The sequence below is a fragment of the Paramisgurnus dabryanus genome, chromosome 2 (genome assembly GCF_030506205.2).
Source record: "Paramisgurnus dabryanus chromosome 2, PD_genome_1.1, whole genome shotgun sequence".
NCBI lineage: Eukaryota > Metazoa > Chordata > Actinopteri > Cypriniformes > Cobitidae > Paramisgurnus > Paramisgurnus dabryanus.
This window is the reverse complement of record NC_133338.1, coordinates 9,838,041-9,982,219: the sequence shown is the minus strand read 5'-3', so window position 1 is coordinate 9,982,219 and position 144,179 is coordinate 9,838,041. Positions and strand designations below refer to the sequence as shown.

The following is a 144,179-nucleotide window of genomic DNA, read 5'->3' as shown; positions in this document are numbered from 1 at the left end:
CGTCTTTGTGAACACAAACATGTCCTGTATATCTTCTGGGATCGTTGCCGGAAAGAGGACCTAGTCAGAAACAATGCCGTACAACAAAAGTTATGGTTCAGCTCCTTAAAACGAGAGATAACATGCATATAAACATTCACCAAGAGAAATGTTGCAAATTAGATTGAAGCAGTTATGAGGAAATTATAAATTAGATGCAAAACAATGACACACGTGCAGTAGAGAGGATGCGCGTGTCATGGCAACATGAAGATAGTTCAACTCTTTAAAATGAGGGATTTACAACATTCACGACAAGAAATGTCAGCAAACTGGACTGAAGAAGATATCAGGTAAGTTAGCTCGTTACTTACTGCGTTGAAACGGAGATCATTAAGCAGCATAAAAGAATATCGCGTAGCGTGCTCATTTGAGCTTATAATAAACGCCATCCCAACAAGATATATCGTTCAGCTCCTCAAAATGCGGGTTTTAAATGCATATAAACAATCACGATGAGAAATGTCTGAAAACTGTATTAAAGCAGAGATCAGGGAGCTCGTCAAATATCCACTCAGAAGCCGAGATCATTCACCAACATAGAACTGTGCAATCACACGCTCCTTTACAGTCTTATCATAAACAGAAATGCACGCGAGTTGTTTCTGGAGAGAGAAATAATAAATAATATGCAAACTTCAGACGCTGCGTAGAAGAGAGGGCAGGACTTTCAATAGGTCACGTGTCTTTCTGGGACCTTGCAGATGCCGGCTAATCTTGGCAGTAGTGTTGTCACGATACCAAAAATATTGTTTCGGTGCCGATACCATGTCAAGAATCGCGGTTCCGATACTTTTTTATACTTTTCTTGAAAAGGGAGAAACACTCTCAAATCTCATTGCTGTGCTTTATTTTAAAACCAGGACAACATTCTAATAATATAACACACTAATAAATTAACATATGAACAGCAGATATATTAAACATTTGAACAAAATATGAAAAACATCTCTATATGCAGTGGTTATAGTGATAACTGCTAACATTCACTTAACCATAACATTACCATAATTAATAGGAAATAATGAGTCTTAATAGGAAATAATGAGTCTTAATAATAACCATATGTTATTTAAGATGTGATATATGGATTAATATAGGCCAGGGAACTACACTAACCTTTTCCACTGGTGGCACTTGCGCTACCAACTTTTTCAGTTACTGGCGCAAAATATGATTTGGTCGCACATATTTTTTCAAGTTATATTAAGGCGCTCTGGATAATAATGAACAATAATGAAACTGTATTGCATACAGATATGCTTTTTATTTTACTTGCCATCTTTTAAACCACATGCCGCCGTGTTTTCTTAAACGTTGCAGTGTTTCCCACAGATCTGAAATGTACTTGGTGGTGGGAGCCGGTGAAAAGGGCAATTATTACCCACTGACAAATAATGGTCTACTATACATGTGACGTAGAACTAATAATGTGTGACAAAACACAATACTTTGATTCATTGAAAATTAATATTAATTTCACATTATATTTCATCAATCTAACCACCCCAAATTTTCTTTGCAATTAACAAAGCTGACACTGTTTGTCAAAGCACCACGAAAACACTAACTGTTTTTGCACTGATATATGAAGCAATTAGACCCCTTTTATCAAACTCAATATAATACAATACTATGTATAGTATATTAATAGACAGTGCAGGTATATAGATTATAAATGTGATATGGTTTAGAAAAGATATGGTTTATTAATAATAAGATCATTAAAAAATGTGAGAAAGCAAATGCAGCGCGTGGTCGTAACAAGAACCATCGCCATAGAAACCGAAGGCACGCTGAAACTGCACTCGAGCTTTAGCGCGGTAGCGCTCATGGCCATTTGCCGATCGACTCGGGTTATAAACACAACATTAATCAGACTTGGGACCCAAAGTAATTAAACTAGGACCTAACCGGACCCGACAGACCATTTAAAATATAAACCCGGAACCATACGGGTCCCGCATCCTCAGTGAAGAAAGACCTCTGCTCAAGTTTAGAAACATGGAAGACACTGCGCTTGCGTGGCGTCGCACCTAATTCATTGAGAAACAGCTGAGCATGCAAATGACACTGACCCCCCAGTCACATTAGCTACAAGCGACAGAGACAGAGCGACAGGCTACGATTCATTTTCAATGGAAGTGGCCGTTTGCCAGCGACAAGCAACGAGCTCGCCGCTGCGCGAGCAGGGCGGGGCCAAAATAGACAAGCAGGCTGTTTTATGCAAATGCTGAGCGATGCGACAAAGCGACTGCCAATCGGTGTGAAAGAGCAGCGTGATGTAGGTCTGTGGTCGAGTCTGAGAAAATAATTCAAGATGGCGGAAAATGCGTATTTATGTATATATCTGATAAGTTTGGCATTTTATCTCAAATATTTTGTTACTTTTATCGAGAAATAAATACTTTTAAATCCAAAAACACCGTTCTTGTAACTTAACAATACCTCTAAAGTGACTTTTGATACCGCTTTTGGAAACTAGCCAAGGAACGCCCATCAAGCGAGTGCGTGTCGCTCGGTGTCGTTCACTTTTGTAGCTAATGTGACTGTAGGGTGATAGGGAGAGACACGATGTGCTTTCACGCAAAATGAAGCCAACGTGTTGATGGCTCAGAGCATGTTATAAAACGTATTCTTAAAATCCACATTTCTGTTTTAATAAATGCTCATAGTAAATCATAGCATATTGTCTAAAACATTAGGTAGCACATTTGCGACCCATTAAAAATTAGGGTCGCAACGGCAGTTCAAAAGGTCGCATATGCGACCATTTTGGTCGCAGTGTAGCTCCCTGATATAGGCTAATGTTTCCTGTACTTCAATGTCTGATTTATCTGTGGTTAACTTTATATTTGAGTCCATAATTTCTTACAATGCTTTTCACAAATGAAATACACCTCCTTTGTGTAGGTCTGTGCTCTTTAAATGCTTTAATATAATAACCTAATTTAAATAAATCAGTGACAAACATGCACATGCTCTGATTATAATCATATACCCTATAGATCAATTAGCTGATGTTTTGTATGCTTTATTTTAGCAGCTTGCAAATTATTAACGTTATTTATGAAAGTTGCGTTTTTAGAAATGTTGAATTAGCCGTTTACTAATTACTACATTCTTGAGTTTAAAAAAAAATCATTGAGTGCATGTCGAGTATTCATTAAAATAGCGGAGATATGGTTTAGTGAAACAAACTGAAAGAAAATGACAACTGTATATCAGAAGCATGTAAATACGAGCTTCCGCTGCCTATTGCTCGCGCACCGTGTACGTGGATCATCTCTTTATGACACACGCGTAATCAGCGGAAGCTCGCGTTGCGGAAAAAAGCGCTAGAATAAACAAAGGGAAGAGAACACATCCTGTTGATTTTCAGAAGTTAGACTGAGCTGCAGTGGGCAGTATCACTTAGTGCTCGCTAGGGCTGTCACTTTTGAGAAAAATCAAATTCGAACGGATTTCGAATATTATCGGATATATTCGAATATCTGGGCCCCCCCCCCTTGCGCGCAACAAAAACCCACCGTACTGGAGATTCAATCACAAAATTATTAACAGTGACAGTCATAAACTGGGCTGTCTGGATTACCTTTTTACTTAATGTTTGAAACAGCAGGTTATCAACTTATGAATACAAAACTTATAAATGAAAAAATGATTCAGAACAGTTACAGGCAATAATGTGACAACTTAAACAGCAGCAGGAGTATAGGAGCCCCGGAATTCGCGCCCGCAGATTTCGGCAGAAAACTCCGCGGAATTCTGCAGATTTAATGCCCGTCATTGACAATAGGGATGTTAACCGATGACCGTTTGACCGATGGTTGACCGTATCAACGTTAACCGGTCAACGTTGTCGGTTGTCGGTAAAAAAAAGGGATCTGTAAATTAGGCTATTATAGACAGTGGACTAAACCCTACTACAGTTAGTCATCTCTTTCTTTCCAAGATCATTTTGTGTGAAGTGAACAAATCCCTCACACTCAGTTTTTCATAACTGGTCTGTTGTACTTTATAAACCAATAAAAAAACATTTGGCGCGAGGTCACTGCGTTTGGTTTCGCATGCTCACAAGGTTTGCGAAAAGTAAATGCTACAGGCTATTTTTTGATAAATTCCTTTATTCGAATAGTAAATAAAATACAGCAATAAAATAATTAAAATTAAAGTCTCTCCTGGTTGTGTTCCAAATTATTAACATTTATGTCTTTTAGGCTAACAGTAAAGTGCAGAGTAAGTTTTGTTTCTGTAAATCCTCAGCCATGATTTTTACCACTTTATTAAGTTTTGCTTTGTAGAAAGCATTTCTTTAAAGTGAATTTCGTTTTGTATAAATTGTATCTTAATTTTAATAAATGTTTCATCAACCAAATGCATGTATTTAATAAATAAAAAGCAAATATAGCAGAGTATATAATTACCGGTCCGTGCATGAAGGCGCCAGCACGGCGCGTTTACTTGCATTGCATTGTTAATTAGAACGCACCTCATCATAAATAAATAAAACTCAGCGTAGGCCTATATGCCTCATACAAGCATTAAATATCTTTGCTGCATTTGTTCTAGAACAAACACAGTGCGAGACCTGCTTTGGCCGGTGCTTCTTTTACACATTCTGAAGGTGCCCGTTTAATCCATTGGTTTTATCGTGTTGCAGTCTATTAGGCAACATTCCGCATAAGATGGGTTTAGATTTGGAAATACATTACATCTATATTTCAGTGGTAACAGAAAAGGTGATGATGATCATCCTATGTCTTTATTATTACTACCCCAAACTCTTCTGAGCTGTCATTTTCTTAAATGAGCCGCGGCAATTTTCAAATGAGCTTCACAAACGCCTTTATTTTCAAGTTCAACGCGATCACCTAGTACCTAAACTATTTCGAAACTAAGCACGGCGCCGCGTTTGCGGGACTTATGTTTCGCGCTGTAGGGGATTTAAAAAGTGTTGTGAGGTCTGTGTGTGTGTGTGAGCCGGAGGCAGAGCGCAGAGAGATGCAAGTTGCGAAATTGCAGGCGCGGCTCGAAATGGTAGGTATGTGACAAAAAAATATAAATACTAGAAAATTCATATATAATTATAACCATATGATAGATAATAAAAAAGAACTTTAACATGGTTTTTAAATTATTAAAATCGGATAATTATTAAGAAAGTTATGGAATTTTTTATCTCGAAAATTAGGGGGCATTTTGTACCCAATTAAAACAATAAAACTATGAAAAACTGTGACCTCTTCCGCTTGACCAAACACTTTAAAATATCATAACTCATTTCTTGGTCTATTTGCATAATTCAAACACCACATTGTAGGTAATTAAAAGCCCAACAAGATTAAGATGACATCTTTTTAAAAGATATATAAAAATGTTATCATTTTTGATTAACCACTAATTAATTAAACCCAGAGCATCAATCCACGCATATCTTTCCATATGAAATCAAAGCCCTCTCAAATAAAATTGCTGTATTTTTATATATTAAAGAAACATTTAATTGTTTCTTTAATATTTCTTAATTGACTAATAATGCTGGCGAGCAATTTAAATTGTCAGATATTATTAATACATTAATTGATGATTATGTAATTTATCATTCATAAATCAATAAATGCATGCATGTTGCATGCATGTATTTATTTATATGTTTGACAAAATTATGCCAATAATGTAATCTAGAGAGTCTAATCCTTCGTTCTGTATGATTACTTTGAAAAATACTGCACGGATTGATAAAAACGGAGAAGTTTTGGAAGCCAATATGATTGAATGGGCGATTCTGCTTTTGACAACAACGTCACTTGCGGATCTTAAAAAAGCACATGCGAATGTTACAATCAATCCCAAACTTCACCTAATTCAAGTTAAATGTATATTCTATAAAAAGTATTTGGTTTGAAACAAAAAAATACTCGCCTTCATAGAGGATTTCAATGTCAAACACGAGAGAAATTTTGCTTCGCTTATAACTTTCTTCTTACGACAGCTGTCTTGGAAATTCGAACGTGAGAATCAACGTGAGGAAGTAATTTATGTCACTAGTATATGGGCTTTAGAGGTATTCACAAAGCAAAGATATGACAGATTTCCTAAGTCACCAACGTGTCTGGCGCTGAATACCTGCTGGGAACACAGCCGTGGGAACAAAGCGCTCGTGCGTATTACGTCATTTTGTCACATACCTAGAAATGGCTGTTATTTTAAATAGCATAGCATATTTTAAACTAATAGGCCTATCGGTTAACCGGTTTCAACCGGCTAATGAGGCTCGGTGGCCGGTCAAGAAAATTTTTCGTTTTCGCCATCCCTAATTGACAAGCTCACATATCCCGCGCTTGAGCGTGTTTTTGAGAAGTAATCATTGACAACAAGGACACATACATAGCCGTTTGTGAGCCGCGTTTGTGAGCCGTCAGTGGAGAGTACATTAACCCTGCGCGTGCTGTTTGCTCGCCCGTTTTCAATGATAGAGAGCACAAACCCTTTGATACTTGAGATGAAATCAAACTTACCGCTGAGTTAAGCAGATCTCACTTGACTCTGTCGTCTATGTGACGCGTGACAGTCAGCACATGATCATTTAAAATCCGTTTACAAGAAAAATGCTGTTGTTGTTTACATTGCGTTGTAAAAATAATAAAATTATCTTCATTCATGCTAATTTCATAATGCGAACGTATTAACACAAGCTTTTATTCTGCTATAATATTTAACACTATAAACATTAATATGTCATTTTATATACAAACTATAATTCTATCTTCACATGCACATTAGGTTCATGTTGGTCTAATTTGATTCCCTCTCTTGGGCACAGTTGTCATTGTTGGTCTCACTCTCAGCCTCCTTCCTATTACGAGGTGTTACTGTAAAAAATGCGTTACATATGGCATTTAAAAAACCGGATGGTTTATTTAAAGTTCGAATACGGATATTTCACGTCATGTTCGAATGCATATTCGAATATCGAATAAAAAGTGACAGCCCTAGTGCTCGCACATGACAGCTGCAGTTTTGGCTGCGTTTGTGAGGAGAAAAAACACAGCCGTCCACAGGGATGCAATGGAAACGTGAATTGCACGCACCAACATGAAATGTGTCACTTACAAATCTGGGACGCGTTCATTCTTAAAAGTATCGATACTAGGGTTGTTGCGGTGACAGAATTTTCCCACCGGTTAATCAGCGTGTGACAAACCCGGTTTTACCGGTTTCACCGGGTGGGAGGGGCTTATAAATGCACAGAAGTTCGCATTTTACTTTCACTTTTGAATTAGATGCAACTGTTGTTTAAATCCAGCGCTTGCGTACGTAAGGGATAATGTAGAGGCAGCCGGTAGTTATTGGGAAATAAGCCCCGACAGTGTGATCTTGTATCACACTGAAGGGGCTTATTTCCCAATAACTACCGTCTGCCTCTACATTATCCCGCTTATTACACGGCTGCCACATAAGAAAAAAACTGGACATGAATATGAATTTGAAACATTTTATTGGCATATTTGTTTTAAATTTACATTTTTATCCTTCCGCGAAACTTTGCACAGATGCATAAAATGATCGTAATACCTTATTAAGATCCTCTGCTTCATACTTGTCTGTCTCCATTTTTTCTCTTTAACCAGTCTTTGAGAAGTTTTAATGCCCATTCTGTATTTTTTTGTGTGGCTTCGTAGCTGTCAAGTCTCAGTAAGCTGTCTGTGTCTTGTCGTGGTTGTCGAGTATTTGTCACAAGATGGCGCCAAACAGACAGTAATCTTTATTGATCTTTATTGGCGCGGAGCGATTTTACTCGTGCAAGTAGTCCGGCTATGCGTTATTATTTTGGAGCGGTTATTATTTGAAAAGAACGAACCTGCAAATGTCTCAACTGACCAATCAGAATCAAGCATTCCAGAGAGCCGTGTAATAAGCTGCGTTAAATCGCGTATGAATTTGCGTGCAAATGCGAGTGCAACAGCTGGTTTAAGTGCTTGAGTCAATGTGCGCAGGTACTTCTGACAGAAACCCGCCAGTCCCAAGCAGAGCAACCGGCTATTCCTCCATAAAGCGCTGCTGGAATGATGGGTTTATTATTATTCTTAATGAAAAACACAACAACAAAACGATCTTGCCTATATTAAACATCATATATGTATCTTATAACAAAAATGAGGAAGCACGCGGCTTCTGCCATCGTCTGCTCGGCGCAGTCTGACAGGAATAAATGAAATCTGACACCCGCAGCCGCTGCTCTGTGATGACGCGAGCCTCGCAAACTCTGACTGAAATAAATGAAATCTAACACCTGCTGCTCTGTGACGTGATGCGCGTTCAGCTTCGCTGAATTCAGGGAGCAGACACATTCAGTTGTAAGTGTTTGCTCTCTCTAACGAAACTAAATTATTTAATTACAAGAAAATATCAAAACGACGTTGAAAGACGGTGTCGCGGTGGGCAAGTGATCTAACCGGTGAGAGGCTGAAGCACCGGTAATCACCGTTTCACCGACTATCGCAGCAAGCCTAATCGATACTAATACATTTAGGAACCATTTTGGTTTTTTATTTCCGAGAATCGCGGTCCTTTAAAATATCGATGCATCGTGCAACACTACTTGGCAGTGTGAATGAACAAAAAAATCAAACGAAAAAATCCAGGATGCCTTTTCTGTGTATTTTCCGGAATGTCTGTGTGAAAAGGGCTTAAGAAGAGTTGATACATACCTCTATCTTCTTAGTGCGTGCACTTAAGCACTGTGGCGCACGGCGACACTTTGGTAGCACTTAGCTTAGCCCAGTTCATTCAATGGTACCAAACAGAGATGAAGTTAGAAATGACCAAACACATCAACGTTTTCTCTATTTAAAATGAGTAGTTATACGACCAAATATGGTGGCACAAAATAAAACGTGGCACTTTTCAAAGCGGGTTAAAAAGGGTAACTGTAATGTATGGCAGAATAGCACTTTTGGAAGTACTTCGACTCAGTAAAACTTTCCCTCTCATTATGTACTGTATGTGGAAATATGTTTTTTTAACCATAAACCACACAAAAACATTGGATTACACCAAATACACAAAATAACGTTCTTTTTAGCAATGTACTTGGGGCTCCATAACATTTACTTAAACATTTTCAACTTCAAACAATAGTAAACTAACTTGAAAAGACCATTAACAATTATAATAACTGAAGTAAAACGAAGAAAGATCAACAAATGCTTTAAAACATATTGTACATTTTTAATTCATGCTAGTAAATGTATGCATTAAATAAGGTTACAAATTTTTACTTTTGTGCTCATAAGGTTAGGTACCTCTACTTCATTGATGTTCCTAATTTATCATGTTATATTTTGCAGCTGGTAAGGTGGACAGTCTCAAGCCTGTTAAACACAATTATCTCATGAGAAAGAAGGCTGAGATGCTCCAGTCTCAGTTGAATGAGCTGGAGGAGAAAATTACTTGCTCAAGAAGAAGCTTGAAGAGAAGTTTGCACAACAACAAGGTTTGTACAGATGGAGCAGATGGCTTTATAGACCCTGTGTAGGCTTCAATACTTCTGTCACAACATACCTGTACCATAAAATTATTTAATCTGTGGTTTAATATTGTTGGTTTTTACCTTTTATTTTACCTCAAATATCTACTACTTGTCTTAAAATGACAAACAGCAGCACAAATTGTTTTAAATTCAGTTGTTTTACACGTCTTCCTTTTTGATTCCACTTTATTGATTAACTGGATTAAGCTGGGCGTACACGGTGCGAACACGAGTGAGTTTATGCGAAAATAATTTGGACGCAGTCACACACAACAAGATTTTACTGTACGACTTGACAAATTCTGACGTAAGCATTTTCGCACCTGTGAGGATGAAGTTTTCAGTGTACAAAAAATAAAAATAAAATATTCAAAGATATTGGCTTAAGTGCAGAGAACAGCCTGGAACAGTCTGTTCTTTTGTATCTCTGTTTAAGCATTCCGAAATTACAATATAGGTCTATCGCATTTGCGTTTTACCGCCTTAATATATCATGATTGTGGTGCCAAGTACACATCGTTATTGCTATTATTAATGTTACATAATTGTTGCTTTTTTAATAAATATGACCGTTTAAAAACAAATTCAGTGGGCCTATTTATTTATTTGAAAATGCAGAATGAGCAAAGAGTTAAAACGCAAGGTAAGCTAAGGTTACACGTCTTTCCCTTTGTGATTAAAGTATTAAGACATCTACAGCCAAATATAAATTTGTAAAACGAAAATAATTTAATTTTATATAAAACACATTGTGGCTTGTCAATGCAGTGTCTTGAAGTAAAAGTGAGCTGTATTTGTGCACCTGTAACTGCATAAAATAAATGCCATACAGAAGGCATTGCATATTAAAGGCGTTCTAAGCGAATCTGCGAGACGTTAGTTATTGTTGACGTTTGAATTGTTTTCAAACAGACAGAGCGTAGCTAACTCCTCCCCCTCCCCTCATGAACGCGCCCAACTGCCACCCCCAAATCCTTCTTGTCGTTTATTGGCTGATACACTTTGTTATGGTTTCTGTTTGTAGGTTTGGCCACTGTTTTGTTATTGCCGTTTGTGAAGCCTGGGCTGTCTACAGAGATCGCGTTTTTTTACAGTTTGATCAGCGGACAGGCAGCAAGCAGATAGTGAGGAGATGTTTGCTGTATGTAACAAAAATGTTTTATGGTCTAAAACGGGTCAATTCGCTTAGAGCACCTTTAATAGGCATTTTCACAGTATGTCAATTAATACAGAGCAATACAAATATAGTATGAAAACAAATGAATCATTATTTAAATAAAGTTTCAGAGAAAGCCTACGTTTTTAGTCATTTAAATTGTGTCATAATTGTGTCAAAAGAACAGGCTAAGGTTAGGGTTAGGGTCCATTGGTCGAAAATATGTAAAAAAAAAAAATGTGGGTAAAAAATGCCAAACAAAAACGTTTAAGCTCACTTGTTAAAGCAAAAGCTCCTTAATAATGTGGAAAACGTCGTCTCCGCATATGATTATCATGTTTAATGTACTCTCTTAACTTCGGGCATCGGCCCAAAAAAACGCATATTGGTCGGGCTCTAGTGTATAACATGTAAAACAATAAAGGCATATCTTATATAAAATATAGACATCCCGTTGCTCTATATTATCTGTCGCGACAGCCCTTTTAACCCTCAAGAGTTCCTTTAAAAAACTTCCTTAAGTGTTCCTAAGGCCACAAAATGACACCTTCACAAAAACTGCTCTAAAAATATCATACGTCGATATTTTTTTTCATTTTAAACGATGCAGTCTTTTAGAACTACTTCTGCCTGAAACATAGATATCAAATATTGATTAAATTTGTGGAAATTTTAACCATTTATATGCCTGTTTGTTTACATTAGCCCATGTTTTTTTTAACAGAAAAAACAAAAAAACTAAATATTTTCCAAAAAACACATTTGAACCACCATGTGATTATTATTATTATTATACCCTGAGATGGGTCAAAGATTGGTAGCAACATTGATTTTCATGCATTGTTATTTTTTGAACAAGGTCAGATTTTATAAAAAACTTCCTTAAGTGTTCCTAAGGCCACAAAATGACACCTTCCCAAAAATTGCTCTAAAAATATCATACGTCAATATTTTTTTTCATTTTAAACGATGCAGTCTTATAGAACTACTTCTGCTTGAAACATAGATATCAAATATTAATTAAATTTGTGGAATTTTTAACCCTTTATATGCCTGTTTGCTTACATTAGCCCATGTTTTTTTACAGAAAAAAACAAAAAAACTAAATATTTTCCAAAAAATACATTTGAACCACCATGTGATTATTATTATTATTATACCCTGAGATGGGTCAAAGATTGGTAGCAACATTGATTTTCATGCATTGTTATTTTTTGAACAAGGTCAGATTTTATAAAAAACTTCCTTAAGTGTTCCTAAGGCCACAAAATGACACCTTCCCAAAAATTGCTCTAAAAATATCATACGTCAATATTTTTTTTCATTTTAAACGATGCAGTCTTTTAGAACTACTTCTGCCTGAAACATAGATATCAAATATTAATTAAATTTGTGGAAATTTTAACCCTTTATATGCCTGTTTGCTTACATTAGCCCATGTTTTTTTACAGAAAAAAACAAAAAAACAAAATATTTTCCAAAAAATACATTTGAACCACCATGTGATTATTATTATTATTATACCCTGAGATGGGTCAAAGATTGGTAGCAACATTGATTTTCATGCATTGTTATTTTTTGAACAAGGTCAGATTTTATACAAAACTTCCTTAAGTGTTCCTAAGGCCACAAAATGACACCTTCCCAAAAATTGCTCTAAAATATCATATGTCAATATTTTTTTCCACTTTAAACGATTCAGTCTTTTAGAACTACTTCTGCCTGAAACATACATATGAAATATTAATATAATTTGTGGAAATTTTTACCCTTTACATGCCAGTTTGTTTACATTAACCCATGTTTTTTAACAGAAAAAACAAAAAAACTAAATATTTTCCCCCAAAAAAACATTTGAACTACCATTTGATTATAATTATTATTAGACCCTAGGATGGGTCAAAGATTGGTAGCAACATTGATTTTGATGCATTGTTATTTTTTGAACAGGGTCAGATTTTATACAAAACTCACACTTCCTAAGGCCAAAATGATCCTAAGGCCAAAATGACACCTTCCCAAAAACTGCTCTAAAAATATCATACATCAATAATTTTTTCCACTTTAAACTATTAAATGTTTTAACACTACTTCTTCCTGAAACATGTATGTGAAATATTAATAAATTTTTGGAAATTTTAACTCTTTAAATGCCAATATGTTAACATTAATCGAACCACAGTGTTTGGCTGAAGTCGTGAAACCTTTTGTGGGACATCGTAGCCCAGATAGTGACCTGTCCTGATTTCTCACTCCAGAGACTGAGGGCTGATTCATTTTTTATCTGTAAACACCGGCCAGAATGAGAAGCCCCACATAAGCCTGCAGTTTCTCTGTCTCTAGATCTCTCCAGTCTATGACTGTCTGCCATGTAGGTTTGTCATGGCCCCAATATGCTACAGGATTTCCTGCATCAGCATCAATGAAAAGCTTGAAGTCAGGGCACTGATTCGGGCAGTGGCATAGTGTGTGAGCCCTGGGATCAAATCTCTGGCTGCTGGGAAGTAGCGGAGCATCTCCATGTTTGTGGGAGACCAGAAGATTTTTCCATATTTGACGTCCATCCTGCCGCCACTTCATCCATCTCCTCTCCGCTCTCACCTTCTGACAAGTCTTCTGAAGATCCCTCTAATGAATTAGACTCCAGCTGGTCTACTTCCACCTCTGAGGCCTCCGTGTAGACCTCAGAATCCTCGGAGGAAGATGAGGAGCCATCCTCGCTCTTGAAGTGCATGATTATTTCAGGAGCCTTATGTGTGCTGTAATGCCTTGCCATTTTCACTACTTCTGCTATACTGTTCATACTTATAGCAGTGTACTTGCATAAACAACATGAGCGAGAAACAAAATGAACATTGATTTTGTTTTGGTTCTGGCCTCTCATCGTTTTTATTACTGAATTAGTTTATAACGCAGAATGTGCCCTTCAAAAGGGAGAAGAATTTGGATATGTTGAATATGCCCCCCTGCCTCACTCAATACCGACTCCACCCCAACATCACCACCACCCCTTTACCACTCAGACACACTTATTTTACACACACACCAATTTTCAACATTAAAGGTTTATCTTTTCAGCAGCTATGCGGTCCGCAGAAAACAGCAAAAATTGTGACATTTTGATGAATGCATGAAATGGTAAAAAGTAGCGCCACCTGGTGGACAAGTATAAAAATTAAAACTTCAAGGCCAGTAGTTTAAAATGATATATTGACATAAAGGTTTGTATTAGTTTAAGTTAAGATAAATGGGGGGTCAAAAATGGTAGTTATAATGGTTGTCAATGGGGCAGTTTTTGTCCTTAGGAACACATTAGTCGGTTTTTGCGTAGCTTAGCCATTTTAAGCTAATTTAAAAAACTGAAACCAAAATTCTAAAATGTATCAAAAATTATTAACCTTTGGCAAGTTTGGGCAATATTCAACCATCACAGTCAAGATGGTTTAAAAATCAAAATCAAAATGGCACAAAATGTCCCTAGGAACTCTTAAGGGTTAATATCTATTCATTTATGAAACTGTACTACTGTACAGCCACTTTGGCACAGCTTGGATAATACAAAAATTGCGACATTCTTTGTACATCCTGTAGTGTATAAACCAGTGATCTCTGCACAGAGTCTAAGAATTTATATATTTATTTATTACATATTTTAGTTGGCTTATTTTATGTATGTTTACATTGTAAATAATGATAAAACATATTAACAGGTAAAAAAAACAACAAGTAAAATAAAAAAGTTTTGATATCAAAAAGTAGCCCTCGTTTTAATGATTGTGGTAGCCATTTTATAGGCTAATCAGAACAGCAGTATAAAACAACTACACTCTCTCATCCACAGCTGTGAGCGGAGTCAGCGGACATCACAAAAACACATATGACAGGTTTGTCTGGCAAAGTAGCAAATCAAGAGGTCCTCATTGAAAGGATCTGTCATATTTGTCGGAATGTCCGGTCACCGGAGTGTGTGCGTGGGCGAAACAAAGCCAGCTATAGAGTTGTTCAGATTCGAGGTAGCAGTGGCACATTTGTCTTTCTTCTTCTGTGTTTTGTCACTTTCTGATTGGTCAACTTGAAATGCATTGCCAGATCGTCTCGTTCACCTGCACCAACACTACGAATTTATACCGACAGGTCCCAAACTTTTTTGACATGTTTAAAAATTATCGGAAGGTCGTGAGGTGCTCGTAACCTGCTCAGCTCTGCTCGTAATTCCTCTCACAGAGTGGGAGCCATGACCATACGAGCATGAACTATTTGCTCTTGAGAAAAAACAAACGCATGCAAGCTTCTACGACAGCAAAAATCACACCGTGTACGCCCGCCTTTAGTGATCCTATACATTGTCCACCTACTGTATTATTTGAATGCACTGAAAGTAAAAATAATCATTTTACAGAAGGGAACTTTGAGATTATGGCCACTGAAGATGAGGAGCCATGAAGTTGGACTCCAGCTATAGCTCTACGTATGACTCTTCAGATGAGGAAAAGAAGAGTAAAAAGAAAAATCACAAGAATTGAAGGAAAACAGAAAGGTCAAGAGGTCAAACATAAAAGGACAGTGAGGTATTGTAGACTTTTATTTTGTAGGGGTGTAACAGTACACAGAAGTCACAGTTCGGTATGTACTTCGGTTCAGGGGTCATGATTTGGTATGGGTTCAGCACAAAAGGATAAAGGAACAAATACTAAAAGCTGGGGTTCTTTTCATTAATTTTGAACAAACAGTATTGCAAATTAGTTTGTTCCAATTAGTGGTACCCCTCTGAAATACAACATACCACCTCTTTTAGCGTATTAAGCACTAATAAAATGCACTTTTGCATAGGCCATGATAAAAAAAACACAAGTTATACATTTGTACACAAGTTATACAATTGTTTGTAGCATCTCTGTGCTCCATCCATGCAAAACAATGCATACACTCTTTATTTAATACTTAACCTCTTATGGAATGGCTGAAATTCCACAAGAGGGCGTATTTGTTCCTCAGACTTTGCACAATAAACGTGACATCCGAATATATAATTATAAATTGCGAATGAAATGTGAAACTTACCTTTTAAGTCATAATAAACTTGATAAGCTATTTTCTTTATCAGTAACATCTGTTGAAAACAGATCTTTTACAGATTAAATAAATATATGCAGATGAGAAATAAAACACGTGTGTAACAATATATTGGATCGCATTTTTTTAATTGCGTGTTGCAATCGCGTGTTTAACTAGCGTTTGCTCTCGTACATTCTCCTGATAGTTTCGTTTGTTTGTTGTGAATAGTGGTGGGCGTGTCCATCACCAGGAAGAGAATTTTAACAGCAATTGCATTTCAGTTCTCCAGGTGAACATCTTGTAAAGTTTTAGCATGGTGTCATTGCTAAGAATTGTTGTCTTGTTTACCTTTGTCTCACATGTTAAAATCGCGCTTGCTGTTGTGCATTCTCATGATCGTTTCGGTTGTTTATTGTGAATAGCGGCATTGTGAATTTAAATGGTCAGTGCACCGCGTGCAGCCCTCGTCGTGTGAAGATCAAAGAGTGTAAAGACCAGTGACTTTACCTGCCTGACTCCACCGAGCAGGGATACCTACAGGGCACTTATGTATTGCACTTTTTGTACTAACTTTTTATATTTATCTATCTATTTCTCTTTCTTTTACATTTCCTATTCTTCTATTTTACAAGTGTTTTCAAATCTCTACTGTCACTACAACTCATAAATCAGTTGTATCACGTTGCCGCCGCGCAATGCTAATAATCTCTCCACACTCTCTGACCATCCACCACCGCCTCACTGACTTTTCCCATTGGCTTATGGAACTGCCAATCTGTTGTAAACAAAGCAGATTTCATTACAACGATTGTTTCACATTCTGGTCTTCCTGTTCTAGCACTTACTGAGACCTGGATCAAACCAGAGGACACTGCCACTCCTGCTGCCCTGGCATACTCAATCTCCTCTTTCTCACTCCTGTCTGTAGCTGACGTTTCTAAGGAATTTGCTTCTAACCACCTGATTACCTGCCCGTTAGATCCCACCCCCACCCATCTCCTTCAGGCCATGTCTCCATTGGTTATCCCTGCTCTCACCCACATTATCAACTCATCTCTTTCCATTGGCAAATTTCACGCAGCTTTTAAAGAGGCCCAGATAAACCCACTACTGAAGAAACCCACAATTTATCCTGCTATGCTAGAGAACTACAGACCTCTCTTCTATCTCTCCTTCCCTTCATTGCCAAGACTCTCCAGCATGTGGTTTTTGACCAGGTCTCCTACTTCTTCACACAAAATAACCTCCTGGACAACAACCAGTCCGGTTTCATGCAAGTGTCATACAGTATTGTGGTTTAAAATCCGCTCAGTTCCAGACAGGCTACCTATTGCGGCATAAGTATAGTACCCAGATGAGTTATGTGAATGCTTTGTTCTGGACAAACTAGCTATTGCGGGATAGGTACATTTACTTGACATTTTATGTGAATGTTTTGTTAAAGAAGAATGTCTTAAGCTTAGACTTAAAGTGATCGACTGTGTCTGATTCTCGAACATTATTTGGTAAATCATTCCAGAGCTTAGGGGCTAGATATGAAAAGGTTCTACCACCTTTAGACACTTTTGATATTCTAGGGATAATTAATTGGCCAGAATTTTGTGATCGCAGTGTACATGATGGATTGTATTCTGATAGTAATTATTTAATATACGAGGGTGCTAGGCCATTTAAGGCTTTGTAGGGGATTAGTTATATTTTAAATTGTATGCAATTTTTAACTGGTAGCCAGTGTAAAGATGCCAAAATTTGACTTATGTGGTCATATTTTTTAGATCGAGTAAGCACTCTTGCAGCGGCATTTTGAACTAGCTGAAGCTTGTTTACCTGATTTGCGTGACATCCCCCGGGTAACGAGTTACAATAGTCTATTCTAGAGGTCATAAAAGCGTGGATAAGCTTCTCTGCGTCAGATGTAGACAGCATATGGCGTATTTTTGAGATATTTCTGAGATGGAAAAATGCTGTGCGGCAGATATTGGAGATATGACTATCGAAGGATAAATTGCTGTCGAGCACCACACCTTAGTTCTTAACTGTGGAAGATGGCACCACAGTGCAGCCATCTATGGGCAACTTGTAATCTGACATATTATGTTTGGAGCGATTCGGTTCGATAATAAGTATTGCGGCATAGATTTAATCAAAAACCAAACCATACCAGGCTGAACACATGAGGATAGACATTGAAGACGCGTCACGCTAAGCCATTGCACATGATGGGATGTCTTTATTTCTCTCTTTCACGAGTTTAGAAAACACAAACACTTACTTTGATTGATCTACTTCATAAAATGTGCAAAGATACTTTAGACAGACAGTGCAACCACGATGAAGAAAATGACAGTCAACAAAAAGTTTCTCCCCATGCTCACCCCGCGGCCATGATCCAAAAACACAGGTGAGCACACACACACACACACACACTAATACAAACACCACACCCCCGAGTGCCACCCACACTAAGCAATGACATTACAAATGCAAGTGCACATACACGACAGAATAAGGAGAAAGGAATAATAATTATAGAAACATCAAACCCAACGTATGACTCCTACATTCCGGCCCCATATTATTTCATAGAAATAATTGACCACCACTAACACCTTGTGGGAGACAGACACCAGTAAGACATGCAAAGTGAACTATCAGTCATTTTAAAGTCCAATGATGTCAAAATGTATGGCTGCTTCATCCAAAGATCTTCACTGCCCCTCTGCTTCCTGCAGAAGGCAGACTTTGGTTATTGGCCTGTTCAAAAGGCTGGTTTTAGTTTTGATCTGTGCACTTCGCACCAGTCCATTTCTGTCCGTAACAGTATCCAAAATCCTTCCTATAATCCAAGTATTACGAGGTGCCATATCATCCACCAACACCACAAGATCTCCTGGAACGAAGTTTCTTTTGGCAGTATTCCACTTCTGGCGCTCCTGAAGTCCAGGAAGGTACTCCTTTACCCAGCGCTTCCAGAACAAATCCGACATATACTGCACTTGTTTCCAGCGACGACGAGCATAAACATCCTCCTTCTCAAACAACCTTGGGGGCAACAATGGCTTTGTCATAAGCAGAAGTAGATGGTTGGGGGTCAATGCCTCCAAATCTTGAGGATCTGTTGATGCCTTTGTTAATGGACAGCTATTAACAATCGCTTCAGCCTCAGATAAACACTGACACCAAACTATCTTCATCCAGAGTCTGAGTCTTCAAAACAGAGTTTAGGACTTTATGGACTGCCCGAATTAACCTTTCCCAAGCACCTCCATGGTGTGATGCTGCTGGGGGATTAAAAACCCATTTCACACTCTTTTGTAACAATGTGTCATTTATGAGGTTGTGATTCAGATTCTCAATGGCCTTCCTCAATTCTCGTTCAGCGCCTACGAAGTTAGTACAATTATCTGAATGGATTTCCAAGACTTGACCACGTCTCGCCACAAACCTTCTGAAACCATTGATGAAAGAGTCGGTGTCCAACGATGAAAGAACTTCAAGGTGTATGGCTCGCATCGCTAAGCATGTAAAGATTAACCCATACCTCTTGACCACAGCTCTTCCACGTTTAACATCAAAGGGTCCAAAGCAGTCCAAACCAACTCCACTGAAAGGAGGCTCATCAGGAGTTATTCTGCTGCAAGGAAGGTCAGCCATTTTCTGATGCACAGGTGAAGCAGACAATCTACGACAGACGACACATTTAGTCAAAACCTTTCTGATGGCAGCACAAGCACCAGGAATCCAATACTTCTGACATAGATGAGAGAGCATATGGTTGCGTCCACTATGGCCTGTTTCTTGGTGCACATGACGAAGAATAAGTTTGTAGATGTGTTGATCTTTAGCCAGGATAACTGGATGTTTGCTTCAACTGGCATTGCTGCTCTACTAAGTTGTCCTCCAACCCTAATGAGATCACCATCCAGGATGGGGTTAAGCTTGTAGAGGTGACTTGTTCTTTTCACACACTCTCCTTTCTTCAAGTTAGCCAGTTCTTCCGCAAACCTTGTTTTCTGAAAAAAAAAGGAATAATATCGGACTCTGCTACAAATATATCCTCCACGGACAGAATACTCTTTGGTACTTGAGCCTTAACCCCTTTCATCCGGACCTGTAGCTCTTTCTCCAACTGCTCAGCACTTTGGTCCAATTTAGAAAGGGTTTTTCTCAGCAGCTTTCGATGTCTCAAGAGAATCAGAAGCAAGGTCTTGAACTTAAGAAACCAACCGACAGCTCTGTTAAGATGGAGCCAGGAGGAAAAGTGATCAATGAGCTTTTTCACTGGACTGACCTGCTCAACTTGAACAGCATTCACCGTCACAACCTTGACTTCTGGGTCTTCAACAAGAGGGTTATACAAAGGTCTCATAGGGATATGTTAGACATTTTCAATATCTCAGACACTCTGTTTTCTACGAAGATCTTAAATCTGGATGTCTCATTTTTTATATTTCAAAACAGAAGTGCTGTCCGTCCAAAAGACTGACTGTTGAAGGTCCATTTGCAGCTCCTTTCTCCACACACTTGTCCATTCTGCTAGCAACCACCGCGGCAGTCAGCTCCATACGTGGAATAGAGACAAGTTTTAGTGGAGCTACTCGTGCCTTTCCCATTACAAAGGCAGTATGAGTTCGCCCTCTATCGTCATGAAGCAACAGGTAAGTCACAGTCCCAAACCCTTCCTCACTTGCATCTGCAAAGTGGTGGAGCTGAGCAGAGACAAGACGACCACAATCCACATGCTTTAAACACCTACTGACCTCCCAATTTTCAAGGTCATGAAGGTCTTTCAACCAAGTCATCCATTCTCCAGCAACAGAAGATGGCAAAGGATCATCCCATCCCAAACGTTTCCTACAAAGATCTTGTAGGATTTTCTTAGCAGACAAAACAACAGGTGCCAAGAAAGCAAGAGGGTCATAGATCGAACTAGTCACAGACAAGATTCCTCTTCTTGTGAGTGGATGGTTTTTAAGTGTGATTTTAAACTTGAATGAATCAGATTGGACACACCACTGTACACCCAAGGCATGCTCTACTGGCAAAGCATCACTATTCAGATTCAGATCTTTCACCTCCTTGGCTCGGTCCTCCTGAGGAATGGTAGCAAGAACATTGCGTCGGTTACTAATCCATTTTGTGAGCTTAAAACCGCCTTTAGCACACAAAGCACTAAGCTCTTGACATAAAGATATTGCTTCCTCTTCAGAGTCGACAGACACCAAACAGTCATCAACATAGAAATGGTGCAGGACAGTGTTAACTGCCATAGGACTGAAGCACTTTTGATTGTCTTCAGCACACTTTCTCAGTGCGAAACAGGCACAACTAGGTGAGGAAGTAGCGCCGACCAAAGAGCCAGCATTCTGTATTCCATTAGCTCCCGACTGCAATCTCCATCAGGCCACCAGAGGAATCTCAACAAATCAGAGTCTACAGCCGGCACCCTGACCTGATGATACATGGCCTCAATGTCTGCCATGAGAACCACGGGCTCTTTGCGGAATCTTGTGAGGACTGCTACTAACAAATTTGTGAGATCTGGTTCTTGAAGAAGCTGTAAGTTTAAAGATGTCCCTTGAAACGTTGCCCCACAATCAAAAACTACTCATAGTTTTTTCTTTTTATGATGATACACTCTATGATGGGGTATATACCACACCCTTCCATCGCAACAGGTCAGCTGATCAGATGGAACTCTCTCTGCATAGCCATTAGCCAGCATATTGGACATAAATGTGATGTAATCAGATTGAAAAGATAGATCTTTACTCAAACGTTTTTGAGACTCAATGCACGCTGTTCTAAAGGTCTTAATATTTGGCATTTTGAGGTATCTTTGTCTTACCGGTAAACCAATACTGTAATGACCATTGATGAGTTTGGTAGACTCACAGACTAACTCATTGAAGCGTTTTTCCTCCCTTGACAAGTTGTTCATCCTGCAGAGTTTCAGGAAAATCCACCTTCAGCTGCTTCTCCCAAAGCTCATCAAGCCTCGCCACTGATATCCGATTGACTGTGATGTCAGGCTGCAAACACTTTTGATCACTGATATGACAATCTCCACAGAGCGGGCCATTCACTGTCCAACCCAGGATGGTCTTAATCGCATATGAGCCCCCATTCACTGAACGAACCACCTGCCATGGCTCCAGAGCTTGAGGGACATTAGTACCAATCAGAAGGTCAACATCAGCATCGATCTCTGGTATATTTATGTGTCTCAGGTGCGGCCATCTTTGGATGTCCTTTGATTGCGGAATGTTACCTCAATGAACAGGCATGCTCTGTTGAGTAAAAATCTCAGGCAGACCACAAAAGTTGTTGGAATCCAGCCCAACGACTTCCAAGTCTGACAACTTGTAACTGTCCACTACTTTCTCTTGTCCCATAGTTTTAAGGAGGATTCCCAACTTCGTCCCTGTAAGATTGAGTCGGGTCATGAGTCGCTCCGTACAAAATGAGGCGGTACTCCCCGGATCCAAAAACGCATACGTGACCAAGGTCTGTTGCCCCCTTCTGGATTTCACCTGAACAGGCAGAATAGACAGCGTACAGTTCTGCTTACCGGCCCCAGTCAACCCACTGGACTGAACAGACACCACGACACTATCTCTGACCATTTCCAAGTCACCATTAGCCTGAGTCAAAATCTTTTCTTCTGCTTTGGGGTAGATATGCAACAACGTGGGATGCCTATAGCTGCTTACACTACATATCAGACGTTTTTTGCAGTCTTTACTCATGTGCCCAGTGCACAGACATCCAAAGCACAGACGATTTTCCTTCAAAAAAAAACTTTTTTCATTTTGTGTTCTTTTCTGCAAAAGGCGGCAAACATCTAATGAATGCCCAGCACAACAAAGCAAACAAACTTTCACCAGTAAGTCCTTCTGCCTTTTATACCCAGACTCCACTTTCTTCTCAGCAGGTGTTACAGTAGTGGCAAAACTACTGCCTCTAACCTTTGAACTAGTTTGAGACTTGACCATGTTTAATTCTTTTCTTCCTGATGCAGATGTATCCTGTATATTTCCGAAAAGAGGGTCACTTGCAATCTTAACTTGCCTCTCAACAAACTCCACAATGTCCAAAAAACGTAACTCTACGACCAAACTTCTGCTGAATATCACAGGCCACACTTCTCCAATGTTCCCGCAACTTATAAGGCAGTTTCTTCACAATAATTTGCATATTTGTAGGCACATTCAGATCGGTCATAGCAACTCCCATAGAGTTACAACATTCCTGCAAAAGCAAACTGTAGGCTTGTAAAGCCTTGATATGTATGCTACTTGGAATGGATCACCAAAATGCTCCTGAAGCAGAGACTTTGCCTTAGTGTATCCATGGGACGGAGGCAGATGTGGACAGCTTTGAACCAAATCCCTGGGCTGACCTCTCGTATATTGCTCGAGGTAATACAAACAATCCTTCTGACTTTGTGTTCTCCCTTCAATGTTGTGTTCGAATCCTTTTATAAAGGTTTTATATTGCAGTGGATTGCCATCAAAAACTTGTAGGTCTCGCTTAGGTAAGAGAAAAAGTGACTGCTGTTCAACCAATAAAGATGTAATTTGATTTTGCCTTTCCAAAACTGTGAGAAAACGCTGATCAGAATTATTTACTGATACAGGTGCAGCATCATACTGAAGGTGAGTAACTGGTGGATTAGAGACACCTTTTAACAATGTGGATGGATCGTCCCAGGTCACAACAGCAGGCAGCTCAAGTTTATCGTATGTCTTGGACCTCACATCAGAACAACCTGAGAGCGAAGCTTCCCCTACAGCCTCAGCAGCCAACGGTTGAGGATTAAACTCAGGCACGAATGTTGCAGCATCATGGTTTAACGGTGTTCTTTTCCTTCTTTCCAAATAAGAATTCATTCCATCTGATTTCGCAGAAGCATGCGACATACGAGATCCTTCAGAAGCCTTAAATACACTCACTTTAGCCATAGACGCTGCCAGCTCCATGTCCAGGTCCAGCTCCTCCTGCTTTCTCCTCAACAGTTCTTGCTGTTCCTCCAGGGCATGCTTCTGACTCAGCAGCCTTTGACGAGCCATTAGAGCGGCTCAGCCTCAGCCCTTATTCTGGCTGATGATGTAGTGGACATAGATTTACTCATTACTGTAATGCATCTCTTCGACCTCACTGACACATTAGAGACACTATCACTTGGCCTAATGTCATTGTCCACCACATTTTCCAAAATTTTAATAATGCATGCCTCATTATCATTAGGAACAGTAGATCCTAAATGTGGAGAAACAACGCCCTCCACTGATGCGTCTGGCGCCTCCAGCAGCCATTTATTTGTCTCCTCCACAAAAGCAGTTTTATGTTTTTCAACACTATCAAACCAAGCATTTTGTTTTTCTTGTTCTTTATATGGAAGCATAGGTATGACGACACTATGAAGATGACTTGCTTCATTAAACAAGCTTGATACATTTTCAAGATATGACCACATTTTTTCAGCATTATCAGCATTACCATTATGCATTAGTTCTTTCATTTATTTTATTACACCTTTAATCTTTCTTATTTTTGCTTGGCGTTCTTCTTGGAGTCGCTCCAATTTATATTCAAAAGCTTTGGGTGCAAGTTTTGACATCTTTTCTCATCTGACTTGTTACCATTCAACTTCATTTTATTCACAAATAATCAAATAAATCACAAAAATATTGTAACACTATACACAGCACCCCTTTAACACTTATGTTTCCACTTAAAAAAGGTACAATGCATCGCCTTTGATTCCCCCTAACTTATCCATCAAAGCTAAGCTAAACTCAACCCTAGTCTTCTGTGCATACTAGCGGTGGGTATTTATGTACCTCAACACTGATAGTCTTGAACCAGACAAACCGTCTTAGAACCAGAACTACGGCGGCACTCCCATGCACAATGCTTCACCCGCTTGACACACAAACCAAAACACTACCAAAAATCCCAAAATAAACATAACAGAACGATCACCTTATGTGAAAGTACCGCGAAGCCTAACGGGGAATACAATATTTTCTTTGACAGACAATGCACAATGTTTATGGACATAAACGTTTCAATAGAGGCGACTGTGATGACTGAATAAACATCGTAACAGCCAATTTTTGAATGAATGGGCTTTACGCGAGTCAAATGCGTGTTCACGTCTATCGTTTACAAAGTTGAAAGCGATCTCAAAAATTCAGCATTGTCCCGATAATACGTTCAAAACAATCCACTCAACAACGCAAACTTTTTGTTGACATAATATTGCGGCATAGATTTAATCAAAAACCATACCAAACCGCAGCAGGCTGAACACATGAGGATAGACATTGAAGACGCATCACGCTAAGCCATTGCACATGATGGGATGTCTTTATTTCTCTCTTTCACGAGTTTAGAAAACACAAGCACGCACTTTGATCTACTTCATAAAATGTGCAAAGATACTTTAGACAGACAGTGCAACCACGATGAAGACGATGACGGTCAACAAAAAGTTTCTCCCCATGCTCACCCCGCGGCCATGATTCAAAAACACAGGTGAGCACACACACTAATACAAACACCACACCCCTGAGTGCCACCCACACTAAGCAATGACATCACGAATGCAGGTGCACATACACGACAGAATAAGGAGAAAGGAATAATAATTATAGAAACATCAAACCCAACGTATGGCTCCTACAATAAGTATATCTGTCTTTTTGGAGTTTAGAATAAGGAAGATATGAAAACTGGTGGGTTTCGCTAGAATGTGACGCGATGTAAAGCTGGGTATCGTCTGCATAGCAGTGAAAACTTATGTTATGTTTCCTGATAATGCCTCCTAGAGGTAACATATATAACGAGAATAGGATAGGACCTAAAACTGAACCCTATGGTACGCTGTATTTAACCAGGGAGTGATATGACTCTTCCTCATTTACATTAACAAAGTGGCAGCGATTTGTTAGACGCTGACCACTGATACAAAATAGTTTTCTAGTCTATTGAGTAAAATTGTGTGATCTATTGTGTCAAAGGCTGCACTAAGGTCTAGTAATATAAGGACTGAGATTTCACCACGATCGGATGAAAAGGAGGTCATTTGTAACTCTAAGCAGTGCTGTCTCTGTGCTATGGTGGGGCCTGAATCCTAATTGGAAATTTTTCATATGTACTATTATTCACTAAGAATGTGCATATCTGGCTTGTCACTACCTTTTCTAATATCTCAGAAAGAAAAGGGAGATTTGAGATTGGTCTAAAGTTATTAAGATCTCCCTGGTCAAGGTGTGGTTTTTTAATGAGCGGTCTAATAACTGCTAGTTTGAAAGCTGTTGGAACGTAGCGTAATTATAGTGATGAGTTAAAGATATTTAGTACTGGGTCTGACACTACAGGGAATACCTCTTTAAGTAGTTTTGTGGGAACGGGGTCTAATATACAGGACGATGATTTGGATGATGTTACTAATTTAGAGAGCTCTTCTATTGTAGTAGGTTTAAATGACTCAAGATGTTTAAATGGTAATCTAGTGTTAAATGTACTATTGGGTAGAGCGGTGGCTGCTTGCATAGCTTCGATTTTTTCCCTAATAACCGTAATTTTGTTAGTAAAGACGTTCATGAAGTTATTACTATTGTGTTGGAGTTTGCTATTTGTTTCTTTTTGTTCTTTGTTTCTAGTCAGTTTTGCAACTGTGCTAAAGAGTAAACGAGGGTTATTGTGATTTTCTTTAATAAGCTTGCTGAGATAGGTAGATCTGGCGGTTTTTATTGTCTGTCTGTAGTGTTGAACACTCTCTTTCCATGCTGCACGCCATACCTCTAACTTTGTGCTTCTTTAGTTTCGTTCCATTTTTCTAGCTACCTTTTAAAGGGCTGCGGTATGATGGTCATACCATGGAGCTGGCGTTTTCTCTTTGATTCTCTTTTTTTCGTATCGGAGCAATGGCTAGGGCTTTAACGATTAATCGTGCAAATGCGCGTTTTCTCAATCAGTGAATTTTAATTAATTACGGTGAAATCCTGGCACATCCCAAAGCCAGGGGGCACTCTCGTGCTTTCGGACCTCCCTTTGTGCCACAGAAGTACCATTACAAATTCTATTCCAGGAAATGTCTGCAGGAATATTTATATCGCTGTTCTTCAAATTGTATTAGGTATTTTCATGATAATAAAGAGTATTTTGAATGATTTTGTTTAACGAGTGTTGCTTTTTTAAATGCACGTTATAAACGACTCCGACTCATCATGATTTTAGATTGATAAGGACTTCCTACTGACCAAATGCCATAGTACACGCACAAGCTGTGCATGAAACAAAGAATTGCAGCCTTGTGATTCAGAATCGATTTCAGGCAGGCATTTTTAACGGGACACACGATTAATCGTTACAGCCCCAGCAATGGCATCCAGCGTGCTAGAACAAAAGTTGTTCAGGTTTTCTATTACAATATCCAGATCTTCACTGTTATCTGCTACATGTTTCATTTGGGACAGGTTTGGAAGATTGCTAATAAAGCTATCTTTAGTGGTGGAAATTATTGTTCTGGCTAGTCTGTAGCATGTTGTGGACCAAGTGATCCTATCTAGAAGTACTGTGTATGAGACAAGGCAATGGTCTGAAACTGAATGGCTTTGAGGTGATATTTCATTAATATTGAGCCCGAGTGACAGAATTAAGTCTAATGTGTGTTTACGGGTATGCGTGGGCCCTGACACATTTTGTTTAATACAGAGAGAATTAAGAACATCGATAAATGGTAGTCCTAATGCATCTTTTGGGTTATCAACGTGGATATTAAAGTCACCAACGATAAGAGCTTTATCTACAGTGACTACAAGCTCAGACAGGAAATCTGTAATTTCTTTAACTCTTTCCCCGCCAATGACGAGATTTTCCGTCTTTCTGCAATACCGCTATTATCCCTTCCCGCTATTAACCCTTCCGTAACTTTTTAAACCCGGAAGTATTTCCCTATGGCATGCTGCTGCATGTCCGTGTATGTTTTAAAGATCGCTCTGAATGGGATCTCTATGAAAAGTCCATCACAAAAATGGAATTATCTCAGCTTTTTGCTCAAAATGTGGTGTTTTTGCAGAAACCTACCCATATTCAAAAGCTGATTACAAAAGAACCACTGAAGGTAGGATGAAACGTTTTTTTTTTTTTTTTTGAAAGCAGAGGGTCTGTTCTTTCATTTGGTATATTGTATGTTTATATATTTAAAGAAGAACATTTTCTGGAAGGCATTAAACTTTGGTGAAAATCATGAAAAACGCTGGCGCTGGCTGGCAACTTTTTTTTAAAAACGCTGGCGGTGAAAGAGTTAAGAAAATCTTTGTGGTGGCCTGGTGGTCTGTAGATTGTAGCTAAGACGAAAGAGAGCTGTTTATTGTTACGATCAGTTATTTCCATATTTAACAATATTATTTCAAATGAATTAAATTTTAGTACAGATTTATGGTTTACTTTAAATATTTTTTTGTATATTGTAGCTACACCACCCCCTCTCCCCTTTCGAGGTTCATGTTTATAATAATAGTCTTGTGGGGTGGATTCGTTTAAACTAATGTAATCGTCTGCTTTAAGCCAGGTTTCTGTTAAACAGAGTGGATCTAAGTGTTGGTCTGTAATCATTTCATTAATAATAGGTTCTTTATTGTTAAGCAATCTAATGTTAAGAAGGCCAAATTTTAACATTTGAGTTACATCTGGTGATGTATTGTTTTCTAGTTTTATGTTAACAAATGGTGCTCTGTATTTGTTTGTTCGAGAAACAGACACAGTTGAAATGTGTTGATACTCTGGTAAAACAGACTCTATGTGCTGGGATATATGTAATCTTGACATGTTAAGGCAGCTAACAGACGGACGGGTAAGCCGATTTGTATGTTTCCTGACCTGGGCCCTGGAAAGTCAGACAATGTCACAAGTAAGACTATTGGTCAGATTTCTAGAAAGTATAGCACTTTCTTCTGGGGACCCTACATTATGCTGAGGGCACCACTTTGACATCCAACTGTGAAGAGACACTAATCTACTGTAAGTTTCATCCCCCCGGTATGCGAGGAGGGGACCAGAGCATATTACATTGTCTGACATTGTTTTGCAATTTCACACACCTCTTTAATAGTATCTTTGGTGATCTCCGATTGGCGGAGTCTGGTGTCATTTGTGCCGGCGTGAATAACAATCTTAGAAAACTTACGTTTAGCATTACCCAGCACTTTAAGTTTGGATCTAATGTCAGACGCCCTGGCTCCCGGTATACATTCGACTATGGTGGCTGGTGCCTCAATGTTAACGTTCCTGAGAATAGAATCTCCAATAACCAGGGCACTTTTAACAGACGTTTCAGCCGGTGTATTGCTAAGTGGGGAAAATCTGTTAGAAATTACTACAGGAGCGTTAGTTGGGTGCTGGAAATGACTATGCCGCCTGACAGTCACCTAGTTAGTCAGCCGCCTTGACTCTGAAGTTGGAACCGAGCCATGTGTACTACGCTTAACACTAAACTACGCTTACCAAAACATGTAACATTAACATCAGCGGTCTTACTGTCCTCAACTAGCGCTCGGATGAGCGCTTCTAGTTCTGCAACCTTCTCCGTCAGCCTTACTACTTCAATACAGTTAACACATGTAAACCCCTCTTTGCAGACGGAAAAAGCTAAACTGTACATGTTGCAAGTAGTGCAGGTTACAATGACAAGCGGAGTCTTACCGCATTCATGCTGGGCATGAAGTGGGCGCTGTACCTCCTGTTGGATCTGTAAAGGCCGGGGATCAAATTGCTGTCTGGTACAGTAGGTGGTGCGCTGTGAACTTGTAAGCCAGTCGGTCAACCACAGAGGCGTGCGTCACCAGCACAGCAGTGTCTCCGGTGGAATATCTCAGAGCAGACTCATATCCAGAGTGCTCCTGAGAGGGACGGGCTCGCATGAAGCCTGTGTCCGTATCCCCAACCAAGCACATAAAGGTAAGGCTGGCTTGCAGACCGTGCTTATATGCTCACCGCACGCATGCAGAAATCACTCTAATCAAAGGAGTGTGTCTGTGGCTGGTTGGTACATTCCCAAACGGGCAAAAAGATAGCAGGATGCACATTTTGCTCAGCTAAGAGGGAACAGCGTTACACCCTGTGAATGTGTGCGGGTCTACACAAACCCTGCTATAAGTATCACCGGCGCGCCTAGTCTCCTATCACAACAGGAGTCGTCGTCTAGGATGAGAGGATAGCAGCTGCACAAGCTGTTCTACCCCTCTCATCAGGCACAAACAATATTACCCGTTCGTAAACTCCAGATTCAGCACCGGCGCGCTGCACCTATTATGCGACAGGGCTGCACAGCTGGGGTCGTCTGTGTCGAATTAAATTGGCAGCCGCTCTGGGTAATAGTATATACAAATACCCTATAAAGCGGGTGTTCATAACTCTCTCCCTTCAGTATCACGGCGGCGTTAGCCAAGGGAGGAATTGAGTGCTGCACACAGGGTAAGATAATGGGCTAACATTGCCGAGCGTTCGGGATATTGTATCTCCATATTGACATGTTTGCAATGGTTCCGATCACACATGTGGGTGCCTATTACAGTATATGTTGTCAGCTGTGGAACAAGCCTGCTGTCAAACATAGGTGTGTGCGCCACCGATCATATGGAGATGTTACAAACCCATGACAAACCATAATAGTGCCAAGCAAACCAAATGTGCTTGAGACGCTGCGGTAGGGCCACAGGGGTTGTGTTCAGACATGCACTGATGGCCGACCAGTCAAACCTGTCACAGCTCACCGCGTTGGATGGCTGGATGCAGGATACAAGTGCAGATTCAACTCCACGCACCTGGGACATTTCTGTAACGGATGGCAGTGCACAGGATTCCAGTTACATATTGTGCGGCATAAAGCAATGGTGTGTTACACAGAGCCATGCAAGAACAGAGCTTGGTTCTGCAATAGTACCGAGCGAGGAGATACACTCCTTATATGCTGGAACAGGTAGTAACCGCTCGTCTATGCGTGTCGGGTGCCAGTTACATATTGTGTGCTTTGAAGCAAGGTTGCCATTTAATAGAGGTTGTCAACGGCTGTACAGTGATGTTGCAAACTCCTGAACTGTTCCACACAGTGCACAACACAGACGTGCGTGAATCATCTAGCAGAGTGATCCGCTGTAGGGCACCGGCTCACTAGCCGCTGGCACACAGAGCCATATAAAAACCAAGTCTGGGTCTGCAGCGGCTCGCTGCTTTGTGCAGGGTCGGATGCAGAACCCGAGAGAGAAGGAGAGACATTCCTTAAGAATGAACAGCTTAGTAACAGCTCGCCATGCGCACGCAGGGAGTCAGATACCTGTGTTTTTAGTGAGATATTGCCCGAACACTGCATGGATGTGCAAGGCACGATAGTAATCCTCTGTTGGTACAGCTGGGAACATAACACCTAATAGTTTACATCCACATCAGCTCACCGCCTTCAGCCGGGGAGCTAAGAGCAGGATTGAGTGAGGAGAGAGATAGCCACTCTCTATTCAATGGCAATTTACATATAGCAGCCTGCATGCCTGGCTATTTGAGTAATGTATAAATATATAAATATACGCATGTGTGTATATATATATATAGTGCAATGCATAGAGCAACGTTGCCACCAATCGGGGGCGTACGAGATGCATTGTGCACTGCTTAGTGTGTGTGTGTCGAGACGGATCGCTGTGCGAAGCGAGCGGCCACAATCAACACACTTCGCTATACTCAGTCTGTCCCCATTGCTCTGCAGCTCGTGTGTAACGGATGCATTTAGTGAGCGGGGTTGAGCGTTGTGCATTGCGTTTCGAGACAGATGGCTACGCGGTGCGCAGGATCACACTCGACATTATCCTGCCCCCTTTTTCTTTGCAGCGAGTGTTTAACGGGCACATTCAGAGTATAGCTGAGCGCTGCGCGCTGAGTTTCCTCCGTAAGAGCTGTATATTGCTATATATATATGGTCTCTATTGGCACATAGTTGAAAGAGAACAAGTGCAGAGGGTAAATATACAGGGCACAGAAATATGTTGGGCTGATTGGCAGCTCGCTGCCCGTCAGCAGCCATTGGACACAACATGTGAAAGCATAAGCATAGCCAACACCGATTCCCAGCGTCACCCGAAACAGATGGGGGGCGTGAATGTGTGTGTGATGCGGTACCACCTGAATCACAGGCACTCTAACTCTAACGTTTCTTTTTGTAATTTTTTGCGGCAGCTTAGATACTTTAATGGTGTATTGCTGCCCCCCTCAGTACGTCTGAAGAATAGCAGGTCCATGTGTACTTATGACGCTACGCAAGACAGCTGGCGTAGTAACGTGGCCGAAATGCGCGCGTAGTCGCACCCACGGCTGGAAATGTCACGCGGTAGAGCATGAGTCGAGCACTTATGTTATGCTAGGCCAGCCGCTGTGCTAGTGGCCGAAACGTGAAAATCAGCTAGAGCGCACTGTATCACACAAAGTAGACGCCAAGGAAATAACCTTAACGTTACATCCATACAAATGTGACAGACGGCCATGTCGCAGTAGTATAGGTGAAGATCTTATGAAAGGAGCCGTCTTGGCACTGTGCTCACACGCGACCAGTCCCGAAGGGGGTCTGTTCATGCTAGCAGTGGCCGAAGTACGTTAAATTACAAGGCAGATGCCAGGGTGGGGGTCTGTTTATGTAAGGGGAGCGGCCGAAGCGCGCTATAAGTACAGGACAAACACATATGAGAGGGTATTTGCAACGGTGAATGTATTGTGCACACTGTGGCATATTTCGCACTGCGTAGGTGGGGAAAGTAAGCCTTGTGGCTTTCCAGCGTCCGTAACCTCGGAATACCCCGGGGGTATGAGGCTAATAGGGCGGGCGTAACGTTACCGTGGAAGGCACGCAACGTTCTCCTCAGTTTGGCAGCATTGCCACCAACGGCGGTGGTTTGCTGCCGAGAACGCAGTTATTCGATATATCTGGAGTCCATAAGATACACGGTTCTTCACTCGAGGAGCGAAGCTCTAAATCCTTGTACAATTCTGCCGGAACGTGTGTAAGGGACGCGATCCTTGCGTCCCTCACAAGTGCGACGATCTACGGCGAGACGCTTCAGTCACGGTGAAGAGAAAGAATCTGAGTATTTTGCCGCCTAAACAGGCTATATAGTAGCGGAAGTCCCGCCCCTATAAGGCTGTCATGGGCGGCATTGGCCAGTACACTGGCGTTGTTCAATAAAAGCTTCAGAGAAACCGGAAGAGGGAGGAGTTTCCCATAGCATCAGCGGACGCGATGTCGAGTGACCGCTCTCGAAAGGGAACCAGTCTGTGCTTAAAGATTAACCTATTTAAGTCTGTGTCATTCATGTTAATCAAACAACCCATGACAAAGAGACAAATAGCTCTAAAAAATTATGCTCTGTCGTTCACGGCACATAACATTAAGTAACATGCCATTTTAACTTTCACAAAATACAATTTAAGACACTTTAAATTTCATTCTTGTAACCTGTGATTGCTACAGGCACTTATTCTGTGTTGATTGTCTTTAATGACGAACTGCATGCTGACACAGAAACAATTATGCAGCTAGAGTCTGTGAAGTTCACACGGGTAATAGTCATCTCCTTGTGATGGCCATGGGTTGTTTGTTGAACTAAATTAGAGATTGACGGATACTGATTTTTTTTAAACCGGAGCTGGAGAGAGAATAGCATAGCGGAGTTGGCTGCATGTTGTGAATAGTTTATAGAGTAAACAGGTGGATTAAGTAACCTTTTTTAGATATTGTTGTCTTGACCAGCAACCTGTAGCCTTTAGCAATCCAAGCAGTAGTTAGCAAAGAGATTTTACAAATAATATCACTGACTGGAAAACTGCATTGTCAGGAAAGTAACAAACAAACGGCTTAAATATCATTTAATTTCTTTACTGGTATTTGATGTCAGAATAATTCATATTTTGTTGTTATATAGCTTATGAAGTGGCTTTTGACGGCGCTGTTTATCTATGCATTTACTCACGCATTAACTGTATCAAACTGTGACAGCTTGTGGAGGTAATAAATAATTCATTAATATCCACAGACATTTATTTAGATATTTTAGCAATCTGGTAAATGTTAATTAGTAATTTATTAATCAGTCAACTTATTTAACATAACATACATTAATGCACAGATGAGATGTGTTATAAATGCCTTATATTAGGGCTGGGCGATATGGGCAAAATATTTTCACGAAAATGTTTTCCATATCAGTCGATATCGATAATTATCATGATAAATGACAAATCTTTATTCCTGTCAAATTTAAAGGCAGATTTTTGCTGATGAATGAAAGTTGTAAAAACCAGACAGTTAATTGTTGTTTTAAACCACTTTTAATTCAGAACATGACACATACAAATACTAAAACCTTGTTTTACTTTTCAGGCATCTGTATTAATAAATGTAAATATATTTGTTATGAAATGAACTAGTGATGGTCAACCCGGATTTTTTTAAGGATTCGGGTTATTCTAAGTCACTCACTAATATGATGCCAAGTCATACTAATGCCAACCAAGCAACTCAGATCATGCATGCTGCTACGAGTCTACGACTCTTGCTCGCAAAAAAGGGCTCATGTGACCTGAGGAACTCGTAAAAAACATGCATGTCCCTGGTAACATTATCAATAACATAATTGTAAAAGTTTGGTGTGTTTAGTTTAATTTCATAACGACAAATATATCAACACCACGTTTAGAAGATGCCAGGCTTTGTTAACTTAGAAGTGAGAGGAACGTGTCCTGTTTCAGATTGACAGATTGGCTGCAGCAGTGCTCGTATTTTAAACATTTGCAGCTTCTACTCAAAACATTGTGCCAGTCAAATATTGCAATCGATCAGCCTACATGATAGTCAGTGGGTTAATAAAACGAGCAAGGCTTGTTTCTCCTAGTTCAGGATTCAAGCTCTATGAGTTGAGTCCCTCTTTGTGTGAAGCCCCGAGTCGCATCCCTGTTTAACTCGGAGCTTCAGGAAATCACGATCCGGAATAGCAGCTTGTGGCTCACTCAGTCGACATTTGGTGATGTTAATTAACTCGTTGTTGCAAGTTATAGAACCTATGGCAGCCTATATAGAGTTGTAATTCTGTTGTAAACATTTGAAGAGCTTTGTTTGATACAATTTCTAATTTTTAATGCAAAGTCTAGGAGGACTCAACTGACTCGGGTTAATGGTCACTAAGGACTAGGGTTGTGACAATTAATCGGGCAAATGCGCGTTTTCTCAATGAATGAATTTGAATGAATTACGGTGAAATGCAGCCACATCCAAAAGCCAGGGGGCGCTCTCGCTTAGAATCACCATTTGTGCCACAGAAGATGTAGTATACCAAACACTATTCCAGGAAATGTCTAAAGCAATATTTATATCGCTGTTCCTCAGATTGTTTCAGGTATTTTCATGATAATAAAGAATATTTTAAATGATTGTGTTTGACGAGTGTTGCTTTTTTAAATGCAGGTTATAAACGAGTCAAACTTGAAGTGATTTTAGATTGATAAGGACTTCCTACTGATCACGGAGCCGTAGTACATGCACAAGCTGTGCATGAAACACTGAATCGGAGCCTTATGATTCAGAATCAATTTTAGACAGGTCTTTTTAATGGGAGCGCGATGCATCGATGCACATCCCTACTAAGGACTCATGGTTCCCGAGTCATTTTAGGGATCGGGTTAAATGATCGAGTTTCAAGTGACTCGCTCATCACTAAAATTAACATTTCTGACACAGAAAGCAGCAGGTTACTGTCACTTTAAGACCCAAGACAGACTGCTTTAAGTTTCAATATACTGATAAACATCCAGCTGTCTATGTTCACTTAAACAAGAAAGAAAACTTAGTTTAGTGATCACACGTGTGTTATACGAGCTATACATGCTGATAAATAGATGTCAAGAGTGACAGGTTGCTGTGGGAATGCACCCTCGCACACTTAACAGTATATTTATCGCAATGGAGGATCAGCTGTTTTTCCTCAGCTTTCCTGAATTTGTGAATGTCCTGTAAATATACTTTTGACGCTGTGCGGACCTGTGCGAGCGCAAGGCGGACACTGAAAGAAATACAGTATACTGTACCTATTTTGTCTGCCGTGTTCAGGGCTTTGACAAAACCTGTTTGGGCGTCCAACATTACACAAAAGGAAAATGTTTTTGTGCATTTGGATTCCGTGACTCTGTTCGCGTTATTCGCATTACAGAAATCATTAATAACTTGCCTCAATTAATAACTTGCCTCATCTTACTCCACTCCTTCAAGTCTAGCTGACACCGTGATTGCAAACAAAGACCACGTGCATCATCCGGAAGTGCTTGTGCGTAAACATTATCGATCACTTACCAAGCGACCAGTATTGCTTTATCGGCAGTTATTTTAAATACCGTTATAATTATCATTATTGAATTATCGCCCAGCACTACCTCATATGCAAAGTAAGTGTACTTAAAGTCTATTTAACTCTTTCGCCGCTAGCGCTTTTAAAAAAAGTTGCCAGCCAGCGTAAGCGTTTTTCATGATTTTCACAAAAGTTTAATGCCTTCCAGAAAATGTTCTTTTTTAAATATTCAATATACCAAATGAAAGACAAGACCCTCTGCTTTCAAAAAAAAAAATTTTTCATCCTATCTTCAGTAGTTCTTTTGTAATCAGCTTTTGAATATGGGTAGGTTTCTGCAAAACACCACGTTTTGATAATTCCGAGATAATTCAATTTTTGTGACGGACTTTTCATAGAGATGCCATTCAGAGCGATCTTTAAAACAAACACGGAAACGCAGCCGCTTGCCATAGGGCAATACTTCCGGGTTTAAAAAAACGCGGAAGGGTAATAGCGGTATTGCGGAAAGCCGGAAATACTCGTCATTGGCAGGGAATCGTTTTCTCTTGATTGACGAGATCGAGATATCTCGTCAATGGCGGCAAAAGAGTTAATGAAGTCGCGTCACTCCGCCGCCATATTTGCTGTGCACGCTGCTGCTGCTGTTAGCTCCTCTCCTCAGATGCGTCCAGTGCGAAATTCTCAATTTTCTCGTTAATTGGTCAATCCGATATTACAAAACCGATATCCGATAATGGGGGGAAATGCTTAAATATCGGGGGAAATATTGGAAAACAGATATATCGGTCGATCTCTAAACTTAACACTTGATACTGTGGATGCATAGATAGTACACCAGTAGGAAAAACAACAACAGAATTGCTATTTCCTTGATCCACAGCCAGGGTTTACCTAACAGGTTTCCAAACCATGAAGAATTGTCTTCAGTCACCTTGTGTAATTTTGCTTGATTGTCACGTTACCCAGGTGAGGAAGACGAGGAGTCGAGGATACAAATAACATTAATACTTTACTGAGGTTTAAACATACAACAAGGCATACACAGGAACGTACAATAAACAATAACCGACAAGAGTAGGAACTAAACAGGGAGTATATATACACAGGGTGATGAGGGAGCTAAACAGGCGGAGGTGGGAGCAAACTAATCAAGACAAATGAAGACAGGCGCAGTAAATACGAGACGAAATGTGACATTGATCACAGTCCTGTATTTGATTCTCTGCTTTGTGTATTTTTTTTTCTTCATGACTGTTGGCTTGGCAGTGGGTCTCGTTGTCTTTAGAGGTTGTGGCTTCATACTCAGTTAAGGAGGTTGCTGTGTATGGGTCTTGGGACATCGATCAAGGGGTATCTGCACAAAGAAAGAAAGAAAACAAAAGACAAAAGAGCAGTATTTGTTGTAAAAAAAAAGTAACATTTGTATACAAGAGTTGTATCCTGCTATTGTTGTTCCTTCTTTCCCTATTTCTTACAATGTAGAACAATGTCAGGGAAAAACTGAAAACACTTTATTTTAAACACTAACAAAACAAATACCCACGAGGGGGTACACGACATGAAACGTGAAACACTTAACTTCTACTAGATTGCCAGACTTGACTAGAACATGTAACAAGATACAGAACACAATGAACCTGCACAGAACTAAAGATACACTGACATTAAATAGAAGAAAGCAAACAAGATAACGAGCGGGAACAGGTGATGGGAGAAAACCAATGATTACTAATAAGCAGGAGAACGAGGGGGCGGGGTCACGGGACAAGACACCGGAGGCACATGCCAAACACAAAAACAAGGCATGAACCTCCACACAAGGCCAGGGACTGCCAGAACTCTGCCACCATGACAAAATACAAATATAACAAGACTTCAAGGCAGAGTCCTGACAACAAGGCTGTCTGACCAGATGCGGACTAGGGGTCCCTTGTCATCTAGCACACTTTCAGGATCATCAACTATTTCACTGTAAGTTGAAGCTTTCTGACAAAACCTTTCAGTGTATTCACTCACAGTTTCTTCTTTACTTTGTACACAGTAAGTGATTTTGGACCAGTCGATTTTGGGTCCCATAATATTCTTTAGAATTTTCAAAACACATTATTTCAAATCGCCTTTACTGGCATGTTGTAGTTCAGAAGTAACAGCAGACTCATAACTGTTGAATTCAGATTCAGTTAGAATTTGAGACATTAGCTGTGTGACTTCCGCTAACGACATGTCATAGAGACACATTTTGCTGATCAATGCTCTTCTAAATTCACAAAAATTTGTGCGCGCTAAGGGTTTGTTCTGAGATAATCTCTCTATATCTTTTAGTCCTAGTGCTTTGGTAACAGTTTGTACTTGAACAACAGAAGGGTTGGGAGGAACACTTTTAACTCCCTCAATTTCCTGAGATCTTCTTCTAGTACCACATGCCTTCACTGAATTTACAGGCACATCATTTACTGATTGGATGGCTACATCTGTTTAAAAAAAGCTTGTATGTCAGGATAATTCATATCAGGCTAACTACCTTCTTCCACATCAGTTTTTGCTGTAGCTTTGTTAAGGTTCAATTTCTTAGTCAAAGAGGATACTCTAGCACGGAGCTCTTTGTTTTGTTTCTCTAGCTCTGAGTTACGCTGAAGCTGTTGTGTAGCTAGGGTTAAACCAAATTCTCTGTGGCAGCAGATAATGCCTTTCACATTGTTCTTGCGAATACATGCTTCTAGTACCCTTTCACACCCATCTACAGACCCAAGTCTTGTCTGGATGGATTTCATACTTCTGAGTTTGCACTTGTCTATCTTTCTCAGTGACTGCAAGGTCCATTTGCACTCTTAACAGTGATTTGAATTGGCTATCTGACCACAAAGGAGTCGCGAGACCACCTTCTTCAGTTGTGGGAGTCAGTCTAGGATGCCATTTCTCCTTATGCTGATTCAGATAATCACTGTTGTTAACCTTCCTTACAAAGTAGAGATAATCCCAATTCTTCTCTGACAATGCCTAAACAGAGTAGAGTGACACTTACCAAATCAAAGTTGAGCTGAAAAAATCAGTCTGGATCGATGTTTGTAGATTTGGATTAAGGCGGGTTCTCTTTTTAGAAAGCACCTCTCCAGCCTTAGAAAACACCCTTTCACTGGGCACTGATGATGCTGGACAACATAAGAAGGTCAGTGCCAGCTTATATAAATTGGGATATTGGAGCTTCTGTTTGTTCCAATATCCCAATGGATCCTCAGTCCTTCTTGGCTATCCCTATATATATATATATTACGTATTATAGGTATTAGAACTAGATATATGCTAATTTACTCTAATGATCTACTGACCTAGGCTATGTATATTACTCTAATAATCTACTAAACTAAGTGTAATATAATATATAAAACAGGCTATGATATATAATGATAACTATACTACAAACTCACTACAAACTCGCCACTACTCGCTACTACGTACAACCAACACCTCAACACCAATGCAAACATATTGCAAAACCCACAAGAGGCGCGAGTTTTGAACCATTTTTTTCCAGAAGCGATACTCGGAATGAAGCAATGATGTATTCAACAGAAAACGAGGCCTCGTTTGTCATCGTCACGTGATTTTCACGGAAATTATACAAGCCTCGAATCGGGGATTCATCTGGAATGCCCCTTTTTGCTCTCTTCAGATGTCACATCACTACCGGATGGCCTGGGGAAAGAAACTCTTTCTGAGTCTCTCAGTCCTTGCCGCCAGTGTACGTATCTATGCTTGAACGTAGCAGAGTGAATAAACCATAGTCTGGGTGTCTGGGATCTTTCAAAATTTTTATGGTCTTGTCCTTACACCGCTTAAAGGACAAGTTCAGTATTTTACACTTAAAGCCCTGTGTTCAGATTGTTTATGGTGAAATAGAATGGTTTTGACTGAAATGTCGACATATGCGGCTGCCCTGAGAATTTTCGCGTGTTTGTGTTTCACCTCACACCTCTACAATGGATTTAATGGTGCACTGGAACAATCCTTCCTAAAATGCATTAAACTTTCGTTTACAAAGACGTGAAACTCACCGAGTGGTCAGGGGTGTTCACTGATATGCTCACACAAAAATCGCTGCAAAATACGCATTCCAACAGGTTTTATCGTAGTTTTTGCCAACTCCATTGACTAGTATTAGATGTCCTGTGAGGTACCGTATTACTCCGCGCCGGGAACTTTGTTTCTATTCTTGCAATTGGCAAAGGCGGATTAGCCCCACCACCTGGGCTGGAGTGTCTATTATTCAAGCTCTAAGCGGAAGAATGTACGGGTGTGAGGCGTTTGGAAAAATAGGTCCACAAGTTAACAACGAATGCTAAAACAGCTGTTGGAAAGCATCTTTTGCAGCAATTTTTGTGTGAGCATATCAGTGAACACCCCTAACCACTCGGTGAGTTTCACGTCTTTGTAAACAAAAGTTTAATGCATTTTAGGAAGGATTGTTCCAGTGCACCATTAAACCCATTGTAGAGGTGTGAGGTGAAACACAAACGCGCAAAAATTCTCAGGGCAGCCGCATATGTCGACATTTCAGTCAAAACCATTCTATTTCACCATAAACAATCTGAAAACAGGGCTTTAAGTGTAAAATACCGAACTTGTCCTTTAAAAAAGATGTCCCCTAGGTTAGGGAGTTGCCTTCCTATGGTACGTTCAGCTGAGCGCACCCTCTCTGCAGAGCCTTACGGTCCTGCATTGTGGTGTTTCCATACCAAGCGGTGATGCACCCAGTCAGGATGCTTTTAATTGTGCTGGAGTAAAAGCTCTGCAGGACTGTTTTGGATGCCTTGAATTTCTTCAGCCTCCTTAGATGGTACAGTCTCTGCCTGGCTTTCCTTACAACAGTGTCCAGGTGGGTAGACCATGCCAGATCTTCTGTGATCTGGACATCGTGGTATTTGAATGTATCCACCCTCTCCACAGGGGTCCCACTGATGAATAAAGGACTGTAGTCCCGCACCTGCTTTCTCCAAAAATCCACCATCATCTCTTTAGTCTTGCTGACGTTGAGGTGGAGATTGTTTTCATGACAACACTTGGTCAGGCACCTCACTTCCTCCAGGTAGGCTGTCTCATCATTGTTGTGGATTAGACCTACCACTACGGTGTCATCAGCAAACTTAATGATGGTATTAGAGTTTGCGGTGGCTGCACAATTCTGCGTGTACAGGGAGTACAGCAGCGGAGACAGAACACACCCCTGGGGGGCCCCTGTGGTGAGGGAGGATGAGGTGTACCTGCCTGCTTTCACCACCTGAGGTCTCTCTGTCAAAAAGGTCAAGATCCACCTGCAGAGGGCGTCATTCAGCCCCAGGCTCCTGAGCTTTACGATGAGGCTATGAATTGTATGAAGAGAAGTGATAATTTAAACAGAAATGTCTTGAGATGGGTTTTGAAGAAAGGAAGAGAAGAACTGTCACAAAGAGGTTGTGGGAGGGAGTTCCAGAGTTTTGGGGCCTGGGCACTGAAAGACCTACCACCCAGGGTGGAAAGTCTAGTGCAGGGAATGAGGAGAAGGTTTTGGTTGGAAGATCTGAGTGAATGGGAGGGGGTGTAAGTAGTTAAGAGGTTGCAGATGTATGGAGGAGCAAGGTTATGGAGAGCTTTGAAGGTGAGTAGTAGTACTTTGTATTTAATCTGGGACGGAACTGGTAGCCAGTGAAGCTGATGGAGAATGGGGGTGATATGGGCAGCTCGTTTGTATGTGTAAGGAGCCTGGCTGCAGAGTTTTGGATGTATTGCATTCTTTGAAGGGATTTGGTGGGGAGACCAAGGAAGAGTGAGTTACAGTAATCTAGGTGGGACATGACAAAGGAGTGAACAAGAGTCTATGCATCGCTAATAGAAAGGAACGGTCGAAGGCGGGCAATGTTACGGAGGTGAAAGAAGGCAGTTTAAGTGAGTGATTTGATATGATGATCAAAACTGAGAGTGGAGTCAAATATAATACCAAGATTTTTGACAACCGCGGTGGGGTGAACAGGTGAATCATCAATATTAAGAGTGAAAGTGTATGGTTTGGAGAGCATGCTTTTAGGGCCAATCAGCAGAATTTCAGTTTTATCCGTGTCGAGTTTAAGAAAATTGTCTTGAGCTCAGGGGTAAAGCAGGGACACCTACTGTAGTGTTTATTACGTCACGGGTGTTTAACAAATATAATGCAGGTAAACAAGTGGGAGGTTCACTTACCTGATTAAAGCACGGGCCAGTCAAGAGTTTAAAGGTGAACCAGTAAAAATCCTATAACGGTGTGGTTTAATCCAGTACTGAATAAGCACAAGCTACTTTCTGGTTGCGGTTTTAAACCAAGCATATTATTATATCTATAATACTAAGTACTGATTTTCTATATTGACATTTATATTTTATTCATATTAGTATATTTAGAGAGTATTGTATATTATGTATGTCAATCTGGTTAATCTTGTTATTTATTCTATAGCCCTTCTATTTCTACAGGTTTATAACCTGCTATTTGTGGACAAATTAGCTGTTTGTAATAATCAATCAGTTCAAATAAAAAACCACAACGAGTCATAACAACGTGTCCTCTCCTAATGCCCTGTTTGGTGGGGAGATTCTTAAAGAACCGAACACCTACGGTTTGTTGGTACAAACCTAGACCTGACAGGGGCTAAGCCATCAAGCGGCTGTTCAGGGAGTCATTGTACATATCAACCAGGTTATCCGGGGATGAGTTCTCATCCAGATCAGATAACGGTGAAGCCTGTATGGAGGCAGCAAGCATGCTTTGGTCAATTGACCTGATATTACGACCAGTGATAGTTGTTTTCTCAGAGGAGGTTGGAGTTTTGACAGTATAAAAACAGCATTCAATTAACTTATGGTCAGATACACCAGAGATGGAACGAGAAACAGAGATGTCATTAATGCCATAGGAGCAAAGCAGATCCAGAGTGTGGCCATGGTTGTGAGTAGGAAAATCAACATGATGTGTTATATTAAAACAGTCCAACACTGTGAGTTAGACTCAGAGGTGTAAGAACAATTAATATCCACATGTATGTTAAAATCCCCTAACATAATTATGGCAGAACAGAGAGATGAAATAACAATGAGAAGTTCATTCAATTCAGACAGAAAATTTGCGGATGGTTTGGGTTCTACATAGTTCAACACTTTCCCCTTGCTCTTATCCAGGTGTGATAGCACAGTATGTAATATTTGAGCAATGACATCCTCAGTTGCCGATGTGAATTTGCGTGGAAGATAGTGGGGCCGGCATTTTATTGCCAGGAATTCCATCTCAGGAGAGCAGAAGTGCCGCAGCACATTAATGTTTCCGCTTTTACACCAGACCTCATTTGCCATGATGACTACGCCACCCCCGATCCCCTTCTTGGACTCCTCAAAAGTTCTGTCAGACTGGTAAATGAAGAGGTTATCCATCAGTTTTATGGAATGATTGTCTTTAGACGGATTAAGCCAGGTTTCCGTGAATAGGAAGATATTACAGTTTCTTATATCTGGTTCATATGCACAGCGCAAACAGAGATCGTCCACTTTCTCATCATTCAAACCATACTTGATGCCCGTGATCTTCGGGCTCTTAGACGGCACTGCATCACATACAGGAATGCTACTGTAATGGAAATCATAACATGGGCTCTGGAATACTTCCAGAAAACATTGTCGCTAACACAATCCACCGTCCCATTCGCCGTTGCCAGCTAAAACTCTATAGGTCAAACAAGAAGCCATATCTAAACATGACCCAGAAGCGCAGGCATTTTCTCCGGGCCAAGGCTTATTTAAAATGGACTTTGGCAAAGTGGAAAACTGTTCTGTGGTCAGACGAATCAAAATTTGAAGTTCTTTTTTCAAAACTGGGATGTCATTTCATCCGGACTAAAGAGGACAAGGACATCCCAAGTTGTTATTAGCGCTCATTTCAGAAACCTGCATCTCTGATGGTTTGGGGTTGCATGAGTGCGTGTGGCATGGGCAGCTTACACATCTGGAGATTCACCATCAATGTGAAAGGTTTATCCAAGTTCTAGAACAACATATGCTCCCATTCAGATGTCGTCTCTTTCAGGGAAAACCTTGCATTTTCCAACATGACAATGCCAGACCACATACTGCATCAATTACAACATCAAGACTTCGTAGAAGAGGATCTAAGTACTGAAATGGCCAGCCTGCAGTCCAGATCTGTCACCCACTGAAAATATTTGGGGGATACAAAAAAAGTTCGCAGTGCATCAGCACCCCTGTCACTGAAGCCTACGCAGCCACAAAGACCACTAATGGAGAGAAAGATCAAAGGGCACACACCTGTTGTGATGTGTCCAAAAGCTGTCAACAAGAGGCAGTAGGAAACTATTAACAATGATTTGACCCAAGATATAATCTAAAACTATGAAGAAGAGCAATTTGGAATGAGTAAAGGGAGAAGTGGAAGGAAACTACCAGTGCTAGTCAAGTCCAGGAGGCATCAGGAGATTGAGACACTAATCAGAGAGAGGAGACGAGGTAAAAAGATGCTGAGAGAGAAGGTCTCAGGCTATTTTAAGGGGACATAAAAAATTGGCATCTTTGCAAAGAGCTGAGAACTTGAAGTATCTTTGTTAGAAGAAGGAACACACAAGAACATGATTCTATAAAGACCCTTGCAAGTTTACTAAAGACATCTTCACCAAGGAAAAAAGTGGAACTTTGAAAATCTTTAAACAGGAACTGGAGGAGCACCTGGGAAAGATCTACCATGACACAAAAACGCATGAGCAGATAGTAATTCTATCTGACACCCCACCAATTCAACTACCTGACTTCCAACTGGATACTATCCTGCCAAAATGGAAATAAATGGAAAACATCATCTGAAAAGCAAGAGCAGCATCAGCTCTGGGGCTTTTAGATTTTACCTCTGCCCCCCCCCCCAAAAAAAAAATGTTAAGCCAACCATAAAAAATGGAAGTATCTCTTTACACATAGCATTCCATGTTGGCAAACGCTATTAATATTAGCTCCCGCCCATTTGTCTTACACAAATCTCAGAGGTCTCTTCAACAGTATTTAAGATCAGCTGGAGGGAACTATGGGAAATGGAAGCACTATTACATAAACGTTATAACACCACACATATTAATGTGAAACTATTATATTTATAGTAAAACATCCCTAACTCTTTCTTAAACTTAAACCTCATTATTTATTCATATACATCAGCCAATGGCATGTCTTCAGCAGCTTTCAAATGTTTGTTTTAGACATAGTTCTGTTTATTCGAATTAAAATATGCAGTACTGTAACAGCTGCGCATCATGTGCAGTTTAAAAAAAACATTCTTTGAAGTCGTCATCTCATTCAGCTTCCGTTTGAGAATAACTGCTGATTTTTAAGGTCAGGAGAAGCTTTCACTTCGCAAGGTCATCGTAGGTAAAATGTGCTGTTTTATAATGTTACGGTGTTATAAAATATCTAATTTGCTGTGTTATAAACAAAGCAGGGTGGTTTATCTTTGGACTCGTCGCAACATACACTTACAATATTTTAGGGCATGTGCTTTTGTCTGATGCTGTTTCTTTCGGTTAACAGGAATACCTTTTGACAAATTTGTCATGCATGTCAATTTGTCAAATTGCTTTCATGATGTTCTCATCAATAGATTATTTAAAACGTTGTGCTTTAGGTGAATTGACGCCACATATCGAACGTTGTTACAATATTATCATGTCTATACAATGTTGACATCAAAAACTTTTATAATTTGGTCAGGTGCAGCTGGGACTCAAAATATCTTCAGAAAAAGTATTCTATAGCCTTTTATTCTCTCTGCGTTTGCCGAGATTGTTACGACACAGAATATTAATTATGTATTTTCTGTTTGAGGGAGACAAGTTAAACCTTCAGATCTGTTTTATATATTTTTTACATTGAGTGTTATGGTTGCAGACCACAAATTCTTGACTGCTCCCCCAGTGCAATCATGCCGGGCATGAAAGGAAATGAAATGTTACATAATTAATTACTTTTATTTGTTTTTTTTTTTAAGAGAATTTGTTTTTTCAGTACAAACAATGAGCACTTTGAAATGTTAAATTGAATTAAAAATCTAAAAGTAATTAAAATTGTTTAACTTACAGACCTTCTATTGATACTATCAAAAAAATTGACATTTTACAATTAGAAAACATCAGAATTTAAAAATCCATTTCTTGTTTTACTACTCTAGTTGCATACATATTGTTCGTAACTGGGCTGTTACAAGAAAGGCTCCCTTGCCATAAAAAATATATCATTAATAAGGATTTGGTGCCTGAGGTGGGAATATGTTTTCTTGTAGGATCAGCATATCAGTTAAGTTGTAAGTTATTTAAAAAAAGTTAGTGTTTAATGTAATGATTACTCCATATAGACCCTTTTACTATTTGTACACAATGATGACATGGCAGCGTATGCGCGTGCATTTTGGCAAAGAAAGTATGGCAAGAATTAGCAGGTAACCATCACAGACAGAGAAAGTCTATACACTATAGTGGAGTGGATAGAAGACGTTAGCAGATGGCCAAATATAAAGTGACCAAATACATATATACGTATATTAATATATTATATTAGTGCGCAACAACCAGACATTTTGATGCTGGGAAACTGTTTTGATAAATTTTTAAAGTTGCTAACACGTTAGAACCACTGAGGAATAACACCACTTCCTTTGCCAAAATGCGCACGCAGGCTATTTGATCATGTGCACTGTGAAAGGGTCTATAGTGATCATATCCCAACTAACAGCTAGCTTCAGAATATAGATAGAATCATTAGTAATATATTGATAGTGGCTAACTGCGGTGGTAAGATCTGTTTATCAATAAATACTTATATAAATAATAAATAACTTGTTATTATGCATACATACTTATGTACTATTTGCACAGGATTAGTATTAACTGGGGACCTTGTTTGATTTAGAAATTACCTCCCTACGTCTGAGTTTCGTGTGGCCTGTTTGCACGGGATAAGCAAAGCCTGTGATTTTACTTAAATTTACTGACTTATCTCCCAGATATAATGTTGAAACTTTGCATGACACTATACTCGCAACACCTCGACACGCTGTAAAAGGTGCCTTTTCCATGATATTTTGTTAAATCATACAGTGAATGTGTGAAAAAAGTGAAACCGAATGACAGAATTTGCGTTGTCTGCCTCTAGATGGAGTTTTAAATATTAAAAGTACTTTAATCTAACTGATCAACACAAATACAAGGCGCCATAATATAACTGCTTGCTTACCAGCATTAAAGCAACACCAAAGAGTTTTTTTTTTACCTTAAAATAACGTTTCCAAAAAAGTTCATCCACTCGAAACGGGGTGAACGGCACTTTCACATTCGCTTTGCAGCCCTCTATCTGCCAAAACCGCACCAAAGAAGTTTCCAACCGTCGGGTCGCGGTCCTGTAGTTGGAGTGAAAACTACAATAACTTGCTTTATGGCAGACCTACAATCCGAGCCAGCTTTGCTGCAGTAGGCTAAATTATTCACAACAGTGGTAAAGGACAATTCCGCTTCCAGCCTGTAGGGGGAGCCAAAGCTAAAACTCTTTAGTGTTGCTTTAAAACCGCTTTGAATAAAAACCTTTAAAGGGTTTTCTATATGTGTATTAACAGCGTCCGCTCTGTGGATGAGAAAGCTGCAGCGAAGTAACACCCATGACTTTATTATTAACTGACTGAACACTTGACTCTCGCCTGGGCATTTAGATATGCAAGTTTTTCATCAACAATATCTGCGTGAAACATAAACATGGTGATCATCTGCCAACTCGACTGTCTCAGCACGTCCTCTACGGAATTGTCCATTATTAACGGCTTATTGTTCTCTCCGCGTGAGCTAAACGTTTTTGTTCTGTACTGTACTGTTCCTAATCTGGAAGGACCTTCTGTTGTTTTATTTGCAAGCCCGGCTAGCTCAGTCGGTAGAGCATGAGACTCTTAATCTCAGGGTCGTGGGTTCGAGCCCCACGTTGGGCGGACAATTTTACTAGGCTAGCTGTTGGTAGTTTTTAACTTGAGTTCTTGTCTATTTTTTTTCTAACATATACAATTAAATTCATAGAGCCTTCTTCTACTGAGCAGATTTTTTAAAATATGTGTGTTTAATAACAAACTGTAGACCTGCCAGACAGACAAACATAGACAAAATCCCATTACTTCAGCAGCTGTGCCATCTTGTCTCTGTGGCGCAATCGGTTAGCGCGTTCGGCTGTTAACCGAAAGGTTGGTGGTTCGAGCCCACCCAGGGACGGCTCGTTTTTAATTTCAATTTCTTAATAAGATAATACAGCATAATGCTTAAAAAAACATACGGTTATTAACATTTGTCTCACATGTGCACTGTGATGTATCATCTTACATATCAATAGTTTTTGCTTTAACACAAATTGTATGGACAGGTTTTGTATTTAAAGGAATTTCATATTTGTTATTTTTGCTATTTTAAACATTTAAATATTTTATTATTTTTTATTTTATTTATATATTTATTTTCATGTTGTTATAATAATTGAATGCAGAAAAAAATAAATGTTCGTCCCTGGGTGGGCTCGAACCACCAACCTTTCGGTTAACAGCCGAACGCGCTAACCGATTGCGCCACAGAGACGGGGGTGTGGGGTTGCCCCCTATCTGTGGCCATGAGCATGTGAATTACATTGCTTCTCAACTTGTAGACAAGCGAGTTTAAGATCTGTATTAAAAAGAACAGTGGCTATTACATTATATAACTGCTTTATTTATTTAAGGTAGGTGAAATGTATTTATAGTTGTAGGGAAATGTGCAGTGTACATATATTTTTATATGTGAGGGAAATGTAAACCATGAGGTTGTGCGCTGTAGTACTCTATGATGCCACTAGATGGTAGTGCAGACTAATATATAAGAAATCTGGCCTGAATGACAGAGAAAGTAACAGATAAGTGATTTGCAGGAAGGTTAGTAGCAACACACTTTGGAATAATAAACTAAATCTTTGTGCATACCTCTACACTTTCAGGGTAGTATCAACCACCATTGTGAAAAAGAACTTAATAAGTTGGATTAATTTAACTAAAAAAAGATGGAATCAAATAAAAGAAACTTTTAGCACAATTATTTGTGTAACAATACACATTAATGTAATAAAATATTTTTTTTATATTTCATCAGGGAAATTTGTCGACTTTGAATTAATTTGTCGACATTGAATCAAAATGATAATGCAAAAATTTAAAGCACTTTAACAAACTTTGTCGTTTAGTAAACGTTAAAACAAGACTTTATATATCTTTACCTGCAGTGTCTGCAGAGACAAAACATTTTAATTAAATTTTTATGTGCGTTCTTTATGTTATTATGTGCAGTGCAGTTTCCAACAGAATTTAGAGACTATGGTGCTGGATGAAGCAATATGCCTATGAAGAAGTTAATGTTACAAATAAATGTTACAAATAATTTAAGTTTAAGCAATTTGAAATTAAGTCCACTACACTTTAAATGTTGGAAGAACTCGAATTGTATGGTTAAATTTACTCAGCTTTTATTACAGATTAATTTTATAAAACAACTGGGGGCGTATTACATAAAAATCCTAACTTTAAAATCTTATCTTAACTGTTTGGTAAGCATGGTAATTTCAGTTAGGACCTCATTTAAGACAAAAGCTATTACAGAATGACGTTTCTAAATGCATTATCTTATCTTAACTGCAGATAGGAAAGTGGTATTACAGAAGCATCCTAACTTGACAAAACATTCTAAAAACGGTCTTAAATGTAGGGTTACCTCACAGGTGTCCTAACCTAAAACTTTAATGATAGCCAGCTGAAACAATCACATTATGATAGAACTGCGGGAGAATGGTATTATATTTTTTAACAAAGTTGAGGATGAAAAACAGCAATTTTTGTTTTTGGATTACTCTTTGAATGTTTTTTACCTTCATACATTCACATAATCACAATGTTTTTTACTAATGGAGCGATCTTTACATTTCTGTAATCCCTCATTATTTAAAAACAGTTAAGTTATCTTATCCGTGAACACTTGATGGGATCATAATGGATACAGTACACACTTGGCTCAGCATCTATTTCTTCTCATGTCTCTATCAAATGTTGAAATGTACAGTATCCTAGCACTTAGAAAGAATAGTTTTTTTATATATGTAAGTCCCATTTGCTAAATGTTTAAATTTAATGGTTACTCACAGATGATGTGCTAAAACACTAATAAAAAACACAGACTATGATTACAATGAATTTAATAAAATTTATTTTTCTGCCCCATTAAAATTAATAGGACAATTCTTTTGTTTACGGTAGCAGCAGCTCACGCATTGCTGGTTGCTTGGTAACAGACCTGTTTATAGCCGAACATGATTAAGCGATTTGAGATTTCCTAACTAGAGATGAGATAAGATTTGGTGAGATAAGATGAGAATCCTAAATCAACTTAAGATTTGCTTTTGTAATATGAATTTGTGAAAAATCTTAATTTAACACATCATATCTTAAGTTAAGACCTAAGATAGAAAGTTTCTATAATATGCCCCCTGGTTTCCAAATGTAAAAAAGTAAATTCAACTTCAAAAATTCCAGGTTTACATTTTTTTCAAACAAACCATAATATGAAGAATTATAAAAAAAAAAAAACTAACCAACCCTTGGCTATGTATACTGTGTTGGACTTGATGAGACTATTTCCAGTGCTTCTGGAATTATAATTTCTATAATTGCTTTTATTGTTTACCTCATTTGTAAGTCGATTTGGACAAAAGCGTCTGCTAAATGACTAAATTTAATTTAATAACATGTTTGTGTTGCAAACAGGAACCTATAGCCTTGGCTAAACATATCGTCTTTTCTTCATCTTCATGACCATTTTTGATTGATGCAACTTATACTCCGGAGCGACTTATAGTCGGGAAAATACGGTTTTTGGGGGAAAAATGTTAGGGGAATATGTGAAACATGCACTCTTAAAATGAATGTGTTAAAATAACACATCTTGTGTCTAGTTAAGGACATCTTAACACATCTCTGTGTTATTTTTGGAACAACGCACTTTGTGTTGTTTTAACACATCTTACATTTACATTTAGTCATTTAGCAGACGCTTTTGTCCAACGCGACTAACAAAGGAGGTAAACAATAGAAACAATTATAGCAACACAAGAACAGCAATACGAGTCTCATCAAGTCCAAAACAGTATACATCGGCGAGGGTTGGTAAGTAAATTATTATTTTTATTATTTTAAGAAATGTACAGATAAAGAGAAAGGAAAAAAGAGAAAGATAGTAAGTCCTACATTAGGAAGTGAGGTAATGGCGGAAGCAATGGGTTTTTAGCTGAGTCTTAAAGGCAGCTACAGAGTCAACAGATCGTGTCACGACCGGCAGATCATTCCACAGTTGTGGAACAGCTCCTAAGAATGTACGCGTTAATGTTTTTTTCCTTTTGAGATTGCACCACAAGCCGTCGCTTGGTGGCAGAGCACAAGGATCGAGAGGGTAAATAAGGCTGTATAAGTAAGTGAAGGTAAGAGGGTGCTGACCCAGTGGTGTTTTAAAGGCCAGGAGAAGTGCTTTAAATTTGATGTGAGCTGCTATAGGAAGCCAGTGTAACTTGACAAAGAGAGGAGTGACGTGCACCCTCTTTGGCTAATTGAAGACCACTCTTGCTGCTGCGTTCTGAATCATCTGTAGGGGTTTGGTCATGCAGGCTGGAAGCCCAGCCAGTAGTCCAACCAAGACAGGACAGGAGCTTGGACTAGGACCTGCGTACTAGGATCTGGTGTTATCCCTCTTATTTATTTGAACTCATAATCAACACGAAATGACACATAATGTGTTAAATAGGATAACACAAAACAATGTGTTAAAATTAACACATCCTTTCTTAGAGTGTACTGATAGCTTGATAGCAAAGATAAGAAACAGAGACATAGAGGAGGACGATATACTGAGAAATAGAATCCTAAGCATTCAAAACAAGATTTTGCATTGCAAAACAATACATGTGTCATTTCACCAAGAAGCTTCTTGAAGTTTCAACTTATGATGAATTTTAAAGATTATAGAAGGAGTTCAAATGTAAACCGGGCTCTTAATTTCAAGCATTTAACAATAAAACATTAATTTTAAATTATTTTTAAGATCATTGTTAACATTTCTTTCAAGTGTTCAAAACTTTTGACCGGTAGTGTATGTGAAATCTTTTTATATATTGAAACATTTTAGTATCACTATACTTCAACATTTATAACCTTTCTTTTATTTGCTTATCTAAAATTTGACATTTGAAGAATTTACATAATTGTGTTTGAAGTTCATTTAAGTGTCAAAGTGCAATGTTCATTAGTTGTTCTGAAAATGTGGGGCTTAATGAACCGGCTATACAAGTATTTACTATACAATTACTCAAAAAAGATCTCTATAGTGATGAATATGCCAGGAGATTAGAGAGGAAAGGCGATAACCTGCAGCACACCTGTTGCACACCTGAGGCTACACTTGACGTCAGTGAAGCAATAGTACACAATGTCATGAATACAGCATCACATCTCTCAACCGCATCAGCCACTCGCAAAGGACTATTTATGCCCTCTCTTATTGATGGCACAAAGGCTTTTTACAGAGGAGTGTCACCGTTGACATGGTAAGTTTCATATGGGAAAAATTTATGGTTTAATAATAATAATAATAATAATAATCTTTATTTTATTTAGCGCCTTTAAATGTTAATTCTCAAAGCGCTTTACAGTAAAAACAAAATGAAAAAAAAAACCCAGCAAGTACAGAGAGGGAAAAGAAAAGCAATAACTAGTGCCTGGCTTTAGTGTTGGGGTACTTCTCTTTACGTTTTGCTGAAAGTATGGGATAATATTTATGTATCGTCACTGCCTAGGCTGTGCTGTAGGAATAATCTTTGTCAGAGTTTGTCATCTCTGTTCCTTAAGAGCCAGTTTCCTACAGGGTTTAGTTTTTAACCCTAATCAAACACATTTGCTTGTCATTTTCACTTCATTAGGTGTGTTTTTTAGGGTTTTAAGCTCTTCAGGACAGCGGCCCGCCAAAAGACTCAAAATACATTTCTAAAAGCCACTGGGAAAACTGTAAAAAGTTTTTGCTTTTTTTGCTTCAGAGTATTATTTGGAATAATTTTGAGCACATTTTCAATTTTGTGTGAACAGTTGCTTTAAAGTGGTTAAATGGATAAATGCTACTACAATTAAAAAAAATTGTCATATTGAAGTATTTGTTAATCTGCGTATGCTTCCTTAAGTGGGTTTCATATAGGAAGCGGTGTGCGCTGCGCTCGCCGCTTGTGCTCTGCTGGCCAGACCCGAGTATAAACTCTTCGTCCATTTTGTTTGGACGCCCCGTTTTGCGGGTAATTGTCACACAGCGCAGCGCAAAAGTTAAACTATTTTGAACTTTGACAAGCTGCGCTCACTGCGCCCGCGCTTTGATCGACGCAACAACAAACCGCCGTCGCGCGGAACAAGCCATTGAAATAAATGGGTTTCATAGTGCAGCGCGCACCGCTTCCTATGTGAAAGCCCCTTTAGATTTGTGCCAGCATTTATGTATTGATTAACTTTCATTCTTTGACAAAGTAATGGACATTTAATGAGTTTGACTTCAAAGTTTTGATTTTATTTTATTTAAAAGAAATCTTAGAAAGGGGGTGGGGCATTAAGAGTCATTAAGTGAGAGAACTATTGACAGGTTTGACACATGTCTTGTGTGGATAAAGAAACTGGAACATACCTCTATAATAGCTCATGATCAAGATCAGCTGGCTCTGCCTGAAACTAATAAGCACAGATTTTAAGGAATGCAGTCACTCTACTCTTGCATCCTCCTCAAAATGCCTCCAGACAACTAAAACCAGTCATTCCAGCATGCCTCTAATGAAAAAAAAAAAAACGTATAAATACTGTTTTTAAGGTTTGTTCTAGAGCAGAAAAGGCCAGGGGTCTCATTTATAAAACTGTGTGTAGGATAATTACTAAACGTCTACGTATGCAAAATATAAAAAAATATTAAGACTTGTAAAACAAAGCAATGTTCCCCTTTATAAATCACAGATTGCATGCAAGTGTACGTACATGAATCATCCTCAGATTCCACCATGCAAGCCCATTCTCCCATTAAGGTTTTTTTATAGATCACAACCTTTAAAGGTGCTCTAAGCGAATTGAAGCGTTTTAGACCATAAAACATTTTTTGTTACATACCGGAAACATCTCCTCACTATCTGCTTGCTGCCTGTCCGCTGATCAAACTGTAAAAAAACGCGATCTCTGTAGACATCCCAGGCTTCACAAACGGCAATATCAACAAATGGCCAAACCTAGCAGCACAACACAAAACAAAGTATTCCAGCCAATAAACGACAAGAAGGATTTGGGGGTGGGGGTTGGGCGCGTTCATGAAAGCACGGAAGGGAGGGGGAGGGGGAGGAGTTAGCTACGCTCTTGTCTGTTTGAAAACAGTTCAAACATCAACAGGAAGTGACGTCGCACATTATTCGCTTAGAGCGCCTTTAAGTAGGAACTGGCATACACATGTTTTAAGCCTTGTTTTGTGCGTACGCACGCTTTATAAATGAGACCCCAGGTGATGATTTACTAATTGACCCTTCACAAAACCACAAGCTACGGTATCAGCCATGGTGCTCCAAGTGTCAATTTGTGTGCTCACTGGGGGAAATAGTGACTAGTTTCTGGAAAAATTACATGGTTATTTCAGACAGAAGCAGACAGAAAAGGCTGCAATTTACTTTTGCTGGATATATTCAGGATGTGAGCGCAACTTGAAAAAAAATGTGTGTACGGATGTTTTCACTAACAAATTGTGATTCAACAAAAACTTTCGTATCAAAATTACTTCTAAATGTACGCAAAAACCTAAAACTCGTAAGCAATAATCACGTACACTATAATCAAATACTAGGCTATAATTATAACGTTTATAATAATGTTGATATATAAAATTTTAATTACTATATTTTATATTATAATATTTTCTGTATTATATATTATTTTATATGATCTATATTATTATTATTATTATATACATTATATTATACATTATTATAGCCTTCTTTTTTCTATACATATAAAGAAGATGACGTAATGACAAATCGTCACACTTTCCTTCCTCACTTTTAAAATCTCTGTATGAAAGCGTATGCTTAACCCTATAATGTAAACGTTTTATTTTTGATAGAAATGCACGTCTCTGTCATATTAATTAAATTCCATATTTGTTAAAGCATCCAATACTTCTTTAATGTTACTGCGGTCAGTGGACAGAACTGACTTACTCCAGCGACAGCAAATAAAAAATGCAAAACAGAACTTTATCAATAAGAAATGTGATCTTGGATGTCTTTTTGAGCTCTTTTGCTTTTTATGACAAACTGCTCTAAAATTTTCTGTGGACCAGCGCAGCACTTGGAAAACCCTTATATGGAGCTGTTTTGGGCGTGTTTTATGCAAATTACCAACCTCGTGCACGCGGCCACTCATGTAGAACAATTTGAATTCACTAACGTAAGAACAAGTATAAGAACAAACTCATGTGCATACGCACATGTTGTGAATTAGGCGGAAAGTTTTTGTGAGAAGTTCAAGTGTGTGTTTAAATACGAAAAATGTATGCAATTATTAGTGAATGAGATCCACTGTTTTTGTGAGACCCACTGTGATTGTAAATCTGGGTATATAGCTCCCTGTTCACTATTACAATCATTTAAAAGCAAAATCATCATGTATTTATAACGTCACATTCAGTATGTCATCCTAGCTAGCGTTAAGTGAACTACAGTGTGCTTGTGTAATGATATAACACGTGGTAAGCACCAGTGGTTTCTTTCGGAATTGAAGAACGAGAGAACGTGTGATCAGATTTTACCTCTGATAAAATTCTGTCAGTGTCAAAAGCTTTTATACCAGTTAGACTAAAATATCGGGACTCTGAATCTTTCCCCGGAAGGAAACAGGTTATTAAATTTGCGTATAAAATGTGTGACTCATTAGCAACAATTTTCCTAGGATGCTAAAGGACAGATGCCTCATAATTGTCCTGTATAGGTCGTTTTTATTCCAACCTACAAATTTTAGAGCTATATATTTCAGTCCTAGTTTTGATTTTAATTGAACACTCACATTTTCATACCATGCAGTGATTCTATCTCTTATTAAACTCTTAAAGACAGACTGATAAAAAAGAAACATGACCCTTTGGTTCACTCCAAACACTTTTAGCTTACACAGAAAATATAACCTCTGCTGTAGTCTTAAACATAGGCCACTAATATTGGCGGCACAGTGGCTCTGTAGCACTGTTGCATTACAGCAAGAAGTTCCTCGGGTCAAGCCCCGGCTAGGTCAGGTGGCCTTTCTGTGTGCAGTTTACATGTTCTCCATGTGTCAGTGTGGGTTTACAGGTACTCTGGTTTCCTCCCACAGGCCACATGCAAGTTAGGTGAATTGGGGATGCCAAATTGCCTCTCCCCAACATGTGTATGGATTAAGCAGTTTTTGCTATGAATATAGCCATAGATGGTAGAATGGCATGAAGAATAAAGGAAGAAAGATCTATATGAACTCCTAAATATTTGTATATTTACCATCAATTATTACTGGGCTATGGTCCCCCACAGACCTTAATATTTTTTAGTCCAAATTGATCAATATCAAAGTGTAATAATTAAAAGAATAAAACCACTGAATACAGAATGAATACACTTTTAACTCTTGAACTTCCTAAAAAGTGAGTAATGCTTGGGGAGTAAACTTTCAAACGGCTATTTACGAGATGAGTGATACAGTTAATAGCATCCTTCGTACCTTGTCCAGCTTTGTATGCTAACTGAAGATGATCAAGGAATGGTTTAACCTGATTCTTTAAGTTACAACAAGTCTTTCAAAGCCACAGGTCTAAAATCACAGTACTCCTCTGGAAAATGTTTCTTGGGAACTGGTGTAATTATAGATTTTTCCGACAAGGATAGAATAATCAAAAGATTTGTGAAAAATAGAACAAAATGCTGGAGAAAGTTCATAGTCACAAGTTTCTAACAAAAACAACTGAAATTCCAACGGGACCTGTGGATTATTATATATTTCTATTGTTTATAAGTAATTGACCTATTTTATGTGGGTCAAACAGCCTCCGACCAGAATTACATGTGCTATTCTTCAATTCGATTACTGCCTTCTGCGAGGTGATGCCATGTTAGTCACTGCTTTTGTAGTTTCCCAGTTTTTTAGAGTCGCCTAATTTAAAAAAAAATGTATAATGTCTGTGTGCTTTTTTTGCCTTGTTCAATAAGGAGTTCAATTCCTTTTTAGATTAATTTTTGTTTGATTTTAATAAAAATGATTAATAAAAGCAAGCTTCTTCCTATTTAGACAGTCCTTGACTTCTTGTGTTATATAACTTTTGTTATGGAATACAGTAACAGTTTTTTTTCTCCACAACTGTATCCACACAAAAGTTAATATAATCAGTTATAGTTTCTGTGGCATCCCATGAAAAAGTTCCCACTATGTGGAAGCAAAAAGCCTCTTAAGTTTTCAATATTGTCGTTGAACCAGACAGAAACTATGTTTGTTTTACGGCTTAGACCTTTTTTATAGTGTTCTGTAAATTGAAATCAAGTAAATCGTGTTGTGATCACAGTTCGATTAGGGGGCCTTGGCCACGTATGCATCCTTCAACATTACCATAATATTTAACTAAAATCTTGTTCCCTCTGGTGTCTTGTTCATATCCTGGAAGTGAAAGTTCAAGTTTTCCCCACCAAGGATAAAGATCCTGGAGTATGCTTTAGTTGCTTGTTAACACAGTCAATAATATAGCTGGACACTTTAACAACATTCCCGCTTTGAGGAACATAAACTACACAGATAGCGATGCTCCAGTATTTTCGCGTAAGAAAAAATGGCCTCATTGATAAAAACAATTTCACATCAGGAGTACACAAAGTCTCTCTCATAGTGTATTGACGCGACTGTGCTTCCCTGATGTAGACACAGACACCACCTCCTCTTGTCTTTCCAGAGTGTTCATCCCTATCTGCACTAACAAGGGAAAACACTTCAAGCTTAACCACGGAACTAGGGATGTCAGGGTGGAGTCATTTCTCTGTAAATGCCATCAAGCCTAAGTCAGGATACTTTTTGGTCTGGAGTTTTATTCCGTTATAAGTTATTTTATAAGTCTTTGTTGTACAGTCACAGTTGAAATCAAACAGTATGACATGGGTTTTAGCTGAGATCAAGTCACGCTCCAGTTTATTTCTAAAGTGGTCGGAATACAAACAACTTGGGCATAAAGCAGTGTTGTAATGTAACGAAGTAAAAATACTTCGTTACTGTACTTAAGTAGAAATTTCACGTATCTGTACTTTACTTCGCTATTTAAATTTATGTCAACTTTCACTTTTACTCCACTACATTTTCTAGATAAAATGTATACTTTTACTCCGATATATTTCCACTAAGCATATTCGTTACTCGTTACTACAAAATAAAATCAGAAGAAATGTGTGCGACCTCAATAAGGGAGGTTTTGGCGAATCAGTGCTTCTAGATTGCATTACGCACGCTCCGCACACTCTCGCTGCGTCCCAAACCACCTACTTCCATCCTATATAGTAGACAAAGAATACGAGAAGTAGTGCTTTTTGCCTACTATATAGTATGGAAGTATGCGGTTTGGGACGCAGCGCACACTCTATTTTAGCGTAGTGTTGCCAAAGGATGAGGAAGCACAGCTGTAACTGCAATGAAAGCACCTATCGGAGGACCTCGCGTTATCGTAATCGACCACCTCGACGATGAACAGGGTGAGAAAGCTAACGTTATACACCCGTGGACGTATTTGTAAGAAATGTTTTTGTACATTGGAATGAAAGATTCCCGATGACCGAATAAAGTGCCTCTGATGCCTACCGAAAATCACTTACATTTTGTCATTTAAAAACTCCCCGTCCAACCTGAAGAATCACTTCAAGGTAATGTGTCTAATGTGATGGCCAGGCGCCCATGTTTAATAAACGTTAACGTTACACCGCTGATTTTCCCATGGATTTATTTAATTCACAGAGAACTCTCAACTGGAACACGCTTAACTGTTTATGGTAACATTATAGCATAACTGCCGGCCGAATATTCCCTCCGGTAGGCTAATGTTAGATTGAGAAATATTTTTTAAAACTGCTATCAGTGGCAGGTTAGAAAGAAAGTGTTAAGGACTGTATTCACGTCTTCAAAAGCATCATACGTTTTGTCAAACTTGAGATTTCCTTTTATGTTAAAGGAGCGGTGAATCAAATACTCAATTTTAACTTGATAATTTGTTATATAAGAGGTCATCATACTTAAATGAACATCCTGCAAGTTTCAGAACTGAAAACGTCCGTGCTACTGAATTATAACACTTTTTGGCACCAAGCCAGTAAAACAAGCCAGTGTGGAATTCGGAAATCTATGACGTCAAAGTAGAATTGAAGCACCGCCCCATAGCCAAATACAAGGACCACTTTTGTAGCCCCGCCCACAGCTTCGCGTGACACACGTGTGTCTCAACAAGTAAATATGTCTTTAAAGATTGACAAATGTAACCAAAATGACTTTTAAATACATTTTTTCTGAGAGACTTTTATTTTGACGCGGTGATCGACTGGAAACGCATTTTCGGTTGTGGAAGAACCGCATGGGAACAACACAGAAGCTAAATACTTTAATTCGGAGGCTTGGAAAAAGTTTGCTTTTTTAAGAAGTTCCAGCTCGTGTGGGGAGTGTTTGTTAACTTTGTGTACACGGATTCATTTGGAAAGAAGTCGATGCTGGATTTGCAGAGAGACTGTGATTAAAAGCACCACTTATATTGGATCTGACAACAATGACACAGCATTATACACAGTAAGACATTTTACTTTATTTAAGTTACTGCGTTTCACTATTGCTTTGTTAGAAGAGATCGCTTGATATGTCCTGTTGTAACATCTGTGTCTGAACACGTATGTTTGACTGTTTTAATGTACTAAAAACATTAAACGATTAATAAAGATACACCACACGACTGTAATTTAACGGTAGAAATATACTTTGTTATTTATAAAGAAGGATTTATCAGCCGCAGTTTAGATTCTGATGCCCGTTTACTGTGTTGTATACGGTAATTTAGGCGAGTTACGTTTGAAAGGTCAAACACTCAACAAAGCTTATTTTTTTATCATATAACTGTGGTATGTAAAATTACGTGAATGTAAAAGCAACCTCACAAGCACAATCGAATTATACAAAGTTATTGATAACGATTTATTAGCCGCAGTTTAGATTCTGATGCGCGCTTACTGTGTTGTATACGGTATTTTGGCACGTCGAGTTTTGTTTCTACTTTAATATACGTATTGTCATTTATGTGTATCATATTTAGCACCCAGAATCTTTTGTGGCTCAAACATATTTGTGTTCGGCTGCTATTTTTATCACATTAATGTTTTTAAAACATTTCACCACATGTAATGACGGGGAATGAAGCCGTCCAATCATAGCAGTGGGTGTTTACGTCCAGGTCTTCAATGCGGCCCGCCCCTTCAAACGAACCATTTTTCCAGACAGCCACTAATCCATGTTACAAAATAGCCTATTACTTATTGTTTTTGATGTTTTTGAATGTAAAAACCACGCGGACATCAGAAGTAGACATCCGGCAACAGTATAAAACAATAAAATCAACAAATTCACCGCCCCTTTAACTAAATCAAAACTCAGTGGTTATAGGATAATGTTGTGCTAATGTTAGACATTGTGAATGTACGCTTGCATTTTTGATCAAAGTCACAGTGCTTTCATTGCCACACAACGAGTTGGCATTTTTTTCTTAGTAGAGCAGCTAACTTAAAGGAGTACACCACTTTTTTTCAAAAATATGCTCATGTTTTACCTGAAGTTCATACAAAAGTGAAATTTCAGCTTTTTATTTGATGTCAGCTCTAAAAATATGCTGTTTGCCCTTTGAACTTAAGAGAATTGTGCCTGAAAAGTCCTGGAAAAGACAGATTTTTATTTGATGATTAAGAATAAGAGGATAATGGGAACCCTGAATATGCTTTACTATAAGAAAGCCACAATAAAGTTCACAATCTAAGTTCTAACCGCTTGCTTTAAAAAAAAAAATTTTACTTTTACTTCTAATACTTAAGTACATTAGATATCAGAAAATTACTTTTGATACTTAAGTACAGTAAATATCAGATACTTTAAGACTTTTACTTGAGTAATATTTTAAAAGACAACTTTCACTTCTACCAAAGTCTTTTTCTAGTACAATACTTGTACTTTTACTCAAGTATTGCTTTCTAGTACTTTATACAACACTGGCATAAAGTGATGGGGACATTTCCCACCAGCAAATAATGCAAGTGGGGCTTTTGTGGGTGCAGGCAGCCTAGGGACAGCAACCTTCAACCTAGTGGCCTGACAACATCTTCCCTCACGGCCAAAAAAAACAGACCAATTGGTACTAATAATTACTTTTTCCAAATTAAAATGTTCACCTAAACTGAAATTGTAAATTGAAAAAAAAAATTGGTGTTACCAATTGAACTTAAGTAAACTAAAGTGGGCCGGTCTAAGGCATGAAAATTTAGGAATGAAATGAGTGCCACTCTGGCTCTGATTGCTACAACTTATAAAATATAGTTGAATTATGTCAACATTTTATAAGTTATAACACCTCATCTCTAGTCAAGATAAATAATAGTAAGTTGAAATGACTTGCAAATCGGAGTTGATTAAACAAAAAATATTAGGGCAGCAAAGAATTTATCGCAAGACAAAAGCAGAAGAAGCAGCTTGTTGTGTATGTTGTTGGAGAAGCAAAGGCAGTGATGGCAGCAAATAGACAGTGACTTTTTTGCAGCTTGAGTTGTTAAATGTCTTTATTCAACTTCGTATCAATATTGTTTTTATCATTGCAAGCGGAAATGTGTATAAGGAAATGCGACACAGACATTTTTTGACATGAGGTAGGGGTTCTAGTAGACCACAGCGCTTGCATTCCGCATATAATGGATGCATTGTTACATTCTTGAAGAGGTGCGCATCAAGCTATGCAGGGCTACGCACAGCCTACGGCATATTTGTAGGTCCGACGCAGAAGTATAAATCACGCTTTGGAATTACACAGAAGTTTGGAATTACACAGCTTTTTTGCATTCTTTGCCTTTCAGGTTTACAAAACATTCAAAGCCACTTACAAATGAGAGTAATGCATATTATCAGTACAAGTAGTGCTGGTTTATTACTTTATAATTGAGTACCTGATATTGTAATGTTATTTAGTATTTATTGTAAATTATTGTAAAAGTTTTGTTACATTTAGGTTTCTTTTTGTATTGTATTAGATGTACAATTATGATTGTTTTATAATTGTATTATTATTATTAAAGCTAAATTGAGGTACTTTTTTCCAACTCAGGGATCATTAATAAGGACATATAGAACCTAAGGTGCTACACACAGGCAGAAATAGGATTTACATACTTTCCATGATTTGACTTTTATGATTAGTTTTTATGAAGTTTATAAATAATAGTTAAAATCTTGCTTCATCTGTATTATTTTAGTGTGACTTCCTGGTTGAGAAAAAAAAATCTTTATTGTTGATTGAGGAAAATTGCGTCATGAGGTGAATCATGTGATCAATGTAAGTGTAGTGCTGAAAATAAACTGAAAGAGCTGTGATTTTGATTTTAATAGGTGCAGCTGGGGTTAAGATAAACAGAGCTATTAACAGGGATAATGCTATTATAAAAACCTACCTGCTAAAATAAGGGTCACGCAAACGAGAGAATAAGAAAAACTCGTAATACAGGTTATATCTTATTGAGAGGAACTGGAACTGCTTTAAAAACATTTGTAGTCAAGGTTAATGGTAGTTTAAACACACAGTGGTACTAAAGTGATATCAAAGCAAACAACCTGTTTGAAATGGGATTGGTTGCTGATGGCAACAAAAAAATTATGTGTGAGGAACTATGTTATGGTGTGTAATAGAGAATCCAAGCGCAGACAGAGGTTTGGATAAACACAAACACTTTATTTAAATAAACAGAAAACAAAGGCCCACGAGGGATCAAAACCACATAAACAGGATAACTAATATGACAGAATAAACACTCAACTGGAAACAGGACTAGACACTAAACTGGAATACACTTAACAATAAACTGACAGAAAACTAAATCTTCAAGTCACTGAATATGACAAGACTTAACTATGACAGAGCATTCACAGGCATGAAACAATGCACAAGCACAGAACAACAAATACAAGGACCTTAACTAGGGGAGAACTAATGAGGACAACAGGTGACATCGGTAAAACAATAAAGAGGAGGATGACAAGGGAGCGGGGTAAAAGTGACAAGACACAGGGAACACGTGGTCTAGTAAAACCAATACTGAGACCACGTGATCCCACACAAAACATGGGTCTGTCAAGATCCTGCCACAAGACTAGGTTAAACAAAGGACAAGATGGCAGAATCATGACACTATCTTCTCTTTAGTGATTTCTTGTATCACCTGAAGACATTGAAGTTCAATAATACATTTTATGGAGCATATTTAAGACACACGTCATATGTGTAGGCCTAACTGCAAGCATCTCGATCACACGGCATGAGTCAAATGTAAACAAAGTACAAACTAGATCTGAAATGGTATGAAAATTTTACATCACTATGACACTACCACAGATTTTCAGTAATTTTCACAGATCCCAGTAACTTAAGTCATTAGCTAACAATTTAAAGTTTTGATTTGAAAATGATTTTACATGTAAGTGCACTTTTGTTTGCATAAATATCAAATAAACAACATTAACATTTATCTCACGACCTCAAATGTGCCATGATTAATGTTAATCCAGTTCAGATAAAACACAAGTGAATAAATAAGATTTTCATATAAACACAGGAGAAATCAGCAAGTCATCTGTCTGTGTATATGGTCTGTATGTTGTGAGAAATGGGGTATACTTTACTACCCAGGAGTGGACGATACGCTCGCCCCGCGCCAGTTGCTGAAGAAACAAACAGGGTAAAACGGAGCTTTAAACTCACCAGATCACATAATTTAATGGAAAATGAATAGAAAAGATTGATCTGTCTAATTAAATATTAAGTAAACGTTAGGGATGCACCGAATATTCAGCCACCGAAAATTTTCGGCCGAAAATGGCCCAAAAGAGCAAACATTTTCAATAGAATGTAAATACACACACACACAATATATACACACACATGTCTAACTGTGGTATTTCGAGATCATTTTGTTTGTATGTGTCTTGTCAAGAACAGAAAGATTTTAAGCTTGCTTTTTGAAACGCGTCTCTCCGTGTATGCACCTTTGAGGGCACTTAAACACGCGCACACACACACAGACGGAGGACGAATTCCAAACGGCGCTTCAGGAAGAAGATGCAGTATAAACAGTCACTCCACATAAAGTGAAAATTACGTTGTTTTTCAGTGATTTATTCGCCAAATGTATTTTAATGGACTACAGTATGAGACACAGTAACGCAACTCTCTCAAGTTTATACATCAAGAGTTCTGATCTTTGAAGGGCATAGGGATGATCACATCTGATTGGAGTTGGACCAGACACATTCAACCGCATGTGCGTCTGTGCGTACAGAAAATTGCTCACTTTAGCGCCTTTTTGCGGTTAAATTGTTTAAAATCACTTAAGTGTTAACATTTGATGTCAAGATGTCTGAACGTACCAAAAAGGTTCAGTGTATGAACGTCAGACTATGACTCCTTATGGATGTCTGTGGACGTGCAAACAGGGTCAGTGTCTGGACGTCACTCTTGCACCCCTCTTGAATGTCTGTGGATGTGCCAAAAAGGTTCAGTGTATGAACGTCAGACTACGACCCTTTATGGATGTCTGTGGACGTGCAAAACAGGGTCATTGTCTGGACGTCACTCTTGCACCCCTTTTTGATGTCTGTGAACATACCAAAAAGGTTCGGTGTATGAAGGTCAGACTACCACCCCTTATGGATGTCTGTGGACGTGCAAAACAGGGTCAGTATCTGGACGTCACTCTTGCACCCCTTTTGGATGTCTGTGAACGTACCAAAAAGGTTCAGTGTATGAACGTCAGACTACCACCACTTATGGATGTCTGTGGACATGCAAAACAGGGTCAGTATCTGGACGTCACTCTTGCACCCTTCTTGGATGTCTGTGGACATGCCAAAAAGGTTCAGTGTATGAACGTCAGACTATGACTCCTTATGGATGTCTGTGGACGTACAAAACAGGGTCATTGTCTGGACGTCACTCTTGCACCCTTCTTGGATGTCTGTGGACGTGCCAAAAAGGTTCCGTGTATGAACATCAGACTATGACCCCTTATGGATGTCTGTGGACGTGCAAAACAGGGTCAGTGTCTGGACGTCACTCTTGCACCCCTTTTGGATGTCTGTGAACATACCAAAAAGGTTTAGTGTATAAACGTCAGACTATGACTCCTTATGGATGTCTGTGGACGTGCAAACCCACATGGAAAGAACCTATATGAGGATATATGCACATATATGAAACCTGCAGCTTATATGCACATACAGTATATGCTGCATATACATGTAGGCAAAATTGAGGTGCATATATGTGCATATACGGGCCATATTGGTCTCATGTATTGCTTATAAATATCCACATATAAGCCCTATACATACAAGATATGTCTCCTATATTGCTCATGGCAGGATCTGTTCATTTTGTAGCTAATACCTCACATTGGCATCTGTCATACATGATGCCTAGTTCATATTTTCTATTATCAAGGCAATAACGAGGAACTAACAAAAAATTATGTAAGAACTTATGTATGAGCAAACACGTGAAATTGGTATCACATAATTGGCATGTTATGGAATTTAAGCTATGATGTCTACACGTTTTCCTGAAACATTTACAAGGCCAATTCTTTCCTGTATGAAGATAGTAGATGTCTATGTCTGTGCCAAAAATATTAAATATCTGAACATTTGACCAGAGACCGATATGAACTCATATGGAATTTTTTTTGTAAATCAAGAATTTATTGTCAAATAGTCTGGAGAACTACCTGCTATTTAAAAGCAAGAAATCATATGAAATTGGCACATGTTTATATATATATATATATATATATATATATGAAGAGTTTGGTTCCAAAACGCAATAAATCCATTTTGACAAATTTCGGTAAAAACGTGTTTTCTATACCAAGAAAGTGACAAGATGAAAACCACTATTTTCTGTTACAAACTTTCACATAGCATCTTTAGGTTATAAAAACATAAGAAATTCAAATCCATAACTTGATTTTCAAAGATTTATTATAAAAACTAATTATTTTTTCCACAAAATGCAATAAATCCATGACAGTTTTTTATTTCAAAATGCTATAAATCTATTAAATCAATGTATAAATGTGCATTCATCTTTACCATTTTATATTTATTTAGTTGACTAGTGGTATACAATGATTAAAAAATAAACATTAATGGCATTAACCAAAACACTTACTTTGTTATATTAAGAACACATTGCTGCGGTTATATTTGACGTCGTCTCTTTACATTTTCACAGAGATCAGATGTAAAATGTTTTGGTCCCGCTCGATTTTCGTTGACTTTGAGTAAAATAATGTAAAGTTTTCATAAGATCCTCTGGGGTCAATGTTTTAGCATGAGAAGCTTGATGCTGTCTGGAGAACAAGCAGCCGAGTGCCTCTCGCGGCAATTATTAGATGTTGATGGCTTACGTTTCTTTCCCGTCACAGAAAACCATCACAGGTTTAGCAATGCTATTAAAGTATTTTATTTTTTTTTGTTGATCACGAAGTACAAAGTAGATGAGGAAAATTAGGATTCCGTGTACTCAGCGCGCGCCATGTTTGTTTACATTGCGTGAATGGTCCGCTGTAATATCAGGAATGGATTTATTGCGTTCTGTAAAAAAGGAGGAGTGGCGTTTGTCGCATTTTGGGAACAAAGGGAGAAAAGATGACAGAATATCACGGCGGGTATTGGATTTTGCGTAAAATTAATTATTTACTTTTAACTACTGACCTGATATAATACTGATTTTGGCAGTAACTCATTTTTTTCAAAAATGGCGTTTATTGCGTTTTGGAACCAAACTCTTCATATATATATATATATATTGCATTTTTTGCATTTATTCATCATTTCTACATTTGTGTCCATATTAGTCCATTGTCTGTTGGCAAGCAAACCTCAGGACTGACATAAACTAACAGCAATGAAAGTATGAGAGCATGACACATGAAACGTGATAAAAATAAGGTTATTCCATCAAGTACAATTGTTCCTAAAATACATGTAAAAACATTATGTTGTTTATAAATGAATATGACACCAAACACCAAGGTTTTTTTTTGCTCATCCACTGTATTTTTTCTGCCTGCTTAGCATAGAGCCTATCTTTAGATTCATATCCTTTCCCTTAAAAATTGCCACTTGTAAAACTGATTTTGGAACCAGTTGTACTTCCCAGGGGAGTGTCTAGAGGGGGGGCATGGGGTGGCACCGCCCCCCCTTGGAATATGATTGGCCCCCCCTGGTGCCCCCCCTCCAATCTCATTGGGCCAGCTAGATTTACTGTCAACCTGAAAATGCCCACCGCACCATTGGACCAGAGAGCTGTCAATCACTTTTTGATTTGAAACTCCCGCGAACGCGAAGACGAAGCGAGCACAGTAGTTGCGCGTTATTAAACAGGAGGAAAGAGACACCAAGACACCCACCTCACCTTTGGACCAGTTGTCAATCACTGTTTGATTTGAGACTCGTGCGAACGCGAAGAAGGAGCGGGCAACCCGCCACAGAATCAACACAGGCACAAATCAACACAAATCAAATAGATTTCTCATGATAACCATTTACATTTTATTTTACTATTTAAAACGGCTTCGTTCGCTTTTGCAAGCGCTCAGCAGCGCCTCTCTCTCTCTCGCTCGCGTGCACGCTTTCTCATTGCTGCGTGCGGAACCTCGACAGTGCCTCTCTTACATGACACTGAGTGAAGGAGTTAAAAGTTGGCGGTGTTTTCCACCTGGGTTCCTCCGTGTACTTGTCTTTTCACGTAAAAGTTAACAGTCAACAGATGTTACTGAAGACTGTTGATCGAGTATCACGACTTAAAGGTTAGTAGTGTTTTCCCACACAGACACACACCAGTTCTCTGTGCACGAGCTCTCTCTCTCCTTTTGGTGCGGTTTGCGCGCGCACGCGTAACAGTATTCTCTGATATTTTTGAATTTGCGCTGAATTGTCTGCGCTATACGCGATCTACAATTAAACTAAAAAGCAATTTTAATTTAAAATTAAAAGCGCTCATAAACACAATCAGATGAGAAGAGCAACCCTGCATGAGACGCACAGGTAATCCGAAATCACCTCGTATCAGCTCTTCAATGTAAATTGTATCAGACAATGTCGCATTTAAATCAGGAGTTTAGCAGTATAAAGTAACAGCTGGTTGGATTAAACACGATGTGTTATTGGGTCGTGTTTAGTCGCTATTTTAAACTCTTTCTTTATGTCTGACAACAGAACAGATAATATATAAAAATAGCATTCAGTTGTGTTAAAATAAAAATAATAAACAATGAAAGTCAGATCAGACAGAGTAGAAAAACACATTTTTAAGTAGGGCTAATATTTTCCCAAAATCCTGATATGTCAGAACGTTAACTACAGATGTGGCCTTTAAAAATGCGCGTTTCTGAGAGCAGAATGCCGCGGAGACTTCCGAAATTCTGCGAGATCCCGCAGAAGGGGAGTTCGGTGGGGGACGCAGGAAATATAAAAACCTGTAGAGGGCAGGCGTGTTTCATGTAGGCCATACTGACGACAATGTGTGTGCTCGACTTCATGCTTAGCGTATACTGTATGATATTGAAGTAACATGACACGGATTATCAATGTTTAGGCGATAGACTTTGATGTCATACAAATGCATGCTTTTTGGCAAACATTTTGTTGGCGAAGTTTTCTTTTGCCAGTTACATAAACAGTCACATATTCTTCATAAAAATCCGACTCAAACGCGCATCATTTGTCTTATTTTTTCCGTGTACTTACAGTAGAAGCGACGTGATGTATGATAATCGAGTCTTATAACAAAATAATTCGCGAAGACCTTTGAAGAGACCGAGCGCATTTACGCAATATCATTAACTAGTTTATCTAATTTTACATTTAGTTCATTTTTGCATCTGAACGTTTTAATAGCTTTAACATGGTTCTGTTGCGCTTTTCTGCATTACTGAACAGTAGGCTACTTTTTATATTATCATGTTTCCCTTTACATGGTATGAAACACGATAAAAAGTAGCAATGGTGTTTAATACATTTCACTGAGAATTTGTATAATATGTTATACTTTTGTACTAAGGAAATAAAATCATATTGTGAGTGTAAATATTCATAAATTGGAGGAGTTTCTGAGGTGTTTGTCATCGGCAAAATGTGCAGTTTCTTTGTTGCTGATTAAAAACCGTTGGCTATGTGATTGTTTAAAATTGACATTTTTTCTACTTATTATTAATTTATTTTTTGCCTACATTTACTCAAATAATATCAATGTAAAAATATAAGTAAATCATACTTCAAGTTAGGCGTAAAACTTACACATTTTTGATGTCAAATAGAAATAATAATAATTTGAAATATGCAATTATTACAGTTTAAAAAACTTAAATATATTACTCTGACCTTTTTAAATATATTGACTAAAATAATCTGTAAATGTAATACTTATATTATTAAGGCGTATACATCAAATAATATATGTACATTTTAAACAAAATATCTGTTCTATTTTAAGTAATTTATTTTCCAACTAAAAAAATCGCATAACTGCATTAAGAGATTTTATTAAGTTACTTTAATCATTTATTTTAGATATATTTACAAAGCCACTGAATCATTTTTAACAGTGTGTACATTATGACCTTACGGTAGACTATTAGTAAATGCATATAAATAAAAATATGTAAAACTAAATAAAAAATATATCATACACGGACTGTATGTAAGCATACGTTTTCTTGTTCGGTGCACGTGGGTTTAAATGCCGTTTTTCTAAAGAAGAATTTTAAAACTTTATTGGTGGTAGTTGAGAAGAATTCCTTTTTCCATTTCTAAATAATTTTGAGCGCAATATAAATATATCATATTGTTATTCTTATTATATAAGAATACGCAATTTTTACAACATTTTTAACATATGGAAAATATACGTTAAGCATGTTGTGTGTATTTCCTAATTACAAGCTTTTGAGGAAATTGCACCAAAACTAAACGTGCATAAAAACATAAAAAAGTAATTTAAATAAGCGAAAAATCTTTTTTATGAGCTCAAATTGTTGAATATAATGTGCTATTGCTGAAAATTGCCCATCTCTAAAGGAGAATATTCATCTTTAAAGTTGAAGAAACAAAAAAGTACTGATAAGCATTCTCAAATATATTCTGCAAGCACTCAGTTGAGAAGAATTCCTTTTTCCATTTCTAAATCATTTTGAGCGCAATATAAATGTATCATATTGTTATTCTTATTATATAAGAATACGCAATTTTTACAACATTTTTAACATATAGAAAATATACGTTAAGCGTGTTGTGTGTATTTCCTAATTATAAGCTTTTGATGAAATTGCACCAAAACTAAACGTGCATAAAAACATAAAATCATAAAATAAGCGAAAAATCTTTTTTATGAGCTCAAAATGTTGAATATAATGTGCTATTGCTGAAAATTGCCCATCTCTAAAGGAGAATATTCATCTTTAAAGTTAAAGAAACAAAAAAGTACTGATAAGCATTCTCAAATACATATATTCTGCAAGCACTCATTTATCCATAATGATGTAATTTATTTTTTAATAACATATTGTCGCTGTCGGGCAAAGATACTCTCTGGACACCAAGACCATGTCTATGGGTTCAAGAATAACAAAATATTGGCCATTTGAAACTCGAAAATCATCACTTTATATTGTCCCATTGTTTTCCATTTTGCGGGTGATAAAACTCCTGTGCGCGTCGTTCAAATTAATTTAAATTTCGTTCACTTGTAGTTTAGCAAGTATGTCTAATACAATTTCAATAATGTTTTTACACTGCACATCGTCTGAGGAAATCCGAAGTTGCGTCGAGGGGAACCAAGCTGACAGCCGCGACAGCAGAGATTGTCACGTACCTACAAAAGGGTACCTGCAGCGATATCATTCTGGCTTGGTGGGATGTCAGCCAGCGAGAGTCCTTTGATTCTGACCTTGGTCTTTTACTCCTCAGAGTCTAAAACCAGGAGGGCATATTAAGTATTCATTGTATTTTCATTTTAACAGAGCAGCTATGGTTGCGCGTTTCACACACCTCTCCAAACCAAGTTGTTAACACTATGCTTGTTCGACTTCATGCGGCGCCGCAAGAACCGACAGCCGGATGACGTCAGAGTACCGCGAGAATGATTCAAGAAATCATATTTCGCCTCGCTCTCGCGATACTGTGACGTCTTCCGGCTGTCGATTTTCGGGGCGCCGCATGAAGTCGAACAAGCCTATTGACAGCAGCAAAAGCTACGCATGCGCTTTTAACTTGTAAAACTCAAAGGTGTATGGGTAATGTAGTCTCTGCTCTCGGTGGGAGGAATTACGCGGACGTCCCTAGTATACTTTCGGCTTTAGGTAGCTTGCATTGTGAAGGGCGCTTTGAAAAGCGGCAGCGCAGCCAAAGGATTAAATTAAGCCTCTGATTTAAACAGATGTGCAAATGAGCGTTCTGGTACGCTAGAAGTACGTTCTGGGCGCAGGGAGAGGTGGTGGTACGCAAGAGCTATATTTGGAAGTGGCGGTACTGAGTACTGGCGCCTACCGGCCCACATTAAAGCACTGGCTGTAGCAAAGGTAGACGGCCCTTTGAAAAGCAAAAGAAAGCTGATAAAAATGAGAAACCTACACTCAAATAAATTGGAGTATTAGGCTACTTAACAAAATCTAAACATTTTTCACTCAGAATAGGCTAGTAAATATAAACAAAATTATCAGCAGCTTTAACTTTATTACTTTTTTAATTTTAATTCACTCTTTGTTTCAGCGATGTTTATAAATATACTATATTTTTGCATTTTGATTACAAACTGTTCTACACTGAAAAGAAACTAATGTAATCTTCATGATTTAATCACGTAAAACACAAGTCTAAACACAAGCACCACTTTTCTGAATGATGATAATCACAAACATCCCAGAGTTTGTAAACCAATTGTTTGTAAACATATTTAATGCTAACTACTTAAAAATTCAGAAAATATTTTTTACAGTGTATAAATAAAAAGACATGAAGGAAGTTAATTCCAAAATGTAATTAATTGTACATGGTTTAGCTGCTTGTTTTAGCAGCTACCAGTGACAAAGAGTCAAGAAATTAAAAACCACCCACCCCTAGGTCTGCCAATTCTTTGCCAACCCCCAATGCTAATCAATCACCTCATCATCAGGGAATCAAAAGAAAACCGGTTTATCCAGTTTTCACCAGCGTGTTGGGTTTTAATTTCAACCCTTTTTTTGAAATTAAAACCCAACACAGTTTCCAGTTTTCACCAGCGTGTTGGGTTTTAATCTCAACCCTTTTTTTGAAATTAAAACCCAATTAAAACCTTTTTTTGAACCCCTCTTTTTCAACCCTTAATTTGAACCCCTGGTTCAGTTTACCCCATCTGGTTCACTTTGCCCCACAGCCACCGTTTTGGGAAACTGCCTAGCTTAGTAATTCAGGCTAATCTTTAGCTAAATCATTCACATGGTTTTATACATTAGCCTATCACCAATATTTATGGTATGAATATTTAGACCTGGATAAATCTACTTTAACATAACAGCCTTTATACCTGGTATGTATAAATTTTACTTTGATAGGATAAAAATATTTTTGTTAAAAAAATCATACTTTAATCATAACTCTTTAATTTGTCCTTCTCTTTAACATAGCCAAATATAAATTATGGTTGCTACCTGTATTTGTGGTCACACGGCTACAAATCTGTATGGTTGCCTAGATAAAGGGGGTGGGTCAACTTACCCACTGGCTCACTTTGCCCCACTCTCCCCTACTTGGTATTGAGAAACGGGCATTGTTTATCGAAGCCGGAGCGCGAGCTACAAACTACAGAGCGAGTGCGCGGGTGCACAATGGTGAAAGAGCAACACACGATGTAAATAACTATACCAGTGCTCGCAGTACAGACACTTTATATTTTAGCGTACTGCGTACCTTCACTTTCTTTTGCGTGCCACCACTTCTCATGTTGCTGGTACTTTGCCTTAAAGAGTCAAAGGGCGTTTCTATGTGGCGCTGCGCAGACAGTTCGGCAACGAAGACATCAAAGTACCGCGAGAGCAAGTCGAAATGTTACAAATGGTCCGACTTTACCTTTGCTCTCGCGGTACTCTGATGTCATACGCCGACCAGTCAGCGCCGCACCATTTAAAGTCGAACACACAAAGCGTCAAGGCAGGGCCGCTGGAAGTCATTTTGAACAGGGGGTGCTGTGAATTTTTTTTACCAAAAAACCTATGAGCCTATAGGCCTATTTAAAATACATTTTAAAAATAAATACATTGAGATTTACTACTTTATTGTCATATACACTTCAGGGCACACAGCCAGGGTCTGAAACACACAGACATCATCAGTTCTCAGATGAATATGCGCTATTAACCAGAAGCAAAAATACTTATCCCAGGGGGAATTACTTTCGTTACAATTTACATACAACATATAATATTATAACAACATATAATATTAATTAAACTTCACAGTTTTCAATGTCCATGCGGACGAACATATTTTACTTTCGTTTTTAAGTTAAGATCACACGTCGATTAACAGATGTAAAATATTCTCACATTAACATACCTAGTATATTTTTATATAGATCTTTTTTTACTAAATAGTACTATTACTGTCTTTTTTAAACATATAAATAATTCATAATTTGAACAAAAATAATAATGGGTTTAGTTCTGATATTGTATACTTTTATAAAGAAAAACATGGTGTATAATTACATTTTTAGAATAGGCTTTATAAGGTTTGTACTGTAAAAATACTTTATTTGTTACAAACAAAAGATAAAGAATTTACAAACGTGTGGAGAGCCATTTCAGCACTTGGACAGCGAAATGTTTTTTTTAAAAGCATTACTTAAAATGTTTTCTCATCTCACCATATCTACAGGTGCAGAGTCATTATATACAATAAATCCGTTGGGTAGCATTTAAAAAAAAAACATTTAAAAGTAGATGCATTTGTTTAAAGCAAAGCATTTATTTACTTAGCTACAGATGAAGCAGCTCTTTGCGCCTTCTAACGTCTCATAATTGGTCATCATTTATGTCCAAGAGACTCAATAATAATCTGTTACATTTTAATCCTTTAATTTTTCATATTAAAAAGCGTTTTTGTGCTGCTGCGCATCCATGTAATAAACAAACCCGCGATGTCATTCCGTTAATACGCATATTATCAACGCGCTCTTTACTCGAGCAGAAAAGAACTTGCCTCGCGAATTGCGCCGGTTGTATAATAGAGATTCCAAAGACTCTCATGAGCTAGAGGACGAATGTCCAGGGAGTTCAGTATTTCTGTGTGGGCATGCATCAGGGAAAGGTGTGTGAGTCTTTTCTGGGTCATGGTGCTGCATACCAATGTCTTCAAAAGATGCAAGGCGGAGAAAGTGCGCTCGGATGAGGCCACGGATAGGCACAGTAATGAAATTAAAATCCAAAATACACGTAATAACCTACGTGTGTCAAAAATAATTTCCTAAAATATTCATAAGTAATATATCAATTGTGCAAAATATTTTAACTTAAAAAAAATATATTTCTCGCCTTCCCGCGACCATGCGTCAAGGTCTGGAGGAAAATGATACCTGCCCGGATCCCACGCACGCATCTGCAGTTATATACATTTTACAAAACCAGTATTCATTAGATTTTAAGAACTTTTTTGCCACTTTTAAAACTGTAAAACTAAATAAAAAAGATATCATATGCCGAATAAGCATGTAAGCATATGTTTTCTTGTTCGCTCCACGCAACACGGGTTTAAACGCCGTTTTTTTTCTAAAGAATAATGTTTAAACTTTATTGGTGGTGGTTGAGAATAATTTATATTGCAGAATAATGTATATTGCATTTTAGCGCAATATAAATGTATCATATTGTTATTCTTAAATAAAAGAATACTAATATATTTTTTACAACATTTTTAACTTTAAAACATACATATAAAGATGCTTTGTACAATAGCTTTGCTTCTGACAACAATTTTCTGTAATAAATCAGTAAATGAATCACAAAATGTGTTGAAAGTGGCGAATAAAATGCTTGTCAATTCAAACAAAGGTGAATAAAACCGCTTTAATTAACAATAACTGTGCTCTTTTGCATACCTCTACTTTTCTCATGTCTTTCTTTATACCACCTTTATCTTTTTAAAATCTTGCCACTTTTAGAAATAATTTGTTTGCATTTTTTGTATACTGCACACTTTATTTGCATCAACTATACCCATAATAACATTTTCTACGTTTTTCTTTCAATAAAAATAAACATATTTATTATTGTCTTAACTTAAAACTTTGTTTTTTAATTTATAAATTAGATTTTATATAAAAAAGTTTTAAAAGTGTTGACTGCGAACGTCTGAGATAAGATATCTGGAAGGACCTATAATATACGCCTATAATATATGTACATTTTTAATTAAAATGTCTGTTCTATTTCTAGCCATTTATTTTGTTTTGACCAACTAAAAAATACATAAGTGACATTAAGAGATTTTATAAAGTTACTTTAATCCATTATTTTAGTAATATATTTACAAAGCCACTGAAAAATATTTTTTTTGTTATGAATAACGGCTGAAAGGATTAAAAAAAATCATAACACTGACTGCCTATATGCGCAAGAAAGGTATTATTAAAGTTTTAAATATGTAAAACTAAATAAAGATATCATATGCCCACTGTACAGTATGTAAGCATAGGCCCATGTTTTCTTGTTCGCTCTGCATGGGTTTAAACGCCGTTTTTAAAGAATATTTTTTAAACTTTATTGGTGGTGGTTGAGAATAATTCCTCTTTCCATATGTATAGCATTTTAGCGCAATATACATGTGTCATATTATTGTTCTTAATATATTAAGAACAATAATACTAATATATTTTTACAACATTTTTAACTTTAAAACATGTATTTTTATACCACATGAATCTCTTTAAAATATTAATACTTTTAGAAAAACGGACATAATTATTAATATTATGAACAAACAATGAAACGGTGTCAAAATTCGACAACACAAATAATTAAGATATTCATTGTAAACAGAGTTAAGTGTATTAGGCTCACACTAAATTCTTTGTTGCACTTAGTATAAATGCCCATTGCACGTACAGTCATCTTAATATATGTATGCGCTGTTATGCTGGCAAGAAGGGGTTGACGTCACTTTGCTGTTTTAATAGAAATATTAAATATTCAGCAATGCCCTTATTAACTTCTGGAAACAACCGCAATGACAACGCATATAAAAATGTAGTTTTTTATGCGCCACCTGGTGGATTTTCTGTGAAGCGAAACACATTAAGGGAAAAGGGAAAGTAGCCCCCCCGAAAAGACTTGCAGAATTCTGCGTGACTCCGCGAGACGATTTGGCGAATGCCGCGGGAGAAAACGCGCGTTTTTAAAGGCCACATCTGTAATATACCAGCTACACGCAACTCTGTGTAATTTAGATAACCTACTTAAAGGAACAGTTCACTTAATTTAAATGGTCATATACCTAAACTTGTTTCAAACCTGTATGAGTTTCTTTCTTCTGCTGAACACAAAAAAGAAAAGAGTTAAGAATGTCGGTAACCAAAATCAGTTGATGGATCCCATTGACTTCATATGTAGGAACAAAATAACATGGCAGTCAATGGGGTTCATCAACTTTCTGGCTACTAAGATTCTTCAAAATATTTTATTTTGTGTTCAGCAGAAGAAAAACTCATACATGTTTGAAATAACTTAAGGACGAGTAAATTATGACAATTTATTTAAAGTGAACTATTCTGGAACAGAACTGTGTTGTCTAATCCATGCAAAATACAAAAAATTAATACCATCTATATAAGAGCACGTGGCATTGCACAAGATTTTGGGAACCTTGCTTAATATTCTCTAAACCAGTATTTATTTTCATTTGAATTTTCTGATTGGCCCCCCCTGACTGGTTCTTGGTCCCCCCTGTGCCCCCCATTTATAAAATCCTGGAATCGCCCCTGGTACTTCCCACTACCTGTTGTTGTAGGTGTGGCTTTTATTACACTCAAGTCCAAATATTGCCTCCCAGCTCCCCTTGGAACATCACGGAACATCTTTTAAACGTTAGACAAAGACATTATGATTACTTCTTTTAGACGTGTTTTTGCTCAGTGGGTTCTCTGGACAAATGCAGATGACATTTCTGACTGCTACAGTCTGTCTGGAAGCTAAAGGGAAACAAAGTATTTTGCCTTCTTTTTTCGTTTCAGTTTTCTGCAAAGACATGTATAGAAAAACATATACTTTTTCTATGTACACAAAAGGCCTATTTCTCATAAATATTGTTCAGAAATCTGTGTAAATCTGTGTACGTGAGCACTTCTCCTTTGACAAGATAATCCAACTCACAGGTGTGGCACATCAACATGCTGATTAGACAGCATGATAATTGCACAGGTGTGACTTAAGCTGGCCACAATAAAAGCCTTGGCTCTCCAGCACCTTGTTTCCAGCCGGGCTCTGTGTCTGTCTGGTAACATCTCAGGCTCTTCCGCCACCGTCTGCAGCTCTGTGTCCATCAGTCGGCACCCTGGTCTCCTCCGTGATGGCTCCTTCCACTCCTCCATGGCTTCTCATGATCATGTGTCGCCTTGCTCAAGGCCCCATGCTGGACTGCATCTTTCTTCCTCCTCCTGGCAATCCATCTGCCTCCAGAACCTCCTCCTACTCTTCATTGCTCTCCACGGCGCAAGTTTGCAGGGATTGTCTGCTCTCGCTCACTGGACTACATTATCCATAATCATTTGCACCCCCTCAACCACCATCTTTAATTGTTTTATACACACACATGCTTACCATTGTCTTTATTCATTGTCGGTTCTTGTCTATGTTATGGGTATTTACCCATAGTCTGTCAAATAAAGTTCTGTTTAGTGTTACCTGTCATCGTCCTTATCCTTCTTACATACTGTGACCCATATTACAAAATGTCTCTGCCCACCTAAAGTTCTTGGATAGGTACATGTCAGCCAAGGGGATGGGTATTTAATATTTTAAAGCAGTAGGTGTGCACACTGTCAACATCCAGTACCTGAAAAAGTGTTGATGTCCAAACCCTTTGTAGCATATTTGGTGACAAGACCATTTTGAACGGTTGCCTTAAGAAGTAAAATTGTACACCTGGTTTAAATGGAGGTCAACAGGGATGTCTGAAATTAAACATAATTTAAAATTGTATGAATGTCTTTTAGAGGTCTGCAAAGACATCGAAAAACCCTGTAAGGATGTCACTTGGATTTCAATAATGAACATTTAAAAAACATCCTTTAAACGATGTCTTTTAAACGTTTAGCAAGCATGTCAGTAGGACGTCTAATTTCAACACAAAAAAGACGTCTAGAAAAGACGTTGCAAAAACTTTCATTCTGGATACTCCATGGACTTCTTTTGAACGTTCAACAAACATGTCAGTAGGACGTCTAATTTCAACACAAAAAAGACGTCTAAAAAAGACATTAAATGAACGTTGTCTCTGGCTCCCATCTGGACGTCTTTTAAACATTCAACAAGCATGTCAGTAGGACGTCTAATTTCAACACATAAAAGACGTTTAAAAAAGACGTTGAATGAACGTTGTCTCTGGCTCCCCACTGGACGTCTTTTAAATGTTCAACAAGCATGTCAGTAGGACGTCTAATTTCAACACAAAAAAGACATCTAAAAAAGACATTAAATGAACGTTGTCTCTGGCTCCCCACTGGACGTCTTTTAACACTCTGGGGTCGGCTGCGGCGCGGGCGCCGCAAACTCTTTATTTTTCGATCACTCCCCAAAGAGACTTAGATAACTCTGCTGATTTTTGACATACAGATATGATTTATACATCATTTAAAACGTAAAATTGTCTAGTTTTTTTCTGTCCACTCCCAATAAAAACAGCATGTTGTGCTTTTCGCAAAATTAAGAAAATAAACATGATGCGCGTTTTGTTCTCTCTCCCTCAGTGAAGTCCTTTCAGAAACACGTCAGAAAAATGAACTGTAACTTAACGAATATTTGTCATATAAACAAAAGATAAATGTCTACATAATGCTTGGAATGTCTGCTTTTGGAAGATGTAAGTGAAATCGAAAACAAATATTGTAATTCGTTGTTAACTGTATTAGAAGAGAGAGATGTACCGTCTTTCTTCTGTTGCTTCATTATCTATAATGAGCCACGCCCCGCTCCATTGAAGAAAAGAGCAGAGATCATCCATATTCATTAGGCAACCCCACAGTCAATGGACATTCTATTCCGTCTCTGCAGCCAGCCATTCACTGCTGTGTTGAGTTTTAATCCGAGTGCTGGAAACATGACATCTACTTGTTTACTCGTGACTGTAACTAAAGTTATCTCCAGACGCGAGTGTGACTCGATCGACGTCCAAACGCACACACAAACACACAATGCCTCATATTTGAAGCGCTTTGTGGTATCATTATAAAAGATGCGATTGCACACATCACATACTTGTTTACTCGCGCCTAAATCTCCAGACAGACGCGAGTGTGTGTGCTTCGTCAGTGTGACGGGATCGATGTCCGACGTATAAATCCTTATTTACTTGCGGATGTGTGTCAGTTTCTCCAGACGCGAGTGTTTTCTTTGTCTTCCGTCAAACAGCTGAGGCGACGGGAACGCACAAACACGCGAGTCAGGAAACTCGACGCTCTTTTTGGTATTCTTATAAAATACGCGATTGCAAACAGTACAATCCTTATTTATTTGCGTCATATCTCCGCACAGCAAGTTTATTAAACACAGGATCACTCGCATGTGCACACATTCACTGCTTTCATGATCAACACGTGAGGTAATGGCGGCGGCTGTAAACAAACATTGATAAGTTTATCACGCGTGTCCCTGGTTGTGTTTCTACTATAATGATTACAAAAACACAAATAGGAGTCCAGACAACGATAGGCAGTTGTTCTTTTGAGCTTTTTACTGCACAAAAGTAAACCTCTCGCTGGCCAACCAAACACTAACCCTGTGTTGAAGTGTGTTCATTTTACGATGGCCAAACAGTATCTTTACCAGGATTAGGCTACCATGGATTTTAAAAGGTAACTTATACTTGTGAAATGAATAGAAAATATTTCAATAGAAATATATATATATATATATATATATATATATATATATATATATATATAATGTGTGTGTGTATTTACATTATATTGAAAAGTAAACCTTATCATGGTTTTACTACAGAGGTAGTTACATTCCTGTTGAACATCCCCACAAGGCTCATTATTCAATTCTTTTGTCTCTCAGCTGTCAATCACTGAGTATTCAGGAGCTTTCCCGCCTCCACGCATACAGCCTCTCTCAAGCAAAAGTGTCTTAGAAATTGTAAATCAATATCTTGCTTTATGTGATTGAGTAGGCCATATGATTTTCACATCATTTTGAAGAAAAAACTCTAGACTACTAGATCCAGTTTGGAAAGTCTTGGGAAACATGTTAAGAATGAGTTTTGTGGAGTTATATCAGTGACTTAAAAATTTTGCTTTTTCAAAAACCACGCATAAACATTTTTCTCTCAAAAATACAAACATGTACATACATGTTGATTATATGATATTGTAGCCCAGTTTGTGATGAACACAGTGTTATGAGACTTTTGCCATTAATATGTTTTTAAGCAACTGAAAAAAGCACAAATGTCAGTGCATGTCAAAATTTCCCCAGGGCCCTAAAAACCCCTTAGACCCCAGAGGGTTAAACATTCAACAAGCATGTCAGTAGGATGTCTAATTTCAACACAAAAAAGACATCTAAAAAAGACGTTGCAAAAACTTTCATTCTGGCTACTCAGTGGACGTCTTTTAAACGGTAGACAAGTGGGATATGCTTAAGCCATCAAACGAGGATACCACCTTAACATCGGACATAAAGCACAAAATGTGTAGTGTTCTACAGGGGAAGTATGAACCAGCTGCCTTACAAAATCTTTTGGCAAAGGCGTGTTGCTTAGATCCTCGATATAGGGGCGATCATATCAATGACATGGAGATAAAATCCGCACTTATCGAAGAGATGGTGGGAGTGGAGGACGAAGAGAACGCTGACAGTGTGTCTAAAGTTGGATACGAAGGCCAAGCGGTGGTGCCACCTGCAGCAAAGAAAAAGACTCTTGGAGACCTGCTGAAGTCACGGACAACCTCCGCGTATGCGCCTATACCCAAGAGAGCGCGAGCAGATAACGAGCTCTCACGCTATCTGCATGAGGAGTGCATCGACTCCAACGCAAATCCACTGTCCTGGTGGCGCGATAATCAGTCCAGATTTCCGCTGCTGTCCAAAGTCGCACGCAAATACATGTGTATTTGTGCAACGAGTGCCCCGTCGGAAAGGGTTTTTAGTGCCGCGGGGAATATTGTTACCCCCGCGCGATCCTCCCTAAAACCACATAAGGTTAATATGTTGGTTTTCCTAGCACGAAACAAGGACATGATAAACCAGGTCTAAATCACATTCGTTAAAGCCATTTTCTTATTGCTTGTTTTCATGTGATAATTTAGAACTCTTTGATTTCTTTTTTATTTTAAATTGGTAAATGCATGTTCTTGTTGCTGTACAAAACAATGACATGATAACCCATGTCTAAATCACATTCGTTGCTGATAAAGTAATATTTAGTTTATTCTCTGTATGCTCACGTTGTTTTTATGTGATAGCCTACTTAAGAATTCTTTCGTTTTTTTAAATGAGAAAAAGCCATTTTCTTATTGCTTGTTTTCATGTGATAATTTAGAACTTTTTTATTTTAAATTGGTAAAGTCATGTTCTTTCTTGTTGCTGTTTGGCATTTAACAATAAACAAAAATGTTTTAAAACGTGTCTCTCTGTCAGTTAAAATATAAGCTACATAACGCACTCAAAAATAGAGCTTTGTATGCAGTAAATTCAGGATAAATTAGGGTTGTTAAAAATAAGCGGTAAAACCGCACATTGCGCTATAAAGCAACCCAAAATAACCGCAAGGGAAATTTCTTAACCGCGACAGCCCTATTCTCAACCTGTCTTAACCTTCTATAAAGTGCACATTTTTCACTTCTCTGTTTAATGTCCATCATCTTTTCTATTTGTTACATTAGGCATTAGTGGCAGATTTTTTTGATAAACAAAAGCATCTCTGCCTTCTCACATCCAATTCGGTTTCTTTTTTCATCCATAACATTTGCAGCAGCAGAAAATAAGTGTTCACTGTCAATGCTGGTGCAAGGGGCTGACAGGTATTTCCTTGCAAGTGAAGCAAGGTCTGGGAACTGGGATTTGTTGCGTTTCCAGTATTCCAAGGGGCTCTCTGATCTAGGAATTCGGCTCCGAGAGGTACACGTTTATCTAAAGTAGACAATGAACAAAGAAAAAATTAGGCTGTTACATTTTGGTCTATTCTTAGAGACAAATAAACCTTACTTAGATAAACAATTTAATTACCTGCCCCTCTGTTCGGCTTTGGGTCATCTCTTTCGTGACATCATAGTTTTCTTGAAGGATTCCTTCATACATTGCCAGCAAGGAAACATTGCCACCATCTGTCTTGGTCTTCTTAACTTTTGGTTCATCCGCATTCTCTGATGCACAGCTCATCATGGTCTGCAATTTTTCTGTTACTTCTCTTTTCATTGATGGTCAAAATAGCAGTCCTTATACCTGGGGTCCAAGATTGTAGCAAGATAAAACAGGGGCTCTCCATAGATATGACTGAATCGCTGTTCTATGGCTTGCAGTAGAGTGGTCTTTGAAGTTTTAACTCCATGATCTGTTGCAACAGTCTTGTTTAACAGACGTTTTAATGCTACAATGGAGGGGATCACATCAGCTACTGTGGCTGTAGATGAGCTGATGTCTCTTGTCAGCTGTTCACATGGGTCAAGAATGGTCATCATGTTTTCAATTAATGTCCATTGTTGTATGCTCAAAAAAGCAGGTAATTGAAAATCTACCGCATATGCTGCAAGGGCTCACCTCTGATCCAACAAACTTCTCAGCATATAGAACGTGCTGTTCCATCTCGTGGGCACGTCTTGTTGAAGCCTCGTCTCTTTCATGCCCAGTTGTTTTTGCAAGTCTTGCAGACGGGAGGTGGCAACTTGTGAATGTTTGAAGTGGCCTACCATCTTTCTGCAGATCGAAATACAGTCTGTTATGCTTCTCTGGCTCAGCACAGCCTCGTTTACCGCGAGCTGTAAGGTGTGTGCCATACAGCCCAAGCTTGCAAGCTCACAGTCCTGCATGGCCTTGATGACATTGCGTGCATTATCCCGAAGGACAACATGCACTCTGGCTTTTGTTATACTCCACTGTTCTAACATTGCTTCAAAAGCTTCGCATATCATTGCCCCGGTATGCGATCCGGAGCACTCCTGTGCATGCAGCAGAACTTTCTGCATGTTAAAATGTTCATCCAACCACTGAGCCGTTAAACTAAGCATGCTCACCGGACTAACATCAGATGTCCAGATGTCCGTGGTGAAACTTGTGTAGTCCATTTTTGTCGGTCAAATTATGAATGTGTGTGGCAACTGACTCATACAAAGCAGGGAGGGAAACATCAGAGAAGAAGCGGCGGCTTGGAAGGGTGTAACGTGGCTCCAAATGCTGTACTAATCCGCGAAAACCCAGATCCTCTACTACGGAGAAAGGTTGGTCGTCGAGGACTATAAACTCGATCACTTTGTCATTTATAGCTTTTGCCTTTTCGCTGTCTCTGGAAAACTTTTTAGCATTTTCAAATGCTCGCTGAATGGGTACAGTGACGCTCGGTGTTTTAGCCTTCGCGCTATTAACTTTAGCTGCAGCTGCCGCGGCTTCGTATTCTTTCAGTACATCTTCGCCGCGATGACGACCTCTCAAGTGCGATATAAGATTGGATGTGTTGAAACATGACGAATTTTTTCCTCCTCTCGGAACCCTTGCTGAACATATTTTGCAAATAGCAAAAGCATTGTCCTCCACTGCCACCGAGAAAAACTTCCAGACCGGCGAAGACATGTTTGTTTACAGATGATGACGTGGTAAGCGCGACAGTTGAGCGCATAATGAGAGCGACTGTTTAAGGTGTAGTCAGTTCCGGAAAGAGGATAAAGCAGACAGATTTATTGATTTACCAGCAATCGTACTGTATCGGATGTAGTTATCGGATTTCAGTTGTTTATCGGATCGATAAAAATGACGTCATTCCCGCCCATATCGGCCGATAATTTATCTGTCCGATAAATATCGTGCATCCCTATGCTTTTTATTTATAGGCCACAAATGTAATGTGTTTGTTAATGTTGTTTAATGTAACTTGGTTTTAATACTTTATTTGAACCAATTATTATTGCATCTTCGTTAGTAATTTTAAATGCTACTGCTCACTTGGGTCTATTTTTATTACCCCAAAATAACGAATTACTTCATTATCAGTTAGCAAAATAATTGTTAGGGCCAGTCCTTGATTAGTTAAAACATTTAAAAATAATGTGATTTCTAGGGATGTCCCGATCAGGTTTCCTTGCCCTGGAGTCCGAGTCATTTGATTTTGAGTATCTGCTGATACCGAGTCCCGATTTGATACTTCTATAATACATAAAAAAGCATAAAGAAGAGCGAAAAAACAGATCCAGGATGTTCCTTATGTCATGCCGCACGCATTGTTGTTTTCTGTGTGGAGTCAAAAGGGTCTAACTCTGTACCAGCGCATAACTATAGATGTGTTAAAAAATAATGTGAATATATATAGTATATATGTACAGGGGGTTAAACTGGGATTGGTTTTGTGGGGATGCTCTGTTAGGAGGGAGGGTTCGAGGGGTAACATGTTTAATCCTGATGACAGCAAAGCCACTGGTGTGTTTCAATGACATTTTGGACCTCTGATAAGATTTTTTAAGCTTCAGCTTTAAAGCTGTGCCACAGGTTGACCCAAACTTTAAAACCTGAACTTTAAATTATGCACATCTATGAGTCTGACACTCTATATCAGTGGTCTCAAACTCCCGGCCCGCGGGCCATTTGCGGCACCTTTCAACATTATAACATAATCTGGCCCGCAGAAAGATTTTTATTCACTTTGTTATATATTCGTCTGATTTTTAATTTAAACGTTTAATGGTTCGTTCACATGTCGCGTCTAACAATGTGTGTTAAGGCGTTTCTTACTTTCTAAAGTGCTCTGACGTTGCGCTCCGTACGGGGTGGCGTCACCCGTTGCTACGCAGCCATGAGCCGCGCGCGCCCTCCGTGATTGCGAGGAGAACGGAATGCGTGATCGGATTTTAATTCCTCATCTGAACCTTGCGTCAATCATATCATTGTCACAATTCGATCAGTTAATCTGGTCGGGACTTTGTAGTGTTTGTCCAGAGAAGATTTGTTATTTCCGGGTGGATTCTCAGCTCAGAGAAGAGCTGCGGTGGAGTTCACATCAACAAGTCACTTTTTATGGAGACACCGCATGGCAGAGCCATAGATGTAATGCAGTATTAAAGTACAGATAAGAAAAAGAACCATCAAAGTGCCCAGGTTAAGAAAAGAGGAAAGATGAGGAGAAACGTAGCCTACAGAAGATAAAAGTATGTATACTGCTATATATAATGAAGTATAATATATTATAGCTTGCTATGCAATTACACATAGAGCAGTATTATATTTGTTTTCTGTTTAACTAGCTTATGTAACATTGACTACTCATTCAAAAGTTTTAGGATCACTTTCACTTTTTAATATTTTTCCACATATAATAACAAATTCATTAAAACTGTGGAATAACAAAGATGGAACTACTGAAGTCAATACTATGACTGAAAACAATCCAAAATAAATCAAAACACTGATGGTAATATTTTTATAATAGTTTATAAATGTATACAGAAATTTAATTTGTTAGATAAGTGCAAGGTTTTAATAGGCCTTAGTTATTAAAGATAAGGTTAAGAAATGATTTACTTTTATAAAATAATGTATATTTAAAAGATAAAAACCCCTGCTTATATATTTTCAAGTATTATTATTATACATTAAATAATAGAATTTAAACAGTACATTTACCAAAAAATTTTACTTTTTTGAACATTTAAATAAGTCTGCGGCCCTCCGATGAAATGTCAATCTCAGAAATGGCCCCAAGCCAGTTTGAGTTTGAGACCCCTGCTCTATATGCATTTGTTGCACATGTCATTATGCACTATTGATAACATTTTGAAGGAAGTGATAAGACTCAACCTCCTTGACTAATTCTAGGCATAAGATAGGCTACCCAAAAAGACTCAATTAACAAGAAAAATAACATACTGATTCAGCAATAGGCTATGTCTTATAAATTAGCCATAGAGATTCCTTAAGCTGGTCAGCAGTTAGTTAAACAATCACTAGTTAGGTCGTAATTGATTTGTATAATCAAATACATAATTTTATTAAACTATACAATAAGTTGTAATCCAGTTATCTAGTTAACATATTGTAATAAAATGATTAACATGGCTATACATACTTTAATACTTTGTTTATAGACTTCTATTAAGTTTTTTCGACATGTGCACTATTCTTACCTCTCTCTCTATCTCTCATCTCTACAATGTGTAATGTGATCCTCCTGCGCGAATGCGCATTCTTGAGGTTCTGAGTGAGACACGGAGCTGCGTACTGATGTAGATTAACTGAGCACTTAGTGACAAAAACGATCGACGCCTCGTTTAAATGAGCGGTAGGAGTGTGTAAAGCCTATGAATGAAAACACGTCATTATTCACGTCAGTTCACACGCAGCAGCGCAGCGCGTACACTGGCGCGGAGCAGAGCGAGACCTTCAGTCTGTGTGCCGGGGCTTAACCCCGGACGGTCCTGGCCCAATTTAAACCCTGCATATGTATCAGAGTTCTGATCGGAAGATAACGTCCGATTCCGATCTAGTCTGAAACCACGTGATCGGGCCGATTACCGATCACGTGATCGGATCGGGACATCCCTAGTGATTTCAGTTTCTTATTCATTTATTTTATCATTGAGGGTTTTTTAAAAAGTGTAAAAATATCGTCTTGTTCTCGTAAACCCAATCTTGTGTTTCTTCTCGTCTCGTGGATTAAGTGTCTCGTCACACCCCTACAAGTTAGGTTTTTATTTTAGATTAAAGAAGTGCTTTCCTTATTCAGCAAGGAAGAGGTTGGTGCAGAGCACATTCTCATCAGTTCTGGATTATGGTGACCTAATTTAAATGCACTCTACTTCAATTTTATAAAAAAAACTAGATGTGCTATACCACTCAGCCTTACGTTTCATTACAGGTGCAGCAGCTAAGACTCACCACTGCACTCTGTACGAAACTGTACAATGGTCCTTCCTCTCCCTCAGAAGAAAATTTAATTTATTGAATTTTATTGCTAGAGCATTAATGGGTAAATTACCCATCTATATTTCAAATCTGCTCATTTACCAAAATACTGCTTACAGTACAAGGTTGCAAAGAATATACTATTAATTATTCCACAAACAAGAACAGGCCTTGGTAAAATATGCACCAAAAGTCTGGAATGAACTCCAAAACATCTTAAATCTAGTATCACTTCCATTCATTAATTTAAAAAAACACTTTTTAAATTAACTCTGACTGAACAGTGCAATTGCTTTTAATTAGGTGTTTAATACAATTGTATGTATGCATTTGCTGATGTTAAGCATAGTTACTTTTTATTTGTTTTCTAGTATGTAAAGAGATTTGTGGTGTTTTATGTAATTTATGTCCTGTCTTTTATGTATTAAAAAATTTTGGCCGCCAGTCTTGGCCAGGACTCCCTGGGAGAAGAGTTACTGTAACTCAATGGGATCTTTCCTGGTTAAATAAAGATTAAATAAAAGTCTTTGAAACATGTGCAAATGACCTACTTTCACCCTATTTAAATTTGCGTATTAATCCGGGAATCGTATGCAAGCCGAACTGTGGGTCATGATCTGTAAGGATCTGGGATTCACTGTGATCCGTTACACCACTTATTGGTATTAAAAAAATAAACATCTTGAGATTCTTGGTAGCCTATAATATTTACCTCTTATGATTGAGCATTAGAGACTTGGGCTTGAGTAGGCTACTTGCTGGTGGCAAGCTTCTCATTTCTCCGATGAGTCAACGACGTCATGCACATGATTTATGTGCAACGAGTCATATTGCACATAAATCATGTCAAAGAACAGAAAAAAATAAGTTTTTTGAAAGCTTCTAGTTTCGTTTTTGTTCCTTGCAAAACAACAAAAGTTTCTGGTTTTCATTCTGTGAACAGTTTCAAAGCATTGCTCTTGACCTAACTCCCCCAGTCACTGCACATGATCCCCCATTGGTCACGTTCCAACGCAACCTATGCATGCTCTCTCCCTCCCGCTTATCCTCTGTGGTCTCCTCCACGCTCCCCTTCCCAACCAAATTTCTCTATTAGATACAATCAACACCACTGACACACTATGCTCCACTCTTTCATCCTGCTTAGTTTTTGCCCTTAGACATCTGGACTGGCTCGTCATCACCATCTGCCCCTTGGCTATCTGAGGTTCTCCGTGAGCATCGCCCCAGACTTAGGGCTGCAGAAAGGAAGTGGCACGGATCAAAAGATCCTGCTGACCTCTGTCTCTATCAGTCTCTTCTCTTTCTCCACGGATATCTACTTGGTTATGACCCAATACATCACACTATCAAATTAACAGCTCACCTGACTCTCACACTCTCTTGAAGAACTTCTCTACTCTTCTTTGTCCACCCGCCCCCACACCTTCATCTGACTTAATGGCTGATGATTTTGCTTCCTTCTTTTATGAAGAAAACAAATACTATCAGCAGTCAGTTCTCTGAGCCGTAGCCTGCTATGCTAGAGAACTACAGACCATTCCTCTTCTTCCCTTCATTGCCAAGACACTTGAGAGGTGACGTCTCCGAACCCCAATGTCTCAATACCGAGGGTACCTCAAGACTCCATGCTTGGACCACTGCTCTTTTCGATATACATAACATCCCTGGGTTCTATCATTCGAAAACATGGCTTTTCCTACCACTGCTATGCGGATGTGACATCTCACTCTGGATGAAGGATCACCATCTCAAGCTTAACTTTGCGAAGACAGAACGGCTTGTCATATCATCTGAACTGAAGATTCATCACAACCTTTCCATTCAGCTAGGTTCTTTGACCATCACGCCTTCCAGGACAGCTAAAAACATGGAAGTGATCATTAATGATCAGTTTAGCTTCACGGAGGATGTTGCCAGTACCACCCACTCTAGTAGATTCATCCTCTACAATTTAGGAAAATTAGACCTTTCTTAAGTGAGCATGCTAGTCCAAGCTCTTGTCCTGTCCAGACTGGACTACTGCAATGTGTTACTGGCTGTACTTCCAGCCTGCCCAACCAAACCCCTACAGATGATTCAGAATGCAGCGGCAAGAGTAGTCTTCAATGAGCCAAAGAGGGCGCACGTCACTTACTACTCTCTGTGTCAAGTTACACTGGCTTTCTATAGCAGCTTGCATCAATTTCAAAGCTCTGTTCCTGGCCTTTAAAACCACTACTGGGTCAGCACCCCTTACCTTGACTTGCTTATACAGCCTTATGTACCCTCTCGATCCCTGTGCCTGGTCACAGAGCGACCGCTTGTGGGGCCTTCTCAAAAAGGGAAAAAACATTATCGCGAAACTTCTCTTCTTGCACCTTCTCGCACATTTGTGGCACGATCTGCTGACTCTGTAGCTGTCTTTAAAAATCAGCTAAAAACGCATCTCTTCCGCCATTACCTCACTTCCTAATATAAGGCCTAATATGATGATATCCTTCTCTATTTTCCATTTTTTCTTTATCTGTACATTCTTACACATTCTAAAACAAATTACTAACTAACTCTTGGCTTTGTATACTGTGTTAGACTTGATGAGACTATTTCTAGTGCACTTTTGTATTGCTGTTCTTGTTTTGCTATAATTGCTTCTATTGTTTACCTCATTTGTAAGTCGCTTTGGACAAAAGTGTCTAATAAATTACTAAATGTAATGTAAATGTTTGTCAATACCCTTGACTGAAGATAAAGATCAGATCACATTTTATGACAAATTTTTCAGAACACCATGAAATTCAAAAAGGTTCACATACTTTTTCTTGCCACTGTACAGATTTGCATGTATATAGGATTTGAGTTAAAAGACTCAATTAAGTGAAAATGTCAGATTTTGATAAAAAGTGTTTAAAATGCATAAAACGGAGTAATCGACTTATTTATGATTCATGGGTGTTACAAGTTAGCAGAAGCTAACAATTATAGTAGTGCATTTAATAACATTTAATGTCATGTAAACGACATAAGGAATAAATAAATAAAACTTAATTTGTCATGCAGAGGAGAGGAAGTTATATACATCTAAAACACCATGAAGACTATATTGCTCTTGAGTGTCTAATGTTGTAATTTTTTTTGCAGAAGAAGACCCAAATAAGAATTTGAAGACCTTAATATCAAAAATGACTTTAGTGGTGGGCCCAAATCTGAAGTCTGACCCTGAATTTTATCAGGAACTCAACAAGAAAGATATTAAAGAATGTTTGATTACTAATCCAAATGACTTCAAACGCTGTAAATTAGAAATGGAACGACATGATCTGGCATATGCAAGACCTATTGATGAGCCAACACTCCATATTAAAATCACTGGAAGAGAAAATGTGGGCAGGTCGTTTCCAGAAGATGAAGTCTGTGTAGAGATCATAAGCAGGAAACAGTCTCCATGGGAAGGAAAAGTCATTGGATTGATAAATAGAGATGAAGAATGCCTTACAGTTATCTGTAGGAGGATGCAAAAACACTCCAAAATTGTTACACCTATTAACAAACCCATGACAAGAATACTGACAATTCAAAAAAATATTGATGCAGTTGAAATACGAGAACATAAGTATGGAAGGTGGGTGACAAAGGAATTCGTAGAGGATTCAGACAATCAATTGTTAATTGTCAAGGTCATTAAATGGGAAGAAAATAAATTCTATCCTCTTGGCGTGGTTACAAGAGTTATTTCAGAGGAGGATTCCCTACAAGAACTCCTCAAGTTTAAGCTGGGATATAAAGATCCTCCATTATCTAATCCACAAGAACTTGAAAATTACAGGCCCCTAGAAAGGGAGAAATTGTGTGACCACATTACTTTCACCATTGACTCTTCTAAAGCTCAGGACCTAGATGATGCCATTAGTGTGAGTAAAATTAATGATAATACCTATCAGATTGGTATTCATATCACAGATGTTGCGAGTTATGTAAGAAAAGATAGTGAGCCAGATAAATTTGCTAAACAGCTTGGCAAAACGATTTACACTCAAGAAAAGGGAGAGCTGACCTTCATGTTCTCAAGAGAGCTGAGCCAAAGTATTTTAAGTTTGATCCCTAAAAAGCATCGTAGAGCCATATCATTGCTAATAGACATTGACAAGAAAACAAGCAACATCAAAGACAGACGTTTTGCTCTAACTGAAATTAGATCTGATGAACGTATGTCATATGAAGATGCAGACATAATAATTCAGGGAAACTGCTTTGATATCACCAAACCTTTGCAGATCTCCTGTGTGGAGGACTGTGTAGCTATTGCCTACCATTTTTCTGAGGTGCATAGAAAGTATAGACTGGATGGGGGGTGGCCCTGTGAGAGGCAGCCAGGGCAGAGTCGTTCTCATGCCATGGTGGAGGAGCTAATGAATCTCTACAATAGCGCTGTAGCTGAAGAACTCATATCTGCAGACATCACAAGGGACATTACACCACTGAGGTGCCATAGGGAGCCAGATTCTGAGCTACTGGAACAGTTTGAAGAAAAGTATGTTGACTTAATTCCCATGTCACATTACATTGCAAGTATCTGCAAAGTAAATCAGAATAGTGAACAGGATGTAAAGGAGGTTTGCTCAGTGCTAGAATATGACAATATGAAGAACATCCTCAACAATGACAAGGAGCATGGCATATTGCTTAACATTTTTAGTTCCATATTTCAGAAAATGGAAATGTATGCACAAAACAAAGATTATTACAATTTGATGCAATTAATAGTTTCAGACGCAATCCATCCTACCCTTCTGCCTATGGTACAGGAGTTTCATAAAATTCAAACGAAAGCTGTAATTCGTAGGTCCTGTTCATCAACAGATTCTAGACTGGGTCATTATGATTTGCGTCTAAATGCATACACCCAGGCATCTTCTCCTATGAGGCGTTATTTAGACCTTATCCTGCAGAGGCTTCTGCACACCATTCTCTCTGAAGATAAAATAAAGCAAGCTGATTACACACAAAATGAAATCAACGAGTTCTGTCAATCTGGAATGAAAGTAGAAGAGGAGCGTGATGCTCAATTACTGATACTGAGAAAGTTTCAGTCTCTTTCTCTTGAACCTAAAGATGTGGTCAGGCTAGCAGTGGTTGACCGGCTAACTCCGAAGGGGCATGATTTTACAATATCCTTTCCACTACATCCTATTTCAGAGGTCATCAACATTTTGTATAGACATCTTAAAATTGTGGATCAACCTAAATACAATGAGGACAAAAATTCCATTACTCTTCTTTGGAAGAGGAGAGTATATTCGTTCAAATCCTCCCAGATTTCATATACACCCAAGCTATTCAACAACATGATTCTAGTGTCAGGTAACCTGTGGCAAAAATTGTTATCCGCCATGAAAGAGCAGGACTGGGTTAAGATTGGACAATGCCTCCATGACATGAAAGAAGGGGCGAAAAAAGAAATTGAAGGGCTGAGAAGTGAGAAAAAAACAGAGCAACATTGTAAAGAGTTAACCATGGAGCTGAAGCTAGGACAGGTTGTTCAAGTGCAACTTGGGATCGAACTCAAGGATGGCTTGACCGTTCCTGTAATACAGCTGGTTAACATTAATGAAAACTTTGACATCTGCTTGGAGCACACAAGAAACCCCACTGAGTGCTTCTGCCAAACAGCATGCCGTCCATCACAGCCCTCATATAAAAACTACAAAGAGTACCAGGATATCTGGAGTCAACTATGTTACATAGACACAGCTTACAATGCTTTGGAAGAAAATAATAGCATCTTATTAGAGGATGTGCCTATTAAATGGACTGTCAATGGAATTGATCTCCAAGGGGTGTTTCATATAACAAAGACTCAGAGAAAACAATGGTCTCTAGAGTTTGATCTTAGAAACTGCTTTTTATGCATCAGACTAAAGCATCAGAAAGATGAAAATCCTAAGAAAAAAGCAAAACATTTGGATGGTTCAGTAGTTTCAGATCTGCAGGGTCCATTACCTTTCACATGGGTCGCACATGGAGTTGCCACCAAAAAGGAACAAAAGTACAAAGACCAAACATCAGGCAAAATTGATTTTAAGATTGTACAAAGGTCTATGTGTTACATCCCACCTGGGGTTTTTCATAATAAAACAAGATTCACCGTAGAGGTCATTCCCAAAAAAATTCCATACATGTGAGTGCTATTTACCCTGCTAATACATTTAGTAGTAGATTTTCTCCCAATTGTATGCTTTGTAACTCATGATTTTTTTGCAGGCTCAAGGAACAAGCTATTGCAAAGTTAAAAAATGCTAATCACTTGGTGAAAAGTGTTGCTGCTGGACAACTTAATGACGTGAACTGCAGTAAGCAACATGAAATAACTTAATTTAAACTAGTACTGTATATATATATATTTTGAAATGCTTCATTTTGAAATGCTTCAGTTAATTTAAACTGTATATTAAGAATATTAGATTATTATTATTATTATTATTATTATTAGGTCATGCAGATAAAAATAGCAGCTTGTACACCATGGACAAGAGTCTGAAACTGCAGCAGTTGAATGAAAGCCAGAAAAGAGCAGTTGAGGCGGCTCTAAGAAAACCTTTTACAGTGATCCAAGGTCCACCAGGTAAACTTTTAAAAAAAAAACTGAAAAAGATCTGATTTGTTGTTTAGTTTTACTATTTATAAATTCTATATTGTGAAAAATTGCAGACTCTTTATATTTTTTTTTTGTGAACCTGCAACACCCTATAGCAACCAACAGAACTGGGCCTGCCAACTACCTACAACATATCCCAGCATTTCGTCAAAAACATTTTCTTTATAAAATGTTAACTTCTACATTAGTTGTTTGAATCTGTCACTTTTGGTTTTATTGCTCAATTGTACATTTGCAACTAGGTAATAAACAGTATAGGGTCCAATTATTGTAAAAGTATTTTAAAGGGGTCCTATTATGCTTTTTTTTTCAAATATTGTGTGCATGTGTGGACTTAATAACTTGATAATAAGATGATTACAAAAGACTGAGAAAACTGACACCATTGTAACCATTTACACCTGAGAAGCGAAAGGTTATGATTTTGGTCAGATGTACTATTTGCACCTGATAAGCTAAAGGTTATGGTTGTGTAAGGGGCAGTACATTTCCGAAACATGCTGGGTGACCAATCAAAACAGACTGGGCTATTTTGACCAATCAGCGAAGAAAGATGCTTTCAAAGGGGGGGCACATAGAGACCAGAATAGACTAGGAAAGAGGTGTTGCAATATTCTAAATGTGTGCTTTTTTCTTAACAATCAAGCATTAAAAAACAGTACACCCCAAAAAAAATCTAGATTTTTTACAATAGAGTGTAAGATGACCCCTTTAATGTAAGTTCTGTTTATTTCTCTTAAACATCCAGTTTTTCCTGGTCCACATTTGGGTCACATTCTTTATTCTTAAGTTTTGGTACCTTATAGTATTATTACGGAGACCTGATTTAAAATTTCAAGAAAGTTGGAAATACTTTGGTTCTCTGGAAATGGTGAAAACAGTGTATTCATATTTCATTTTATTTTTTAAACAGGTACAGGGAAAACAGTGGTTGGTATTCACATTGTTTACCACTTCTTCAAGAAAAACAAAGACTTTCTAGCCACTTCCTCTGAATCATGTCCTGCTCAGAAACAGCTAAAAAAGCCTGCTATCCTTTACTGTGGACCTTCTAACAAGTCTGTGGACATTGTTGCAGGTGAATTGTCATTTGATTGCTTCACTATAGTTATAAATAGGGGCAGTTGTGGCCTAATGGATAGAGAGTATGGCTTGTAACCCAAAGAAAAAGAAAACTGTAAAGATTTATGTATTGAAAAGGATTTGTTGTGCAAAATCAAAGTCACGGCTCGATTTTAAGGGGGATATGGGCAGATGGCAACAAAGCGCTTCAAATATGATGCCTCGTGTGTTTGTGTGTGCCTGTCGTGTCTACTGTTTGACAGCAGCACAAAGAAATTACTTGCGTCTGGAGAGAACTTTCAGAAACACACATACGCAAGTAACTTAGGATTTAGATGTCATGTTTGCTGCACTTTGTTTGTATGACAAGTATTCGTTAAATTACTGTTAATTTTTCTGACGCGTTTCAGAAAGGACTTCACTGAGGGAGAGAGAACAGAATGCGCATCATGTTTATTTTCTTAGATTGGCGAAAAGCACAACATTCTGTTTTTATTGGGAATGAACACAAAAAATAACCCCTAGCGGGAAGCAGGGAAAACATCATTGTTGCGGCAATGGGCAAATTGTTTAGAGAAACTGGGCTCGTGCTGGAGCGTGAAGGAACATAACTTTACTGCTGTTTTTAAATAAAATCACTAGTTTTACGTGCTGAAAATGCTGTATGCTTTGGCAACATCCCGGTTCAGTCCAAACTTGCCCGCTTGGTTAAGATGGCTTTAGGATGTACTATACTGACACTGCTGTGACAGTGGGTTGAACATTTTATATTGTTTTAAATCGGTCTTGTCCGATTGTGCAGTTAAGTAAATCACAGATGGGTTAAGTTGTGGTTCCAGGCATAACATCAAGCTGCTGTTACAGAGAATAAATCTTTCATTAGAGATCAGATTCAGAATGATTATCAAAACATAAACAGTTTAAAATTTGTAAATAATTTTTTCTTCAGTTTTTTATAAATTGGGTATCTAGTGGATAATTGTGGTATTATAGATTAAAATAAAACCTCATCAGGGACATGATGTTTTTTTTCCATGCAAATTTTTCTCTTATTTCACAAGATAACTTGTCAATGGCAGGGAAAGATTTAAGAAATCATCTAAAAGTTGAACGACATAGAAATTGCAAAGTTGTTAAAGAGAATCTACCAAATTGCTTCAGGTAGGATGTCAAACATCTTGGGTTTCTTTGCAGGCAAATAAAATTCTCTGTGCCATGACATTTATTCGTATGGCGAATAAATGCCATGAATCTGGGTTAATGAGCATCATTTTAGCATCGGCAGGGCTCATCTCAAATAATTTTTTATACTGGCCTGGTTTGGCCAGTTGTTCAGGTTTTCACTTTCCCTGCCAAAATTTTTACTGGCCCCACTAATAAAAGGTTTGTTACACTGCATCGTTTCCTTCGTCGTGTTTTACCCAAGTAAATGTCTGCTTCCAAGATGTTAAATTATTACATTTTTATTTGGCCACCACTGCCATCTTAACGTCTCTTTGCTCTACCAGCTGACCACAAACAACAATAAGGTAGGAGAAACCTCATGAAATTGATAGAAAAATGTACGTTCACGATGCTTAAAATGTGTTTTGATGATAACACTGCAAAAGGATACACACAGGGAGAAAATACATTAGTAACTGAGGGAGAAGCAGTGGCCCAATTGGCCTAGTGACAATACTGTTTACTGGCCTGAGCGTCTCTCAAGCTAGTCCTGGGCCATCGGGCAGTCCTTTATGTTGAACCCTGATAGGTGATGTCTACTTTGCCAGCCGAGCACCACAACAAACATCTTTGATCAGGGTTATAGCTTGTTCAGTGTTATTATGGTGGAGGGAAAAATTCTTGGATAGCGTTTAACGGAAGCTGTGTTCAAGACAAGTAACTAAAATATGATCTTCATACTCAAGTTGACAGTAAGTTGAATGGGTTTACATATAATGCTTAACACTTGCTACATGTTTAACGAAAATGCTGTTTAATATACAGTGAGGAAAATAAGTATTTGAACACCCTGCTATTTTGCAAGTTCTTCCACTTAGAAATCATGGAGGGGTCTGAAATTATCATCGTAGGTGCATGTCCACTGTGAGAGACATAATCTAAAAAAAAAATCCAGAAATCACAATGTAGAATTTCTTTACTTTTTATTTGTATATTACAGCTGCAAATAAGTATTTGAACACCTGATACAATCAATGTTAATATTTGGTACAGTAGCCTTTGTTTGCAATTACAGAGGTCAAATGTTTCCTGTAGTTTTTCACCAGGTTTGCACACACTGCAGGAGGGATTTTGGCCCACTCCTCCACACAGATCTTCTCTAGATCAGTCAGGTTTCTGGCCTGTCGCTGAGATACACGGAGTTTGAGCTCCCTCCAAAGATTCTCTATTGGGTTTAGGTTTGGAGACTGGTTAGGCCACGGCAGAACCTTGATATGCTTCTTACAGAGCCACTCCTTGGTTATCCTGGCTGTGTGGCCCCCGTCATCCTCTGCTTAATACAGTGCAGTCGCCCTGTCCCTTGTGCAGAAAAACCCCCCCCAAAGCATGATGCTACCACCCCCATGCTTCACAGTAGGGATGGTGTTCTTGGGATGGTACTCATCATTCTTCTTCTTCCAAACACGTTTAGTGGAATTATGACCAAAAAGTTATATTTTGGTTTCATCTGACACCTGAAAGATTTCTCACCTTTCTTAGTGATTTCTTTGGATTCTTACTGATTGTATGGGGTGGACAGGTGTCTTTATGCAGCTAACGACCTCAAACAGGTGCATCTAATTTAGGAAAATAAATGAAGTGGAGCTGGACATTTTAAAGGCAGACTAACAGGTCTTTGAGGGTCTAGCTGATAGACAGGTGTTCAAATACTTATTTGCAGCTGTATCATACAAATAAATTGTTAAAAAATCATACATTGTGATATCTGGATTTTTTTTAGAATATATCTCTCACAATGGACATGCACCTACGATGACAATTTCAGACCCCTTCATGATTTCTAAGTGGAAGAACTTGCAAAATAGCAGGGTGTTCAAAAACTTATTTTCTTCACTGTAACAGGCTGTTATCATGTTGATTTTATGTTAATGTTTAAAAATATGTACATTTCCACGTCAGTTATTTCCTCAGTTCATGCATAATCATGGTTCATTGTGTCATTATTTGGGTCACATAACTTTTTGTGCTCAAATAATGAGTTAATGCAGAAACTAGTTTTAAAAAGGAGGAGTTCACTTTTGCACATGTCAAGAGTTTTGATGTCCATAAAGCACTTAAATTGCTTGATACAAATAAATCGCCAGGCCCTGATTGTGTGGAAAGTATCTGATATAATTTCAACCCTTTTAACTTATCTTTTTAATCTTTCAATAGACACTGGTATTATAATCTGGAAGTCAGCTTTTGTTTTTCCCTTGTTAAATGTGGGAGATCCCAATATATTAAATAATTATAGACCAATCTCAAAGCTTTGTGTCCTATCGAAAATTTTAGAAAGTTTTATTAGTGATCAGTTGACTTATGTGAATGCAAACAAAATTCTATCTAAAAAGTAATCTGGGTTTCGCAAAAAACATAATATCACAACAGCCTTTTTGAAAGTTTTAAATGATATTGCTGGATTAATTGAAAGAGAGCCCTTCCCTTTTTATCGATTTATCAAAGTTTTTTTTTAATCGGCTTTTGAAATTATTCAGTCTCGGTTTCATACACTAAAACTTGTTTTGAATGTAGATAAAACTAAATTTATATAATCTCAGACTCAAAAAAGATTTTTGGTCTGAAAACTACACTTATTGTCCTATGTCATTTTGCTCATCAAGAAATACATCTTTAAGATTTTTTTACTGAAAACAAGACAGAAATACTAAGAAAGTATTTTTAATTTTTTTTGCAGTGCAGACGTCACAAGCTATGTAATTGAGTTATAAATATAATTATCGTGGCACTATTAACGATGATAAATTATTTTTTGGGTCTCACATAAATAATGTAAAGAAAAAATTGATGATAAAGCATGGGTTTTATTTTAGAAATACATTTTGTTTTTCGTTTAATGTAAGAAAGAGGCTAGTTTCTGCTACTTTTTTGCCTGAACTTGATTATGGTGACATGGTGTATCAATTTGCTTTCTCTGAACTTCTTTCTTCTTTGGATGCTGTTTATAACAGCACTTTAAGATTTATATCAGATTGTAAGCCTTTAAGGGTGCACTCACATTATCCAAACCAAACCATGCCCCAGCGCAATTGTCACCCCTCCCTACTCCCCCAGATGCACGCACTCACACTGTACTTTTTATCGATCCGAGTCCGGGCGCGCTTTCGTCATTAAGATGCGATTGTTTTGAAAAAAGCAGGAAGTAAAGCTCTCTTTTAACACTGGAACCCACCGTAATGATAAGTCTGTGTTTTTTTATTCTGAGTCGTTTGGTGCGCGATTACAGACAGCCCTCTCACATGTCATCATATTGCTTAGTTGATCTGTCACGTGAGCAGCTCGGACATTCAGTAACCCCGCTGCTCACATCAAAAGGTTTTTATGGAGGCAGATAAACGTGAGTGGTCGCGCAACTGACGTCTTCACCTTTTGAATTGCGCTCAGGCGCGATTGCGCTCTCACCTCTGCAGCCCGGCCGCGGCACGATTAACCAATTAACAGAGCGATCACACTAGTCAAACAAACCAGGCTTTGGGGGTCAAACGCGCCCGAGCGCGGTTTGGTTTGGATAGTGTGAGTGCGCCCTAATTCATCATTGTATAATAGGTCTCGTATGCAAACTTTCGGGAGTGACAACCGCATTTAAATGCGGGAGTGAATCCCTAAATGTTTGTTTCATGTCTGTACGGAACTCCCGGAAATGTGATGATTGACACAGAAATAACCATAGCAACGTTCTGCCGTCTCGCGTGCTTATCACTCACAGCTTTGACCAAAATAATTGAACAGCATTGTGTTTTGCAATAAACCTCCGTCTTGGCGTTGTGTATTGTACGCTTTTGTGAGGCTGCTTCACAGTGTGCGGTCTTGCAGTGTTGCCAGGTCCTTGTCTTTTTTGTACGTAAATACCGTTTTGGCGCTTAACCGTTTATGGCTTTTGGCTCATAAGGCGATCAAGTTTTTGGTGTTAATAAAGTGTGATGGTGCCGGTTCCAATATTTTGATCTTTGAGGTAAAGCATTTAGATTTATTTCGGTTATTATTGGATTTTTCTTGTTCGCTGTTTTTTAAGTGCAAGACAGAGCCGGCGCCAGACCATAACTAACAGGGGGGCACTTGGCTTCCAACAGGGGGGCACGCAATAGCAACAATAACTTGCAACAACAAGACATTAAAACAACAAATACAGTGCAAGCACAGACTCATACAACTGGTACAGACTGTCAGCTCATTTCCCGTATAAAGTGCAAAAGACCATAAAACTATGCGCAAAACTATTGAACTTCAACCGCGGCGTGAGCGCAAGCTGAGCTCCGCTGCGCTCGCGTTTAGCTCGACGCAACAACAAACCGCCCTCGCGCGGCGCAAGCCATTGAATGGGTTTCATAGCACAGCGCGCACAGCGTCCTAGCTTTAAAAAAGACGCTTTACCATAATCACGTCGTAATGCTGTTAATGGTCTATAGCCACATTTAAGCTTACGTAATTTAAAACAACGCTAACTTACCTTTAAAATAGCTGAAGACGGCGTGTACGAACATAAAACATCCTTAAAACAGTGTCCTGTAGATTTGTAAATTCCACCTCGACCTCGACCTCTAATCTCTGAGTTTGAGCCAGTCTGTGTTTGCATGAAGATGAAGCAGGCGGTGCTGGTTCGTTCTAAATGTTCTAATATCCATATTTTACACGATCCATAAAATGCCGCGAAAAAACACGTTGCTAGTATCAAGTCACAAATATGCTAAAGCCTAATGACGCATGAGACCCGGCAATACAACCAATCAGAGAAACTGGTCTGTTTTAATTAAAGAAAACATATATCAACAATTTGTTCCTCATTTGATTACATTAAAAGTCATGAAACATCCAATGTTTAATTTATTTGAATTATTCTTGATATATATTAAATTAATAAAAAACTTTGTAGGGGGGCACAACAATCTGTTTGGGGGGGCACTGCCCGCGAATGCCCCCCCTTGACGCCGGCCCTGGTGCAAGATCTGGCAACACTAGTCAGCAAACACTCGTGCCTCTGTCATTTTCTAAACCGCACATACAGAAGACTTTTTCCCCTTCTAGGAATTTATTTTTTCAGAAGAGAGACCTGTCATGTTTATGATGCACGTTTAAACACTTTATTAACTATAGTTGTTCAGTTCGGTTATGTATATGTCGAACATGTACTATTCGGTACACACATATTCAGGAGGAGACTTGTGTGGACTTACAATAGCCAAGTTTCCCAGAATGCATTTCTGGGAGCTGTTATGAAGAGTCTGTAGGGTAAATACAGATTATGCACTAAAATTTTGTTGGAGTGACAGTTGAGCACGTCTAAAAGCGAGTAAATTGTGGATCATGGCTGTTTGGAGACACTAAATTTAAAGTGGCTTTAAGCGAATTCACAGGTTTTAGGCAATGAATTTTTTTTGTTTCATATAGTAAACATCTCCTCCCTATCTGCTAGCTGCCTGTCCTCTGAACACACTGTAAAAAAACGCGGTCTCTGCAGACAGCCCAGGCTTCGCAAACTGCAACAAAAACAGAGTGGTCAAACCTACCACCACTAAAAATAACAAAGTGTTCCAGCCAATAAATGACAAGAAGGATTTGGGAGTGGGGGTTGGGCGGGTTCATGACTCATTCAGAAAGCAAGGAAGGGAGGGGACAACCCTTTTTTTTTTGACAACACTTCGAACGTCAACAGGAAGGGACGTCACACAGATTCACTTAGAGCACCTTTAAAGGTCACCAATTATTCAATTCACAATTTTAAATTTCCATTTGTTGTGTAAGCATGTATTAGTACATGTTAACAATATGCAAAAGGTACAAATCCCAAAGTAAACAATGACGTGAGTTATGGTTTCCAAGTAAATCTCTTTTCTTAGACTACAACAAACACACAGATTGTAGGCAACAGTTTACTTTCTGGGCATGTTGACATGCTCATTATCGGTCATTATCATAATTCTGCTCGTTTCTAAAATACAGCCTGTAAGTAGTCTTTGTTTTCATGTTTAAAAAATTTACGACTGACTAAACCATGATTAAAACACGAGTTTTGTGCAGTGCAGAGTAGCACTTGTTGTTTTTGTTTCTACAATCACAAATGCAGACATGGTTTTAATGTTTTAGTAATCCTTACCTTACCAATTTGTTATGTTCTGTTTAAGCTGCGCTGGCAAAGTTGATCAATCAACTTGATCGTCTGCATTTTCTGGATCAGATTTGGCTTGTATTGATAAGGTAGTAAAGACGATATTAACTAATGGCAGTATTGCATTGAAACATAGTTTAAGTTGATTCTGCTATGATAAGTAGAAAACGTGTCAAAATGCATCCCCGCCTTTTTGGACCCCAGGGAGTTAAGCTCTTCGAGCTGTGTCATGGAAACACTTCATTGAGGAATATATGGAGGAGTTTTTGGTGTTGAGCAATTTCATCAGTTTTGATGAGATTGCGTTGATGAATATTTTTGGATTTGGGTTAGAGGACAATTTGCATTACCTCATGCATAGAAGTTGAGAAGTAGGGTATTTTTTTAATTTATTGAATTTGCCCTGATGTTGAGCGGGTCCTCCTTCACTGTGGGCGAGGTTGAAGAGGAGGAGGCCCTAGACAGTTTTTTGGGGGGACAGTCAGCACCAGGCTCTACAGGCTGTGGAACCAAGCTGGTTACAGGAGCCTGTGTGCACAATGTTCAAGATGGCCGCCGCCATGCCAGAACCAGTTCCCAAGATGACCGCCGCCACTTCCCAAGACGGCTGCCACACACTAGCCACTTCACAAGATGGCCGCCACACTAGACCCCGAAGCTGCCGCCATTTACGCCATTTAGAAGTTCAGCCGCCATCAGCCAATAATTTCCTAAGCCAAATTGACCCGCCAGCTGATAAAGTTTGGCTGAGCCGGCTAGAATTATTTGCATCAAATAATAATTCTATCATATAGAGACATGCACACACGAAATATATAAACAATTCACGAGAACTATTTTTCGACTGGTTTCATAACAGCACAGTCTTGTGCTCGTTGCTACGATACACAGAGGCCGTTTCTTAATCCAAAGGTTGCAGCCTTCGTAGGTCGCATATGCAGGCTGCATACGTCATAAAGCCTGGTTTATTTAAGTTAACTGAGCATTACATTCCAGGGCTCCAGACTGCCACCAAATGGGGGCATTTTGCCACCAAAATTTGAGAGTGTGCCACTGAATTTTACATCCAGTCGCACATGTGCGACCCGTAAATTTGACCTTTTTTGTGATGTGACACTGAATTTGAAACAGCACATTGTACTTTCTGCATCTATCAAAGTATTTATTAGTAATACAGTGTAAATAAGTAGAAATGTGAATATTTGGTTAGCATGTTGATTCAGGGTGTGTGCCCCTAAATTTTCTGGTTGCGCCCCTAAAATTTTCAGTTGGGGGCCACTGTGCTTCTAGTGAAAAAAGTTAGTCTGGAGCCCTGCATTCGCAAGCCATATGCATATTACAACAATTTACGATTAACTAAGAATAAAAATAAACACTATAATTGTTAATATTTTGAAATAAGACAGTCTTGATGATATATGCAGCGTAAAAAGGCAACCTCCGGAGGCTGCAGTCTTCGGATTGGAAAAAAGGCTCACAGTGAATTGAAGACCAATCAAAATTGCTCATTTCTCGCACAGAAGAAGCGATGCATTTTTTTTCTCGCACTGAGGTGAAATGGCGGATAGAAGCAAGCAAGGTAATTTTGATCTCATTTCTCACATACTTTCCTAATTCCTTCTTACTTTATTTTTAGGGGTCAAGCCCAGAATGGTTAGTTTTCTTCTTATTATTATTATCTATTATTGTTCTTCTTCCGCCATTGCGTCTATGGCAGCCCATAGAACCGTACAGTGAAATTTGGCACACTCAAAGAGGACATTCTAAATAGTCATCACACCAAATAAGCTGTATCTTCGCCAAAGTTAAACGTATTCACACGACACTTGGTAGTTTTGATGGCAGTCATGACCTGAGGGTTCGTGCCCAGTTTCGTCACAGCGCCACCTAGTGTTCACAAGATTTGAAAAATTGCTATTTTTGCTTATAACTACTGCAAACTTGAGTCTAAAATTATAAAAGTGCTATTGTTAGATTCCTTGAGGCATGCAGAGTCAAACGATACCAAAAGGTTTTCGGTCGGCCATTTTGGGGGTCGGCCATTTTGAATTAAAAAATTTTTGTTGGAAAGTTATGAAATTTGGCACACTCAAAGAGGACATTCCAAATAGTCCCCACACCAAATTCGCAGTGTCTTTGTCAAACCCGATAGCGCCACCAACAGTCCAAATTTTCACTTGCATTTTTGGTTATAACTGCTGACCCATACGTCATAGAAACGCAATTCTTGTTTCTTCTGATTCCTTGGCTCATGCCGATTCGATTGCACCATATGACGTCATTTCCGTTATGCTAATTATTTCGATATTTTAAATTGTTTGTAAAATCTACTTTTTCGAACTCGTCTTAGAGCTTTGGTCCAATTTGCGTAAAGAATGGGTGTTTAGCATCTAGAGACACGCATGGCAAAAAGTAATAGAATTCGTGTCGATTCGCCAATCCGTTTCCGTATACCGCGCCATAACATTTTACGTAGAGTGCGAACAAACGGATTTCAGGCTGTATCTTTGCCAAAGTAGTTTTTATGGCAGTCATGACATGAGGGTGTGTGCACAGTTTCGTCACAGCGCCACCTAGTGTTCACGAGATTTGAAAAAATGCTATTTTTGCTTATATCTAATGCTAAATTGATATATCTTCGCAAATGTTTTGCAAATTAATGTGCGCATTGCCAGTGGTTCAGTGGTTAGTGTAGGTTGTCTTCAAATCGGAAGGTTGGTGGTTCAAACCCCAGCTCCACCTGACCAAGTGTTGAGGTGTCCATGAGTGAGACATCTAACCCCAACTGTTATATGTCATAAAAGTCATGAACTGGGGCTGCATGGAACGGTTTGTCACAGGGGCACCTAGTGATCACGAGATTTGAAAAGTGACATTATACAATAATGTAATATACAATATTGGCATGAAATTAGATTGAGGGGTATGATAAAGGGTGTAGTAAATGATTCCACCAGAAAAAGGGCAACCATGCAGACTGAGATTTTGCCTGGAGTTTTTGCCTGCTTTCTTTGAGGGTGGCTAATCTAATTTTAATTGGGCCACCGCATGAGTAAGCACGTCAATAAAATCATCATAACCGAGGGATGAGGATAGATGTAAATCCTCTGTCTCCCCCACATCTGCATACCCCTGGCTCTTATGTCACCTTGCCTATGATGTTGCCTTCTACTATTGGGCTGTTTTTGCATATGTGCTACAGACACAATCACGCAGTGGCATCCCCAAAGCGTCAGCGTGCTGATGCAGTACAAGTTCACTTGAAAGGAAACTCAGCTGGGTACATGTGGCTGTTGCCTATGCATGGGCACACAGAGAGCTTTTTCTCAGACAAGACTGTGTTCAACTTTGCATCTTGTTGCACTTGAACAAACCCATTCAAACTAAAATTTTCAACCACTGATGAAGATGTGTCTGCAGGCAGAAGCATTTGCTTTAGTGGCTCACTAATAAGGCTCACTTATTAAAATAAGCTTATATTACCCTGTTTTGTATTTCAGAACAATTGCTGAAGCTAAGTGGAGTACTCAAGCCCCTGAGAATCTACTGTGATCAAATGGAAATGCGTGAGTTCCCATATCCAGGCAGTGCACTAAAGCTTTGTCGCAAATCCCTTCGTGATGAAAAGCCAAAGAAGGAACTCAGGTAAGGTTTTTGAAGCTCTAAGCTAAGGTGCTGATGATTAAAGGAATAGTCTACCCTTTTGCCATATTAAACTATGTTCTTACCTCAACCTAGACTAATTAATACATACCTATCTTTTTTCAATGTGTGCACTGTACAGCGCGTTGTGAATGTGTTAGCATTTAGCCTAGCCCCATAGGAGTTATTCGATCTACGTCATCAATGTTCGCGGCGGCCATATTGTTGACATAGAACTGCCAGTCTGTCAATTAACAAGCGAGGCAGCGTGGGTATTATGCATGGTATTATAGATGTCATTTTTTTTTAAACCGCGCGATGGTGTGTGGTGTAATACACGGCTGTTCTAACAACAGCAAAAAGAACCCCGGAATTAGTTTTTATGCGATACCGACTGTCAGAAAACATGAAAGGAAGGAGACAGAGGAGTTGAACCAGCGAAGGAGAGACTCCCAACAGTAAAGTCTTTCCCCATCATTTTACCCCAGGTAACGTTAGGGATATATGCTCACAGCAAAGTCTGTCCCCATAATTTGATCATATATTTAGCTGTAAGCAGTTGCTGAAACTGCTCTTTCAAATAAGCTGCCCTAAATTGAGACAGTTATTAAATTAGTATTAATAACTATATGAACATAATAGGTCTGGCATTGATACTAGGTAGGAAATTAAGGGCCGTTCACATTATAACGATAATATATAGTTTTGAAAATCGTTTTACATTAAAGAGAATAGCGGAGCTCACACCAAAACTATTACGATACAGATGCAATGAACGACATCATTGGGATCACTTTCTGAGTGATTTTTCCCACCTGATGAAGGATAAACCATTGATAGCATTAAAATCTATTTGAACTTCAAGTGCACGAATACTTAAAATGACAGTGAAGCTCATTGCTGAGGTCTATAACACAAGATTACCTGCAGTTGCTGTGAAAATTGACTACGTAATGCTTTTTAATCTATTACATTAACTAACTGTTATGCCAAAAGGTAAGATTACACAAACTATTAGATTCACTAAGGTATAAGAGATTACACAAACTATTAGATTCACTGTTTAGAGTTACGCGAAACGCAGCGTGTTGAGGACATCTGCAAAAGTTTTTATTACAAGCAATATTAAAGGCAGTGATTTGCGCGAGTGCCGTGAGCGAATTAGCATAAACCTATATATATATATATATATATATATATATATATATATATATATATACAGTCTTGTTCAAAATAATAGCAGTACAATGTGACTAACCAGAATAATCAAGGTTTTTAGTATATTTTTTATTGCTACGTGGCAAACAAGTTACCAGTAGGTTCAGTAGATTCTCAGAAAACAAATGAGACCCAGCATTCATGATATGCACGCTCTTAAGGCTGTGCAATTGGGCAATTAGTTGAATTAGTTGAAAGGGGTGTGTTCAAAAAAATAGCAGTGTGGCATTCAATCACTGAGGTCATCAATTTTGTGAAGAAACAGGTGTGAATCAGGTGGCCCCTATTTAAGGATGAAGCCAACACTTGTTGAACATGCATTTGAAAGCTGAGGAAAATGGGTCGTTCAAGACGTTGTTCAGAAGAACAGCGTACTTTGATCAAAAAGTTGATTGGAGAGGGGAAAACCTATTAAGAGGTGCAAAAAATGATAGGCTGTTCAGCTAAAATGATCTCCAATGCCTTAAAATGGAGAGCAAAACCAGAGAGACGTGGAAGAAAACGGAAGACAACCATCAAAATGGATAGAAGAATAACCAGAATGGCAAAGGCTCAGCCAATGATCACCTCCAGGATGATCAAAGACAGTCTGGAGTTACCTGTAAGTAATAGTTGTAGTTATACATTATAGTTATAGTTATAATTAGTAATAGTTATAGTTATACATTATAGTTATCGTTGTAATGTGAACGGCCCTTCAGTGCTTGTATGCATGCGGATACTGTATGAACAATATAGTTATGGATATCCGCATAAGTTACGCCTGGCAATAAGGACGGATCTTTACTTAAAGCTATTGGGTCTATCTGATATGGTTCCACACCAATCAAGCTTATCTTCTCTTGATACCGACGAGATGAAGCTACTGCTCCCCTCAACTCAAATCTACGTGCGGCTAGGGGCAGGACAGATGTCATGTCAACAAGATGGCCGCGGTTAGCTACTTCCGGTGTTTGCGAATAAGCCCTATTCAGTGAGTTTTCCCTCTTTGACCCAGAAAACACCATAATATCATTTTTAACATATCACTGAGCCCACTTGAGCATAAACACAAAACACTTTATTTAACAACCACACACAGCAACTTGGTGAAAATAAAACCAAAATGTATGAGAGTATATATGTTTATAAGCTTGATGTTTTTATTGTTTTTGGAATATACAAATTTGCAGAAAATTGCCACTCACTAACTAAATGCTGACAAATAGTTTTAAAAATATAATAAGTTAAAGTTAGTTTTAAAGTGAAAATGCATTAATGTTAACAAAAGATAAGTCTTTATAGACAAAATCTTGTCTTTTAATCAGTTATTTATTTTGTAGGCTATTGAAGATATAGTATGCATTGTATTTAGTATTTATGCATACTACGCATGTAAAACGAACACGTATGAATATGCACAAAACAGACAGGGAACATACCTGTATATAAGATCTTTAGATAAGGAGATTATAAATATGAATGGTGCGATCAGGGGATGATCATTTGAGATGGTCTTGTCGCGCTTTGACTTGCACATTTACTGTTGCGTCATCTTTCTAAACCAACAGATGTGTGTACTGTGAGCTTACATCGCGTCAAACTACATCGCTCCAGCTGCGCACGCGTTACTGATATAAACGCGAGTAAACTTAAACTTTATAACAACGAACAGCATTAATATGTTCGGGAACTCCTTTCTTTATTTGGCGGCACAGTATCTTGCGCACAGTTGGAGAGACTTCTGCATGGCAGAGACTCAGCTGCACGAGCAGAGAGAGAGCGAGCGCGTGCGCGAAAGAGAGAGAGACCCTGCACCTCAGTGCTTATTATGAAATTTCAGAAATTAGTCTTTCATTTGATGGTGGATTATTTCCCATTTCTCTGTCACACTCAGTCTAACATGCAGGAATGCCAAGTTGACGACGTGCACTTAATTACATTACACGGAATAGAAAAATCTGTTACGTCTGATATTTTATTTCACGGTAAGTTACCACGGACCAATCAGCAGCCATGTAAAGTGCAGTTAGAGTGATTGACAGATAGCCTGACAAGTTACAAAACAATATGAACGTGAACTTGGGAGGCCCCTGAACTTGGGAGGCCCCTGGGCTTTAGCCCAGGTAAGCCCATGCATTAAGGCGGCCTTGGTTGTTGTGGACAGTTTTAAAGTTTATATGTTATCTTAATCAAATAGTTAACCAGCTTCATGACCTTGAGATCCTTTATAAACTATATTGTAGGAGTTCTAATCTATACTGAGCTCTCACTGGCTGCTTTATCCTCATCATTTTCCCTTTTATTAAACCCCTGGAGTGTCACAGGCCCACAGTTGGGCCCAAATTGTTTACATAACTATTAAACCGATAACAGCTTAATATCTAAAAAAGTAACTAAAGTAATCTTGACAAACTGTATATAATTGAAAAGCTCTAGTAGTATAGTTTTTATATTTTATTACCATTCTGGCAAAAGAATAATGTAGTGAGACTAATTTTGTAAAATGCACTTTTTACTTTTGACCCGCTTCTAATGTGGTGACTTTTTCTGTGTTGCGGCCTTTATTACTTTTCTACCTCCACCTATGAATTTGCAGTATTTCCATCCAGATGTTTTTTAAGCACATTTTATGCACATGGTATTGATAGGCCACACTTGTGAGTTATTGACTACAGCCAAATATATCTGCATCTAACCATTATCTTTTAAAGAGCCACTGAGATGCAAATTTTAAGCGTCCTATCGCTGTTTATAAGTCCTGGACAACAAGTTTAAATGCATGCAAGGTCAAAAAACACTGTAATTTTCTTAAATTATAAATGTAATATTACCCTATTTCTCAGAGATCCTCAAACGATTTGTGTGAAACCGAGCCCCACCTTTCAGTAGCCTACTCTGCTCTGATTGGTCAAGACAATAAAGTGGGTACTGAACCATTTTTCATAATTTTAACCACTGATTCTTCACAGCCAAATGTAGTTGTAATTCCCTCCTTGAAAAAGTAATTTTAACCACTGATTCTCCATATCTTCATCTTTTGGTAGTGAAAACAACACAAACTTGCCTAAACAGCAGAAAACAAAGCGTCTTCTTGACATCTCTTTACACAATAACTAGCTGAAGTGTCTGTGGGCAGGTTAGAGTTTTTGTTTCTCCTGGGCAAGACTGTAGGCGAAGATTATTATTCAAAGTGTTCATATCTACGTAGAGACAGGCAGGAGATTCAAACTATATGACGACTTGTTTCAGTGATTCAGAGTCGACTCCCTACTTTAGAAGCCAATAACTTTATAAATCGTGCACTTTTTGGTTTAACTACTTTGCACATTGTTTACACTGTTTAGCTACATGATACACTGCAGTACAGGTAATTTTCGATGTTGGATCTTTGTGGCTCTTTAAATTAAATTTTTTTTGTAAAATGGCACTTTTGCCTTCACTATCTCATACCATTGACTTTTTGTCGAGGAAACCCATGTGAAGCTTACTCCTGGGTTGGCTTACAAAAATACATCATCCTTGCAGCTTTCTATTTAACTCTTTCCATGCCATGAAGTGTTATCTTGTCAATTAAGAGAAAACATTTCCCTGCTAATGAGGCTTTCCTGACTAGTTTTTACGGCAATCTGTAATTCCGCTATTATCCACTAGTTATTGTCCACCGCTCAATTATTTCAGCTTTTTGCTCAAAACTTGGTATTTTTGAAGAAACCTATCCATATTTAAGAGGTTATAAAAAAAACAAAGATAGGATTAAACTTTTTTTCCCCATTTTGTTTTTTTTGTATGTTTGTTTTTTTGAAAGCAGAGGGTCTGTTCTTTCATTTGATATATTTGTATGTTTACAATTGTAAAAATCACAAAAAGGCTGGAGCGGAATGAGTTAATGTTATTTCTATAGTGCTTTTCACAAATTTGTATTATTGCATTACTGCAAAGCAGCTTTACAGAAAATACATTTTAACATAAAAGCTATGCACAGAAGAAAAAACCTGTAAAAAACTTAACTTTACAGAAAATACAATTATTTTTTAACATAACTATTAATGAGATTACTACACTATTTTAAAATCAGTTGAGTTACGGTGAAAGTCACTAAAAAATGTCACAGCCCTAATTTTCTTTTTCTCTAATGTTCTCAGAGATATTACCCTGATGTATCTTGTCCGTAAGCCTGAGAATCCTTTTTCGGAGAAAATAAATTACCTTTACGAGAACATGACTGAGGATAAAATAGACGAGTAAGTATAAGACAAAGCATGCACAAACATGTTAATAATAATACGTTTAGTTTTTATAGCAACATTCCATGCTCAAGGACGCTTTACAAAGACATTTATAATAGATCAAACCATTTACAATTGAAGAGAACACAAACATGGTCAGTAGACATTTGCCACAGACCAAGATAAGTGATTGCAGTTGCATATCGCAAGAGGTCAAATATTTATATACATACAGAAAACAGAAGAATTAAGTCCAAACCATATATAAATATTGTGCATGTTGGTAAAGACTATGCATTCATTTTATTTCATATGATACAATTTCAAACCAGGCCTTGATTTAAGAAATAAAACATGTTTGATAAAGGATTTGATAATGTCTAACGTAATGAGAAACTGCTAATGCCATTACTTATGTTATAATAAACACAATAAAAACAAAACGTTAATTTTCCAGATACAGGAATTTGTTGAAAGAAGCTTATCGGCATGAGATTCAGAAGCATGATGTAATTCTTTGCACCTGCTCATCAGCACTAAACCCCAATCTACAGAAGGTCATAGATTTCCGGCAGATACTCATTGATGAATGTGCCATGGCAACAGAACCAGAAGCATTCATTCCTTTAGTTGCCCACAATCCCCAACAGGTGAGTTCTTTAAAAGTATTGCAATCATTATTTTCTGTACTTTTTTGTTTTGGGGAATGTAAGCACAATTTTGGGTATATAAGAAGAGTATTTATGTACTGCGATTATACTTTAATAATGTAGCCCTGGGTCTGTTTGTCTCAATGTCCTTGGGAATAGAGGACAAGACAGGGAGAGAGAAACAAAATCCTATAAACGTAGGGGCCATTTGCATGTCATGCAAGTGTCACACAGTGTTGTGGTTTAATATCTGCTTAGTTCCAGACAGGCTAGCTATTGCGGCATTAGTATATTACCCAGACTAGTTATGTGAATGCTTTGTTCCGTACAGGCTAACTATTGCAAGATAAGTACATTTACTAGACAAATTATGTGAATGCTTTGTTAAAGAGAAAAGTCTTAAGTTTAGACTTAAAGTAATCGACTGTGTCTGATTCTCGAACATCAATTGGCCAATCATTCCAGAGCTTAGGGGCTAAGTAGGAAAAGGATCTACCACCTTTATACACTTTTGATATTCTAGGGATAGTTAAGAGACCAGAATTTTGCTACCGCAGTGTACGTGATGTATTGTATTCTGATAGTTATTCTCTAAGATATGAGGCTGCTAGGCCATTTAATGCTTTATAGGTGATTAGTAGTATTTTAAATTGTATGCAAAATTTGACTGGTAGCCAGTGTAAAGATGCCAAAATTGGTCTTATGTGGTCATACTTCTTAGGGCGAGTAAGCACTCTTGGAGCGGCGTTTTTAAACTAGCTGAAGCTTGTTTACCTGATTTGCATGGCATCCCCAGAGTTACAATAGTCTATTCTAGAGGTCATAAAACCATGGATAAGCTTCTCTGCATCTGATGCAGACAGCATATGGTTTATTTTTGAGATATTTCTAAGATGGAATAATGCTGTGCGGCAGACATTAGAGATATGACTATCGAAGGATAAATTGCTTTCGAACACCACATCTAAGTTCTTAACCGTGGAAGATGGCACCACAGTGCAGCCATCTATGGGCAACTTGTAATCAGGCATATTTTGTTTGGAGCGATTCAGTTCGATAATACATATCTTAGTCTTATTGGATTTTAGCAAAAGGAAGTTATGTGCCATCCAGTCACTTATATCGCTAATACAGTCTGTTAGTTTACAGAACTGGTGTGTTTCACTAGGATGTGAGGAGATGTAAAGCTGGGTATCATCCGCATAGCAGTGTAAACTTATTTTTCCTGATGATGTCTCCTAGAGGTAACATATATAACGAGAACAGGATAGGACCTAAAACTGATCCCTGCGGTACGACGTATTTAACCGGGGAGTGAAATGACTCTTAATCATTTACGTAAACAAAATGATAGCGATTGGTAAGATACGATCTAAACCAGGCTAACGCCTGACCACTGATGCCAACATAGTTTTCTAGTCTATTGAGTAAGATTGTGTGATCTATTGAGTCAAAGGCTGCAATAAGGTCTAGTAATATAAGAATTGAGATTTCACTACAATTGGATGTTAAAAGGAGGTCATTTGTGTAGTGATTTTGACACAGGCGCCAATTAATTTAGCATGCTATACACAAGTCACTAAAGGTGAGTTTCACATAGAGTGTGCGTGTCAGATGACCACTCTCTCCTTTACTCAGGGCACCAACTAATGAATTTCACTTTAACAATAAAGATGATCTGAATAGATAATTTAACATAATAAAACGAACTATTTTTGATAGAACACTATATATCAAAATTAAAGCTCTTTTACAAAATATAAGGTAATGGGTGATCCGATGGGTGCATTTTTAACAATTCTTTTACAAGCACTTTCTCTGTTAACAATTTTCTCAAATTTTCTGCCAAATGTATTGTATTTTGTGGTTTGGCTAAAGATTAAGTTCTTATTTTAACCAATATACTCATTTTATAGAGGGTGGGTGGGTAGAACAAGGAACCACCATTTTTGGTTAATATGTTAATACTCCTGCAAATTGATAAGTGTTGCCTGTAAATATAATGATGCAATAATTAGGGATGTAGTTATTACAATAAGAGGTCAACAATACTTATGTACAATTAGTTTTTTTAATCAAACATTTATTTTTGTGAATGAACTGCAGTTTGCAATGACAATCAGAGACATGACAAAAAAATCAAATAAAACAGGAGTCAGAAATGTTGGTTTAGAAAAGTCACAATGACTGTGGTGCAACTGAACGGTAGTGCAAATCAACATTTAGATATTAGCAGAGGTGGAAAGTAACGAATTACATTTACTCATGTTACTGTAATTGAGTAGTTTTTTGTGTACTTTTACTTTTTTGAGTAGTTTTTAAAATCTGTACTTTTACTTTTACTTAAGTATGTATTGTTTAATGTATTGTACTTCGCTACATTTTAAATCATATCCGTTACTGAGTAAAAAAATATTTTAAAAAAGCAAGGTGATAGACGCGCAACGGTTTGATTGATGGGCGGGGGAACGTGCAAAAAGAACCATGGAGACGGACGAGACAGGTGCGCGCTAATGCAGACCCGCCTCAGTTCAAATCTTATGAAAGAAACCCCTGGCCATATTTAAGCGACCACTTTCCACTGACGCGAATCGAGTGTTTCTTTCATATGAAAGGTAGGATTCATGCTCTTGAGTACGAAACGACCGCGTTTTTACCGCTCATTTGCACGACGCGTTTTAATACCATGCGCATTATCTTCCGAGGTCTAGCAGCTTCGCGTCAAGTCAAACACAACTTCAGAACGTCCTCGAGAATGCGCAGGTTATTAGACATTGCAGAGAGAGAGAGAGAGAGGTTGGAGAGAGGTCAGAGAGAGAGGTCATGCACTGCTGAGCTCCTGCTACTTTATAATATTTTATGCAAAAAAACCAACTTCAAAAACAGAATACTTGGGATTTTCTTGGATATTACCCTCTGGATTATATTTGCTGACATCATCATCACAATTTGGACCAATTTTTGTTTCTTAAAAAAACCAAAATTCTTGGAATAAACAGCCAGGACACTACACAAAGGATCCTGCAGCAACCTTGACAGCGAGGGAGACCACTATCAACAGAGAAATTACAAGTGAATTTCAACTACCCAAAACTCCACTGGATTTTTAGGATTTTTTGATTCTACTGGATTTCATTGCTGGATTTTAAGATATCTTTTTATCTGAACTCCAAATACAAACTCTTTAGAAGATCTACAACTTTTTAAAGATTACTGTAACAAGGATTCAAGGATACAACAAAGAGCTACCAAAACAACCTGACCAAATCAGTGAACAGTAAGTCTCTCTAAATGTATTGAACCTTGGAAACCTAAGGAAATAAACAGATATTGAAAAAAAATATATATATATACCAAGATTTTAAATTAAACCAAGCAAAAGGAGAGTCAATCTTAGCTTGCCAAACTTGCTAAACAACAACCAAAGTTTTTCACTAGAGGTGTCAATTGGCTACTGTGAAAGGACCCTGGCCTAACAAAAGGCTAAATTTTCCCCTGAAAGGACAACAGTCTGCAAACGACCCATCTAATTACAAATTCTGACGACCGCCAGCTGGATACCATTTAAATTTCAATAACTAAATACAGCAATACAGGTAACAATGGATGGAGGTAACACATCAGCGGGATGGGACCCCAACACCCTGGCCATCATATACCCGGATGATGTAACCAGTGAAACTGCAAGAAAGAAATTCAAAACCAAACTGATCAAAGAATCCCCAGAAACACTTAAAGCAGACTTTATACAAGTGAACGAGAGGAACGTAAAAGCAGACCTGCTATTCCACACAGAACACCCAAACGCCTGGCATTCAGCACTCTGCTCTACCTACAAAGATCTTAAAATGGGTGGAAACAAAGCAATGAGACAGTTATATCTGGACACTACACCTAAATTTAACATCAACCTATATCATAATGGCACTGTTATGATCCAGGGCTCTGAGGACAGACTGGAACAATTTGAGAGAGACTTTGCAGGCCTGAAAGCTTTAGCAGAGAAGGAGAAGTCATCCCTCCCCCCAACATCATCATCAGCTGCAACAACAGCAGATGAAGAAATCGCAGCCTCACCTGCACAATCTCACAACCAACCCAGCAGAGTCCCCAAAAACGCACCAGTCAGACCTCACAGCACTCTCAAAAACCACAACCACCAAAAACTGCCATTCTAATAGACTCGAATGGCAAATTCTTACACCATCAGAAGCTCTTCCCCAAACATGCGGTTGGCAAATTTTGGTGCCCCACAACCAACAGCGCACTCCAGCTCCTCCACCAATCCACGCTGCACAACCCACAGAACATTTACAGTCAGACCACAGTCTACCTTATCAGACCACTGTCAAATAAATGTGTTTATAAAGAGAACACAACAAACTCATAGAAGCGAACAAAAGCCCTGCAATTTGACCAAATTGAACCCAACATTTATATGGTCCCCAAACTCTGAAACCGAATTTATTAGCGCAGTCAGCTCCAAAGACATTTCCAACTTAATTAATACATTTAAAACAACACAGTTTATGATAGTAAAATCGAGGTAAATGTTGCAGTACAACAAATAAATCATATTTATGAAAGATGTGCAATCAAAGCGAACCTACTCCGTACAAACAATAAAACTAAAGTAAAATCTGGAGATGAAATCTGGTTCGATCGTGAATGTAAAAGTTAAAGACAACGTCTCCGACAACTCTCCAATCAAAAACACAGAGATCCACACAAACCAGAAATCAGACAAAACTATTGCGAAGCACTTAGGGATTACAAAAATACAATTCAGTACAAAAAACAACAACACCTCAATTTACTCTCAAAGAAATCCAAGACTCAATTCATAATAATAAATTCTGGGAAAAATTGAATAGTCTAAACAAAAAACAAAACCAGGACATACCCATACAAAATGGAGAACTATGGAAAGACTATTTTAAAAACCTATTCAGGGAAATCTCCTCAGATAGTCTTACACCTGACCAAAAAAATGTACAAACCAAACTAAAACAATTGGAATCCATCATTAAAAACAACCAAAACCCCTTAGATTACCTGATTAGCTTAGAAGAACTAAAAGAAGCACTTAAGAAATTAAAACCCAGAAAGGCATGCGGTTTAGACAACATCAGAACAGAAATGTTGAAACACAGTCCTGCAGCAATGCAAGAAGCACTCTTAAAAATGTTTAATTTAATCCTACAAACTGGACACTTTCCTTAAACCTGGAGAACAGGTTTAATACACCCGCTATATAAGAGTGGAGACAAATTTGACCCCAATAACTACAGAGGCATTTGTGTAAATAGTAATCTAGGGAAGACTTTCTGTGGTATCTTAAATGCTCGGATTCAGGCCTTCCTTACCAAACACAACGTTTTAAGTAAAAGTCAGATTGGATTTTTACCAAACCACCGCACCACGGACCACATTTACACACTACAGACGCTAGTCAATCAACACGTTCATCATAAAAGCAAAGGCAAAGTTTATGCATGTTTTGTTGACTTTAAAAAAGCATTCGACTCGATATGGCACGATGGCTTATACTATAAAATTCTACAATCAGGCATAGGAGGAAAAGTATATGACATCATTAAATCCATGTACTCAGAAAACAAGTGCGGAGTTAAAATCGGTGACAAAAGAACAGAATTTTTCAGTCAAGGGCGTGGGGTGAGACAGGGCTGTAACTTGCACTTAAAGAGATAAAGCTAGACGAGCATTCTATGCCATCAAAGGCAAATTTAAACAAACAGACATTCCTGCTACAGTTTGGTGTAAAATATTTGATAGTGTAATAATGCCCATAGCTCTATATGGTTGTGAGGTTTACTCCAAATGGGACAAACATCCAATGGAATCCCTGCATGCTGAATTCTGTAGAAATATTTTAAGAGTTCAGAGAAGAACACCTACTAATGCATGCAGGGCTGAATTAGGCAGATATCCCCTAATAATACACATCCAAAAACGCTCCCTTAAATTCTGGTCACACTTAAACTCAGTCCCCCGAACACACTTCAATATGAAGCCCTTAAAACTCAGAGGAAAGAGACCTAAAACCAGTCCCATCTGTCAACTGGCTCTAAAACTCCAGACCAGCACTAATGAACGCAAACAAACCACAATAAACCAAATCATTAAAGAAATTCAAACTTTATATTTGGATCATTGGGATAATGAAAGTAAAAACCAAAGTAAACTAGAATGTTATCGGGCACTAAACAGAAAATACAGTCTGTCAGAATATCTCTCCACAGTTAGAGATGTAAAGCAGAGACGAATCCTCACTAAATACAGACTCAGTGATCACAGTCTGGCAATAGAGAAAGGCCGACATAGACAAACATGGCTCCCAAAAGAAGAGCGAATCTGTGTCCATTGTGACAGTGACGAGATTGAGACAGAGACACACTTTCTCCTTTACTGTGGTAAATATAAAGAGCTTAGAGAAAAACACTTTGACAAAATCTCAAAGCTCATACCAGAGTTTCATAGCTCTTCAGATTCAGATCAAATGAAGATGTTACTGGGGGAAGACAGACACCCATCAGTTGCTGCTAAATTCATTTATCAGTTACACACCATCAGAAATAATCCACAGCCCTGATCTTGTACAGTACTTTTATTCTACCTCTCATGTGCCTCCATAAATGTACATTTGTATACTTCAAATGTTTATATTTCAAAATCTATATTGTAAATATCCTCTGATTCTATTTTATTTTGCAGTAGTACTTCATCCATCACCCAGCACCTTAGCTTAATTGCACCTTAATGTTTGTTAATATTGTGTTATTGTATGTTTCTTGTTTTATGTATAATGCTTTGGCAATATTGTAAGTGACACAATCATGCCAATAAAGTTCTTTAAATTGAAATTAAATTGAAATAGAGAGAGAGAGAGAGAGAGAGAGAGAGAGAGAGAGAGAGAGTGAAAGAAGAATAAAGGTCTGACATCAGGTACCCAGGTCAGGAAAGCTAGAAGACAATAAACGTGTCAAAAATATATAGCCACGGCACTCATCTCATTATAAGCTCATTTAAACTATATATAGTTTAATAAAATAATGTATGTTACCAGCAATACATTAATTACAACCTTAGTTGATTGTATTTACCAGCTGCTGACCACCTTCAAAAGTGCATAACTCACATGTAAAAATCATTAAACAATTCCATAAATGTTTGTAGTTTAAAAAAGCTTTTTATTTTATTAACTTTTTGTTATTGCACTTTAATTGTAAAGATGTTCCTACAATTAAAACAACTAGTTTGAGATTTATATTCCTTTGTCATTTTTGAACTATACTAGAATCCTCCACCTCTCCCCGCTTTTAAAACAAGTAACTTTTACTCTGAGTAAAGTTAAAATGATTTACTTTTTACTTTTACTTGAGTAGATTTTTAGACCAGTAACTTTACTTTTACTTAAGTAAAATATTATAAAAGTAACTTTACTTTTACTTGAGTACAATATTTTATTACTTTTTCCACCTCTGGAAATTTGACATTTTCAAATGTATTTCTTAAATGTATAAACACTAAAAATACATAGGTAAAATGGTATATAATAAACATTATATTTGTGTGAACAAGAACTGGCAGAGCTGTAGAGCAAATAAGTCACAATGACAGAAGTCTAAGTGAACTGTAGTGCAAATAAACATATCTATGAAATGTACATGTTCAACTGTATTTCTTAAATGTATAAACATTAAAAAATACCTAAATAAAATTGTATATTATAAACATAAGTGTGACCAAAAACTGGCAGAGCGCTCCTTCTGTGCTCCTCTTTCTCTCTTCTGTGCACCGCTTTCAATTTTTTCACTTTGGCATCTTTTGATAAGAGGTACCTCTCCAGAGGTTCGTCTCGGACTGTTTTCTTTTGTTTAGATTAGACCTTGTCACGGCTGGAGATGGATGATCCTGAAGATGTGCTTGCTGGGGCCTCCTCACTTTTGCTCACATCATTTTTAGCAGAGATATTGCTGTGAACACTGTAAAGATACATTTTGTTTTCATCAGAAACAATCTTTCACACTGAGGGCCATGCCACGATATTCATGAGGTCAATATTTGATTACAAATGTCATTTAGATTCATGGTATTTTATCTGGTTAAACAAATTCAGCAGAGGTTACCTATACACAGAACACAAACCCGACCTTTGGTTTGGCTTACATTTTAGATTTCTCCAAGCTATTTGGGGTTAGGAAGAAGCAATGAATATAATAACCAAATATTTTTCTTTGAAAATGAGCAGTGTAATTGTCCACGTTTGTGTACAACAGGTTCCAATTACACACAATGAAGTATTATGGTGCGTTTTTCTGAAAATGACGCTTTTGCGCCTCGCGCTTTACTTGTGGGTGTGCGCACTCACATTGCCGCTTGTTCTTGAGTCACAGAGACAGCACTGCTTAAGGTCTTTACACCGGGACGTTTTTTGTTCACGTTAAACGTCGACGATAAACGCGCACGAAAAACGTCCCGGTGTAAAGACCTTAAGCAGTGCGGTCTCTGTGCTATGGTGGGGCATTGAATCCTGATTGAAACTTCTCATAGGTACTATTATTTAAAAGTTTAGGGTCACTTGACTAAAATATTAACTATGATCTTAAAAATCATTTAATCTGAAGTTGTATGGTTAAATGCTTGAAATGTTTTTGTAGACAAAATACACCTGTGCCAAACAGATTATTAGAAAACAAAAATTTTATTTTTGAAATAGATGACTTGTGTAAGGATTTGGACAAGGAACGAACCCAAATGCAGACAGACTATAAAATAATAATTTATTGACAAACGGGAAAAACAAAGACCCACGAGGGGGTAAAACAAGACAGGATGACACTACACTAAACTAACATAAAACTAAACATGAACCAACATAACTACAAATAACAAACTAGACTAAATATACTCAATACTCACAAATGAAAGACTCTGGAACACGACAGGAATGGTAACAAGACGAACGCGCACTGAACATCAAACACTTGTGCTGGATCCCACACCGCCTACTTCCATACTATATAGTACGCAAATTAGCGCTTTTTACGTACTATATAGTATGGAAGTAGGCGGTTTGGGATCCAGCTAAGGACAATAAATAGGGACAAAGTAAATTACATACACCTGGAAATCATTACAAGTAAGGGATCGGGGAAAAAGTGACGAGACTCGGTAAAAGCGTGGTCAGAATAAACCAATACTAAAACCACACATTTCTCACATAAAACATGGTACTGCCAGGACCCCGAACACAAAGACTAGATGTAATAAAACACATGATTTCAGACGGGTCCTGACAGTAGCCCCCCCTTAAGGAGCAGCTACCAGACGCTCCTCAAGGGGAACACTAAACACAGGACAAAACAGACTGCATACAAGACATGAACCACGAAAACATAACAAGGACTAACAAGTGCAAACAGGAAATAACAATGACCGGATTGGGATGGGACAATAAAAATAACAAACAGGGGGGGGGACACAAGAGTTCATAGGGGGTGGTCCAGGGTGGGAGGGTGGTTTAAGGAGTCTGGGTAAATTTTGGGAAAGTTCTGGAAGGGTCATGACAAGATGATGCAAAACCAGGCCAGGGTTGCGCTAGCTGCGTACACGGCTGAGATTGCGTTGGCTGCGCACACGACTGAGGTTGCGCTGGCTGCGCACACGGCTGGGGTTGCGCTGGCTGCGCACACGGCTGGGGTTGCGCTGGCTGCGCACACGGCTGGGGTTCCGCTGGCTGCGCCCACGGCTGGGGTTCCGCTGGCTGCGCACACGGCTGGGGTTGCGCTGGCTGCGCACACGGCTGGGGTTGCGCTGGCTGCGCCCACGGCTGGGGTTGCGCTGGCTGCGCCCACGGCTGGGGTTGCGCTGGCTGCGCCCACGGCTGGGGTTGCGCTGGCTTGTGCGGCTCCGGCGCGCTGGACTGCGCTGGCTTGGGCGGCTCCGCCGCGCTGAACCTGCCGGCTTGGGCGGCTCCGGCTGCGCTGGACTCGGCGGCTCCGGCTGTGCTGAACACGCAGACTTTGGCGGCCCTGGCCGATCTAAACGCGTTGGCATCGGCAACTTCAGCGGGGCTGAACGCGCTGACATAAATGGCTCCGGCGGCGCTGAACACGCTGACACAGACAACTCCAGCGGCGCTGTACGTGCTGACACAGACAACTCCGGCGGCGTTGAACACGCTGGCTTCGGTAGCTTCGGTCGCGCTGGCTTCGGGGACTCCGACTCTGCCACCACTATAAAACATAAATATAAAACAGACTCTCGTGGCAGAGTCCTGACAACTTGCACTGAATATTGAAGAAAAGGCAGCCAGTAAGAGCCCAGATAATATATATATATATATACTCTTTCTATACTATGCTGCAGGTTGTGCTAGTGTTCTGGAGATTCTAGCGTGCATCGGGGGGCGTCATTGTCTGTGTGTATATTTACATACTGTATAAGCTTGTGTTTTTGCCTCCGCCCACAAAGGGAACAGCGTGACTACTAAATAGGGATAGTTCGCCCAAAAATGAAAGTATGTCATTAATGACTTACCCTTATGTTGTTCTAAACTTGGAAGACCTCCGTTCATCTTCGGAACACAGTTTAAGATGTTTTAACGTTAGATTTAGTCCGAGAGCTTTCTGTCCCCTTCATTGAAAATCTATGTACAGTTTCCATGTCCAGAAAGGTAATAAAAACATCATCAAAGTAGTCCATGTGACATCAGTGGGTCAGTAAGAATGTGTTGAAGCATTGAAAATACATTTTGGTCCAAAAATAGCAAGAATTACAACTTTATTGACTATTGTCTTCTCTTCCGGCTCAAGCGTGAAGTCACGTGACTGTAGTGACGCGGCTGCCCTGTTCCTCAGACATGTTTTTTTTTTACTTATAGCGTGCGTTTCCCCAGACTGTAATGCTTGGGTGCACGAAACAGAAGAAAAATAAAAGAAGCTGGGGTGGAACAAATAACAGTCAGCCGCATCGTACGTCAGCTGTGTCACTGACTTTATGCGGCGCCGCAGTCGGATGACATCAAAGTACTGCGAGAGCTCTTCAAGAAATATTACGGAGTAGTTTAATTTTCGACTCGCTCTCGCGGTACTTGACGTCATCTCTACGTCAGTTCTTGCAGCGCAGCATGAGTCCAAACACACAGAAGATACACAGAGATCGTTGTATTCTTTATATTATTGGCTACATGTTTTGTCTATCAATATTTTCCATGAAGTCATTGGCTGATGGAGGAACGAGCGAGCGATTGGTAACATCTCTAAAGGACGTCACGTTTTCGACAGCGCTGTTTGGATGATCTTTTATACTACCTCCCTATTTTAAATACAAACTTTGAAGGCGGGTTCATGTGTTTACCGGAGTGTAATCTCATATACCCTTACATGTTACGATGTAATTAATCCTTAGATTGTATATTATATTGTATTACCAGACGTTCATGCGAAATCTGATGTAAACAATAGACTATATATCTATATTTCACGGATTATACGCATTTGTGGAAAAAAATGGTCATTGGATAATCTGAAACAGACTTGTGATCCCCACAAAGGTAAAAAGAGTCATGTTTATTTTTGCATGTTGTCATTTGGACTTCATTTGGACTTCTGTCATAAAAAACTACATATATAATGCTAGAACATCTGTATCTCAAAACAGGGGGTATGGCTTAGCTAAATGAGATGTAAATGAGCCCTATTGTCTCTCCCAGTTGGAAAGAAGAGTCCCTTTCATCTCGATTTTCTCAGTTTGAGTATTTGTGAGTTCCTATATTCAAATGGCCACAACTTCTCCAAATCTTATCAGATTGGAAAGCTTAGAAACTGCACTTTCAGAATCTGTGAATAACTCAAAATGGCCCAGATCCGACTTGTGTCACTACTTTCCGTGACTGGTCACATATGTTAGATCCACGTTATCATGATTACGAAATCCAGCAGTGTTATTTGCACTTGTACAGAGAATTGTTTCATATACATCTTGTAAAATTCAATCTCAAAACAAAAATCATTAAACAAATATTTAATCAGCACTGTCTCAAGGTCACGTTGTCCACTATGGGAGCGCAATATGAACCAAAGATGCATAGCATCAAATATCCATTACATAAATGCAGAACACAGTGCAAATAACCAAAAATTATCCTTAATTAATGTGCATTTTTATCATTAAGTGTCAAAGTGTGGAAATACAGCCATCAAGCTCCCGGACAATCGTTTCTCTCTATAATATCGTTAGTCCAAAATATGACGTGAAAACCTGCATGAAGAAACATGCGTTCGCCTATTACATTAAAATAAATATTTACTCTCATGTGTACAAGTTAATGCAAGTCTGTTAGGTAAAAGGAAATGACTATTTATGTTTTTAAATTTAAATGATTCATTTTTTATATGTCTGCTTTTTGTATAGCAGAGGAGAATGCTCGTGCTGCTGGAGAACAGTACGCATATATCAGACGCGTGCACAAAAGGAGCAGAAAACACATATTTATTTTATTTTAGTGATACCTCTCATTTATGCTGTGATTTTGGCAAGGTGTTACAGCATATAATTGCTGTAAAAATATATAAATGCTTCGGTGATCCCTGTAATGCTGCGTGATTGCAATGCTGGAGGATTACGAAATGGCTTGTGTTTATTGGCTGGGCGCATTTAGCTTACGAACTAACAATTGGATCCCAGTCTTATTAATATGAGGATCAGCATTCAGGAGGTGATTTGCATTGACTATATATGGTTAAAAATGGGCATGTATAGGGCGGGATGTGAGGCAGATTCACATACGCACATTTTCAGGTGATCTGTGATTTATTAAAGGAATATTGCTTACTGGTGTGCGTACACATGGTTTTATAAATCAGAATTTTGGGCTTTTATGCGTACATAGACTTTTAGTAAGGATCTTACGCACAGGTTTATAAATGAGGCCCCAGGTCTCTCCCGGAAATGCTTTCAATTGTCTATGAACCGTATGTTATGCTGTTGGTACCACTTTGACATCCAGCCATGAAGTAACACTAATCTACTATAAGTCTCATCACTCCGGTAGGTGTGGAGGGGACGAGAGAGTTACTTTGACATTGTTTTTGCAATTTCACACACCTCTTTTATAGTATCTTAGGTGATCTCCGACTGGCGGAGTCTGGTGTCATTTGTGCCGGCATGAATAACAATCTTAGAAAACTTACGCTTAGCATTAACCAGCACTTTAAGTTTACATTTGACTATGGTGGCTTGTGCCTCAATGTTCACATTCCTGAGAATAAAATCACCAATAACCAGGGCACTTTTAACAGACCACAGGAGCGTGGGGCGGTTGCCGGATATGACTATGCCGCCTGACAGTCACCCAGTCTGAAACAGTGTTTGTAACATTAACATTAGCTAACTTACTATCCTCAACTAGCGTTCGGATGTGCGCTTCTAGTTCTGCAACCTTCTTCGTCAGCCTTACTACTTCTTTACACTTAGTGCACGTAAAACCCTCTTTGCTGGCGGGAAAGGCTAAACTATACATGTGGCATGAAATGCATGTTACAATAACAAGAGGAGTCTTACTGCTTTCATGCTGGGCGATGGCGTCTCCATTCAATCGAACGCATTCCGTGAAGCTGCATCGCGTGGGAGACTTGCTTGCTGCATGCCTCGGTTGCTTGTGGACGTCTGGAGCCAGGGTGAAGTGGGTGCTGTATCGCACATAAGATCTATGAAAGCCGGGCAGCAGTAACAAATCATTTTGCTTAGTAATACTATTCAATAATCGTCAAGGTAAAGTATTCCTAAGATAAACTAATAAGTTCTATTATATAGATAGGTACAATATAGTAAGAAAAGAGAATTTAGACGATAAACTCGAGGAGCTTAGATCATGCAGCAGCGTTGAACCGGAACAGGAACGGTAGTATTCCAACTGCTGATTTAAAGTAAATAAAAAAGGCTTCATTTATCATGCACATAGTGGGGTGGGACGATTCTCTGAAAAAAACTGAACCGTTCAGTTCACCTCCCTTGGTCGGTACATATATAATCCACCGTTCATTAAAGCTTTTAAAACGAATGCAGAAGCTCCGCTAAGCCCTGCATGACTGTAGATATGGCGTTTTTGGACTGTGGTTTAAAACTCCTGAAACGCTGACCAGGACCTCTTCGTAGCAGCAGTTTATGCCACCACTTTAGCAAAAGTTACACCAAAGCAAAGATCTACAATGAACTTCACATCAAAACTGAAAATGAACTGACAAACACACAATAACCCACAAAGACTCTGAACTTAACACTTCGACTTCCATGGCAACTGGAAGTAAATTAAAGTGACATCAGATTATTTTGGATTTTAAAATGGAAAGCTTTGTGTTAGAAACATGCCTAAAACCAGTGTTTTATGTTGAATTGTATTGTTTTGGTGAAAAACAGAATTTGAAATGCACTTTGTTTTTGCTTGTGAAATAATAATTCAAATACTTACTTCTGATGGGAAAGCTCAGATGCTTTTTTTGACAAAAATGTTTTGTTGACTAATGTTTTGTTGATTTGGCTGTAGAATGTTTTTCTGAACATTGCTAGTACCGAACCATAAACCGTGATATGAACCAAACCGTGAGAAATGTGAACCGTCTCACCCCTAGCACATAGTTTACGGTACTTCACTTGTATTTTAAAACCTCATGTGACCCTTGAGTCAGAAAGTTTGCCCACTCCTGGATCCAAATAGTGAACCAAGTTTGTTCTGTGTCAAGGATGTGCTGTGTCATCTCCCATGGTCTCCAGCTCTGCCTGGTTCAGGTCTGCCACTGCCCTCGAATTAGGTCCAGGTCCATCTTTGGCTGAAATTGTATATATTTATGTTCACAATAGGATAGTAACATACAGTGCAGCTTTACATTGTACATTTGTGCAGCTTTTCATTGCCTGAAAATGTATTGTCTAACCAATTTTCTTGTTTAGATTGTGTTGTTAGGTGACCACAAACAGGTGCGACCGATAGTGCAGTGTACCATTGTTAAAAGGATGGGCATGCAGCAGTCTCTGTTTGAACGCTACATGGATTTAGCCATAATGTTGGACACGCAGTACAGAATGGTAATAACCAAAAAAATAGTACATGAATGTATTATCCACAAGCCTGATTCATTGCCTCATATCTTGGTGCCCTTTCTCTTCCTTTTATCTTCTCCTAATATGTATGATAGCGTGAGGAAATTTGTAGGTTTCCATCAGAACAGTTTTATGATGGCAAACTAAAAACTGAAGCTAAACGTGGACCCTGCTACCTGCTTAACAACTACAAACTTCCTACAGCTATTTTGTTTGGCCATGTCGAGGGGACAGAAGTCAGTTTGGTGGTATCCACAGAAATGGGGAACGAGAACTCAGTGGCCAACACTGAGCAGGCAAAACAAGCTGTAAGTCACAATCTAATGTTGTCCTCATGTAAAAATTATTTCCATAACAATTTAGTATTTTAAATGTTTAAAGGTATAGTTAACTTAAAAATCTGTCATTATTTTTCTTGATTCAAACTGACTTTTGAGAAACATATAAAATATTGTGAGGAATTTCTGAGCTGTTTCTGTCTATACAAAAAAAAAACTAAAACCATGTAACTTCGTATGATTCACATTTACGCATTTGGCATGATGCTTTTATCCAAAGTGACTTACAGAACAGGCATTGCAAGGTGCATTACAATTATTTGCTAAGCATGTTCTCCTCCATTTCAACAAATGTCTTTACATATTATTTCTTTTTTGTTTTCCAGGTCCGTGTGGCAAAACTTTTGATAACACAGTCATGTGTTAAAGCTGAAAATATAGCAATTCTGACTCCTTACAATGCACAGGTGTATCTGATTAGAAAAACACTAAAGACGTATGGTATGACAAATGTCAATGTTTGCACAGTTATGAAAAGCCAAGGTGAGTAACAGTACTGTGTTTTCTTTTTTTTTTAAAGATTTTGTGCATTATTAGGTTGGTACATGCTGTATTTTAAGAGACCTTTTTTGTGTTAATCAATTGCGGCAATAAGCTGAATCCACTTGTCGACCCTACTGAAAAACCGTACTGTTGGGATTTTACTATTTGTAGCTAAAACACAGTAACCACAAATTTACCATTGTCTCATTTAGGGGTGGGCGATATGACCAAAATTTTATTTCACGGTAGGATTCATTTTATAACATGATAACAATATATGTCACGGTAGAGTTTTATATCTTTTAATAAAGTTTTTATGTCATTAAAATATTTAATGGCATAAAATTCTCATAATTCTCCCAAGAAAAACGTATACAAGCATAAAAAAGAAGATAAAAAACAAACAAAACTTAAGCTTAAGTGATAAAAGAATGATAATAAATAATGTGTGTATGTATATGTTTTAGCTGTTGGCTTTCTCTTAAGCTCTAAATGGTCATGTTTATGAGGATACTTGCAAAGACAGGATTTTTGACACATATATGTATTTAAGGCAAATTAAGCTGCAAAGATGCTCACGAGCTTAATGAGCAGGGGACGTGCGACTTGCGCGCTCCTCTAACACAAAACAGCGCGCATATAACACGATTGTTTGTGTTTCAATGGCTTAAAACCACTCGTTTTAAAACAGCTGTGCTTAAAGGGGCAGTGAATCAAAAAATCTATTTTAACTTGATATTTTGTTTTATGAGAGGTCATCATACTTAAATGAAGATCCTGCAAGCTTCAGAAGTAAAAACGTCCTCGTTACTGAAATTAAACACCCTGGCACCAAGCCAGGATTCAGTCGGTTCAGGAATGTGCCAGTGTGTGACGTCAATGAGATTTTTATCTCCACCTTTGCAAGGTGAATTGCAAGGAGTGCTTTTGTAGCCCCGCCCACAGCTTCACGTGACATGTTGGGGCAAGGGGCAAAGCAAACGTATGTAGTGTCTCAACAATCATTAAACATGTCTTTAAAGATTGCCAAATGTAACCAAAATGACTTTTAAATAAATGTTTTCTGAGAGACTTTTATTTTGACGCGGTGAGCTGTTATGAGTACCCATGGAAACAAGTGTTCAGTTGTGGAAGAACGCAGTCACTGTATAACCTTCCCTCGGAGGCTCGGAACCTAACATTAGGAATACGTGGTTAAAGTGTTGTATACGGTAATTTAGGCAAGTTGCGTTTGAATGGTCCAACACTCAACAAAGCTTTTTAATCATATAACTTTGGTATGTAACGTTGCGTGTATGTAAGAGCAACCTCACAAGCACAATAGAAATATACAAAGTTCGAAATAAGGACTTGCCAGCCTCAGTTTAGATTCTGATGCGTGCTTAATGTGTTGTGTACGGTAATTTAGTCACGTCGAGTTTATTAAACTATTATTAAAAGTTCTTTATTTTCTAAAAAGTTATTTTATTTTTAGGAAACTTTCTTTTTACATTAAAACAAATTACAAGTTATTTTTATTTCAAGCATTGTATGCATGTTTGAAATATTTAATAAATAAACATTAATAGCTATCTGTGTGTTTCTTTATTTTAGAATTACAATGATAGGATTATGCATTCTTTTATTCGAAAAAATAATCGTGAACATATTTACAGTATAAGAGAGTTTATCTTATTTTTTATTCAGTGTACATTAGTGCTGTGTTCAAAATATCGATACGACGAAACATCGTCATGGACGCCTGACAATGCGTGCATCGATACAGCACCTTCCTTATCGAGTCAGATGCACTTTTGAAAGTAAAGTGACGAATTGCGGCTGATGCGTGATCCATATGGAAAGGACGCATGTGTCCCGCGGAGTACGTAGAGTTGGGGTGTGGTATACTTTCACTTTACTTGTCTGTCTCGCTGGCGCACGGGTCTGCAATACTTGTGAGCTCTTTCTCTCTCTATCTCTCGCGCCCGTGTATTTAAAATCAATGAGTTCAGTATGAAAGCGCAGATATCTTAGCCTATACTACTGCAAAGGTCTTTATTAGCCACTCTCTTATAAAACAGTACTAACGCATTTAAGAAGAAACACGACAAAGATTTACATGTGAAAAGTGTATGTCTAAAGAAGAGATACAGAGCTACTTCAAACTACAGCTGTCACATTAATAATCTAATTTCTATTAAATAGTATCAACTCGGACTTCATATTTATAGATATATTCATAGATATAGAATAATTAAATGAGAGACAAATGAAGAGTTTGGTTCCAAAACGCAATAAATCCATTTTGACAAATTTCGGTAAAAACTTGTTTTCTATACCAACAAAGTGACAAGATGAAAACCACTTTTTTTCTGTTACAAACTTTCACATTGCATCTTTAGGTTATAAAAACATAAAAAATTCAAATCCATAACTTGATTTTCAAAGATTTATTATAAAAACGGATAATTTTTTCCACAAAATGCAATAAATCCATGACAAGTTTTTATTCAAAATGCTATAAATCTATTGAATCAATCGCATATATAAATGTGCATTCATCTTTGCCATGTTATATTCATTTAGTTGACTAGTTATACACACTAATTAAAAATATAAACATTAATGTCATTAATCAAAACACTTACTTTGTCATATAAAGAACACCGTCATTGCTGCGGTTATACTTGAAGTCGTCGCTTAACGTTTTTCACAGCGATCAGCTGTAAAATGTTTTGGTCCTGCTCGATTTTCGTTGACTTTGAGTAAAATTATGGAAAGTTTTTCATAAGATCCCCTGGGGTCAATGTGTTACCATGACAGAAGCTTGATGCTGTCGGCCCGGGCAAACAAGCACCCGTCTCCCGAGTGCCTTTTGCGTACATTTTTAGATGTTGATGGCTTACGTTTCTTTCCCGTCACAGAAAACCACCACAGGTTTATCAATGCCATTAAAGTATTATTTTGTTTTTGTTTGTTTGTTGATCACGGAGTACAAAGTAGATGAGGAAAACTAAGATTCTGTGTACTCAGCGCGCCGCCATTGTTTGTTTACATTGGGTGGAATTGTGCGCTGTAATTTGTGGAGTGGATTTATTGCATTCTGTAGAAAAGGAGGAGTGGCATTTATTGCATTTTGGGAAAAAAGGGAGAAAAGATGACAGAATAACACGGCGGATATTGGATTTTGCGTAAAATTAAGAATTTACTTTTTAATACTGACCTGATATAATACTGATTTGGCAGTAACTCATGTTTTTTCAAAAATGGTGTTTATTGCGTTTTGGAACCAAACTCTTCAAATATAATGCCTAGAGTAAGATACTATCTTTGTAAAACTGCTTTTAAAAAAAACATAAGTTAAGTACTAACTCTGAGATTTTAAGTATTTCTATGAGTTACCCCAAAAGCTAATAAATGAATGGCAAAAACACAACTGTTACAACAGTTCTTATTCAATGTACAATAAACAGTAAGTAATAATAATAATAATAATAATAATGTTACTAAATTTTAAACAAAAATGTAATTCAAAATAGTCTTGTACCGTGATGCGCATTGTATACTGTTTTATCGGTAGATGCTAAGAGACATTTATTTATATATTACCTGTTTGCAAACTTTTTTTTCCTATAATAGTGCATTATCCTGACCTTTTTGACATAAGCCATACACCCTGTAAAGCTCCCCACTGTAAAGCTGTAAAGTACAGGTGGGAGCTTTACAGGGGTTATGGTTTATCTAAATGAGATGTAAAAAAGCCCTATTCTCACTCCCAGCAGCAGACAGAGGTGAAAACTTCAAAATCTTTATGCTGAGTTTACACCAAACGCGTTTTGGGCGTAAAAATCGCGTCTACCGTGCCTAGTTTGCCGCTTGAACACTTTGAATGCATTCGCGCGTGTAGAGCGGAGTAGATGCGCGGAAAAAGCAAGCATTTGAGGCCCGTCCGAAGCAAAATCCGCTTCTTGTGGGAGGGGCAACTGCTGTGCGAGTGTCTGTTTGCAAGATGACTGATGTTACTTGTGCATTTATCAAGAGAGTTACCAGTTTGTATTGGGTAACCTTACTATAGGCGGAAAATAAACGGCGCGGGTCGATAAACGTCACGTGACTCAAAAGTGAAGCGTGTATTACAACTTACCAGGTTGCCCAAAGTCCTTACTGACACTCTTCCTAGCGAGGTCCTTTTTATTCCTGTCTCCTCTATAGAAATAACAACGTGTGTCATATAGCTTCGAGTGACTGCTTGAGTGAGTGACTCCGGGCGGGGCTGCCATCACAGCAGCAGGCAGGCTCCTGATTGGTTAACGCGGCGCAAAATTCCGCCAAAGTTCAAATTTTTTAACTCGGGCGTCAGCCGCAAATTCGCGTGATCCGCAAAATGCACAAAAGCACCATTCGCGCGTACCGCGCACAACTCTCAATTCGCGCCTTTTGCGCGAGCTTCACGCGCGAATGAGGCGGAAACGCGTCTTCCGCTCCGCGCCGAACGCCTCTTCCGCGCCGCGGGACCTCCTGACGAGCGTCAACGCGTCTGCACATTGACTTAACATTGAAATCACTCGCGCTTCTCGCCTCTACCGCGGTTGGTGTAAACGCACCATTAGAGGCCGTTTTCCCCCCTTTGAGTTTTTTTGGGTGCCTACCTTTAAATGGCCACAACTTCTCCAAATATTATCAGATTTCCATGTGTCGCACATCGTTGGAACGCTTGGAGACGACACTTTCAGAATCTGTGAATAACTCAAAATGCCCCAGACTTGTGTCCCTATTTTCCTTGATCGGTCACATATGTGTTCAGCTGCTATTTTTACACATGAATATTTTTAAAACAATTCCCGACATGTAATGACGGGGAATAAAGCTATCCAATCATAGCAGTGACCGTTTACATTCAGGTCTTCAATGAGGCCCGCCCCTTCAAACCAACCATTTCTCCAGACAGCATCAGAACCATGTTAAAAAATAGCCTGTTACTTATTGCTTTGATGTTTTGAATGTAAAAACTATGGGAACATCATAAGTAGACCTTAGACAGTATAAAACAATAAAAACTATAGGTTCATGGCCCCTTTAAATACGTGTGGAAAGTCATGTGGGCGGGTAACCTTGATAGAGACGATAATCCAAAATCTCTACCAGTTGACAAATTTCTACCGGTTTATCATATTTACCGCTTTATCGCCCACCCTTAGTATCAATACAGAAACCAGTTTAATTGCATATGGCCTTTTTAAGCAAAAAGTGTCTTAGAAATTTCAAATCAATGTATTGTTTTATGTAAATGAGTAGGCAGGATGGAAAACCATGCATAAACATTTTTTGGTAGCACTTTACTTTACAGATCAGTATTAACTGGGTAATGTTATGGTAATATATATGTCATTCATGGTAATATTATTTTTAATTCACATAAGTAATTACTGTGCAGTTTCCAGACAATAACAATGTATATTGCGTTGATTTAAAGGTATGATAACATTTTTGTAATTGTATCAAATATGTACTTACTGAAATGATAAATGTTCAGGATTTACTTATTGTGAAGTAATATATTTGTAATTACACCAGCCTGATGGTGTCATGGTGGAATAAAATGTTTGTAAGTGGTTACTTTAAAATGTTATGGCATGATAACACAGTGATCAAAAAGACTAACCAAGTCATTGTAGTGACATTTAGAATGTAAACTGTATCTGTTGCTACCTTGAAAGAAATTATGAATTTCACAGAAACTGCATGGTGAATTTGTACTACATTCCTTTAATATTCATATCTTTTTATGTTATGCTGAACAACACTGTTAGACATTTTCAAGTTTTTTACAGTACGTTGTTGGCAACGCTGTAGGTATACAGTATACTACTTTAATTGTTTTCATTTATTCATACATTAATTTGAACTATTTTAACATTTAATCCAAAAAACAAAATTTCAAATATTGAAGTCTTTATTTACAATCATACAAATGCTTTAAAAAGTTGTGTGCATACACATTTTAAATAATTTGCAATAATACATTAAAATAACACAAAACATACACTTACATATGTATAAAACTAATTACAGGATTAGTTAATCCAAAAACTATCATTTTGTCATTCAAACCCAATGATTTTCTTTGACCTTTGACCCAAAAGGCTGTGTAACAATGGGATTATATAGGCTGTGACCACCTCTCAGGCTTTGAAAGGATGCAAATGCATTATAAAATGACATCATCCTGTACGTGCTATATATTTAAATGTCCCAAAGACATACCAATAGTTTGTGAAAAAAAGAATCCATATAATCAATTTTGACTTGTCATTTCTCTGCATGAGTGTTCATTAAATTGCAATTAAACAACCTGGATCCTCGCAGTCAATGTCAAGTCTGCAACAGTGAGTATATACCAGCAACGTATACACATTAGGAAGAAAGTGTAGATGCAATATTTGGAGAGTTTTTGGCATAAGTCATGAACTTCATCAAATGGATTACACACACACACACACACACACACACACACACACACACACACACACACACACACACACACACACATTCTGGTTTCCATGTTTTTTGGGGACATTCCATAGACGTAATGCATTTTATACCATACAAACTGTATATTCTATTCCCCTTACCTACCCCATTCCCTAACCCCAACCATCACAGTAACCCCTCTAAAACTTCACATTTTCAAGAAACATCATTCTGTTTGATTTATAAGCTTGTTTCCTCATGGGGACCTCAAAATGTCCCCACAAGATCACAAAACACTGGTATTCCTATCTTTGTTGGGACAATTGGTCCCCACAACGTGATAATTACCAGGTACACACACACACACACACACATCTATGACTTTAGAAAACTTTAAATGTCACAAGTTACATTGAGTTATGCTATAATTGTTTTGCTGTTATACAGTTTGCATTTTCCTGGAGCTGGAAAAGGTGGTCATGGTCCACTGTAACCAGAAACCCCAAACACCCCAAAATGGTGAAAAAGTAAAATATAGCAAAATATATTTTTTATCCATTTTATTTATAGTCAAAAGGTTTTATGGACTTAAAATAGGACAGGTTTAAAATGAAACAATGACTGCCTGTGTTTACATATGTCTTTGCAATTACATTTATTTAAAAACAACATACACTGACCCAGCTTCCAGAAAAAAGTTTTAAGAATGTTCCCTGGGCGCTTTAGCAGATTGTCAGAGCATTGTCTAATGAGCTATTTCCGCCGAGAACGAAATTAGTTTTTAGGATGTTTTTTTTTGTTTCTATGCTCTTGGAGCCGTTGATTTCTGTCCCCCGGTGAAAGGCAAAGTCGCTCTCTGAGACGCCAGTATGCTGAGGCTGTGGTTGTGAGAGTATATGCTCTCATTGCGAGGGCGTATCTATTAAAAACGTTGCAGTCATGACCATGTCTGCTTCCCATGCTGATGAACCCGACGCTTTGATGTCAGCCTTGCTTGTAAGAGCCTTACAGTAAGAAAAAAAGACCAAAAGCACAGATTGGTAGGCCTTGTATAAGTAAAGTAGCTGCATTACAATTAACCCTGCGTTAGTTTGTGCCCCGCTCACCCCTAGTATCTGATGGTAAAAGTCATCATATGGTAATTTAATTTATAAAGTGTTTACTCACTCATGAAAAATATATTTTTCTGTCAATAATGTGATACAATACAGGATGATATCCAGCACTCTCATAGCAGTTGGCCATTCTGAAGGATTTTGAAACACTGTGCAGTTTGCACATAAAAATGTAACCACTGTGTAATTTAGACACACAAACATCAAGAATCAAAGTACGAATCTTAACAATGCTAACAATTAAATGAAAAGCTTCATGCAGGACTCCCAGCATATACTGTGGCATTAATAAATAATTATTTTGTTACAATTTTCTTCGTCATCATTGTTGAGATTCATACTCTTATATAAACCGTGGTTGTTTCAAAATCCTTCAGAATGACGAACTGCTTTAAAAGTGCTGGATCTCATACTGTAGTAACACAAATAAAAATACTTTTGATGAGTACACTGAATTAATAAATCAAATTACTAGATGATGATCATTACCACAGACACAACTATAGAACTGCATTATTAGCTTATTTTTGCTATGTTTAAAACATAAAGTTATAGCAGCCAAAAAAAGCAAAAATTAAACAAACACTTTTTAAAATAATGGTGACTTTAAATGAAACAAAGCCGACATTTAAACCTAATAAGTGAATAGTGGTTTTCTACAGCAATGTTTTACAGAACATTCAGCCTAATGTTTTAAAAGTATACATAAAAGCTGCAGAATTTAGTAGGCTACATCGTGTGTACAACGCGTGACCCAATTAATAAAGCGTGATGCTATTGCGTGTTTCTGTGATGAGAATCATGTGATATAAGAGGTAAATATAAGATGTAAACTTGGAGCACAAATGTTCTATTCAATTTCAATTCAATTCAATTTTATTTATATAGCGCTTTTCACAATTTGGTAATTGTATCAAAGCAGCTTTACATAATAGATGTAGTGAAAAGCACAGAAAATCGACAGATAGCATAAGATAATACACGATAGCACAAGCAGCTAAATTTGCTGCGGCTATAAATCAACATTATAAGCAAACGTATTACTAATGTAACGTATAGAAGTTAAGCCCAAAAAGGCTGCCTCCCCGGGTTGAAAAACCCCCTAGGAGAAAAAACCCCCGGAATTTTAGCCGGGGAAGTTAAAAAAAGTCCTAGGAGGAAAAAACCCTTGGGAGATATATATACACATTAAAGCGGAAGGAGATTAAGCGGGTTCTGCCGGTGGTCTTTCTGCGCATGTGCACAAGGTATTTTTGCATCCGATTGAGAAAATACTAAGATTCAGGCGTTTACATGCGTACGTTTCTCCTGCTGATCGAATCAGAGATTGGAGTACAACACCCCCTTCAATACGATCCAAATTTGCATTCGATCGTCCTCAATCGTATTGATTAAGGTGTTTACATAAAGGCTTTTCAATACGATTGAGCCATCAATACAATTACAAACAGATTATTTGGTTGCATGTAACCCTACCTATTGTCATTCACTGATTGTCTGATCTCATCTCACATGGACACTCAAACTCAGGCATACTAGTCACCTGGAACTTACCTATTGTTATCTTCAGTCGCCCTCCGGGAATTCGCCCATCTGCAAGAGAGACTTTATTATTATTCAGCGAAGTACATTCCAGAACTTCATACATCTACTGTATATACTCACCCGCTATCCTTCTGCTTCAGTGTGTGTCTAAATAAAGTGCTGTTTCACTTACCTTCAGTCTACTTCCTGGTTCTGAGCGTGACAAGAATGTAATGTTTCTCTATCAGTTAGCTTGGGAGTATTAATTGTCATAGGATATAATACAGTAGCTTAAAAAAAGCATACCTCTGGCATGAAATAATCCTGTGAGTCTTGTAAGCGAAAGAAAGATGGTCATAATTATTTTGACCTGATCTGATTTGTTTTTATTAAGACAATACTGTACTGTATGTTAGCTGTTAGTTAATTAGGGAGACCTAACTAACTCTATGCAAACATATCTTATTGAGAAGTGTCTTACCAAACATTCAAGTTCTTTCAGTCTATTTGATTACATCCTCATTATTTATCCTCACAAAGAATTCTAGGCAGCAGAAAAAAATGGGGGGGGGTAATGGAAAACACATTTAATACACGATGCTTAACGATTAAAATTTTCAGTAAATTCTGTTTTGAAATGATAACTTGAGAAGATGTACTGTACTTGAATCACTGCACCATGGCCACAGGTCCGTGCAAAGTGTGTTATGACAGTGGGACGTGGTTTTCTGCTCAAGGCTGAATATTTGCTATACACCTACCTTGGCCTAAAGAGTAATTAAATTCAAAACAAACTAATTTTAAAACTTTCTTTCATGCAAATAAGGTTTCAGCTTTTATGTTTAAACATTATAATTTTTTCTTGATTGGCCACCTTATCACGCAGCACAAGCATAACATATGCTCAAATGTTGTTCCTTGAACCATACGTTGAAGTTGTTTGTCAAACAAAATTTTAAGCAAACTCTTGTTATGTTCAGATGGGACATTCTAAAATGCTTAATGTAGTTTTAACGAATTGTTAAAGCTCAAATTCAGTTATACACTTTATTAATAACGAATATTTTCTGATAATAAATTATTTTCATAGATTATTTTACCTTGATGGCCTTTCTTAATTCTCTTGGAGTATCTTCATCAAAAAATCACTGTTGTCTCAGGGATTTAGGGCTGCGTCTGGAACTTAAGTAGCTGACTTGTTGCCTCGCTGCCTCATGAGGCAGTGTCTTTAGAAGTATGAAGGTAGCTCCGGGAAACTCATTTGGACAGACTTTATAGACAGCATAACTGAATTATTTTTGAAATATAAACAAAGCGCGCCTTTGTGATAACTAATCCCATACTTATAAACAAACAATTTCTCACTAGAAATGCAATTAAAAGGTGTAAAAAATATTTATATAGTATATATCACATTCCCCGTATCTCATAATTTTTTTAAATAAATAAATTACTGTATATGATGTTTGATGTCAGAATAATCCCATATGCAATGTTATTTACTGTATAGATAGTTTGCAGTATTCTACTGGGTTTTATACAGTAAATAACTGTAAAAATTCAGAAATGTCTAACAGTGAAGCTTGTTCAGGGTGTGATTTGGGGAGTCTGTCTGTATCTATTCTGTTATGGATGTGACAGAACATTTTATATGACTTTAATCTCGAGATTTAATCTTTATTTTTTTATTTTAGCTTGGCCCTATCCTCCTTGGTACTTTTCTGTGTTGTCTTTCGGCATTTCATTTTTTTATTGAAAAATGTTATCAATATTTTCACTTAATTTCTTTCAAGGTAGTAACAGATAAAATTTTCCATTTTACAATCTAACTACTACAATGACTTGGTTAATCTCTGTGATCACTGTTATTATGCCATAACATTTAAAAGAAACCATGTGTTTACCAATGTTTTACTCCTTCATAATACCATGGCTGGTGTAATTCTAGAAATACTTCACAATAAGTTCATCCTTAAAGGAACAGTATGTAAGAAATTATATAAATTAATCATTAAATGGCCCTGAAATGTCACTAGACATTAAGAAATCATTTTCATTTCAAATACTCATATCACTCACAACAGCGGTCCGGCCAAGATATTGTCATTTAAAAAGTGGAGTTGCAGCCCTCAACTGATGTTTATGTTGTCGTTTGGTATATTGGCCACCAGCTGTGTGATTGCAGTACCAGTTTTAGCCACACATTTTGTGATTGCAATACCAGTTTTGGCCACAATCCTACATACTGTTCCTTTAATGTTAAGCATTTCAGTAAGTACATATTTACTATAATTATCACCATTTTATTGTACCTTTAAATCAACACAATTTACATGGTTAGTTTCTGGAAACTGCAGAGCAATTAATTGGAATATGTGGTTTAAAAATAATATTACCATAATATTACGTATATATTACCATAACATTACCCAGTAATTAATGATCTGTAAAGTGCTAACCATTTTTCTCTCAAAAATACAAACATTTACATACATGTTCCTCATATATTATTGTAGCCCAGTTTGTGCTGAACACAGTGATAAGACTTTTGCTATTGTTTTGTTTTTAAGCAACTAAAAAAGCACAGATATCAGTGCAGGTCAAAACTTCTCAAGGTGGCCAATAAACTTTAAGTCCGAAGAGGATAAAAACTACAAGGCACAACTTCAAAATAAAAGACACGACACAACACATAACCCTTACACAAAGCAGCCAAGGGAAAGTTTAGGAACAGCACAACATCACTGAGTTAAAATCAATTTAAGTTTTAATTGCTTTTTGTACAGGGAGTGAGTGGCCATATGTGATCCTCTCCACTGTGCGTTCCTGCCTCGTGTCTGACATAAACTGTCACAGATCCAATAGTGCTTGGCTGGGGCAAAAACTTGGATTTATTATTGATCCAAATCAGGTCAATGTTGCCATAACTCGTGCACAAGATGGTCTTTGCATTCTGGGTAAAGAGTAAAACATGCTTACACACACACACACACACACACACACACACACACACACACACACACACACACACACACACACACACATTCTGGTTTCCATGTTTTGTGGGGACATTCCATAGACGTAATGTATTTTATACCACACAAACTGTATATTCTATTCCCCTTACCTACCCCAATCCCTAACCCCAACCATCACACAAAACTTTCTGATACTTCACATTCTCAAGAAACATCATTCTGTTTGATTTATAAGCATGTTTCCTCATGGGGACATCAAAATGTCCCCACAAGGTCACAAAAACACTGGTATTCCTATCTTTATGGGTACAATTGGTCCCCACAACGTGATAATTACCAGGTACACACACACACACACACACACACACACACACACACACACACACACACACACACACACATATAGGAAATATGTTTATCCAATTATATTTTTTTTTCTTAGGTAACAGTGACCTGTTGAAATGCAGTGATCTTTGGGCATGTCTTTTAGATCACTATTACAGAAAAGGATGTGTGGTAAATCCAGCTAGTGACATTCAGGTGCAAGGTAGGGATACATGTAAAGCAAACAAACAATAGTCTCACAAAGCCAGACTTTGGACCATCATCAATAAATTTGCTGCACTTTGCAGTTAGTTGTGACAAAGAGCTGTCCAACCAAGCCATTTTCGGACAGGATCTTCACTGCGATTCAGATCCTGATCACATCGACCATGTCAGTCATTTCTGAAGACTTCTAACTGACTTACAGTTGATTGTTGTTTGAATGTACCGATTATGTTGTAAACTCACTCGTACAATGTGAAAGTGTATTCGGACCAGCAACGTACCAAATAATGTTCCAACAATGTCACTGTATGTCATTTTTAGGTCATTGTTTTTATCCATTATTTAACTAATCTAATTAAAATATATCAAATACATAATCCCATAAAACATGCAGAGCTAAATATGTATGATTTATTTTTTCTGTTAAATAATTACTCCAGTAATGAAAATGTAATCTTTATTTAAAATTGTATAGATCCCATTACTATATATATATATAAAACTGCACTGTACCTACTTTTTAAATTTAAGTAAATTATACAGTATAACACAGTATAGAGGATTTGAAACATATCTGAATATATATATATATATATATATATATATATATTATATATATATATATATATATATATATATATATATATAAACTGCTCAATGTTATTTTTCAATGTTTATTTTTTCATTTTACTGTAGGACTTCATGTGTCATCTCAAATAAAAGCATCCAATATTAAAGTTAGCTTAGCTTATATCTACCTCACTCTATTGGACTGTTTAAAGTGAAGGTGACACATGGCTTCTGTTAACAGTAAAGCCTCCCTGTTACTTTAAAATATTCATGGATTTTTTTAGGTTGTTTTTTGGGACTGTTGTTTCCTTGTTTATGTGTTTCTTTTTATCCTTACTTACGGATTTAGCACAACATTAAATGAGGGATATCTATTGTCTTCTAGTTTTAACTCTTGTTGTTTTCTTCATTATCTTGTGGATATTAAAATTAAATTTACTTTGTCATCTTCCTTATAATTCAGTGTGTCAATGACCTTAATCCTAATAAAACTTGATTTTCTCAATTAGGTAACAACATGTAATAGCTTTTGTATACTTCTTTAATTCATATGTACAGGTTGGCTCATAGGTTTCTTGTTTACTTGCTACTAAGTGTAATCTAATTCAAACAATGATTTTACTAATAATACATAATATAATTTATTTCTAGTTTTGTAAATTATAAATCTCTTTATTTTTATTTGTATAATAAAGAATAAAATCATCCAAGTCATCATTGTGTATATTAGATCCTATTCCCACAAAATTACTAAAAGAGGTATTCCCTGTAGTGTCAGACCCAGTACTAAATATCATCACTAAAACTAGGATACGTTCCAACAGTTTTCAAACCTGCAGTTATTAGACACAGAGACAGTGCTGCTTAGAGTTATAAATGACCGCCTTTTAACATCTGATCATGGTGCAATCTTAATTCTTATATTACTAGCCCTTAGTGCAGCAATAGTTCACACAATCTTACTAAGTAGACTAGAAAATTATGTTGGAATAGATATCGTATTTAACCAACCATTATCACTTTGTTTATGTAAATGAGGAAAAGTCATGTCACTCTCAAGTTAAATACGGTGTACCGCAGGGATCAGTTCTAGGTCCTATCCTTTTGTCGTTATATATGTTACCTCTAGGAGACATTATCAGGAAACATATAATAAGTTTTCACTGCTATGTCGATGAAACCCAGCTTTACATCTCCTCACATCATAGTGAAACCCACTAGTTTTCTAAGCTAAAAGACTGTATTAGCAATATCAGTGACTGGATGCAAATAACTTCCTTATGCTAAACTCCAATAAGACAGAGATACTTATTATTGAACCGAATCACTCCAAATTAAATATGTCAGATCGCCTATATACAAGTTGCCTAAAGACGGCTGCACTGTTGTGCCAACTTCCACAGTCAAGAACCTAGGTGTGATGTTCGACAGCAATCTATCTTGCGATAGTCATATTTCCAACGTCTGCCGCACAGCATTCTTCTCATCTTAGAAGTATCTCAAAAATACACTATACTATCTGCATTAGATACATAGAAGCTTATCCACGCTTTCAAGAGTAGACTATTGTAACTCGTTACTCAGGGGGTGCCACACAAATGAGGTAAACAAGCTGCTGGTTCAAATCTAAGAAGTGCTTACTCAATCTAAGAAGTATGCCCACATAAGCCCAATTTTGACGTCTTTACACTGGCTACCAATTAAATATAGCATTTTAAAATTGTCATAAATCAGCTCAGTGTAATGTCACATTTCTTTTCCAGATATGGGCATGTATTCAAAGCTTTGGAACAGTATTAAGAACAAAACTTAATCAAAAAGTTTAGCAGCATTTGGGGCAGTGTGAACCCCAAGTCATGAGGTTTAGTAACAGATAGATTGTTTAACCCATCACTGCATATGCCATGCTTCATTCGGGCTTTAGTTTATAAGAGAAGTTCTTGGAAGCTCTCACAGGCCAATAGATTTCACCCACCTGTGCGCTGCTCAAAGCCTCTCTGGTATAGCAGTCTTGATTGTACCCATGACCAGCCAACATTCAAGTTAAAAGATAGTCCAAGTGAGAGGTAGGCATCCAGAAAAAGCTACAGTATTTTCCAAAATCATTCCAAGAATGCACTTCCAGCATTTCAGCAATGGCATTGTTTCACATTGCTTAAGGACCCATATTTTGTGGCAAAAAATCGCATTACTTTGTGTATTTGGTGTAATACAATGTGTTCACATGGTTTATGGTTTCAAACGTAGTTTAAAAAAAAATGCATAGATTTGTACAAAGCTCATTGTTATGAGAAAGCGCGGGGTG

At 38.1% G+C, this 144,179-nt stretch overlaps 1 protein-coding gene and 3 non-coding genes across 4 annotated transcripts; 3 read left to right on the top strand and 1 right to left on the bottom strand.

The window, feature by feature from the left end:
• The first annotated feature begins 48,124 nt into the window (after nt 1-48,124).
• On the top strand, nt 48,125-48,197 carry trnak-cuu (transfer RNA lysine (anticodon CUU)). The gene has a single exon. It is a non-coding gene; the product is annotated as a tRNA-Lys (tRNA).
• A 200-nt stretch (nt 48,198-48,397) lies between these two features.
• trnan-guu (transfer RNA asparagine (anticodon GUU)) lies at nt 48,398-48,471 on the top strand. The gene has a single exon. It is a non-coding gene; the product is annotated as a tRNA-Asn (tRNA).
• Nucleotides 48,472-48,754: 283 nt separating this feature from the next.
• On the bottom strand, nt 48,755-48,828 carry trnan-guu (transfer RNA asparagine (anticodon GUU)). Its single transcript has one exon. It is a non-coding gene; the product is annotated as a tRNA-Asn (tRNA).
• A 3,927-nt stretch (nt 48,829-52,755) lies between these two features.
• helz2c (helicase with zinc finger 2c) lies at nt 52,756-141,727 on the top strand. The gene is made up of 14 exons (XM_065294308.1): nt 52,756-52,861; nt 91,124-94,160; nt 94,244-94,332; nt 94,473-94,604; nt 95,551-95,715; nt 106,527-106,671; nt 112,011-112,109; nt 112,552-112,744; nt 127,718-127,852; nt 127,963-128,175; nt 128,532-128,688; nt 140,564-140,734; nt 141,198-141,302; nt 141,388-141,727. Exons 2-14 carry the CDS (start codon nt 91,165-91,167, stop codon nt 141,483-141,485), a joined length of 4,698 nt encoding a protein of 1,565 aa, XP_065150380.1. The 5' UTR covers nt 52,756-52,861; nt 91,124-91,164; the 3' UTR covers nt 141,486-141,727.
• The last annotated feature ends 2,452 nt before the right edge of the window (nt 141,728-144,179 follow it).

What these genes read in the sequence shown, in the direction of transcription:
- helz2c (XM_065294308.1), top strand. Translation starts at nt 91,165, where the DNA reads ATGACTTTAGTGGTGGGCCCAAATCTGAAGTCTGACCCTGAATTTTAT. An exon ending in CCCAAAAAAATTCCATACAT is followed by an intron (nt 94,161 to 94,243) that starts GTGAGTGCTATT and finishes ATTTTTTTGCAG; the next exon opens with GCTCAAGGAACAAGCTATTG. An exon ending in AGATGGTCTTTGCATTCTGG is followed by an intron (nt 140,735 to 141,197) that starts GTAAAGAGTAAA and finishes TTTTTTTCTTAG; the next exon opens with GTAACAGTGACCTGTTGAAA.